At 40.2% G+C, this 144,179-nt stretch overlaps 1 pseudogene; it reads right to left on the bottom strand.

Annotated features, from left to right (window-relative positions):
* Positions 1–32,737: 32,737 nt before the first annotated feature.
* On the bottom strand, positions 32,738–124,296 carry LOC131924578 (nucleolar RNA helicase 2-like; annotated as a pseudogene).
* Positions 124,297–144,179: the final 19,883 nt, after the last annotated feature.

The following is a 144,179-nucleotide window of genomic DNA, read 5'->3' as shown; positions in this document are numbered from 1 at the left end:
GTTTCTCTGATCTTCCAGCATTCACCCTAATATCCGGCTCCAGGTTTGTTTTTATTAATAAGAACTTTTAAGATTCATGCTACAGGTTACCCTTCCCTAATCCCTAAGATGTAATGAAAGCAGCAGAAATGAGGCTGCCTGGATTCTGTAATCATTGTCTTTCACCTTATAAGCTCCAACAGAGTAGATATTTGAGGAGAAAGGGTCAGAAATAGCTTGAGGGAGATGTTAAACAATGGTACCCTATCCTATTCCTGCACACACACACACACACACACACACACACACACACACTATTGCTATACACACTATTGCTAACTTCTCATTCTTCCTTGTACTGTGAGGACTAAAGTTATGTTTTAAGTTTTAATTACTGTGCTTAAGATATCTATAAAACAAAAATGCCTCTAACCTGAAAGACCCACTTACTCTGTTAATCCTACCAGGTGAGAATTAGACCATTATCTATCACAGTTTTGAGCCAAATTTGAAACAAGCTTGATTTTTATTCAGGTACACTCAAGAGCTGGCTGGTGACTGCCTCCTAAGTTGGGTTCAAGAGAACAGTCCTGAGTCCATTTCTTGATCCCCCTTGAAGGAGTAAAATCACAAGTAGTTAAAAAGCAGGCTTGTAGAAAAGAGACAATGGAGCAATAAGGAGGTACAGAAAAATCTCAAAAAACACTATGTAGTTGCCATGTTATTAGGGAGTGTTAGGATATTCTTAAAAATAACTCAAAGTCATGGCTCCAGAAAACAGACTTAAAACAATAGTTCAGCTCTTACAGTAAACAGAGTCAGGCAGGTTCCTCAGCCCAAGGACAGGTAAACCTGTAAACCCCACTTGCCCAAGGACAGACAACTTCCTGGAATGCTGGAGGCCGTTCATGTAGAATAACAAGCCACATGTTTTCATCTCTATAAACAAAGGTGGTTGCCCCAACTGCACAGGATGTGCTTGGTCACATAGGCAAGAAGTATGCAGGCAAGAAGTATGTCAGGATGTACATAGCTGAAAGTTTTCCTGGTTCTGTCCAGCTCCCACGGCCCCATGGTCCGCAACCACCCAGACCCAAGTAAACACACACAAGCTTATATTAATTAAAACTGCTCAGCCATTAGCTCAGGCCTACCACTGACGAGCTCTTACACTTAAACTCAGCCCATTTCTGTTAATCTATATGTCGCCACGTGTTCTGTGTACCATTACATGCTGCTCCCTGGACGGCAGAAAGGAGAACAGAGGAGATCCTGCCAGCCACTGCCATGAGAAGAAAGATGTAAAGATACCGGCAAGCCATGAGCCACATGGCAAAGTATAGATTTATAGAAATGTGTTAATTTAAGATGTAAGATCTAGTTAGAAAGAAACCTGAGCCAATAGGCCATACAGTTCATAATTAATGTAAGCCTCTGTGTGTTCATTTGGGTCTGAGCGGCTGCGGGACCACAAGGACACGGGAGCTGGGTGAGCACAGGAAAACTTTTGGTTACAGATGTATACTTGTACCTGATTGGATAAAGGCAGGAAGTACATACATAGACTTGTGGGTTTTACCTTTATAAGCACTGGACAAATGTAATTTGAGGCCATTCTCTGGGAGTCCTGAGTATGGACCTGGCCAGTATTCATCATCCTGGTCAGTATTTAATAAAGTTTCCTTCAAATTTGGCTCAAAAATTGTGGTAGTGGTCTTATTCTCACCCAGTGGGATCAACAGAACTTAGGCCATTGATGTGCCTGAGCTTCAGGTGGGCTGGATGAACTTATGTCTTGTTGATTCTTCAAGGCACAGAGGAGAGAGGCTAATTGCTTGAAGAGATGGAGTTTGCTCATTAACACTTTATTTTTGTCAAGTTTTGTTCATCAGTTCAATGTTGTCTATCATTAGAGTCACAGAACATCAATTTGTCTTTTACTTCTCTTCTAAAATAAGTGACATTAACAATATGTTGTAAGATAAGACTTCAGACATAGACTTACACCTTGCTTTTCTTTTCTCACCTTGAAGATGAGATCATTAGCAATGCTTTGAAGACACTCCTTATGCCTTGCGTATTAGTTAGTTTCCATATTGCTGAGATGAATTATTGGGCAGAAGCAACATAAGGATGAAAAGGTTCATTATGTTCTCAGAGGTGGTAGTCCATCACATTGGGGATAGCTGAGTGGCTCAGTCTGTGGCAGTGGGACCTTGTCTTTTTATACCTGGTGTCCAGTACAGAGCCTAGAATATGGTAGCAGGGTTCAATAAATATTTGGTGAACCAATATACATTTGGTGAAGGAGTGGATATTCAAAAAGAATTACTGAGTTATAATGGCATCCCATTGTGTAATTTTTGCTTGATGTCCAATTTCAAACAAGTCATTTTTCTTATCTGAAGGAGCTGATGTCATTTTATAATCTTTTGATTAAATCAAATGTACCAGCCTTTCTTTTCAAATATATCATCTTATTATTCTGTAGTTCAGTCATCTCTCTCTGGGTAAAAAGGAACTCTGAACTCTATAGGACAAAACACTATCTGCAATTCTGATCCATTACACTCAAGGCAAAGTCTGTTTTCAGGTAAAAATTATGCTGCATTAAAAAAGAAATCAAGTGAAAAGTTAACATTATAATTCACAGGTGAGTTTGCGTTCCCATCACAACTCTTTGAATATCATTGATTTGTGGCCTATTTAAAAAACACACATGAATTAAATGATATCCTTTCTGAATGAGTAATTCACAGAAGGAAGTCATGAGGCATACACGAAGCCAGTTAACACAGAGAAAAAGGTGTCATGATGCTGCTGACGCTATAGCATGACCCTGTCAGCATCATGAGCTGAGGTGATTTATTAATGTCAATCGTGCTTACCTGCTTAGAACCTACTAATAAATGGTCTGGTGTAGCACCATTGCTGATGGTGAGCTCCCTCAGGGAATTTGGTCTTAATGGCCAATGACATTTACTGTATTTTGAGGTGGTTGCTCATAAGAATTGGAAGAACTTGTCCATTGTAAAATGTGGAATAATAAACTTGTTCAGATGGTTGTGATGGGAAAACCAAGGTAATTGAATTATACACATGGTATATTATATCCTAAATGAACTTCTGTGTCTAAGTGCCTATTAAATATGAGTTTGGCCCTCACAAAGGAAGTATTCTCAGTTTGAAAATTGTCCATGATCTTAAAATATACTCCTTTTCTTCAGAGATGTGTTTCAGAAACGTGAATGTCTTTCAAAACAATTCTCAAGATGCAGTGGAAAATTAGGGAATTATCGTTTACTCAAAAATTAGGATTAAAAACCCCATCCATTCTTGTCTTTATTCTCTGGTTATTATGTTGCAGCCCCTATGTGATACCTAGGTGTCTCAGAAGTGAGTTGTCTTTGCTCTGGTTTGGAAAAATATACTTGAGGGGAGGTGGGAAGAAGGGAGGGTGTTAGGTCAGGAGTCAGTTTTCCTTTCCTCTGAACTATGAGGGATCTTGCTCAAATCTGCAGGTATTGAGCTAACATGAAGTCTTGCCTTCTATTTCTTTTTTCTGAGCATGTGCTATAGGGACAAAAATAACTCCCTAGAAAGTGTAAGAATTTTAATAAAAATGTAAATTATTTTAGCATTAGTGCTAAACTTCAGATTAGTGAGGTTGGCAGTGATTGATGAGCATGTTAAATCCCCAAGAAAATGTTGGAAATGGAACAATTTCTGAGACCTGAAAGATAGGGGTGCATTATTACCTGAACATCATTTCATTAAAGGTAAACATTTTTATCCTCTAAATTCACCCTTGGTGTAAAGTCAAAGTTGAAAGTAAAGTAACTCGTTTCAGTGGAATTTGTGTCTCTGTTCCGTAAAGGTTGTTTAACTGTTCCCAGATGCTTTGATTAATTTTCATTATTGTTTTTAATCTTATCTTTTTTTCTAGTTCCCCATTCTCCTTATCTTTCCCTACCCATTCTATCAGGACAAATTCCATTTCTTCTGTAAGGACAGAGGAAAGATTAGAACTACTTACAACGGAGGATTTTTATTTGAACCCCATTCCTTTCTCCTCTTCGGATGCCTCCGCTTTCTGCTTGTTTGAAGCTTTGCTCGGATATTACTTTTATTGAGCTGTTTGGGAAAATGAAATGATGTCTCAGTCTCCAGTCTTTCAAATATTGACTTTGTAGTCTTCAACCTCACTGATCATTACTCTGATTCCCTTGTTTCCTAACTTACCTTGTAGCTGTATTTTTTTTTTATCCTTACTTATAATTCTTAAGTACATTTTAAAATCAAGGCTCTGGAAAACTGAGGTAATGCTCTTGAATTCCCTTCATTATGAGATCACCCTGGTCCTTTGCCTCTGATGAATAGGACATACCATGGTTAGGATAAGGGAGGTCATTTCTGAGAGAAGATTATAAGACATCTGTGGCCTCTGTTTCACTTGCTGTTGTCTCAGTTGCTTGGAGTAAAATCACTGCCATGATGTGAGCGCCTCAGAACAAGAAACAGAGGGATGTGTCTGTCAAACCATCTATGGAGGACCAAACTCTGTTGACTCAACATGAAGGAGCGGGATGGAGATGGGCTTCCCCTCCAACTAGACTTCTGGTGTCACTGCAGCTCCAGCTAAGGTTCTGATGAGTGTCTTACCAGAGACTTCGAGGCTCTAGAAGGCATCCAGTGCTTGTGAAAGTGGAGTGTTACTGTTTTAGCTGCACACTTCGGGGAGCTACTTACTATGCAACAGTAGATAATCAATGCAATAGGTTGGGGAGGAGCCAGAGGGAGCTGTGTGGAGCCATTTTGAGAGCTGGGGCTTTCCAACTCTAAGGGCACCAGGAGAAAAAAAAACCAACCAACCCGACTTTACTTCCTGTCTGCTGGACCCTGCCAAAGGAGACAAAAGGGATCTTCGATGAGGTACATATGCTCAGGCTGCAGGGGTCAAGACAAGGAGGAGAAGGGGGATGGGTCAAGAAGATACATGCATCTCAAGCAAAGAATGAACCCACTTGCACTTACCATTCAGCACAAACACTCTTTGCTATTAACACAGCTGAAATTTCCGCACCACCCTGCCGCCACACCACACTACTTTCCCTTTACCCAGAGATAGTCAGGCCCCTCATTTGGGAGTGGTTATTTCTATGCAGTTTCTAAATTTTGCTTGCTTTTTTTTAGGTTTCATGATCAGTGTGCCCTGCAGAATCCCAGGCAAATACTAAAATTGTGTCTTATCCTTCAATTCTTTTATCTTGTTTTTGCAGACAAGATTGCCAGTTTGTACACGCCAGCGGGCTCCTCTTCAGACATTGGACTTATTGGAATAGATCTCTGTTCTGCTTTTACATTATATCGATGTCTGATAAACTTAGTGTATAAGTCCAAAAGGAAATATTCTAAGCTCTGAGACCATAAGGTCTCTGTCATACTATCCACCTTATTGTGCACATCTTTTTTTTTTTCTTTTGGTTTTGTTTTTTCAAGACAGGGTTTCTTTGTGTAATCCTGGCTGTCCTGGAACTCAAAGATCCTCCTGCCTCTGCCTCCTGAGTGCTGGGATTAAAGGTGTGTGCCACCACTTCCCAGCTACTGTCTACATCTTAATGGAAAGAAACTATAGAAAGTATATAAGTGGATCAATGTAGCTGATAAATAAATAAATAAATAAAATAAAACTTGACCTACAAAATCAGACCCCAGTCCACGTGTCTCCAAGATAGCAGATCCTGAAATGATCATAGTAACACGGGGAAAGTCAGTTCTGCCCATGGGCCTCTCTACCAGGGGGCTATATGGAGAAGAGGGAGATGTGGTAGGATCTTCAGGAGAAACTGGCATTGGGATGGGACAGGGCACGCAGGAGGACCAAAGGTATACTGCTGGTCGACCTTAGGAAGAGCCGGAGTGTGGTTTTCAAAGCAGAACAGTACAGCCAAACACAACTCCAGGGCCTGAGTGGGAGAGTGAAATGGCTGAAGACTTGCATGATAGTTCAGCCTTGTGCTTGAGAGCCCCCCAGAAATCTAAGACATCAGGCAACAACTTGTCCCTGCCGAGAAGACTCAGAGAGTATTGTTGGGAATAAACCTGTGAAGGTGTATGTGTGGAGGATCCAGGGGAGGCAATGAAGCCCAGAGGAGGTCATTATCCAAGTAGGTAATTCCAACGTGAGATTCAAATGTGAGTAGATACAAGGATACATGAATCAAGCTAGGAGGAGAGAACTGGAGTGGAAATTTGACAGGTTCATTTTCAGGTCTCTCTCTCTCTCTCTCTCTCTCTCTCTCTCTCTCTCTGTCTCTCTCTCTCTCTCTCTGTGTGTGTGTGTGTGCGCATATAAAAGTGGAAGGGGGTTTAATACGGAGTTCAAAGAAATCAGGTATTTAGGAAGTGGCTGGATGAGGAGTGTGAGGGAGAGTCAGCAAAAAGTCCTTTATGATACCAGCAGACAAGAAAAAAATTAGAGGGAGAGAACTTGAGAAGACGTTATATCAAGAAGGAAGGAGATGCCAGTTGGGCTAGGAGCTTCTGAGAAGTCAGATTAAAAGAAGAGAGAGAGAGAGAGAGAGAGAGAGAGAGAGAGAGAGAGAGAGAGAGAGAGACAGAGAGAGAGAGACAGAGACAGAGAGAGAGAGACAGAGAGAGACAGAGAGAGAGAGAATTTTAGCTTTTGTGATAAACAGAGCACTGTAATAAACTCTTTAGTGTGGGGAAGCTTATGGACACGGGCTAAGATGATTTATGTGGCATTCCAAAAGGATGCCTAGTTAAGTGATGGCAGGAATTCCTACCAAGGCCTCCCATTCTCAAGGCTTCCTTGCTTGCCAAAGATTCCTATCTGGACACCAGTGTTGACTTTCTTACAGCTAGCTAGCAAGTTTTGGTAATCCATGAGGCGTCTTAAGATTTTAGCTGACTTTTACATTCTAAGAAATTCCCTGATGTAAAGTGAGAAGATATTCCCCACAAAGAATTTTTGGCTAAAACCTGACAAAATCATCACGGCTGTTAAAAAGAGGCTATAAAGTTTAAGTGCTGGCAACTCCGTCCTCTATTAACACAGGAAAATTACGGCATGCCATAGTTCATTCTGAAGTTTACTGCCACCAATATCGAATAAAGCATGTTATGACATGATATTGACATCCTCATTTCAGGGTAATTTATGTGCCTCTGTCAGTTAAATTGCAGTTCTTGGTGTAATTCTCGGTGAGTGTTATTAGAAATTGTCGGACAAATGTGGCATGGTATAGTTGACTATCCGAGAAAGGAGGAACTCTTCCATGTAGGCACGCATTTAAAATTTGGTTTGAAAAAACGAGTCTGACCGCATTGTGCCCCTTCAGGAAGATCCAGGATAGTACAGGCTAAGGAGTCCCGGGATGGCCAGGTTGACAAGTGTCAGGTGCAGCCTCTTAGTTCCTCCAGGTGGGCCGTGAAACTATTGTTTTCCCATTGATTTATTCCCTTGTGTGCCAAACCTTTGGATTCTGCTGTGCCTTGTTCATTTTTTCCCCTCAGATGAACATATTTGGCTGCTGGGATGTGGATTTTTATAGAACCAATTAATGTAAGAGTCTACTAGCCAGCAGGCTGAATACCAGAATATAGTTTCAGTTTTTTTTTTTTTAATAGTAAAAGCCTTTTGTGCAATTTTCATGGAAGGAATGTAGAAGGAAGTGTGGCTTTGCAGTGGCTGTGCTAGGATCCCTCACTTGGTAGCTCAAACTGGTGACTACTGGAGACTCGGTGAATTTTGTGATGACTTCTCCTAATATCTGCGAGGCCCTTCAGTCACATTTCAGATGACCACTAATCTTCTCTCTTCTTACCTCTTGATCTGCCTATGCCTCCTGTGGCTCCCAGATGCCGCTGCTGCCATTCTAGGGAAAGTAGCAATATAGTATAACATTGGAGGAGGGGACTCTGGTGACAGATGGCTTAGACCCAAGTCCCTGTTTTTTTTTTTTTTTTTTTTTTTCTAGGGAAGTTGCATAAACTTTCCGTGTCTGTTTCCTTATCTATAAAATATGGGCGATGACACCAATAGTCTCTACAGGTTGGTATGAGGGGGTTGCCCCTGACAGATAATAAATAAGGTCCTGGGAAGCCATGTCCTAGCTTAAATGCCACCATCTGTACCATCACTTTGCTTCTGGGACTCACTCTCACAGTCACACTTCGGTGACCTGGTCCAAAGGAGCTCATTTACCCTGGACTTTCGCACCTTGGTAAGCTGCTGTTTTGGTTTTTAGCTCCTCCATCTCTGGTCATGGAACACGTGAAGACTTTCAGTTCCTTTGCTGTCCCCTTTCCTTCCTGACTGGCACCCCAGTTGGAGGACCTCTCTTCTTTCATCTCCTTGTGTCACTGAAGCCTCTCTTGACAACCCTTTCAACCCTCTTGTCCATTTATGAGGCGATGTCAAACTCTGGATAAATCTATCAGAATTGTCTCTGCTTTCGTTCTTGGGCCACTGAATCTAGAAGGGAATCCAGAATATGGCAGAATGACGTCATCAGAAATATTGGGGTTCTTTAATCCTTGTAGGCCCTAAAGCCCACAGGCAACCCCCCTTTCATGCCTTTAGCGGCTTCCTTTCGTGCTTCTTACAGCAAACTATCCCAGCTTTCATCACGTTTCTCGTGCATCCCACCCTAGACATTTCTTTCACCAGACCTGGATGTTGTGAACTATGTGCGTTTGTCTCTACCATTGATTTTCCAGAATGCTTTTCTCTGTACCTTTTTTTCTTTCACTTTTCCTTTTCCCCTCACAGTACAAGATTAGTTCCTTGACTGACATTGTAGTTCCAGTCTGTTCTCATGGCCCATGACACTCTAATTCTGTGGTGACCTGTAAATTTCTTGTAATTTGAACCTTTTTGTCTGCTTTAATTTCTTCATCTTAAAAACAGAGTCTTGGGGCTGGAGGGATGGCTCACGGGTTAAGAGCATGCATAGCTCTCGCAGAGAACTGGAGTTCCATTCTGGGAACCCAGGTCAGGTGATTTCCCATTGCTTGTAGCTGCAGCTGCTGCTGCAGGGAATATGATACCTTCATCTGGCCTCTGTGGGTACACACACACACACACCACACACACACACACACACACACACACACACCATAAAAAAAAGAACAACGGGGCTGGTGGCGCACGCCTTTAATCCCAGCACTCGGGAGGCAGAGGCAGGCGGATCTCTGTGAGTTCGAGGCCAGCCTGGTCTACAGAGCTAGATCCAGGAAAGGCTCAAAGCTACACAGAGAAACACTGTCTCGAAAAACCAAAAAAAAAAAAAAAAAAAAAAAAAAAAAAAAAAAAAAAAAAAAAAAGAACAACGGAACCTCAAGGGCCTCAGGTGCTCTCCAGCCTTCCATTTCTCAGTAAAGCCTGCTAGATAGTCTCTGCTTCCTTATCTCCCCATTCATTCCTGGGCTTTCTAAACCTGTCTTCTCTCCCATGTCCCTCCCACTTCTGCCCAGTCCATCTGCTGCTTACACTGAAACTCATTCTGTCATCTCACTTCATCTCCTTGTTCATGGTGAGACGCTTCCTGAAACCCCCTTTGTGGATTTTTCCTTACTTCTCTCTTTCCTCTTTCTGGCCTCTCCTTGCTCCTTCTAGGGGATGCTCGGAAGAGCTAGTTTCTCAGCCTCTCTCCTGACTCACAAGCTCTATCAGAACAAAACGTATTCTATTTTAAAATTTCAACCTGCAAGTCAAACACTCCCAGTTTTTTAAATCTCTTCCATATCCAAATTGCTCATACGATGCCCCATGCTAAAACTCAAGCTTACCCTCACTGAAGGACGGAATGCGTCTGTGGTCTTCTTGCCTTCTACCTGGCTCCAGATGCGGCTTTTCCTCCAGTCATTCCAAATCGTTTGTGGCGAAACACAACGTGCTGCCTCACCGCTTCCAACTCCCTTGCTACCCCTGTTTCCCCAGAAGACCCCCACTTGTCAGAGGAAAGGATTTGGTCTGTGAAATTCTCTTTGACTCCTCTTCCACCTTTAAATCAGTTTTGCTATGTTTCTGTTTTCAGGCTCCATCCCCATGGCTCTCTGCAGACTCAGTCCACCGCATTACCGGTAGGTGGTGGCATGTCTGCCGGATCCAAGTCCGCATGGATCCATGAGGCTGGAGTTCCACGTGTAATTTTTACCTTGCACTCATGTTCGTTACGTCTTTCTCCCCGCCCCCTTTTTAATGAGATGCGGTCTTGCTTTTCAGCTCCTGATGGCCTCAAATTCACTATCCACCTGCCTCAGTCTCTTGAGCGCCGAGAACGGAGGTTTATGTCACTATTCTGGCATCATGTCTTTATCGCCACAGTCCACAGTGCGGAGCCTGGCATAGGGAAGGAACACAGAATGCTTATTTTATTTGTGTCTATTAATCACTGGATGTTTTCATATGCACATATAATGTACTTTGATCATATTTGCCATCTATTATCCACCTTTGTTCCCATATCTCCTTCTGTCCCCCACGAAGTCCTTCTACAATTTAATGCTCTTTTTCTGTTTTTAAGGATCAATTTAAACATTTACTTATTTGTTTATTGGTTTTTCGAGACAGGGCGTCTGTCTAGTTTTGGTGCCTGTCCTGGATCTCGCTCTGTAGACCAGGCTGGCCTCGAACTCACAGAGATCTGCCTGGCTCTGCCTCCCGAGTGCTGGGATTAAAGGTGTAGATCACCATGCCCTGGCTATTTATTTATTTATTTGAGTGTATGTGTGTGTGTGTGTGTGTGTGTGTGTGTGTGTGTGTTTGTGTGTGTGTGTGTGTGTGTGTGTGTGTACATGGGTGGGTCTTTATGCCTGTGTATACATGAGGAGGCCCAGAGAAGTCAGTGGGTATTGTCCTCTATCCGTTGCTGTTCCTATGGGTCAAGTTTTGTTCAAGTTTTGGCTATGCTGGAAGTCAGCAAGCCTTGTCGATGCTCCTGCCTCCTTCAGTGCTGGAGTTACAGACGTGGATGGGGAAAGCATTTCACGTAATATAGACTTGAGGCCTTGTGTTTGTTTGAATATACTTCTAGTTTTTGTTAGACTTTAAAATGTCATCTTTACCCCAATATGTCAAAGGAACTTAATATCAAATTAGTTTTTCCTCCAGAAGAGGTTGTATGATTAATTCAAGACTTTGAAAGGAATATTTAGTAATTAAATAAATTCTCGATTGTGTTAAATGACAAACAAATTTACCAACACTGGTAATTTACATGGAAATCAGGGAAACAGTCAGCCTAACGTTGCATTTTGCTCTTTTTTTTAAAGTCAGGAATGATTAAACATGTAAATTCAAATTTAAATTATTCATAACCACAGTAGCTGCAATATTAACATCAAGCATTATTAAAAGTAAATGTTTTGCTAATTTGATAAATCATATATCAAATTTATGACAAATCAAAGTGTTTTAAATCTTTAATATGAGTTTTTAGATCTCTTAAATTCCTACCCTGTATTATCACCAAATGTTCTAACTTTGTTACATGGCCATTCTCTAGCTCAGTCTCTTGAATTTTTTATAACCGAATGAGGACTGGCCTTTCTCTCAGTAAATCTTTGTAAAGAAATTTTCCAAAGGGGAAATAAGTTCAGAAACAAGATTAATGCTATGCTGTCTATCATGTTCTGTACTATGGCACATCTGCTTGTTCTGTTTCTAAATTCAGAACACAAGCTATTTTTATTATACTTATAGCCCTAAACAGTGGAGAAAAATAACACATCTTCATATAATAATCTTACCTTAGAATGATAGTCTATTTGGTTACCACATATGCACAGCTAGAGTGTATTCACCCTTGTTTGAAGAATAAAAGCTCAGCTGATTTTATTCTTCTTTATTGCTTTTATTCACCTGGGTTAGGAAGTACAAGATGCTCATATTCTATAATCTTTTCTGTTTTGAGATCATCAAAGGCTTTGTCTTGTGTCTGCTATAGATAAAGTCACAAATCAATCCACATTGATCCTTACTCAGGGCACTAGAAAATTGATTTTGGGTACCACTTCTGTAGCAGATCTTGTATATCAAGCTGTTATTAGTGTTAATTTGCAGTCTTGGGACCGAGAGTATGCACAACAGGAATGATTATTTTGCTAAGTTCACCCAAGCTGTGGATGTACAAGGCTCCTGAGGGTTGAAATTAGCCATGGGCTTTTTAGCAATGAATCAGTAAAACTACACCAAGTTTCCTACCAAAGACAAACATTAGTCGCATTAAGCTTGCTGTTTCTACTTATTAATGTGCAGACTGACCTAACATCTGTTTTTCTTCTGAAGTACTCACATAACACAGGCTAATTAAAAGACCTGAATTTTGAGTAGAGTTCTTTGTTTCTAATTTTCATAAGCTCCCAAAGAATGTGTTTATAGGTGAACAAACTCTATGATAGATAAGTGACAGTCTTGGACCTTATCTAGCTACCAGCCTGGAAACTTCCTTGTGGGTTTTTTTTTTTTTTTTTTTTTTTTGTGCTGCTGTGAACTTGGAGTGCATTTTTCCATCTTGCCTGGTGGCTAGCAGGAACTGGACAAAATTGAACTTAATCAACAAGGGAATTAATTTCAAAGGTTAAGGGAAGCAATTTGTGTGTAGGATATTTGAAAATCACAGAGACGCGTTTAGGAGGAAAGCGCAATGGATGATTATTGAGGTATAAGTGTCCTAAAGACGAAAAATGCGATGGAGACAAATGGAAGGTAAAATTAAGTGGGAACGTGAAAACGTATGGGTGTCTCACTGCTGGATCAAGCCAGGCTGCCTGCAGTTTTCTTCCCTTGGCCACCTATGGCACACGCAGATGGAGGAGACACTGGCGGGGACTCACAACAGTGCAAGGGAATAAAGTCATACTTGTTTGGGCAGAGGGAGCTTGACTAGATGTGGAAGAACTCTTAGACAGCCGGCCGTTTAGTTGAACAGAATTTGGTGAGGGGAGTTTGAGTTGCTGGGGCGGGAGGGGGGGGGATAAAAACAACAACAACAAAACCTTCTTTTGAAAAGTTGATATTCCCCCCGGAGAAAGCCTGAAGTGAAAATTGCTGCTTTCACACTCTTCTCTACAGAAATACTAATAAACGCCACTTTGCTAAGTATTAATTAAAATAGTACTTGTTCAACTCCAATTTATCTCATATTGTGATAAGCAGAGGATGCTCTCACACTGTCCTTCGAAATCTGTTAATCTCTTTATTGTACACATGAAAGTATACAAACAAATTGGATCCTGTAGAGGCTGTTCTATTCATTTAGTTTTTTTCATGTAGCGTTTATTTATGAACAGTAGGCCCGGAGAATACTATGATGCAAGATAGTCCGTTTCCTTGGAAGCTCTGTTTAAAGGAGGAAAGGATATGTAGACAAAATATTGTGCTGTGGTGGCAGAGCTCCGCCAGGAGTGGGCTCAAGGCAACGGGGAGCAATTCTTAGGGAATGACTTCAGTTTACACTCCTAGGGGAGGTTTCATCATTAGCAATGGAGCTAGAACTCCAAGGCTGAAGGATTGTGCTGGATGAAGAGATGGGTGGGCACTCTAGGCAAAGTAAAACCTTGAGGGTGAAAATTGATGAGTTAAACAGTTGTAACTCCACCCTTTTCTCTTTAGCGGAATTGGGGTGTTATCACACTAATTAAGATAAGGTCTCATGTCACCCAGGGTGGCCTTAAACTGGCTATGTTGCTGAGGCTGACCTGGAGTTCCTGGTCCTCTTGCTGGGATTGCAGATGTGTGTCAAGAGGCCTGGCTGGGAAATGGGTTTGGTCATAGACCGTGAGTGGAAAGATTTGTGTAATGGTTGTGACTCCTCTGGGAGGTTAAATTTTCGTGGGGGGCTGTACATCACAGATATTTGCTGCTTTCCTGGTGGATTTTATCTGCCCAAATAAGAACAGCGGGAAAACAGTGCAGGAAGAGGCTCAGGAAGCAAGGGCCAGACATTCAGGGAGGGCTTGGACCCCTAATGGTTTGTGAGAGAGATTATCCAGAGTACATCTCTAATAAAAGGGAAGCAATTCAAACGCCAAACACCGTGGTGTTTACCAGCAGGAGATTTAGTTGTACTGCAGGCAGTGTGGACTTACCCCCAGAGCAAACACACAATCGTGTGTGTTTTCCGCCGCTGAAGGCTCTGGAAATCAATTTCGAACCCATAAAATAGAAGTTTCCCAAACCAAATCCGCTATAAAATTTGCCTCTGTGGAAAGGCCGTAGCTGTTACAGGAGGGCAGGATGGTAGATCAGGAGGCTTTCTGTTTAAATATTTAAATAGATTTCTATTTGAACAGCTAAATGAAACCAAACTCACTCTCTTATCTCAATAATTAAAAAGAAAATTGCTGAGCTTTCTTTGGCAAGCGCTTGGGCCGCTTCCCCCTTCTTGCGCGCACCACTAGGGTACTCAGGGGTCTGTGCTTCGCTTCCGATTTGGAACAGTTCAAGAGGCCTTTCAGCAAGTCCCATTTCCCAGACGACAGTGGGCCTGACTCCACCGGCTTCCTAATGAAGAGCAGGCAGGCTTAATCATTAATTGCCAGGTAAATGAGGCTGAACCATTACTCACAGGGCCTGTCGGGAGAGACAGGAGAAAGCTTTGGCTCCAGGGAAGGCAGCCTCAGGGCTCAGCGTGCTGCTTCCTGTAATTGGCAAGTAGGGATCTGCTTCTCTTGGTGACATTTGCATCAGAAGCTACCTCTTTTACTTGCGAGGCAGGATAGTTTTAATTTTGAATTTAGGTCTTATCTATTTCTGTTTCCCTTGGCAACGCTATCTATGAAATTTTCGCTCTTCGTTTTTTTTCATTACCCATATAGTTCGTGGTTATTTCAGAAAAATTAGAAACCAGATAAATGATACAAAAATTGAATCAGAAGTAGCTTAAAAAAATGACTATTCACTCTTGAAAATCATTAGCGTTTTGATTATTCCTGTTGATGGAAAAAAAAAAAAACGAAATAAGAGAGTTTATTCTGGAACCACTTTGAGTGAACATGGCCCAGGAACACAGATTTAGGTTACCCCAAATCCCATGTTCCAATGTGGAAGCAGTTTCAAGAAGGTTTTATAGTTTTACAGAACACAGTGAGTCGTAAGTCAAGGCAAGTTTAAAATACATTGGTGAGCACATCTGAAGGGTAGCTACAGCAAGATGGCGGACGCTTTTCTATAGACTTGTACTCTCAATGACATGATGACATTCTTAGCTTTTGGGTTGGTGGAAGCCAGTGGTCTGTTGAGTTAGTAGATTCCAAAAGGTTTGTATTGGTCACAGACGTTAGTTTCAACACAGAGGTGGTCAAGGAATGGCTGCTCTGGAGGGCTGGAAGTCATCCAAGATCAGGTAATTAGCCTGTGACATTCCAGTCTCTCCACAGCACCAGAGATTCTAATCAGTCTCTATAGATACAGCTTCTTTTCAGGAGTTTTCATTCACAGTTCCCCATACTGGCAAAGCATCTCCTTTTGTGCCTGGGAGGGGGGCATGTGTTATTTACTAGATAGTATAAGGTCCCTTGTACCTAGGTGAGACCTGACTTTCTGTCCTGCAGATACATGCATATAAAATATGTGATTTATAACATTAGAAACTACCACCTGTGTGTGCACATAACCATCTACCTCTACATATATAGGCACACATGCACACGGTGCCATGCTGTTTTAACATAGTACATCATTAATCTATTCATCTCTGTGTGTACATAACCATCTACCTCTACATATATGGGCACACATGCACACAGTGCCATGCTGTTTTAACATAGTGCATTATTAATTTATTTTCATGCCAATAAACATGAGTCTGTTTCACAATTTTCTAAAATGGAAGCTTGGTGACAGGACTTACTTGAAGCTCTTTGCTTTTTGTGGGATCATGGAACCCTGGAGGAATTAATGTTCTATATTTTTCTGATATATGGTGTGCATGGAAATTGGTGGCAAGCTACCTTAAGTTATGGAACTAATGAAAATGACACAAAATTTCAAGCATCTCAGTGCTCCATATAAAAATCCTCCCAAAGACATTGACATACCAGGTTATTTCCTATCTGGTATCCCACATGCCCTTCATGGGCTGTGAAATGAAAGTTAATATTCTTCACATCTGATCTTCCTGAAACAGTTATGACTGCATGGTTAACTGATGCTCAGCAAGGTTGAAGGATTGGAACCACTAGAATTTCTACACAAAGGGGCTCCTTGCCCTGTAGGCACCACCGATGATGTGCTTGCTGAAAACATTACCAGCAGAGGGCACTGTACTGTTAGGCCATATCCCAGTCTTGTCGCACACTGTGGAATAGTTGGCGGAGCTTAGAATGCCACTCTAAGAGCACACTATTACAACCACACCATTTTACTGAAAAGTTATTAGTCTATTCAAGGAATATCATAAGAGTTTAAAGTCCTGACATAAGAAGATGGAAGCAACAGAGCAAAAATAAAGAAAAAATTCCATTAGTCATTTAGAATTGCTTCATGGTAGGAATGTCACTATAGAAGAGAAAATCCTCACTGCAGACCATCGGGAAATAAAGACACAAGGATAGTGTTTCCAAAGTGCATGCGAACAATGATGTTGGATAGCTCTGTTCTGTCCTGAGGGACTCATGAGACTGGGCTGGAGAAGTCATATTTGAAAGGAACTTGGAAGAGAGCCGGGGGGTGCATTAGGTACATAAAGCAGGGATGTGGGGAATTCCTGCATCAGGTAAAAAGGAGCAAAGCTGTGACCAAGATGATGACAGAGGTCAGTGATTTTGCTTTCTATTACCCTAAAACATAAATCTGAATTTCTGGAACAGAGTTCCACAGCAAAACAAAGCAATAACGAGGAAGACTGTCAGCAAAGCTTATGCTCTTCTTAGAACAAGTGGCTAACACATAATCCACTCATTAAGTGAAAAACCCATTGGCGTTCATGCTTCTCACATGGTTTGGGTAGTTCATTGCCTTAATTTCAGTGGCCACTGATGGCCACCACACATACACACTCATCCACTCTCACACACACACTCAAACACAATCACACACAGGCACACACACACTCTCACCCACATACTCTCTCTCATACACTCATACACATTTACATACACTCACTCACACACACTCATACACACTCTCACAATACACTTATACAGTACTCACACACACATTCAAATGTATACCCTCATACACACATACTCTCTCTCTCTCTCTCTCTCTCTCTCTCTCTCTCTCTCTCACACACACACACACACACACACACACACACACACACAAAGATTGCTTTTCACAAGCACAGGAAAGGGAAGATGGAGAGGACTTCACTCTGCATGTCTTGATTGTTTCGAAATTGGTGGACACTTGTGAACCACCAAGGCTTAGAAAGAAAAAGCCAGTCGGAATTTCAGGTTTTTTTCCTTCCCCAAACTATGAGTATTTAAAGAGCAGTTTCCAATAAGTCTGATTCATTGAGGCCTGTGGTCCTCAGGAAGGCAAATCAATACCTGTCAGTCTACCTCAGAAGTCTGGCTTGTTGATGGTGCTGTAAATATTTTGCTGATAAAGAGAAAAAGTAAGTGCTTCTTAGGAGGAGTCGTCAGTTAATTGCAGATCTGGGCAGGATTATCCATCTTCAGTCTGCTATTTGGACAGTTACCTGTTGTCCTAACTCTTCTCTTTGTTAGTGTGTGTTCCCAAGGAAGACACTCAAATCTAAAGCACTTAGTGCCGTGAAAAGCAATTTTGATTTCCTTTTCTTATGGTGGTTGACAGTTTTGCTATCTCTTGGACTAAAGAGATGGAATGTTTTGTGAATCTCTTGGCTTTAAGGCGTGTAAAGCTTCAGGTCTCACTTTGGGGTTAAGTGTAAGTGACAAAGAGCCTCTGCAGAGTGTCAGGAAGGGGCAGTTCCAAGCCATCTGTTACTTTGATGAAGCACTGACACACTTTGCAAGCTAACTGACAAAATACTTCTCTCGCCAGGCTGGGAGTGGAACTATCGTCAGAACGGGGCATGCTGTGGCTTCCAGAGCACTAGCAATGCTTACTTTCTGCTATATTAAAATGCATGATTATGTCTTTAAATTTGTATACATGTACTTCACAGCTGAGAATGTTTTTGGGGGGCGTTTGGGGGAGGGAGGAAAAAGCGAGAGAAGGAGAGAATGACAGAAATGATTGGGTTTGAATAGGCAAGCATGAGCAGAGAGAAGCAATGCATTAAATGCATTTGAGAGACAGTAACTGTAATGGCCAACATATGAGGTGAGCCAGCTGCCTACAGCATATATGAGACATAACATAGTAACCCGAAATGTGTAATAATACTTGGTTTTCTACCTAGCCTGGGCTCCCCAGAGAACAGTCCCTATCCTGGCTGGTTCTTTTTGTTATCTTGACACAAGCGAGAGTTATCCAGAATGAGGAAACTCAATTGAGAAGATATCTGCATCAAATTGCCTGTAGCAAAGTCTGTATGAGATTTTCTTAATTATTGGTTGATGAGCGAGGGCCCAGACCACTGGATAAGCCATGGGGAGTCACTGAGCAGCACTCCTCAATGGCTTCTGCTTCAGTTTCTGCCTCCAGGTTCCTGCCTTGGCATCCCTTCACGATGGACCCTTTCCTCGCCGAGTTGCTTTTGGTTATCACAGCAATAGAAACTTGACCGAGACAGTGGTTGAGGCACAATCTTTAGTGGTAATAGTTGTTTGCAATCACAGGTTCAGGACTGGAAGGACAGGTGTAGTATCAGGTGTGGTGATGTTTTATCATGCACTGTGGTGATGTTTTAGTTGCGCACCCCAATAAAGCTTATCTGGAGATCAGAGGACAAAGCCAGCCACTGTATTAAACATAGAAGTCAGGCAGTGGTAGCACACGCCTTTAATCCTAGCATTCTGGAGGCAGAGATTCATCCAGAGCTCTGTGAATTCAAGGCCACACTGGGAACAGAGCCAGGCATGGTGGCACATGCCTTAATTCCCAGCACTAGTTAACCATGGAGGTCTGGACATCAGTACAGACAGACAGGAAGTGATAGAGCTGGGCAGAAAGAGGAAGTGATATAGCTGGGCGGAGAGAGGAAGTAAGATGGCAGGGCACAGGAAGGATATAGGGCATGAATATACAGGAAGCAGCTAGCTCTCTGGCTGAGGATTTCCTAGCAGTGAGAACGTGACTGGCTTCTTTCTGCTTCTCTGATCTCTCAGTTTTTACCCCAATATCTGGCTCTGGGTTTTGTTTTTTTTTTAAATAAGACCTTTTAAGATTTGTCTTACAATCAGGGGAAGAGGGGTGGATATCCAATGCAGAGTGCTGGTTGTGGTGGCGAATGCCTGTCTTGCCAGCATTCAGGAGGCTGAGGAGGGAGGATCATGTGTTCCAGGTCATTCTGGCCCTGCCACCCCAAACAAAAAAATTCCAACAAAACAAAACAAAGAAAGAACAAACCAAAACACAAAACCAAACCACAACAAAAAAACACCTTGGGAAACGCTACTGTGCTCTGAAGAGGTCTTAAACGCGTGTGCAGGGGATTGCTCAGTTTTATGAAAACACTTGCCTGGAGGCCGTAGAATCACCAAACAGTCTCAGATGAGGGAGAGAAGGGGAGTAGAAGAAAACTGTGAATTTTCCTATTTCGTTGGCTAGGGTTTGCTGTATGGATGTTTTCTGTCTTGTGTGGTCCTTCCAGAAACATGGCTTGGCAGCAGTTCAGGAGAATTAACCCATAATGCCTATGACCCCCAGTACAAGATGACTCCCCCCCTCCTGAGATAAAACCCAGGACCTCATGCATGCTGAGCAAATGTCTGCCTCTGAGCCACAGCCGACCCTAGGTCACGGTCATCTCAGGAGTGACTGGTAGCACTAGAAAACCTTGGCTGAACAAATCCAGGGGGGCACATGTACAGTCTGGTACATGGTAAAAATTAAATCTTGTCTCTTTTGGGTCTTCTCTCTCTAATACCATTTTTGGGGTAATTTAATACCTATTCTGAAAATGCAAACTTAATAATTATAACTTAAATAATTTAAAGCAGTTTAACTTTGCTCCCAACTCTCTTCAGAAAGAACATATATTACTATTATTCTTAAAAGAATTGTGTTACATCAGTACTTTTTAAAAATCAAAAATTGAGAATCAACTTGAGTATTTCTGCAGCTATTAAACTGTTGAAAAGCTATCTAATTCAGGAAACTCCAGCTATGTATTCAGACTTTGAACCTGTACCTTCTAGCAAGCGTTTCAAGAGGAATAACTCTAATCTCTCCTGAACTATTCCAGAGAACGGCAAAGGAGTGAGTCATACAGCTCATCCTGTGCTGATAGCCTAACCTTGATGTCAGAAACAGGTGAGCATACATGTCGCAGACATGGACTTCTAGATGGTAAAACCATAAAGCAAAGTCAAAAGGCAATACCCATAACTCTCTGGGGTGTTTAACCCAGGCAGGGGTGGGGGTGAGGTGGGGCTGCTCAGAACCTGCTTGTTGGCTGTGTGCTGGGAGGGGCAGGGCCTCTGGGAAGGCTGCCTCCCTTCTTTGTGAGTGTGAGGACTTCTCTCTAGCTGCTGTCCCTGTGGCCCACGCTGTCTTTAAGTGTACAGGCCCAGCTCAAAGCTGTGCTCTCACACCTAGCTCAGCCGTGCGCACCAGCTACATGAGGTCCTTCGTAATCCTTCCAAACACACATGCTCAGCCTGAACTCTATTCCCTTCTCAAACTTGCTCCACGCTCTCCATCAGTCAAACACCACCACGTTGTCCAAGCCCCCACATGGAGAGCTCTTCTGGACTCCTTTCCATCAGCCAGCGTTTCCGATCTATCCCTGAGTGCCGCCTGCTCTGTCTCAAGTCTCTCTGAAGTGGGGTCACCTGTCTGCTTTTTAACTCTAGATTATGGAATGACATCTTCCACCTCCCACTCTCATTTACCAGCTAAGGTAAAATTGTTAATGAACTTTTTAGGCTAGCACACAAAAGAACATGTTTCTCCATGGTGTCTTCACGCATGTACCATGTATTTTGTTTTCACTTGCTCCCCTTCCCCACACCAAGCCCACTCTCTTTCACCCCCAGTTAGAGCACCATTTTGTTTCCTTATCATGGGCTTTCCATTGCCTCCTCTATCCCCCGCTTATCATGGGCTTTCCATTACCTCCTCTATCTCCCCCCCTTATCATGGGCATTCTATTGCCTCCTCTATCCCCCCTTAAGATTTCTCTGTCCCCCTTATGACCTCCTTTTTAATTTTGTGACCTGCCGACACACATGTACACACACACACACACACACACACACACACACACACACACACAGGTAGATTTTCTATAAGAGAAAACACGGTAGCAAAAAGATACTGATAAATTTTGAAGCCAGAAAATCATGTTCCTAGTTTAGAATTCTTCACCTTCCGAGCACAGTGTAGAAACTGCTGGAAATAGCCACAAACTGCAAAGCCTCCTCCAAGGGCTGCTCAGTTTCCTTCCTGCTGCTCTCTGTGGCTCCATCTCCTCTGGCTTCCTCCTAATCTCACTCTGCTTCAGCCGCAGCAATCTGGTGTTGAGCCTTCTGAAGGGTGATTCATCCTGTCTGAAACCTCCTCTCCCGCAGTTTAGAATGACTCTTCGTCATTCTAAAATCTCTCCTAACACACACACCCGCCTTCTGGAATCTCTCTCCCTCATAACTCTGTCTGTCACCCACTCTGTCCTGGGGAAGCTGAGTCCAGGTAGGAACTCACACGGACAGGCAAACCTTGAGCTACACACCACACAAGGAGCGTCTCCTCTTACTTTCCTTTGGGACAATGTCTCCCTGGGTTGCCTAGGCTGGCCTTGAACTTGTGGTCTTCCTGCCTCAGTCTCTTCAGTAGCTGGGGTTACAGGTGTGTGCCCTTATGCCCAGCTGCCCCCACTGTTTATTGTCATAGGATCATCTCCCCCTCCTTGTTTTGTGTATTTTGTGTGTTAACTTCCTTTTATGTTGTTAGTAATATCCACACATGTAGAGAGTGACAGTTTTTCATTTATCGCAGAGCCAAACAGCGGAAGATGTCACAAATGAAGAAAGCAAACACCTTGCCTATAGCATGATCTATATAGCATTCTTTTGCTGATTACTAATTTCTACATCAGCAGTATTAAATAAGAAATTTTGTGTGTGTATGTGTGTGTGCGTAAAAAAAGAAGGATTTTTCAAATGTTAATCATCTATTCCATATATCGTATGAAATTAGGGGTTGTGGAATATCAAGTCTCCCTCTGGACTTTTTATATTGCATTTAATTAGCAATGCTTTGACTACTATGGTAGTTAACTTGTTTGTAGATATTCCCCATTTTCAATTTTTCTCCTTTTTCAGACTTCTCTACATATGCTACCAATTTAATCTCCTTAATCTTTGCTCTAATCCAATCATATTTCTGACAATACAAACCTGACATTTTTTTTTCCCCCTGAGATAGGGTTTCTCTGTGTAGTCCTGGCTGTCCTGGAACTAGCTGAGTAGACCAGGCTGTCCTCAAACTCAGAGACCCACCTGCCTCTGCCTCTTGAGTGCTGGGAGTAAAGGCATGCACCACCACTGCCCCGCCCAGCTCAATAGTTCTTTTTAAATAGTGATATAAGTCTGAACTTCTGGGCTGGCTTTGCACAACGTGGTGGCTCAAGTCCCTTTCCAATTTTTCCTCTCTCCTCATCCATATTTGTGGTGTGGTCAAACTGGACTTCCCTATCATGGCCCACTCCTCCCAACTGCCTGCTTTCCTTCCTTCCAAAAACACCGAAGGACACTGAAGTGTTCAGTGGCTTAACATCTGCTCTCATCAGAGTAGTCGTTCTGAAGCCTTACTCAATATTAGGCTCAGATCACACTTCAGGACACTTCCTCCAATGTTCTTGATGACGTACCAACTCCTCACATTTCTCATTCTTATGCGGGTCTCTCCAGGACCACCCTAACAAATCATCACAAACTCCATTGTTTAAACTGGAGCAATCCACTCATCACTTTGGAAGGTCCAAATCAAGGCTCTCTCTCAGAAGGTTGTAACAGGGTTTATCCTTACTGTTTCCTAGCTTTGAGATGGATAGCAGTTTGGAGCTCCGTGGCTTGTGGAAATCCACTTCTGTCACATGGTGCTCTGCCTGTGTGTCTTCCCCTGCGCTTGGGTATGTGTCTTTTCTTACAAGGACTTCTTCTTACAAAAATCCAGTTTCCAGACTTACGATCACATTGACAGTTACTAGATAAAGTCCATGTGTGTTTAGGGCACATACATGCATATAAACCAAGTTGCTTCTTTTTAGGGTTCAGTCTTGATTTTGGAGATAAATTAACAGTGTGGCTGCAGGCTTTTGGCAAGAAACTGGAGCTAGCACTCTGAGGTCCCAAGAAGAATTGCTAGGGCTCAAAGTGTTTTTGAGTACTCCCTTAGTTTGACACTGCTTAAGTCTCCTTTAAGTCAGTGTGTTGCTTAGCCAGCTGGCAACCTATTTAGGCTGCACCATTCCTTATCAATCCCCGCCAAGCACCGACCCTTTCATTCTGCCCTGCTAGCCAATGTATGTCTCGTTTCTCTTATAAACCATTTCTCATATTTTTTGTATAAAAGTAATTATAGTCTGTGCTGTGGAATAATCCTTTTGTACACTGTGAAGATTTGTCACTCAGATTGGTTTAATAAAAAGCTGATTGGCCAGTAGCCAGGTAGGAGTTCTAGGTGGGACAACCAAACTAAGAGAATGATAGGAAGAAGGAGGGCCGAGTTAGGAGACACCAGCCAGCTGCCCAGGAAGCAGGATGTGTAGAAAATGAGGTAACAAGCCAAGAGCCATGTGGTAAAGCATAGATATGAAATACGTGTTAACTTCAAAGAGTTTGGTTGTAACAAGCCTGGCATGTCAGCCGAGCATCTAGAATTTATAGTCTCTGAGTCAGTTGTTTGGGAAGTGGCTGCTGGTGATTTGGGAACAGGTAGTCTGGACAGGAACCTTCTGCTTACAGTTCTGTGTTCACTGCCTGTTATGGTTTGAATATGAAACCTCCACACAGGCTCATGTGTTAAAGGGTTAGTTCCCAGGTGGTAACTGGGAACTTGGGAAGTGGTCTGGAAGCTTTAGGAAGTGAAGCCTTCCTGGAGGAAGTAGGTTACTGGATGCAGTTCCTTAAGTATCTTGCCCTTGACCCTTTCCTGGATTGCTGTCTGTTTTCTATCTGAGGTGAACATAGTTGTCCACACGCTCTTGCCACCGTGAGATTCTGCCCAAATGCATGGATCCAAGGAACCATGGAATAAACCCTCTGAAACCGTCAGTTAAAATTAATAATCCCCTCTCTTATGTTATTCTGTTAGGTATTAGTTTATAGTGACACAAATCCTAACTGTCATACTGTCCATATGATTCCAGGACATTTCTGTGGTCACAGTGAAGGTAGCCCTTGAAGATATGTAGCAGGAGACTCATGGTTGAGGTGTGGTGCGTTGTGGATGATGCATTGAAGGAAATCTTGTTCATATTGCTGGCTTTTGGTAAGACTCAGGTGACTATCTTAGAACAAAACAAGCTAACTGCACACTTAGGCAGGGTGTAACTCATTTGTTCACCTCCAAGGATCATTTTTATGACTTTCCTTAGTTCTTGTAAACTTGATGGGATGCGCCAAGCAGATGTCTGTTGCTGAACAGACAGCGTTCCCTTCCTGCTACAGAAATGAACAAGCATAGCATTACAGGCTCCAGACGAGTTCTGACAGTGAGGTGTGGTTGTAGACAAGTATATCGAGCCATTCTCATAGAAATGAAACCATAGGAGCAGGAGCTGTGTCAGTGTGTTGTACACAATTGTTGTAGATAACACAAAGAGGGTTCATAAGTGTAAACAACGCGTAAGGTCTAATGCAATCAGTGGCTCACGTTTTGCTTTCATGTTTAGAGACAGTTTAGTGTTAGGACAGTTTAAGCTGGCTTCCTGCTTGTAACAAAGAGAGGAGTCATTTTCCAGCTACGCAGCATTTTCGGTCTCCCCCCTCCCCTTTTTTTCCCTTTTGGCACGAATCATTACTATTGAAGTTGCTATTGACGAAAGGCAGAACTAGGAATGGATCACATCAAGACAATGCTCGGCAGCACAGATGATGCGGAATACTTAACTGGATGAAATAAAGCTGCTCTTTTGCAAAAAGCTCTTCTCCATGAAGCTCAGTGCCAGGAAAAGATCAATTTTCTCTATTTTTAGCCCTTTCCATTTTGTCCCTCCGAGGGACACAGATGCTACACAAGTTCTAATAGAGTGAGACAGTAAATCCAATGTAGTCATTTTGGTTTTCTTTTGCACCTTTCTTGGGCAATTACATTAAAGTGTCCAAATAAAGATGGCTGCCTTTCATATGTTTGGAAGGGCAGATGACCTTTTTATGTGTATCAGTTGGCTATTCAGAGCAATGGAGACCCCAGATGTGGCTAATGACCTTTTCAAAGGAGGCCAGAGGAAGACAATAAAGGAGGCAGTGTCGTTATTCTGCTGGCTTCTAGCAGCACAGTAAGTTTTGCAGGGATAATGAGATTCATTATGGATTCATTAGCAATTTTATTCCTTTGGAAAAACTGATGATGATGGAGTTAGTTACAATTAAAGAAGCTCTTTTGATTTCCTGGCTTGATTCAGCAGCCTGGGACCCTAAGCTCAGCTCTGGAATTCTGTGATCAATCAACTTCATTCTTCCTCTTCTGGTACTTGAATGTTACTCCTAGACTTCATTAAAATGTTCTTGTACTAATGCTGTCAAAGGGATTTGCAGCAAACATTGGGGATTTGAGACCTAATTTAACTGGGAAATAATGGGATCTCAACCTTAACAATTCAATGAAGCCAAACATTTTATGAAGCATGACTGACTACATGTGAAATCTGTTCCTCTTGATTGTGTGAAAATAAGATTTGTCAAAATAGGAAAGACAATGGGTAATTCTCTTGTCAAAACTCTGATATTATAGATGAAGACAGAAAAAGCATTTTTCCAAATGTTAAAACTTTTTTCTTAGTAAAAAAGGCAAGCTATTATATAATTCTTTTTTCCCCCAGCTCAGTAAGTTCTGTGACATGGTTCTTGAAGAGAAACTTTTGGTATGGAATAGGGAGAAGCAAAGTGCTAGGCAAGTTACCAGAATCCACAAGGATGATTCCACCATTGACTACTGGCAATAGTTGAGAGGGTGCCTGAACTGGCCTACTCTGGTGATCAGATGGCTGAATACCCTAACTGTCATCATAGAACCCTCATCCAGTGACTGATGGAAACAGATGCAGAGATCCACGGCCAGGTCCCAGGCAGAGCTCTAGGAGTCAAATCAATGAGAGAGAGGAGGGATTCTATGAGCAAGAGATATCAAGACCATGATTGGAAAAAGTACAGAGACAACTATCCAAACTAGTGGAAACACATGAACTGTGGACCAATAGCTGAGGAGCTCCCATGGTACTGGAGTAGGCCCTCTGGATAAGTGAGACAGTTGTTCAGCTTGAACTGTTTAGGGGGCCCCCAGGCAGTGGGATTTGGACCTGTCCCTAGTGTATGAGCCAGCTTTTTGGAGCCTAGTGCCTATGGTGAGACACTTTGCTCAGCCTTGGTACAGGGAGGAGGGGCTTTGACCTCCCTCAACTGAATGTACCAGGCTCTGCTGACTCCCCATGGGAGACCTTGCCTTGGAGGAGGTGGGAATGGAGGGTAGGTTAGGGGGGAAGGCTGGGGGTTGGGAGGAGGGAGGACAGGGTAATCTGTGGTTGGTGTGTGAAATGAATAGAAAATCTCTTAATTGAAAAAAAGAGAAGCTTTTGATTTGACAAGATTGCTGATTTTTAATTCCCAGAAGTGATAAATTAGTAGATGTGGAGCGAAGAAAGACCACAGACTAAAATCATCATGATCAAATTAATTAAAGCAAGTAATTAATTAGAGCAAATAATTTTATTTATGTACACATGCTGCCTACCCCTAAGGCAGGGTGCAAGAGGTCAGCATTGCACATGAGGAAGACATGGTTTTTATAGCTCAGGGGTAGGGATTTACCAAATAGGGGATTTGGTGGGCAAAATAGACAGGGCTATAGAAGCAGAACATCATAAGGTGGCCATAACAGCCTTTGAAACAAAGGTAGGGTTGCAAGGTGGTCATTACAATGTTTTGAAATAAAGACACAATTGCAAGTTTGTCATAAGGTAGTCAGAACAACAGGTGGTCATAACAAGAGGTGGTCATAATAATAGGTGGCTATCATAACCTTTTGAAACAAAGCCATGGTTACCATTTCCTGGGACAGGCATTACAGAACCATTTGTAGTTAAGGTTATAGGTGGAGTATAGCCCAGTCCCTGAGAAACAGATTTAATCATAAAGAGAATGATTCTAGTTTGTCTTTACTATAAGATGGTGTTCAAGCCCAAGATGGAGGCAGCCTGGCTCATTATATGCTGTTCTCCTTTCCTTAGGCCTAAAACATCTATTCCCCAATTGCTGCAGCTCTTGGATGACTTGTAGACTTGCCCTTGGCTGAGGAGTGTTGTCTTGGACAGGTCATTCTTCCTCCATGGTGGTGACTCTCTTCACCAAAGCCTGGTCCACGTAAGAGGACCAGGAAAGGCTGTTTCTTTCCAATATTGGATGACACTTTAGGACCATCCTTGATTACAGGTTCTTATGGGATTAGCTGAGGTCTCTCTTGAGACCACTTAAACATTCATCTTCTTTTGCCTTCTACAAATACTAACACAGTGATCACACCTAACAGACCTCCTTCACAAGCATCTACCTCACAGCGTTCTTTTAGGTCCTTCTGATTTGTGCTGTCTTCTACGTCTGCATAGCTTCATGTTACATAGATAAAGAACCACAAGCTTTTGAACCTACAATAACATTATCATCTAAAATGATGTGATTTAGTATATCATAGAAAGATACTGTTATTAGAGATCACCTTTTGTAGTGTTGTGCCTTAAAGTGTGGCCTCCCTTTTCCCATGCTTCATCACTTTATTAAGTGCTGAAAGTAAGAAAGTTATGAAAAGGTCACTAAAAGAGTAAAAAGAAGCAAAAGAATAAAACTGAACAGACTATCTTGAAAGTGATATATATATATATATATATATATATATATATATATAACTTTTCTGATGACATAAAGAAATATTCTAATTCTATTACTTTATATCTATACAAATCCTACTGCTAATACCTGAGAGGCTGAAAAATCTCAACACTTAATAAAAGCTGATGATTTTTTAGCTCCACAAAATCTTACTCTATACATGTCTACAGGGCTAAGACAGAAGAGGCTTGATGTATTCATATGTACATTTGCAAAGCCAGTCCTGGCTGGTGGGGGCTGAATAAATAAAATCACAGCCTACCCTGGTTGGTTTTGATATTCATGTGGAAACAGTACCAGGTAAGTAGAAAAGAGGCTTCAGAACTTTCCATGGACTCTCCTGGTGTAATTGACTACAATGACAATCCTATACTGCAGTTTTTGTTTTTACCCCAATTCACACTAGCACTGTGTATTGAAGAATTAAGGCAGTTATCTCATGTCAGTGTGGTAGATTACTTTTATGTGTGGAGACAAATGAACGGGTTTATCTGGATACTTGTTCCAATTATCCTGACTAATTTACTGATGGAGATCAGGTTAAATAAATTTCTTTAATTTTGGGTTGCCCACAGTTAGATAAACTGAATAAGGGTGGTATCCATGACCATAACTCATCACAGAACACAGGACAATGAGTAACTATTAGTAATATGGCTGATGTGGCGTGTGGAAGGTGTATTCATAAGCTCAGCTGGTAGATAGATGAGTCAGCACCACCCATCTCTTCTTCTGGATGCCAGAGACTGGTTAAATTGTAAAGAAGAGAGGCTTATTTAGCTCACAGTTTTAGATGCTGGCAGTCCAACAGCATGGCTCCACTCTGGTGTGGGCTCCTGGGTCACATGACTTCATGGTAGATGACATCATAGTGGTGCAGGATATACAAGAGGGAGAGCTCACATAACAGTACAGGAAGGCAGAGAGGAACTTCGTCGATTCCCACGGAGGGCGGAACCTTGATGGCCTAATTACTTTTCACAGTGGTCCCATATCCCAGAGCCCTCACCCAAACCACAGTATCTCCCAGGTATACGTAACATTTGATTTTTTAAAAGAGTTTCACCTGTTGGTTTGTATGACTGCTCATAACTTCCGATTTGAGAGAAATACTATCACTGAAACAAAACCTCCCAAATTTTCTCTGGCCATTCTTTGTTTCTTTTGAAACTCACTAGGTGTCATCTCTGGTAGCTGTTCACATGAATTTAAAAGTGCATTTCTTCTGTTATGAGCAAAACTGTTTCTTGTCATCCATTGTCACCCCTTGCCTGTGATATGTAGGAATGCTGTTCTATTTTATTATATATAAAGACTATGCATTTTATCTGCCTATCAAGTGAGCTCTCACATTGATTTTTCTGAAATCTTATTTCTTCTTCTAGTTGTATCATTCATAAATAAGTTAGTGTCTTTGTTTTCAGTAATTTTACCACATTTCTATTTATTATCCAATTTTATTTACTAGTATCTTCATTACTGTTAGGTAGTAAGGGAGAATTATATTTTCATATTTTTTTATGATTATAACAGGAATGCTTCTTGTATTTCACCATTAAGCATTGATGCTGACTTTTGTGCTTTAGAAATGTTATTCTGTCATGAAACTAATCTAGCAAATATTTCAAACATTTACAGGAGCTTATGTTATTTTCTTCAGTGTCTCAACATTTTCTGTATTGATTGACTTTTTGTTCTCATGCTGTTTATTTTTCTCTCTTGAGTAAGCTAAGGAGGATACATATATCCTTGATATATATAAACATACATATACATTCCTATTGTTTATTGAAAACTGAATCTGTATATCAACACTATTTCCTGGGTTTGAACTTATTTCTTTATCATTTTATACATTTCAACATATATTATTTAATTTCTTTAAAATGAATTTGAATTTATTGAAGTTAAATTGTTTTTATAGTGAAATAAAAACATTTGAAATTACGTATTATTTCATAATATGTTTTATAATGTACTTTCATATTATTTTTGTTACTGGTTTTTTTTTTAATATTTTGTTTTGAGTCAGGAACTAATGCAGCTTGGATGTGCCTTGAGCTTTTTAATGTAGCTGAGAATGACCTGGAACTGCTCCTCCTACCTCTGCCTCCTGACTGGAGTGATCACAGGCATGTGCCACCAACCCTAACATAGACCTTAGTTTTTTTAGAAAATAGTGAATTAATTTTTTTATTATGTGTATGTGCCTGTTTGACTGTATGTACACCATGTGCTTGAAGGTATTGTCTTTGGAGGTGAGAATAAGACATCAGATACTCTGGAGATAAAGCTACAGTTGCCTTGAGCCACCTCATGTAGGTGCTAAGAACTAAACCTTGGTCTACTGAAAGAACAGCAAGTACTTTTAAATGTGAAGCCATCTCTCCAGCCCAGATGTCTTTGTCTTCTGAAGTAACTGATATTGGCTTTGGATTTCTTTTTAGCATTAATGTTTTCATAGAAACGTTGGTGTTTTCCAATGGCTCAGTTTCTAGCTTTATGTCTTGTATGCAAAGAATGTGGCCATTTCAGTTGATGCTTTTTTTTTTGGTGGGAATTTATTATATTTGCTATTATGCCTAATATGACAATTTTCATAATTATTTCACTTTCTAAAATATCTTTAGTATGAAGAACAGAAGTTTTAATGTTAGTTCACGAATTCTCCGCATTTGAAGACTTTTTCCTCTGGGTATGCACTCTGTGTGTATGTAGAGGTTTGCATCTGTGTGTGCAAGTGCACGTGTGAGTGTAGCTGTATGCACAGGTGTTAAGGCCAGAAAACCACAAGTGTAATTCCTCAGGAACTGCCCACCTTCCCCCGCTTTGTTTCTTTTTAAAAGTATAAAGCATTAAAAACTTCATTATGGCCCAATGCAGTACTTTATATAGTAACTCATTTTAATGTAAAAACATTTTATGTATAGCTGCAGAGAAACAGCTATACAGACAGCTTGGGCATAAAGACGGATTGTAATTCAAAAGTCCAGAGTTATGATAAACTGGAAAATATTTTCTCTGTAGAAAATAGTAAAAACGATAACATTTCCAAATTAGCCCATTTAAACGAAATAATAGCTGAATTATACATATAAATATTGTTTAGATTCTGGGATCCAGAAGAAATCTTACTTTCATTTGTTCAAAGAGCTATGTTTTATGTAAGTTATGTAAAGAGATTACTACTAACCTTGCCCCTCACTGTTTGATTGATGGCAGATCATTTTTCTATAGGCTAACCCAGAATCCCAGGAGGTTTTAGCCTCTCCTCCTGCAAGTTCAGCCAGCATGTCCTTTCATCTGCTTGATACGGCATGGGCTCCTATCCTAAGAGTGAAATGTTTCACTAAAGCATGCCCAATGATTGGGCAGCACCCAAACTTATTATGAACCACAGAGTCATCAACAAAGAAAAAAATTCAAAAACATTCTGAGCACAGAGGACAAGAATCCTCTGGTTAGAGTTCAGGGGAAAAACTGACTCTAAATAGAAAAAGGACATGGCCTCAGCCGCAGGAGCTGATTTGGTGATCAGAGCCCTTTGATGGCAAGGGTTCTGGTAAGACCAGTTAGGAGGTAAAGATCAGGATAAAATCAGACAATGAGCTGGGCAATTTAGTTGATCTAGATAAACTGAATACAAAAATGACAGTGTGTGATTCTGTTTTTTCCTTCTGAGCCTTCTAAGATCTCTGTACAGAGGGTCACGGAAGGCAAGAGGACCCACCGCTTGAGCATCTGTGCTATGTGGGATGTTTCCCTGAGAAAGAAGACCTGATGACTTGGGCAGTTATTACTGGCCAAGTGCTAGACTGAGTTCTTCAGTTCCCTCAAAGCAACAGCTTAAAACGGCACAGCTTGTCTTAGGAGAATTCTCTAAGCATGGTAACTTTTCAATGGAGAAGCAGCCTCACAGAAGTAGATCTTATGCTGTGGCTTAAGACCCAGGCCACTGAGAAAAAAAGTTGTCCCATTCTGCCCCTTAAAGACCCCAGATTGCCCACTAGTAGATCTAGTCCCTTAGAAAGGGACTCATCAGGGCAGTCTCATCCAGCAACTGATGGGAGCAGATGCAGAGACCCACAGCCGAACATTAGGCGGAGCTCAGGGAACTCCAAAGATGATGGAGAGAAAGAATTGTAGGAGCCAAAGGGGTCAAGGACACCATGAGAACACAGCCCATAGAATCAACAAAGCAGTGCTCACAGGAGCTCACAGAGACTGAATTGGCAATCATGGATCCTGTATAGATCTGAGCTAAGTCCTCTGCATATACCCTATGGTTATGTAGCAGGGTGCTCTTGTGGGACTCCTAACTTGGGGGTATCTCTGACTCTTTTGCCTGAACTTGGGACACTTTTCCTTCTACACATAGGGTTTATGCCTAGTCTTATTATAACTTGATATGCCATGTTCAGTTGATATCTCTGGGAGGCCTGCTCTTTTGAAGGGAAATGGAGGAAGAGTTGATCTGGGGGAGAGGGAAGGAAGAGGAGGGGCTGGGAGGAGTGGAGGGAGGAGAAACTGCAGTTGGGATTAGTGTATGAGAGACTAATATTAAAAAGGTCCCGACTCACCAAGTGGTCACCACTCAAAGTGTGCTTCTTCCCATCTCCTCACCTGTGAAGATGAAGAACATCTTCGTGGCTTTCCTCAAATATTCTTCGGCAATACCAACTGAGCCCCCTCTTCCCTTAATTACTTCTTGGTAAATCTTTAAAAAAAGGGCACAAACACTTAAATACCATGCATCAAGTCTCATTATCCATGAAAAAAAAAAACCTAGAGACTTCAGACATTTGGAATTGAACTTCAAAGACACTGGCTCCTATGAAAATATACTTCTATATACACTATCTGTAGAGAATTCACTAGAACACGAATTGCCTTCTAATGAGAAACTGAGAGTATGTGGAGACACTATGGAGTGTCTCCATACTGTGTTCCATCCTCAACATCCAGAGTCTGGCACAAACTATTTCAGGCAGCTAAATCTGAAATGGGTTTTGAAAAGACCTGCTCAGTATCAATCTCAGCAGAAGACACATATAGACACGAGCAATAGTTTGTGAGGAGGCCAAGAGGTCAAGAGGAATGCCAAGGAATGCCAAGAATCAGGTTAAAAGAAAAAGTCCTGACTTGTGGTTTTCCAGAGACTGAGGCATCCCTTAGGGACTTTCTTTGGAGGACATAAGTAAGAGACTAGAGATGGAGTTTAGTGGTAGGGCATGTGCATGCTCGGCATGTGTGAGGTTCTGGGTTCAGGCCCCAACATGTGCACACACACAAAGATGCACTTGCCAGATGAGCCTACAAGGATAGGCCGATCCGTGGTTGGCTTTACTTTGTAAATCTAGACAGTATGCTGGAAAACGATGCAATGAATTCTTATCCCTTTTCCAAAGACAAGTGATGATGGTTAGATGAAGCAGTTCAGAAGCCCGTCTTCTCTGTGAGGAATGGGGACGTCAAAACAGAAAGACGCACTGGGGGCTTTGACAGTGGGGAAGGGCGTTGGGGTCCGCAGTGTGAACAGTTCCTTCTCACCTCTACTCACTGACCAGACACTTTACTAACACTTGTGAGTTAATCAGGGAGCCCTGGCCGACTGCTGAGGCAGCGCTGCCACCGGGGCCTCTACAGCTCCCTTCTCCTCAGTCAGCTTCCTAGCCGACTGCTTAAAGAGGCCATTTGTGGTAGGAGGAACAGACTCCAAAAGCCTGATGGCTTCCTTGCTGGAGGCTTTTATCCTGTCCTTTCAGCTTTTTCTGTCTGCCCTGAATGATGAATGCAGGACTCCACATCCTTTGGTGGACAGTTTTGAACAGCCAAGTAACCCCGTGCAGCAACATTGGTTGCAAACAAAACTCCAAAATTGCCATTTTTGGAAACTCTCAGAGTGATTTCCCTTTGTTTCTGTGGAATGTTGCCGTGTAGTGACCAGTCCTGCTTTATACATGTAATCTGTGACAGCTCCTGAGTTTCTTTCTTGGTTTCAGAGAAGATGGTAGGCACCCTTGATATCTTGATACACCACTGTATACCCAGATCACATCCTCAATAACTGCTATCCTCTTAGTCCAGGGACACTTAATTGCTAGGTGCTCAACAGTTATGGCTGCTTCCTGAATCTTTTAACCAATCCGGTACACCTGTTCATGTATAGATTTCGTGTATTTCTTAGTACCATTAAACACCCAATGAGGGCAAGTTTCAGGGAAAAGCAATGTTTGGGGGTTGTCTTCAGAATCTTTCTTGTATGCCACTCATAAAATTTCTTCCCCTCGATCAGCAAAACCCATACCCAATACCTGGTCAACGTCATCCAGGACAATGTGTTTAAGTCGGAGGAGATCTAGCTTGCCATTCTGCAGGTGGTCTTTAATACGTCCCTGGGTCCCAGCCAGGATATCAGTCCCACCATAAAAACAAGCCAGTGATAGCTTTTTTTTTTTTTTTTTTTTTTTTGGTGATGTCACTGAAGTCTTTGTTCATTGATTTGCTAATTCTCTTACTGGAGCAAGAGCGAGTACCTGAGGACCAGGGCCTCTCTTCCTGACCTGTAGCCCACCCTGAAGTTTCTCAGTCAAAGGGATAGCAAAAGGAGAATGTCTTCCCAGTGCCTTTCCACACCTGGACAATCAAGTCTTTCCTACTGTACGCATGGTGGAATGTCTTTGCTTCTGTAGGAAACAGGAAGTTCACCTCCAGAGCGTTGAGAAGCTTGAGTTTCTTCAGATATGGGAAAACCAGAGACAGCTCCTTCTTTCTGTCCCAACAGGTTTTCTCCTTCTCTGTCTCACGACTACTTTCATCATTCTCCCAGCAGCCATAAACTGCTCACAGCTTTTCAGTCATTGTCGGAATTTTGACTGGCATGATCTTGTGTGGGTAACACAGCTGCTGTGAGGTCATGAGGGCAGTGGCCATGCCATGTCCAGCAGACAGCATTTCATTACACTCCTCGCTGTCCTCCAGCTCTTAAACTTCTGCTTCCTCTCCCATGATGTTTCCTGAATCTAAGGGTGAGAGCTTATATGGATGTTTCATGTAGGGCTGCTCGTAGACAGCTACCTTTTCTCAGCACTCCAAACAGTTATGTCTCTGCATTAACTTCTGCCCACTACAAAGGAAGCTTCTCTGATCAAGGCTGACAGCAGTACAAATATATGGGTACTCAGATAAATACTTGGAAAGGTGGTTTAGCAATGTCACCCTTGAGCATAACACCAATAATAAACCCTATGGGCTTTTGACTGGGTTTACAGTACTAGGTATGATGTTCCTGCTGTTTCAAATCTAACCAGAAAGCCATTGATCACACTAGTATTGCACCAATGGGCACATCGCACCTGCAGGTTGGTTTTGTAGCATGCCATGGATAACACCATTGACAATCCTTCTCCTCCAGTGGCCTGCCTGACACTACAAAAGCAAGCCACCAGGAAGGGGATTCTGGTCAGTTCTAGAATGGTTTAGTCTTACTGTGGCTCAACTAGATGTGGCTTGCAAATGTTGAGGAGATAGTGGAGTCAGATAATCCAACTCCCTGGTGGGGTTTATAGTCTACATAATAAAAATGTAACACAAGTGATGTTTAATATGAATAAAGGACAGAGAATCACAGACCAGTGGCATTTGTGGGCAAAATATATCTATTTCAGTGGTTCTCAACCTTCCAAAAGCTGCGACCCTTTAGTACAGTTCCTCATGTTGTGGTGATGCCCAACCATAAAATTATTTTCGTTGCTACTTCGTAACTGTAATTTTGCTACTGTTGGGGACTGTAACGTAAATATTTTTGGAGATAAAAGTTTGCCAAAGGGGTTGCAACACACAGGTTGTGAACCTTTGGTCTACTTGAAGAGCTCTCATTTGCTGGTCTTCCTTTTTGGGAAAAGTAAGAAAGTTTTGTTTTTTCACTATTTTTAGTGATCACATGATAGTGATGGCAAGGTTGTATCAGGACATTCTAGGGCATAGAGATAGAAAGAAAATACACGTATTTACGTGGCTTGTGCTTCATGATATGGTGATACTTTATTTGTACTGAAATGTGATTTTATTTGTATGTTAATAAATAAAGTTGCCTGGGGGTCAGAGCTAACAGTAAGCCATAGCAGAAGCTGGGCAGTGGTGGTGCACGCCTTTAATCCCAGCATTTGGGAGGCAGAGTTAGGCAGATCTCTGTGTGTTCAAGGATACAGCCAGCATGGAGACACACACCTTTAATCTCAATACCAACCATAGAAGACCTGGAGGTCTGTACAGACAGGCAGTGATGAGGAGGTCATGTGGTTGGGTTTACAACCAATGAGAAGGCAGAATAGAAAGTCAATAAAAAGGACAAACACACAGAATGTAGGTCTCTTACTGAGGAGGACAGCAGCAGCAGTGAAGGGTAAGGTTTTTAGCTCTTAGCTTTTGCTCTGACCTCTTGGGCTTTCATCTTTGCAATTGGCTCTGTGTTTCTTATTTAACAAGATGGTTACATCTATATCATGAACTCTGTTTTTAACCAGTGGTTGAAAAGTGTGAACATTGACAATGACTTGAGTTTACTTGTGTCAATTCAGAGCCAGAACTTCTGATTTTCCTCTTCATTTCTCTCCCTTTCGTCCATCTGACTGAAGAACAGCAAGTCATTTCCTTTTCGAGGTAGACTGCCTCTTCCCAGACCTTTTCCTAGGACTGTTGCAGATGCAGATGCAGCGTAGTGATGTGCTGGAGTGTAGGAGCACCTCACATGGATACAGACCGGGCAGATGTGTTTTCTACAAAAAAGAGATAATTTCACTTCCACCCCTTCCAAGAGCTGACTCAGAGTTATCAAGTTACTTTCAGTTTTCAGAAAAATGTCTGCAGCTTAAATGTTTTATAAGTTGTTAGGATAGTGACAGATAAAATAGGTTTTTTTTTTTAAAAATTGCATTTTATGATGGTGATACAACATATACTATTGGATTTATGAGATTCATGGTTTTGAGATTTTGCACTGGGCAGCATGAGTACATGGATCCATTTGCAAAAGGCAGTTCTAATTTTTCCTTTGATTCACCTTAAAATCTTAGCACTGACTTTTCAATTCTTCTGACTACAAGCATCAATCTCTTCTATTACCTTGTGGCTTGTACATGACGAATCTTTCTCATGGTTGTAAATTTTATACTTTCTAGGATCTCTGGAAGATGTTTCTCATTAGTAAATCGGGTCTTAGGTATCATCTATATACATATATACATGTATCCTCTGTATACATATATATCCTCTATATACATATATGTATATAGAGAATACATAAGCTGTATTTTCCTCTCCAGAGGGAAGACATGGAAATCAGGCCATACAATGTAATGAGAAACTTTCCCTCTCTAGTCTTATAGTCACCTAGTTCTTCCAAACGCTTTAAAGGTGCATTGTTTAAGGGCTATATGATACTTTACACGCAGATAAAAACACAAAGTAGTGCTTCTTAAATTTAATTGATGGAAATGTATCTTGGTATCAGATACTTTCATAATGTGATCACAGGGTGGGATGAGTAGGTTATGAGGATAACATGGCAAGAAAAACGAAATTAAAAACATGTTAAAAAGAATTCTGGGTATGATGGAAGACTAGATGTCAAGTTGGAATGAGTGTCTGATTACAGTTTGGAAATAAGGAGAACAAAGCTGTTTTACCACTCTTTTCGTCACTTCTCCAGTCCTGGAAACTTGATCAAAACCCCAACAGACCTTTTCTACTATTGGACACATAGACTCTCTCTACTATGAGAGTGGACTGACTGCTGTGTTTGCAACAAAGGCAGCTGCCACTGCTTTAGTGGAATTTTTACCCCAGCAAACTGGGCTGAAAGATGCCTATGGGAAAATCTACAAAAACAACCCCAGTAGGATATATAGATGGGGTTCCCAGTGACAGCTGCAAGGACCATCATTAGTGCCTCTGCCCCCACCTTGGGGAAAGGCACAAACACTAAGTAGTGCTTTCACACCACACAATCACTAGCTGCTCCTGACCCAGTGGGACACAACAATTGTGGCTGGGTGGAGTTTGCCTCTGCTATCCACAGCCCATAGGACATAGTTAAGCACATACAAGGTGAGCTGGAAGTCTGCAGGAGAAGAATGAAAATCAATATGGAATACAGCCTGAACCAAGACTGGGGGGCAAATTAGTAGATCTCTCAAGAATATTTTATGTTGCTGTAAAAATTCCATGACTGAAAGCAATTTACAGAAGAAAGAGTTTATTTTGTGAAGGCACCATGAGAATAGGGAGAAGCAGAGCGCTAGGGAGGTTCCCAGGAATTCACAAAGATGGCTCCACCATAGACTACTGGCAATGGTTGAGAGGGTACCTGAGCTGACCTACTCTGGTGATTGGATGGCTGAATACCCTAACTGTCATCATAGAACCCTCATCCAGTGACTGATGGAGGCAGATGCAGAGATCCATGGCTGGTTCCCAGGTGGAGCTCTAAGAGTCCAGTTGATGGGAGAGAGGAGGAATTCTCTGATCAGGAGATATCAAGACCATGATTGGAAAAAGTACAGAGACAACTATCCAAACTAGTGGAAACACATGAACTGTGGACCAATAGCTGAGGATACCCCATGGTACTGGACCAGGCCCTCTGGATAAGTGAGACAGTTGTTTAGTTTGAACTGTTTAGGGGCCCCCCGGGAGTGGGGATAGGACCCATCCCTAGTGCATGAGCTGGCTTTTTGGAACCCAGTGCCTATGGTGAGACACTTTGCTCAGCCTTGGAAGGGAGGAGGGACTTGGACCTGCCTCAACTGAATGTACCAGGCTCTGCTGACTCCCCATGGGAGACCTTGCCTTGGAGGAGGTGGGAATGGAGGGTGCGTTAGGGGGGAAGGCTGGTGGGTGGGAGGAGGGAGGACAGGGTAATCTGTTGTTGGCATGTAAAATGAATAGAAAATCTCTTAATAAAAAAAAGTGTGATCCACGGGGGAAAAGTCTATTTTGGCTTATGGCTCCTAAGAGATGAGTCTCCTCTATTATAGAGGGAGACACAGCAGCAAGTGACAGGCATGGTGGCAGCAGCAGGAAGCTGAGAGATCACATCCTCAAGGGCAAACACTAAGTGAACTGAAAGTGGGTGAGGGTACAATCTCACAAGCCCACCCAAGGCTGCAACACCTCCCCAAACACTGCCATTAACTGGAGGTCAAGTGTTCAAGTGCCTGAGCCTGTAGAGGACATTCTCACTCAAAACACCACAAAGATGAAATCAACATTCAGCCAACAAGCTCATCTTCTTTATAGCTCCACTAGGCTTTCCTTTCCTGCTGCAGCTATTCTTTATCTTTCAGTGATTCTGTTATCTCATATCCCCATGCTTCTGTCCTTCCTCCCTAACAGCTCCTCCCCATCTACAGCACTGGAGGGTACCACAGCAGACCAACACTGTTCCCTATTGTTTCTGCCTTTTATTGATTTATATTTTCTCTTTCGTTCTTCTTTCTACTGTATCTGTTACTCTTACTGCTACATTTCCCAAAGCCAAGAGGCTGACTTGACTTAGTAGCTGGGTACATATCTCCACCTCCTTTTAGTTTGTGGGGGACATACTCCCACCTTTTCCTCCAGTATACTCTTGAGGAGTGAGGGATAACAAATTTAGACAGAAATATACAGGAGAGAGAGAGACAGATAGAAACACAGGATAGCCTCAGGAGGGCCTGGATCCTAATCCACCACCCCCTTCTGTCTCTTCTAAAGGACTTTTTAAAGAAATGCCAAGGGGTGGAGCAAAAGAGCTTCCCATTGCACAGCCAAGTGCAGACCCTTCCAAATACCTGGTATCCATGCACGTGGCCAATCCATCCCTTATGCAGCCCTGCTGGGTAAAGCAAGATCAGATCTCACTAGGAAACCTCTGTGGGCTCCCACATGTCCCTCCTCTTAATTTTGTAAAGAGTTCCTCAGGCCCCTCAGATCCTCTGGCAGAAGTGGGTAGAGAGCTTAACTCAACTCTGACTCAGGAGCTTGAAAGTAGTTTGAACAACCCAGCGATCCCCAGGCTGCCACACACCCAGCAAAGGAGCAGAGGATGACCAAGATGGAGTGTTCTTTTTTGAATGGGTCTTAAGATGTCTATAACAGCCTTAGCTATGCCAAGCCCTTTTTAAAAAATCAATAAATTCTTGATGCAAACTACATCAGATAAACTGAATAAACTGCATCAAACTTATAGATCCCCTTAGCTTCACCAAACCCTGGTTCATTAATACCAACATAATTCTAGTATGAACATTACTATACATATTTACAGCTAGCATGACTACCTAGTATATGTATTTACACTTCTTACAAACTTACATTCAAAAACAAACTCTCTATAGAACTACCTTGTAAACTTCAGCAAACATTAAAACAGAGCTCTTAACAGAACTATTATCACTATACATATTTAAACTTACATTCTATAGGGCTACTTTATAAACCTTTGCAAACATCTAGAAGAGATCTTTTAAGTGAAATGTTTACATTATCTTCCAACAAGACAGAATATATGAATCGAAAATCACCACAGTTAAAATTGCAAGTGAACTCAAAACTGCTTCATTTCTAAAGTTCACAGTCAGTTTTGATATCATTCTTAAAGTTCCTCTGACAGTTGGAAACTGGACCCTAATTTGCCAATGGCTCTAGAGTCCTTGTATCCAAGTCCCTCAGCCCTGGGATTTAGTGAGTGCTGTTGCTAGGGTGCTGTAACATTGGGTGCTGGTGGGCTGTAGCACTTGGGATAATGCCACTCCCTCAAAGCCACCTTTCCTGCTGGCCCTTCCAGCCATCCCAGACCTGGCAGAAATGTGCACAGCCTGGACAGTTGCCAGTTGGGGGCTGTCCCCTCACCAAATTCATTGCAGCTCCCCTGAATGCCACAATTCAAACAAACAGCAGAACTTTTGGTTCACTCTACTGAAAAACCTCATCTCAGGGTGAGGGTGAAATTACCACACTGAGCTGCCATAAAGCTCTTAGAAAAAACTTCTTGCGCAGCTATTAGGCACTGTCTCAAAGGAAGCTGCATTGATTTGTCACTAGTCAAACAAAAGCAGTGTGGCTCTGAGCTCCGTTTCCTTTCACCTTTTACTAAATAGCAACAAAAACTTTGTCCCAAACTCTTCAGCAGTCCGAGGGCCCCCTAAGTCTCCTGCTTTCCCCAGACTACAGGAGGGAACCTCACTATCAGGAACATTGGATCATCTGCTTTCACTCCAGTTCTAGAGGAGCATCATTGGAGCTGACATTCCTCTCTTCCACTCTCCTTATCAAATACTCAGGTAGCCATTGAGCTTCATTTTCATCTTGTGAAAAAACACAAACATGTCCTCGACCCCATATTAAAACAGGGTCAGGACCCTTCTATCATCCTGATCGAGGATCTTTCCATTTCACCCAAGCAAAAGTCGCTCAGGTGCCATCATGCCAAAACTTATCCATGACAGATTGCTCACAGACATCCACATTCAAAAAATTCAGAACGAAAAGAGCATGATTCAATGCATTATGTGGTGACTGAGGGTAAATTTTCCTATTCTTTATTTTTTGAATTTGTACTTTGAGACTACCATGAGCTCTTTCCACTATGCCTTGTTAGCCCAATATTTCTGACAAGATTATTTGTTCACAGAAACTGCTACTGTCCAAAGGAGTTAAGAACATAGATGTGCTGTTTTATTTATTTTTGTGATTCAGCATTTTCACTTCATTCACTAGCTTCTCACAAACATCAGTGTATTTACTAAGCAAGCATTCTAATTTAGCATTGTTTTCTTATAGAGGACTTTCAAGTGGGTGACTCTATTTTGTAACACAGCTAGATTTTCTGGAGTTTGATCTCCAGCTACAAAGCAGTTATTCCTTTCTGAATACATGATTCCTTGTTCCCCATTAGATTTGCAAAGGAATCACTCACTGCAGGGGGTGATCCAAGAGGCAAAGAACTTCTTTTTTTGTTTGTAAGTTTTTTCATACCTAAAGTTTTCCAGTGTATTGGCTATTTTCACTTCATTTCTTAAGGGTTTCACAGTAGCTTGTTGACAAACAGTATTAGCATTATAATTATCTCCTTACAGGCAAGTTTTTTGACCACTAAAGCTAAGCTTTCTAGCAGCACTTGGAAAAAGCAATGTTTTAAGCTGAAAAAACAGAGTTTTGGGGGGCAGCATTTGAAAGTTTTTTGTCCCAGTTTATCTGCCTTTTCTATGGGCCTGCTTGCCTATGCCATCTCGCTTCTAGCATTACATTTCCCAAGCTGCCTTTCTCTATAGCTTCATGCTGTGACAAGCTATGTTACAGACTACGTTTCCCAAGATGCCTTTCGGGTCTGCCGCACTCCTGTTACTGTTTACATGGTTTGTTTCTGTGCTTTTGCTTTTACCATGGGAGGTTTTCTGAGTCAAGTTTTTGTTCTTTTATCATGGGAGATTTCTGTTCTCCTTGAGCTGGCATTGATATATGTATTTCCTTCATCTGACGTTGTCCCCACCAGCTCGCGTACATTCAGACAGGCTCTTTGGTGCCAGAAGCAAAAACCCCTTGGGGCTTGCTCTTCCACCTTACTGGGTCAGTGAAAGAAAATGAAAGTACCAAAAAGCCTTTTCAGCCTTTTCAGAGAGATTCCCTCCAGGTTAGATCTTTGTCTTGTCCTGCTTGTCTCCTCCACCAGATACAGAGTCCCTGATGCTGCAGCCTCCTCTGTGCCTCTGTGAACACTCTACCTCTGCTTTCTGCCTGCACTCTCTCTTGCTAGTCTCTAGCCACAGGGGATTCTGGCTAGGATCTGAAGTATCTGCTGTTTTTACTGGCTTGAAGGAGAGACAGGACTAGCAGAAAGGATTTGCCATGTTTTCAAGAGTGTTTTTTTTTCTTTAGAGCAATTACAGGTGATTTTCTCATTCTGATAGATGTTATTTCCAGGTGAGTTAAATTTTTGCTCTTACAGAAAGAGAAGAGCTCTGAGAATGAAAGACCTGAAAAGCTTTCAGTTTTTTAGAGAGAGAGAGATTGCTAAGTTTTCCCCAAGACTTCTGTTCTCTAAACTTTGGCTTCATGGTCAAATGGAAACTAATTCTGATGGTACAATGTTTTCATACAGTGGCAGCATCAGTGGAGTGAAAAGTTTTATTTCACTCACATCCGCCTCAGGGAAAATTCTTTCCTTTGCTTCTCAGGGCCTGATTCTAAGCTGTCTCCTGGCCAATACCTTCCACAGGAATCTTTTTCTGCCCATTTTCTTTCATCTTTGATAGATTTTTCTGACTGTTCACCAGGATTTTGTATTCAAAGCCCCATAGTTGGAAATCAAGGACATAGTTTCTCTGTCTTGTTGCTTATCTTATCCTAATTTTTTTCTTAAACTATATGCCTAACCCAATATTTTTATACTCTACCTTACTCTAAATTTTTTCCTACACTATATTCCTATATTCTACTTTATAGTTTTTCCTTAATTTATATAGATACAAATTAAGAGAGAGAAAGAAATGTAGATAGAGAGAAATATACACTGTAGTCTCAGTTGTCAACTTTAGCATTTCACTGTTTAACCTTCACTCCCAAAAATAAAATTGTCACATTCTTTCAATTCCTTATCAGCATGCCTTATACACATGACCCCCCACCCCCACCCCTTTTGCCAAGTCCCTGGGTTCCTGTTCATGGTGCCATTTGTGGGGGACACACCCCTACCTTGACCCCCAGGCTACTCTTGAGGAGTGAGGGATAAGAGATTTAGATAGAAACATAGAGGGGAGAGATAGATAGATAGAAACACAGGATAGTCTCAGGAGGGTCTGGATCCTTATTCACCAGCCCCTTCTGTCTCTTCTAAAGGGCTATTTATAGGAATGCCAAGGGGTGGAGCAAAAGACCTACCCCTAGCACAGCCAAGTGTAGACCCTTCCAATCACCTAGAAACCATGCACATGGTCAATGCAGCTCTGCTGGGTAAAGAAAGCTCAGAACTCACTAGGAAACCTTTGTGGGCCTCCACATATATTACAGCTATTAGTTGAATATTTTCATGGGACTCTTGACTGTAAGAATGAGTGTGTGTGTAGGGGGGGCCTGGAGAGATGGCTCAGTGGTTAAGAGCACTGGCTGTCCTTCCAGAGGACCTGGGTTCAATTCCCAGCACCCACACAGCAGCTTATAGCTGTCTGTAAATCCAGTTCTAGGGTACCTGACACCCATATATATATATATATATATATATATATATATATATATATATATATATATATATACACACACACACACACACACAGGCAAAATACCAATGTACACAAATAGAAAAAAAAAAAAGAATGAGTGGGCCTCTGACTCTTGTGCCTGCTCTCGGGACTCTTCTCCTCCTGTTGGGCTGCCATCTCCAACTTTGATATGGTAGTTTTTGCTTTATATTATTATATTTTATTTTGTCATGTTTGGTTGTTATCTCTTAGTAGCCTGTTCTTTTCTAATGACAGACAGAAAAGGAATGGATACAGAGTGAAGAGGAGGTAGGGAGGAACTGAGAGGGAAAATGGAGGAGAAACTGTAATTAGGATATATAATCAGAAAAGAACCAATTTTCAATAAAAGAAAAAAATGAGAAAAAACGAGACAGTTTGCCTCCTAAAAAAAAATTACCAACCCCAAACTAATTACTGTAAACCCCCTGAGCCAGGCCCCTTCCCACAGGACCTCTAACTGCCAGGTACCACCCACAGAATACTCTAACTGCTCTAAGTTCTGGATACTGGCCCTATCCTACAAAGTAAAAAGCTTAATCTTTGGATGTGAAATCCCACCAATCTCCACCCTGGAAAGCTCTACCCTGAAAAGTTCCACTCTCTTCCCAAGAAGCTCTATATGAGCCCTGTATCCTGTTCAGTTTGCTGCTGTTTCTCACTAAAGCAGAGGCAGCCACCATCCTGGTTTTTTCCCTCTCAATAAATCTCTTGTGTGAGGTTTGTTGTGTGGTGTGGCTTTGTGGTATTCCTTGGCTCCCACCTGCCAGGATACCTTTCCATATGTGTTGCAATTCTTACATTTAGTGCTGTGACTGGGACAGGGTCTCTTGGTGCCTGCATTTCTCCTCATGGTTTAAGCTGCACTGGGACCCTATCCCTCGTCCCCAGTTCACCAGCAACGGACTCACTTTCTGGCTCACTGATCTCTCAGCATCCCATCTACCAGCAATAATTAGGTAAATTTTCCCTTTTGTCAGTGTAAACGTTTCCCTGAGTCTGAGGAATTGACCATTGAGTGTCCGGCACCCCTTTGGTACTCATGGAGGTGGAGGTACCCCTAGCCACAGTCTTTCAGACTATGACTTTTAAGGCTATGGCTGGTTCTCTTCACCTGGTCCCATCCCTTCCCCTTTGGAGCTGCAATTCTGCAGTTTTCTTGGGCCAGACCAGGCTATTGTGCCCCTTCCTGCCCCCTTCTCTCACCTTCCCCCTGGAGATGCCCATCATCCCACAGCTTCTTTAGGCCCTTGTGGCAATTGTGACCACATTCTCAGATGCTTTCTTGTTGTTAGTTGGTCTTTGGTCTTTTTTTTGGGGGGGGGGGGCCCTTCGCTCAGCTCCCAAATAAACCACTCATGGAGGCTTATTCTTAATTGTGAATACCCGGCCTTAGCTTGGCTTAGTTTCTAGCCAGCTTTCCTTAATTTAAATTATCTCATCTACCTTCTGCACCTGGGCTTTTCCTGTTCTCTTACTTCTGTGAATCTTAGTCTTACTCTGTTGCTTGCTGTGTAGCTGGGTGGCTGGGTGGCTGGCCCCTTGAGTCCTTCTCCTTCTCTGGCTGCTAGATCTTAGACCCCTCCTCCCAGTTTTCTTCTTCTATGTATACTCTATGCCTGCCAGCCCTGCCTATCCTTTCTCCTGTCTTGCTATTGGCTGTTCTTTATTAGACCATCAGGTGTTTTAGACAGGCGCAGTAACACAGCTTCACAGAGTTAAACAAATACAACAAAAACAAAAGTAACACACCTTAAAATATTGTTCTACTACACTTCCTGTGAATGAGACCCTCCCCCTAGAGTTTTTTTCTTCTTCACCTTCTTACCTCTAAAGAAGCCCTGATACCAGGCTTCAACTGGCTTTTCACCAGTCACCAGGCTAAACTCCTGACCCTTGTTGAATGCAATGATGATCAACTGAATGGTTTGGTCCTCCTTGAGTCCCAGGGATGCCCACAACTACAGGTTGCAGTGACATTTTCCTTTTCTCTCATCCATGGGAACCTGTCATCCATACCCTCTCATTCCCTCTTGGGATGCCTCTTAGAAAACCTCCAGTTGCTCCACCTGACACCTGACCTGAGGGGCACTAAATTTATTGCTTTTACAATCAAATTTGGCTTCAATACCCCTTAGATAATCAATCTAAAGGGCCACCTGATGGCACTTTAGATCCTAGTATTATTTGGGACCTTTACAAATACTGTGAGCTGTTGGAGAAATGGAAAGAGATTTCCCTATTCCCTATTTCTTGGCTCCAAGCCCTATTTGTTTTTGTCTAGTCTCCCCTCTACCCTCAAACACTGTGTTTATAAATGTCCTGTCTTTTAAGTTTCTATAAAAACTTAAAAGTTTGTTTGTAAGTTTGTTGCAAGTGGGAGCTAGGAGTGAGACCCAGCAGGAGGGAGAGAAGGCAAAGGAGTAGGCCAGCTGCAACATGCACACACCCTGCACACACTCTTCCCTGACTACATGCTGCACACACTCTTCCCTAGCTACACACTGCACACACTCTTCACTGCCTACACACTGTGCACACTCTTCACTGGCTGCACCCTGCACACACTCTTCACTGCCTACATGCTGCACACACTCTTCCCTGGCTACACGCTGCACACACTCTTCACTGCCTACACACTGCACACACTCTTCCCTGGCTACATGCTGCACACACTCTTCATTGGCTACATGCTGCACACACTCCTCACTGGCTGGTGCTTCTCTCAGCTCCCTGTTTTGTCTACAGCCAGGACTAAAAAATTTTCTACCTCTAAGCCTTCTTTGTTCTCGGCTTACTAGATTCAGTTTTACAGGGACTCAGGTATCATTTAGGTATGAGTGGCATTAGACTGCTGTTTTATGCTGTCCCACTTGAGTTAAAATCTGGCTGTGGAGTAAGGATATGGCTCCCCTTCCTTTAGACCGAAGCATGCTTGTTTAAATGTTTCTTCCAAAATCTCTGCCCCATATCAGGTGAGCCACCTGCTGTGTGACAAAGGAGAGTAAAACAAAATAAAGGGACAGACTATTCCCAATAGGGACTATTGCTACTCATCTCATACCCTTTTGGTTTTGGTTTAACTCTCTAAACTTTCACTGAGGTATAAATCTTATCTCAAGATTTGTAAAACTATTGTGTAAACTCCCTGAACCTCAAGAATTATAAGCATATCGGGTCTGATTAAAACCCTGTAAAATCCATAACAAAAGATTTCATTTGAAACACTCAACACCATGATTGATAGTTAAAGGTCTATACACAGGTAATCTTAAAGGAAACACGTAGCTTGCTGCCGCCTTAGCGGCTGTCCCCCCAACTGGGATGGAGGTAGCCACGGGGCTGACAGCCCCCTTTGCTAGGGTTGGACTTTGCCATGTGACTTCAATCCGATCTTGATAAAAGTGCCTACATGACATAAGCCATCCAAGGAAAACAACTTCTAGCTGTGAGGCCCAAACCAGATGATTTTTGCACTCTTTACGATCACACTAACAAGCCTCAATCCACAGCCACTTCTCTTCCTCTCCAGCCTCTCTGGTTTCTCTTTTTCCTTTCTCAGCAACAGACGGCCCACCCAGTCAGGGCTGAGGTGGTCCCTGACCAGGACCCTGAATGAAATTACAATACTCCAGGGACATCCTTGCTAGGGGTCAGTTTGTAATTTGCCTCCTGGCTGGCCACCCTTAAAGAGGGAAATTATGAAAAAATCTAAGAGGTTATCCAGGATAAACACAATAACACATCTCAATTCCTAGACTGCCTCACAAAGGCCTCTTACAACATACCAACCTGGATCCTGAGACCTGATAGAAAACAACTCCTTATGGCCTACTTCTCCCAGAGTTTCCCTGACATTAGGGCCTGTGGGGCGTTTACCCAACCACCCCCACAGTTCCCCAGAGTTTTCTTGAGTGCAAGCAGCAGGAAATATTAGATAGAAGGATTTATTGCGGAGAATATTGCGGAGATAAACAGATAGAAAATAAAGGATAGCCTTGAGAGGGCCTGGAACCTATTCCAACGGGACCCGACTGTCTCTGCCCTAGGGTTTTCATAGAGACGCCAAGGGGTGGAGCAAAAGACCTCCTCCCCCAGCACAGCCAAGTGCAGACCATCCCAGACACCTGCACTCAGGCCCGTGGTCCTAATCATCCTCTATGGGGACCTGCTGGGTAAAGCCACGAGGAACCCAAGAACGGGCTCCCACAAGGGCCAAACTCTAACATCTAGAGAAAGGACCCCTGACTCCACAGGCAGAAGTCTTAACAAAGGCCTTTAAGGTGTACCATAGGAGAGATGAAAAAACCTGAAAACAAAACTATGTGATACTATTGAAGGCCTTTTGACTGGCCGTATCAACTGCCCAGGATCCCTGGCCTCCCAAAGCCTGAGAACCTCCAGGTCCTTGTTTCAAATCCAGTCAGAAGGTTCACTGGGCCCAGGCCTGTCTGATACCTCATAAACAACCCGGGCCATGTCCAGGGTACCATCAAGAAGGGCACTGGGGTGTTGACTTGATGGTGACATCAAGCCTAGATGGCCCTTCAGCCAAAATCTATACTTTACATAAAAGGAGAATTCCATATAAAAGGCATATAGAATATTTTATACAAAATCATAGTAGAAAAACATGCCAAATTTAGCAAGAGATAGTAGAAACAAAAGAGCAGGAGCCCCATCAAGCTGAGAAGGTAAACACCAGCCTGGCAGATTCTGAGGCCATAGAGTCTGTTTCCTGTTTGATCACACCAAGTACAGTCTATTTTCCACTAAAAGTAATGTTGCTGACACTTCTTGCTGAGAGGGAGAGGTAGAGGGAAGGCCACATCTTTTCCCCGATAACAAACCAATTGATAGTGAGATATAAAATGAAGAGCAGAAAGTTCTAGAGAGCACAAAAGTATCTTGGCTGGGAAGTGTTTTGTCAATCAGTATTTGCAGTTAGGTCGATCGAGTCTCCGTTCTAAGTCAACACTGAGGCTGAGTGTTCATTGCATTGTGATGGTGGAAGGTAAGGAGAATAAAATGAAGGCCAAATTAGGACAAGGATAGATTTAGCATCATATTCAGGTTACACAGAAATGTACCATTTTTCTATTTTGAGGTCCTGTTCTAATTTCTTCTAATATTCCTCATTTCCACTTGCAAACATTTTACTGGGAAAGCACTTTTGAAACAGGTACTTTTCACATTCGTGGTGTTTGTGCAGCAACAAGCATCGCAGAACACGAGGATGCACCAGTCCAGCGCAACAGGGGTGTACTAGTACTGCAGAGTTCAAGAGTGTGCTGTTAAAAGGGGCGCACAGGTTTACTAGGACATCAGCACACACAGATGTAAGAGTGCAGCTGTGCTCAAGACCAGCTAGTGCAGGCTCACAGGGATGTACTAGCACAGTGGTGCACGTGTGTGTATGGACACAGCAGTGTACACAGACATACTTGGACAGCAGTGCACAGTAACGCACAGCTGTAGAAATGCACACAGATGGACTAGGACAGCAGTGCAAAGAGATAGACAAGTACAGCAGACCACACAGATGTACGACCACAGGAGTGCACATGGATGTTGCAGTACAGAAGTGTAAATGAATGTACGGTTACACAGATGGAATTAGCACACGTATGTACTAATACCACAGTGCACACAGATGTACTACCACAGTTGTGCATGTGGTTGTACCAGTACAGCAGCATATACCAATGTATTAGTGTAGCTGCGCATATGATGTACTAGTCCAGCTGTGCACATGGATATACTCATACTGATGTAACACTTTAGCAACTGGCACAGTAATACCACTGTATAAATGGATGTATTAGTACACCAGTGCATGTGAGTGTTCTAATAGAGCAATGTACATGGATGCATCAGCACCGCAACACACACTGATGAACTTGTGCAAGAGGCCATGCAGATGTTTTAAAGCAGTGCACATGGATGTACTTACACAGCTCGCACATGGATGTACTATAACAGCAACACACACACACTAACAAAGAATTGCACGTAAAGGCATGATTACAGCACTACATGTAAATATGCCAGTACAGGAGTGCACATGCATGTACTACTAGAGAAGTGCACACAGATGTGCCAGTACAGCGTGTAGACAGATGTGCTAGTACAACAGGGCAAATGTGTACATTAGTGCCGCAGTGCCTGTGGATGTGCTAGAACAGAAGTGTACACAGATTTGCTAGTACAGTGGTGCCTAGGGATGCAGTATTATGAAAGTGCACATGGATGTGCTAGCATAGCATTGAACACAGGTGTACTAATATCACAGTTCCCATGGATGTGCTTGTACAACACTGAGCGTGGATGCATGCTTACATCGGTGCATATGGATGTTCTAGTACAGGAGTGCACAGGGGTGCACTCGTACTGCAATGCACGCGAGTGTACTAGTACAGCAGTGAACATGGACACACCAGTACAACAGTACAGACAGACATATCAATACGTCAGCACACGTGGATCTATCATTACGTATGGTGTTGGACTCAGAGTGCAGTGCATATATACCTAGGAGTGTCTCTGTGTTTCATAAAAACTTGCTTATGCTTTCAGAATTCATACGTATGTTTATTGTCCTTTGTCCTTCATTCCCTCCACTATTTTATTTCCCTGTACTCCTCACCAAATATCCTTCTTCCAACAAATATCTCCCTGCCACTAACTTCCTGGTCTTTTGTTGTTGTTTTGGGCCATTGCGTTTAGTTCTGGTTGCTTACACGAGCATGGGTTGGCTCATTTATCGGATCACGGCGAGTTACCAGAGGCTACATCAATGAGGAACATGGCCTCCTCTATAGTATCTCATTGCTCCTCCCTGCAGGCTAGACTTTTCTTAGGGAGGACTTTAAATATTTCCACACTATTTTCTCAGAATGGTTCACAGGGAAGTCTCCTACATCCTTGGATTCACTGTGCAAGGGAAGGGCTGTTTCTTTCTAGATTAACCAACAAATCCTTATTTTGCAGTAAGGTCACTGATTGGCTCCGCACTCCTGCTCTGTCAATTCCTCCGTCAGGAGTGTCTGTGTGTTTTTCAACAAAACTACTGTGACAGTATTGAGTTATGGACAATGAGGACAGCAGGACCACACACTATTTGTTATGTATAATTTATTGTAAGTAACTTATAGACATGGAAATAACCTTAAGATAATCTTAATGAGACCTTAATTGTCAATATCAAGCAATTCTTTGTTTGGTATGGATTGGCAAATTATAAGTAGACAGTAGACTGGGTTATTTCTGAAAATTGACTGTATTTATGTGGTGTCCCACTTTGATTTTAGTTGATAAGATGCAGATTTTTTTTTTCATTCCTTGGGATGGCGCATTGAGAACTGGTACAAATATTACCATTTTCTAGGCACATAATAAAAAATGTTGAGGAGCCTATACTTTCTGTTAATAAAAGAGACATTAACTTTAGGGTTGATAATAAATTAAAAAAAATATACTTACTGAAATTTCATTATAGGCTCTGGATATGCAAATTGCTATTAGTAATTGCTATGATAAGTGATATCTGGTGTCAGCTTTATATAAATGTCAGCAATTAGCAGCACATATATGATTTTGTCAACTTCAAAGCTGACTGGCTCCTGCTTATTTTGAAAATATGTCACTCTTTGAAGAATATTCAGGAAAGACCTATAATTTGCTGGCATCAATCATCTAGATTTGAGCATGCAGGATTTTATGTGATTTAGTAGTCTTTGCACAACTAGCCAAAGCTTAATGTCTCTAACTTGTCACATAAATTTGTCACATCGCTAATTAGTGATGAACACGCATCTTTGCTAATTATTTAGGGTTTTCAATCATTTTCACCCATATTATCTTACTCAATTGTATTTCTGTATTAAATATTGGGCCAAGTTTCAGAAACCCTATCCAGTTTAATTAAAATTAATATTTTATAAAATTAAATATATTTCATTTTGTTTATGATGATGTACGTGAAAGATATTTCCTCTCCTGACTTTTTATTTGTGCAGAGTTGAGAAAGATGTTGGTTAAGTGAACTAAAAGTGTTTGTGTTTTCCAGTAGATTAAACATAAGAGCAATTTTTTAAATGTACTGTGCTATAAAAAAAAGCCTACTTTTTTTTTTTTTAGTCACAAAGAACATTGAATTGTCCTGTAAGAATTCCAACTGGATTTTGCTAAAAACTTTCAACCAGGGCTGTTAAATTGTTAAATTTCAGGGCTGAAAATGTTAAAAATACATTTTCCTACTTAATTTTTGTCTTCTCTCAGACTGAAGGAAGATTTAAATTATACCCCCTAGAATTTCAGATGTTTCAGAAACGGTGATTTTGTCCTTACTAAGAACCCTGATAAAGCGAACGGTCAGGAAGATGGAGGACACTCCTCCACAGGCTGCTAGACTCTCAGGAAACACTGTATAGTCGGAGAACAGCTAATGTGTGATGTGGGTTTTGTTGGATAGTTTTACATCAAATCATAGGGAAGATGCTTTAAGACATAGGTGTTAGAAAAGGATTGCCAAAAAGGACTCCAAAAGCTTGGGAAATAACACCAAAAACTGAAAAATAAGATGGCCTGAAATTAAAATTTTCTGCACAACCAAGGAAATAATTACTCAAGTGGGAGAACAAAGATATACAATAGGGATCTTTTCTTTATATATCTGAGAATAAAATCCAAAGCTATCAAGAACCACCCTAAGTGCCTCCAAATTCAAACACTCTTCTCAACCAGTGGGCTAATAAAAATGAACAGACAGTTCTAAAAAGAAGAATATAAATAGCCAATAACTATATGGAAAAGTGCTAGAAGTCCTGAGCCATCAGGCAAATGCAAATTAAAAGTATGCCGAGGGTCCATCTCAACTCAGTCCAAGTTTCACAAAGAAAATAAATAGTAACAAGCTCTCCTAAGGATGCCAGAAATAGGAGCCCTAACACACTGCCAGTGGGAGTATGAAAGAGCTCTCCCCACTTCCGGGAAGTTGAATTTCAGTGGTGGAATATGGAGGATTTTGGTAAGCTAAGGGTAAGAGATGGACTTATTTTCTTAGGGACCGTTGATTTCCAGTCTTCCAATCTCATCGCATATTTTAGTTAACCTGTTCTTCCTGCTTCTGACGTCGTCACCTCCAGTCTCTTCTTCTTCCATGCTCTCTGTGTCCTTTTTTCCTGTCCCTATCCTTCCTCACCACTGACTGTGGCCTTCTCTTGGTCTGTTTTCTAGGCTTTTACCCCGGCTTGTATGTATGCATGTATATACTATAGGCTAAGACATGCACTTTTTTTTTGTCTTTTTTGAGTTGGGGGTCACCTCACTTAGTATTGTACTTTCCAGATCATACGTTTTCCGGCAAATGCCATAATTTCATTTTTCTTTGTGGCTGAATAATATTCCATTGCGCATATGCATCACATTTTCATTATCCATCCATCTGCTGATGGACCTTTAAGCTGTTTCCATCTTGCTACTTTGAAAAGAGCAGAAAGAAACACAAATGTGAAAGTATCTCTGTGGTATGATATGGAATCTTTTGCGTATATGCCCAGGAGTGGTATAGCTGGGCCATATGGTAATTCTAGGAACCTTCACACAATTTCTATAATGCCTGTATTAGTATGCAATCTGACCAGCAGTGGATAAGGCTTCCTGTCCCACACTCTCTCCAATGTTTGCTCTCAGACTTGTTGTTGACAACCATTCTGACTAAGGTAAGGTGGTATCTCAAAGTCATTTTAACTTTCATTTCCCAGATGTTTAGGATGTTGAACACTTTCAAAAATAATTATTAGCCATTTGTATTTCTTCTTTTGTGATGAACTCTGTTTATTTCATTAGTCTTATTTGTTGATGGGCAGGTTCTTTTGTATTTACATTTTATCGTTCTTTGTAAATTCTAGATATTGTCCCCTCTCCCTGTCCAAAGTATAGCTGATGAAGACTTTCTTCACTCCCATGGGATGTCACTTTGCAGGGCTGATTCCCTTTAATTTCCTATGGTCTCATCTGTTGACTCTTGAACAACATCTTGAACACTTATAGTACACTATCACAACACAGATCACATCTTATAAATAGAGCATATTCTTATTAAAGACTGTTCTACATTATGCAGCATGTGGTTGATTTATTAGTCAGAGGAAGTGCAGTGATTATGCATTTTGAAGCCAGACTTAAGTTATAGTCTGAAATCAGCTTTCCAGTGGGAAGTCATTCCACTTTTGTTTTGTTCTTTGTATGATTATGTCATAAAATGACTGAAAGAAGTATTGAATATAAAAGCCTTTAACAAACCACAGAGACCCATGCAAATAATTGCTTTTGTTGTTGTGGTTTATCATGTACTAAGATTAACAGCATCTTTGGAGTGGGTATGGATATCAGTATTTTCTTCTTCAATTTGACAAAAATATATTCCCATAATTTCTATAAATGTGGGTAACTATTATGTACATTTTTCTTTATAAATCAAATATATGAAAAATATTTGGAAAAGATAAGATAGGATTGATTTGATCTTAATTGCTAATTTTTATAGTAATTGCTTTGCAATTTCCTGAGCTACCGATTCCTTTTCTTAGATGAGTAGGACACCCTGCCTTTTAAAATAATCAGTTAATCCCATTCACACAATGGTCTTAAGTGAGATAGTTGCTCATTGACTTAAATACTTGTCACCTTGGTGTCCTTTTTGTGAGGACCATATGACAGATATCTTCACCATGGGACAGATTTCTTCACCAGTGAGAGTTATGGTTAGATTTGGTAAACTTGACCCACACTTAGACAACCTGGGAAGGGCAAGTCTCAACTGAAGAATGGCTTCCATCGGACTGGCCTGTAGGCATGCTTACGGGGCATTTCCTTGATTATTAATTGATGTGAGAGTGCCCAGCCCACTGTGAGTGGTGCCATCCTTGGGCAGTGGGCCTGGACTAGATAAGAAAGGTAGCTGCGTAAGCCAGAAAAGAAAGTCCTTGGCATCATCCTTCCATGGTTTCTACTTTAGTTCTCTCCTTGACCTCCCTAGTGATAGACTAACCTGTAAGCTGAATAAATCGTTCCTTCACAAGCTGCTTCTGGAGGTCAGTGCTTTATCACAACAGAGGAACAGACTGGGACAGTGCGTTTATGTGGTTTCTAGGTAACTGGTTTGTTTTTTTACCATATGGACTCTGAGAATTACAGCAAATCACATTGTTCCCCTTTGAATTTCCTGATCGATGGGTCAGAAGTGCACATCTTTCCCAGATTCAGAAGTTTGCAAGGAAAAGCAATTTCTTGGCATGCAATTTTAAAATGAACCTTATTCCTGGTTGGTGCAAGTTTACCAGCCCCCCCCCCCCCATTCTTTTTCTTTTATTTCATGCCTGTCTTACTTGCTTTATCCAGTATTTTTAAAGCCTTCTTAAACCCTTTACTAGGTAAGGTGGGGCTACATAAATAATACTACAGTTTTAATTCAGCCTATGAAAACGTGCAGACCATTCCTGTAACTGTGTCTTTAGATGATAAATACTGCCTGTGCATGAGAAATTTAACAGTTGCTCAAATATGCTGTCTACAGGGAGTTTACAATTCAGCTCCCAGAATTAAATTGACACCTTAAAAATTCTCTCAAAGGAAAAATATGCTTGAAACAGTAGTTGTAAATAAGATAACGAGTCCATTTCCAAATACGTTGGTAATGTTATTCTGAAAGGTAAGTAATTATGTCAAAGTGTTGTAATGGGATTTTACCATGCAAGGGGCTTAGCCCCCTGGTAGCAAGTATAAATACCTAGCAGTATGAAGCAAGCACTGAAACGTTTGCTGATTTTTTTTTTTATGTTTGTACAATCAAGTTTGGCACTCATTGTTTCCATAGCAACTGTTCTGCCTATATGAAGTAAGCAACTAAATTTCATCGTTCTGTGGTGTAAAAATAGCAGCTGATAACTGCTCTTCTCTGTGTTGGAGAAAAATCATTTAAAAAAGAAAACACACTGTCACACATTTTTTTTTATTAAATGACAATCCCACACCAAAATCAGAGGTCAGCAAGAATGACAGATCAAAATTCCAGATTTCTTAAAGCTGAGAGGTATCCTTGGTCAGAGGATTTTTGATGGCAATATCAGGCTAGTCCTGGGAAAACAAGGTCAGTGATGACTCGACCAGCCTTCTTCAGTAACTATAATAGTTTTAGTTGCCCGTTGTCACACACATCACATCTAGAGGAAGATAGTGACTTGGAATAGAAGAGTGATAAAAAGAAATGATGCCTGAGAATACCATACAACTTATAGGAAGGAGTGTCTGGAGTCAGAGAGACTATTGTTTTAGTCCAAGTACAGGTTATTACAGTGCTGGGATAGACCTGCACCTAAATAGACAAGACTACCTTTCCACTCTTTTTATCTAGGATGGGATCCGACACCATGAACTTGATGAACTGTCCTTAAAGATGTGTTTTATGAAGACCTGCCAATCATCCTGTCTGTAGGCAGGTGACATCTGCTTATGGTACCCTAGTACTTACAGTACTCTTGTCCACACGTCATATCAACAAAGCTGCTCCCCGACCCTTTGCCAATCATGAGATGCCAGTGTCCATGCCAAAAAGGCTAGTTTTGTGTGCTTCCTAGTTTGGGTGTAGTGAGGATCGCTACACAGAATGACCTCTTTCCCATTTCTGGACCACACTTAGTTGGATCCCAGTATAGCTATGTGTTTTCCAGACACTCATAAAGTCTCTAACCTTTTCCCAAGGAGTCAGAAACAGCCCAGGAGATTGGGTGGAGACCATTCTCACCCATCTGGCTCCTCTCCTTTCTTCTAGCTCACCAGAGACTCTTCTCCTGCTTCCCAATGTCCAAAGCACAAACTGGGTGGAGTGGGTGGGCAGGAAGTGGGGAAATGTTTCTGATTTCTGAGCAATATTCAAGCCTTCCAGAAATTCCCTGTTATATTAACATCATCAGAGCATAGCAGAGTGGTATACTAGGCTAGTGTTCTTCAACATGGTGGCATAGATATTATGGGGTGGCCTTGGCATGTCATGCTGTTGCATTTTTTTTTTTTTTTAGTAAATGCCCACCATCTATTGGCTTCCACCACTACATACACACTCTGATAGGAGACAAAAATCTAAGACTATTCTGTCTTCGTAAAAGAGGCAGACTGGAGGCAGTGTTCACTTGGGGCAGACCAACCTGAAGCTCTTGGGCCACTAGGAATTGCAGTGTTTCTCTTTTATAGCATGTCTTCCTCTTAGACTTTTTCCTTTTCTTTTCTGGTACATTTATGCAGCTCTATGGTGCTTCCTCCTCTCCAGTAGAATTGAGAGCAAAGGCAGCCAGCTGTTCTGATCTAGCTAGGGTCCTGAGTCCATTCTACCTCGTAGTACTTTCTAGGTTCCTACTCCCCCGGCCTTGCTTCCCTTCTCCTTAAAACCAACAATAAAAATTGCACCTTCCCAATAGACAAGTGAGAATTAAATAGATTTCTATGTATAAAACACTTTGAGCACTATCTGGACACAGCACTACTAAACTTGTGGTTGGAAAAAAGAATGCAGTTCCAGTATGACAAAGGACAGGTCTCAGCACAGATTTTGACACAAATCTTGAGTTAACAGAACTGTCTTTAAATAAAAATCTCTCAGTTCTTAAGAGGAACTTTCACTATTGAAGGTATGCAGGAATCATCTTTTCTCTGCATGTTTATTTTTTAGTAGAAACACAAATGATAAAGATAAATCCATTCTCACCTAATATTGAAATATTGCTTTAATATTGGATAATTTGGATAAAGCTGTTCAGATTATAGAAATAAAATCAAATAAAAAAGTTCAGTATTCCAAACTGAAATTTTGGTATGCAACCCAAACTTCTCAGTTTCCACTGGTGTAGGTTTCAGGTCCTGGTGAGATTCACATCAGGGAGCAGAATTCACATGCTGCTGTGGTGTGTCCTCCTGTTGTGCATCATCCATCCTGAGTGTGCTAGGAGTGTGTGCAGAGTGCTTCACACAGAAGCATGAGCAAGCCCTGTCATGTTTGGCTGCTCATGAACATTTGCTTCTCTAAAGGCATGGGAAGCAACGCCTTCCTAAGGGAAATAATATCCATCTCAGGACTGCCATTTTCTAGGATTCCCTGAAACTAAACACTGTGGGGCTTGGAAATAGTGACACAATTATTCATCTTTCACTGAGACTCATGGTGCCCTCCAAGCAGGGAAAAGGCTGCTTTCTGGGGTAGGGTAAAGAGTGAGTTCTCATGCTCCCTGGAGGCTGTCTGTAGGGAGTAGATGAAATGCTGAGTGAGTGGGTATTATCGACATGAACATGGCCATGTCAAGGACCCCAAGGTCTCAGACCCATGGGAATGGCCATGCCTTCCCTAGGTCAGGATCAGGGAAATGGTAAGATCTTACCCTGGTCCAAGAATGGGTATTGACAAACGTTGACCTTAAGCTAAAACCAGCATGTGTAGAAAGAAAGAATCAGCTGCACCTTCCTCAGCTCAGACGACTGCAACCTGAGATTTCTCACCTTCTGAGATCACTAACCCATTGCATCCTCCTTCTCATTGGTGTTGTATATAAAAAGCATGCTGGGTTTCTGGGCTGCTGCTGGTGAGTCTCCATCAGAGCTCATAGCCCACTCGATCCCAGCCTATCTGTTTGTGTGTCTATCATTTCTTCCTTTCCTTTTACCCCAGCCAGGTCAATTCTAAAGCTAAGTAAGTCATCCAAGTGGTACCTGAGCTGGGACACTAGGTATAGAGAACTTGAATTTGGTCAGACGAGGGAATGCATTTCTGTGCACAAGTTGCAAAACACAGGGCAAGCAGAATCTAGAGCTAGACAATTAAATGTTTGGACTTTGAAGGAGATTTTAAGGAATGGGGAAGAAAGGTAAGAACATTACAGCTTCATCAGTTCTATGACTAAGGAGGTGGGTTAGCTATCTGAGTAGGAGATGATCAGTCTATGTGCAGAAAACATGTTCTTAGTTTCCAGAAGAAGAGAATGTAGCCATTTGGTAAAAAGTCGGAGAAAAATTAAGGGTTAGATACACAACTAAAGGAACTGGATGTATTCCCACTTTCACTTCCTGTTTATGGTGTCGTGTATGTGATCCCGCAGATCTGCTGCTGTTTGCTCACAGAAGGGCGGTCTCTGTCAAATCAGATCCCAGGGGAATCTGGCCTTGCTGGGCTTGTCTTCAGGTTACAAAGGGGCAGACAACCAACTCTACCGTTCTGTGCAAGCTTAACAACCAACTATCATAGCTCCTCTATGGGCCAGGAGAGAATTGCCCACCAGAAGAGATACAAACCTTGTATCTAACTGAGATTCACTAGGACCTGGAAAAATTGTACCCTGACTTTGTGGCATGGTTCTTACAAACAGCCCAGAGAGTCCGGAAGCAGGGGGACACCCTTACTCATCCTCAAGACCTGAATCCTCTAGGCCAGAGGCTGCAGTCTTCTGCCTCTTTCTCTTCTCAGTCAGGTTCCAGAACCTGTGCAGAATGGCCTGTGGACTAAAGTCAAGCAGAATCAGGAGCATCTAAGGAATTAGAAAGGACAGGTCCCTTCTGCTTTTACCTCTCCGCCCAGCCAGGCTTCCATACCCTCCTCCAAGATCTAGCCTGGTGAGTCACCCTCACCCTCCCTAGTCATACTTTCTCCCCAACCTGGATGTTCTAGATTGGGTCTTATATCCAGTACACCGTCTTTGTCTGGCCAACCCTGCCAATGCACTATTATTTCCAGGCTCTCACCAGAACTCTGTTTACCTGCTATCACCCAGAGGTCAGTCCTGTTCCACATCCACATCCAATCTCCCGACCCAGTCAGATATCCCAAGTTTTTGCCAGGATCTAGCCCAGCAAATCTCTTTCACCCTCTCCAACCTGCTGAATCTAGCCTGGGTCCTGTGTCCAGCGTCCCAGCCTAGTCTGGCCATCCCCATCTGTGTTGTAGATACTCTTCTGCCGGGATCCTTACTGCATACTCCCAAACCCACAGGCTCCTCCCATACACACCCAACCTTTCCCCTAGCCAGATCTCCCTGCACACTCGAGGTTTGAATCAGGAAGCACATACTGTATATCACCCCAGTCCCCATTGTCCACCTGGCTTCGTTCCACTTAACCATTTCCAATCTCTAAGACTGATCCTTCTGTACATCCTGTCTTCTATCTCAACTTGCTTTGTCCACATCAGTCTTAGAACTAACAAAGAAAGTCCGTATGTCCAGACCTCATCACAAAGATACAAACAATATGAAAGATCAAGTCAATATCTTCTACTTAAAACCCACCAGTCCTGGAGAAGTGTTTGCCACTGAGAATTGCTTAGACAAAACCCAGGACACAGAATTTAAAAGGACAGTCATAAACTTCATCAAATAAGTCAAGGAGTTTAAAGAAGACACAAGGAAACACGCAGTGAAATGAAGGAGAAAGAGCTTGAGGAGAACAACAGCTGAGTGATGCCCAAGAAACCCCAAGCCTAAGGCTGAAGGACATGATGACAGTGCAGGACTTGACAGGGGAATTTGACAAGGACATGACCGGAAGTCTACACTAATATATCCTTCAATTATGGAAGCTAGTTTTGCCAGATATATTACTGTAGGCTTCCTGTCGTAGTCCTTTACAACTTGAAATGCTTTGTTCCAGATGTCTGGATTCCATAATTTTTATTAAGAAGTCAGCTGTTATTCTGATGATTTTTTCTTTATATGTGACTTACATTTTTTCTCTTGCAGCTTTAAGCACATCTTCATTGTTGTATATAAAATTTATATACAACAAACCAAACCTAAAGAAAATACACAAAACAGTATTTTGGGCAGAAGAGAGGAATGAGTATAACAGAGAGAATGTGAAAATAAATACAAAACTATAAATTGTCAAAACACAAAATACCATTGCGAACACAGACAACAAGACTCAAACTCAACAACACAATGACTGCAGTTAACACATACATTTCAATAATATCTTCTAATATCCGTGGCCTCTGTTCTCCAACCAAAAGACACAGGCTGAATGGGTGGACAAAATCCACTTATCTGTTGTCTATTAGAAACACAGCTGAACTTTACACATAGGTACTGCCTCACAGTAAAAGGATGGACAAAAGTACACCAATCAAATGAGACCAGGAAACAAGCAGGTGTCACTATCTTAGTACCCAATAAAATAGACTTCCAACTAAAACTAATCAGAAGAGATTAATAGAAACACTTCATTCTAATCAAGGAACAGTAGTTATCCAAGAAGACTTTACTGTCCTAAAAATGTATGCATCATCAATCTAGTAAGAGTAGGTGATTTTAGTACAGATCATCTGGATAAAAATAATGAGAAGTGTCAGAATTAATTGATATTATAATCAAAGGAACTTAACAGATATGTGCAAAATATTCTACCCAAACACTAAGGAATACACATTCTACTCAGCAGCACACAAAAGCTTTTCTAAAATAAACCACATCCTGAGACACAAAACAAATCTTTACAAATTAAAAAAAAATTGAAATAACTCCCTGTATCCTATCCAACCACAATACAGTAAGACAAAATTGATAGCAAACAAATCTCTAATAAATACACAAATTCATGTTGATTTAACAAGTCATTACTAAATAAATTAATGGGTCAAAGAAAAATCAAGAGGGAAAAAAAGAGAAAAAGGAGATACTACAGGGGAAGAAGTGAAGTTATCCTTATTTCCAGATGACATGATAACATGCACGAACGATTCCAAAAAGTCTACCAGAAAACTTCTACAAACAATAAAAAAGTCAGCAATATGGCAGGACACAGAATCTACTTACATAAACCAACAGCTTTTCTATATGTCAGCCACAGACACAGATAAAGAGATCCTAGGAATACACAGAGACATTCACAATAATCTCAAAGACAGCAAAATATCTAAGAGTAAACCTAATCAAGGAAGTAAAGGACCACTACAATTAAAACTTTAAGCCTTTTAAGAAATAGACAACACTATTAAGAAACAGATAAAAATAAATAGAAAATGGAGACATAATAGTCATAGATTAGTAGAACTAATACCGTGAAAGCCACCACTTTGCCAATAGCACTTTATAGATTTGATGCAATTACAATAAAAATCCCAATCTTCTTCATAGAAATAAAAAAAAGGTACCCTAAAATTCATATGGAACCACAAAAGACCCTGGGTATCCAAAACAATCCTGAGGGAAAAAAAATGCTGGAAGGATTACAATCTCAGATCTTAAGATATACGACAGAGCCATAGTTATAAAAGCAATTGGTACTGGCACAAAAACAGACCTATAGATGGAACAAAACTGAATATCTAAACATGAGTATACATACATAACTTTAACCTTTTAGTATTTGATAAAGATGCCCCAAAAACATAAGCGGATGAAAAGAAAGCATCTTCAGCAAATGGTGCTATGAAAACTGGATATCCGCATGGAAAAGAATGAAATTAAATTGGTACCTATCACTTTGCACAAAAACTAACTCCAAATGGATCAAAACCTCAAAAGTGAAACCTGAAACCCTGAGGCTGCTAGAAGAAAATGTAGGCAGTACCCTACATGATATAGGTGTAGGAAAGGACTTCCTGAATATGCAGAGGATCCTAAAATCAAACAGCAAAAACCAGAACCACCCCCTCCAATAACTTATTTGAAAAGTGGGGCCTGGAACCAGAACAGAGTACGAAGAGTTCTTAAAGGGAGAAAAAAAAATGGCTTAGAAATATCTCAACAATGTCGTATATTCTGAATATTAATCCTCTGTCAGGTGTGTTAGCTAATGAAGGTTCTCTCTCAGTCTGTGGGCTTCACCTTTAAGCATTTGATTATCTCTTTAGTTAGGCAGAAGCTCTTTTAGATGAAGTCCAGCTTGTCAATGTTTGTCCTAAATTCTTGGACAAATGGAGTCCTACTCAGAAAAGAAACAGAGGCAACTATGGAATGCTAAGAATGGGAGAAATAGTCTTCACCAGGAAAGATATATTTATTTTCCAGTACCAAATGGTAATCCCTGAAAACATACATACAAGTACATACAAGCAAGTAACACTACAGACTGGACAGGTTAGATTTAAAAATGCCTATTCCTATGCGTATATGCTTGTAACAATTGAGGAAAAAGGAGGACATGAATCTGAAAGAGAGCAAGCAGGGATATATGGGAAAATGATATAATTATAATCTCGAAAATGAAGAGAAAAAAATAAAAGAAATTGGAGATCGGGAGAAGCCATGCAGGTCTTGACAGTGGTCAGAAAACATTGCAAGCCTTTGAACTGGATATTAAGTTTTCAATCTGTTTTTTACTTTTCTCTTTGAAATATGAACACTGAGCTTCTTCAAATCTTTGAAGATCCAAAGGAATATCTGGGCTATCCTGTTAGTTCTTGAGTAACTCATGCTCATACGACTATCTTGATTCATCCTGGAGGAGAGTAATGATGATATAGATGCTGTTTTCCTTTTTTCTGTTACCAATCTGCATTTAAGTTTTCTTGACTTCTTCTCAGGCACCCTATGTGAAGTCTTTGTAGTATTTACAGTTCATGGGAAGTGTACTTGTAAGTTGTTCTTTCCTTAGGCAAGCCAAATGTGTTAAATGATGTAACTTTTCACACAAACATCAATTCCCTTTTCCAAATTACTTTTGATGTTCTCCTTGAAGCTCCCGGCAGTCCGTGTGTATTGAGTTGTCCCTCAATTTATGAAATAGAGGTGCTGCTGAAGATTCTGCTCAAAATTTTCAAATTGAATCCTACTGTTTCTGTGACTGAGTTATAAAAATCAAATTTGTGTTTCCCTAGGGCAGAGGGAGATCCCGTAATTGTCTTAATTAAAACTTCTTTTCGAGGAAGAGTACTCAGCGCGAACAGTGTCTTGTACTGTGGAAATTTCTGGACTCTGAGTCTCAGGATAAGATTAGGTTGATTATAAATGTTCTCCTGGCTCTCTGGCATGGCAGAGGCTCTGACTATCTTTCTGAGATCTTTACATTACAAAGGATGATCCAGGATCTAGCATCTGCTGTGCCGTTGGTTCAGCTGTGATGGTGCCACGAGCCAGGCTTTTACAAAATTTTTTATTTATTTATTTTTATTTTTATTTTTATTTTTATTTATTTATTTATTTTATTTTTTTATTTTTTATTTTTTTGCTTTTACAAAATTAATGTGGCCTAGACACAAACACTACAAACTTTTGCCTTTGAGGACAACTGAATTCTAAATGTCTGTCTTATCATGTGCATTGGAATTCTCAGGCTTTCCTTAGCCTGTGTTCTGCTGCTGAGTTCTGGGAGAGGCTGACACTCAAAATGGAAACCAGACCACTAAGAATGGAAATACTTATTCACTGGTAAAGACAACATAGGGATGATTTCCCTAAACTTTATTAATACAGTTTTGTCAAATTTTGTGTCTAGTTTTTTATTCTGAGAGTGTTCATCTCTCTTGTATATATGTGAAAAACAATACACGCAGAAAGGAAGCACGTAAGAGCTGAGCATAAATGACAGGGAGGAGGGAAGATATTAAATTTAGAGAACATTTTGGCTGGAAATGTGGGGGAAAGTGGTTATTACTTGTCTGCAATTTTTCATCATGTTTCTATTTTCCTCGAATAAAGTTTACCATTCTACATTCACATTATCTTATTGATTTTGATGTAATTTTTCAGTTATGCATATCTAACTTCTTCTAACTAATAGACTTGCTAAGGGCTATTTTGAATTATTCTGCAGATGATTCGGAAATGTTAAGTACACACTCCTGAGTACAAATAGAAAAATTAAAACTCCAGGCTCCACCCAGTTACTTTAATTGAAGAATGTCTTCTGTAAATCACAAAGCTCTGTGTGGGAAGCCTGCCCACTCTGCCCACACATTCTCAGTAAACACAGTTGTACAGCTGAAGGGACCCTTTTGATGCTCCACTCCAGTTTGAATACTTGGAATCTCATTTAATGGAGTACCTGTCATTAATGGAAAAAATAGCTAATCCACCAATGCTGTAAAGTAAAAATTATTACACAGAATCCAGCCTGGGAAGCAGTTGGCTATCTGTAGATCTTTATTTCTCTCTCTTCTCCTCCAAATCCGATCCCCCAGTCTTATTCCCAGCTCTGTAGCAGACCCCCTGCTATGGTCTCCCTTCCTCTTCCTGCCCCCATCTCCACTGGGTTATACAGATCTTTCCCTCCAATTTTCTTCTCCACACTCATTGCTTTATCCCAGTCCTCAACTCCATCAGGCATTCTCTGGGAACCTGCCAGCTACGCCTGTCAGAGAAACAAGTAGGCTAGCAAAGCATGTAGGCTAGCTTCAGATCTCCACTCTTCCTCCTCGCCTCCAAATCTAACTCCTAAGTCTCATCCCCAGCTCTGTAGCAGTTGTGGTCTTATCTCTCTCTGCCCCAATTTCAGGGAACTAAGCAGATCCTCCTCTTGTGACTCCCCTCAGCAACCCCTCATATGCCATACCCATTCCTAAGTGTCAGCTCCCATATTTTACCTGGAACCCCCAATGGCCACACCTATCAGGATCCCAGAAGAATTTTCTACCAGGCAACACACAGCAACTATACTCTCCTGAGAACCAGAGACGGTAACAGAACCCAAGAAAAAAAAAACAAACAAACACCCACCCAGTGCTGTGGGATGTTCTGTATGGCAAATGTGTTGCTGATTAGTCAATAAATAAAACACTGATTGGCCATTGGCTAGGCCCGAAATGTAGGCAGGACAAGGAGGAGAATAAAGCTGGGAAGTGGAAGGCTGAGTCAGAGAGACACTGCCAGCCGCCACCATGACAAACAGCATGTGAAGATGCCGGTAAGCCACGAGCCATGTGGCAAGGTATAGATTAATGGAAATGGATTAATTTAAGCTGTAAGAACAGTTAGCAAGAAGCCTGCCACGGCCATACAGTTTGTAACCAATATAAGTCTCTGTGTTTACTTGGTCGGGTCTGAGAGGCTGTGGGACTGGCAGGTGAGAGAGATTTGTCCTGACTGTGGGCCAGGCAGGAAAACTCTAGCTACAACCCAGCAAAGACAAGACCACACATCAGCACACACAATTACAATCTCCCCAAACCCAGATGCCTGAACATCATCATGACAACACAATCAAACAGCCAGGACAATATGTCTCCATTAGAGCCCAGCAACCCAACCATCGTAGGCTTTGGGTATTATAACATTGCTTAAGCACAAGTCAAAGACCTTAAAATAGCCTTTATAAATATGATAGAGGTCCTTAAAGATGAAATGAATAAATCCCTTAAGGAAACCCATGAAATTACAAATAAACAGTGGAAAGAAATGAATAAAACAGTTCAAGACTTGAAAGTAGAAATAGAATCAATAAAGAAAACCCAATCTGAGATAAATCTGGAAATGAGAAAACAGAACTCAACTCCCGGAACTCAAACAGGAACCTTAGAGATAAACCTCACCAACAGAATACAAGAGATGGAAGAAAGACTTTCAGACATTGAAGACACAATAGAAGAAGTGGATACCCTGGTTAAAGAAAGTGTTAAATCTTAAAAAAAAAGTTCTGGCGGAAAATATCCAGAAAACCTGGGGCACTATGAAAAGACCAACTCTAAGAATAATAGAAATTGGGGAAGGAGAAGAAACCTAAGTAAAAGGCACAGAACATACTTTCAACAAAATGATAGAAGAAAATTTACCTAACCTAAGGAGGGAGATGCCTATCAAAGTACAAGAAGTATACAGAACACCAAGTAGACCAGACTAGAAAAACGTCCTCTCAACACCAAAACATTAAACATGCAGAATGAAGAAAGAATATTAAAAGCCGTTAGGGAAAAAGACAAAGTAGCATGTGAAGGCAGACCTATTAGAATAACACTTGATTTCTCAATGGAGACCCTAAAAACCAGAGGCGCCTGGACATATGGTCTGTAGATTCTAAAAGACCACAAATGCCAGCCCAGATTACTATGGCAAGCAAAAATTTTAATCACTGTAGATGGAGACAACAAGACATTTTATGATAAAGTAAAATTTAAGGAATATCAATCCACAAATCCAGCCCTACAGAAGCTGCTAGAAGAAAAATTCCAACCTAAAGAGTTTAACTGATGAATCAGCCTGTGTCCATTTTGGACTTGAAAGCCATCTTACAGCAAAGACAAACTAGGTTCATTCCTATTTATGATTAAATCTCTGTTTCTCAAGGATTGGACTATGCTCTACCTGTAACCTTAATTACAAATGGTTTCTGTACTGCCTGTTTCAGGGAATGCCAACCATGCCTTTGTTTCAAAAGATTATTATGGCCATCTGTTGTTATAACTATTTTGTTTTGACCACCTTGAAAATACGTCTTTGATTCAGGAGGATGTCACAAGCAACTTATTATGCTCATGTTCTGCTTCTGTAGCCCTGTCTACTTGCCTGCTAAGTACTCTATTTGGAAACTCCCTACTCTTGGACTATAAAAGTCTGCATCTCACCCATGTTCAATGCTAATCTCCTGAAAGCTGCCTTGAGAGAGAGAGAGAGAGAGAGAGAGAGAGAGAGAGAGAGAGAGAGAGAGAGCTCATATACACAAATAAAAAAGCTTGCTTTAATTAATTGCTTGCTTTAATTAATTTGGGAATTATTTGGGTTGGTGGTCTCTCTCTTCGTATCTGTGGGATTAACATAACCACCACCACCAAACAATCCCAGACCAGCAAATAGAAAGAGGGGAAACAGACAGACAGATAGACACACACACACACACACATCACCCCCCCACCATTACAACCCCCCCCCACCACAATAATAAAATAACAGGAACTAGCAAACACTGCTCATAGATATCTCTCAACATCAATGGTCTCAATTTCCCAGCAAAAAGACAGACTAACAGAATGGATGCAAAAACAGGATTTATTTTTCCACTGCATCCAAGAAACAGGACTTAACATCAAGGATAGATATCATCTCAGTGTAAAGGATAGAAAAAAGATATCCTAAGCAAATGGACCTAAGCTGTTGTAGCCATTTTAATATCTGACAAAATAGATTTCAAATCAAAACTAAATAGAAGAAATAGAGGACAGTACATGATCATCAAAGGAAAAATCTGTCAAGAGGACATTGCAATCCTTTTGTTGTTGGATATTTATTTATTTGTCAGAAGCTGTGCAGCCTAGTCTCTGATTAGTGTATGAATGCCTGTCCAACGGATCTGCATGAGGCAAAGCCTGTGGAGATGGTGTCTCACTTGGCAAGTATCAGTGGAGCACAGGGAAGTGAGGGGCAAGGCTGGACTGGCGCGGCTTGCAGGCTCTCTTCTCTCTCATATTGTTGATTCTTTTGGCGGTTCTTAGTTTTACTTTGTCAGTCACGTATGCAACAGCTGTACTTTTCCCTGGAAATTCTGTTCTTTCTTGAATATTTTCCCCTTAGTATTAAGATACCGGTAAAGCTACAAGCCATGTGGCAACTTATAGATTAATAGAAATGGGTTAATTTAAGATATAAGAACAGTTAGCAAGAAGCCTGCCATGGCCATACAGTTTGTAAGCAATGTAAGTCTTTGTGTGTTTACTTGGTTGGGTCTGAGCGGCTGTGGGACTGGTGGGTGAGAGAGATTTGTCCTGACTGTGGGCCAGGCAGGAAAACTCTAGCTACACCTTAGAATCAGCAGGGGGCTAATGCTTCTCAAATTTCTTATTTGGAATTACTAATTGCAATTCCTAATCCTGGGGACTTTTCTGAATCAATAGAGGCTGTTAAAATTAATGGGTCTTGCTTTCATAATTGTCCTAAGGAAAAGGTAGTTAGAACCACCTTGTGGAGGAGGAGACTCACAGAGCAGTAGTGGCAAGAAATAATAGGTGCATATGATGAAACAACACTTGGAACATTACCCATGTCTCATAGTTCTGGAAAGGAGAGTAAGGCATGCACATACAGACTAGGGCAAAAAGCCTCAGGAGTACACATAGTGCCAACTGTTGAGAGTAAGATTCCTGGACACCAAGCATATAGAAGCAATGGTAGGATCTGGTATGATCCAATGGGAAAAATGCAATGCAAAATGTGGGATGGATAGATCCATCTTTACCGTACACGGAAGCTTATGTTGGTGGAAGAAGTATGGTACAGTGAGATGGGAAGAGTGCCTTTTGAAAGCCTGTCTTTTATAGAGAGATTGAGACATGGGACCCTCTTGTAGAAAAGGAAATTGTATAAAAGCCTATCTTATAGACATGAAAGACTTGTTTGGGTTAGAATATTCTTGTCCTTAAAGCATTGTACCCATGTCTATTCCTTTCCAACTTCGTAATTGCAAGTAGCTGTCAGCTGACATAGTGTTGCAAGAGCAGGATATGTCTGGCTTGATATTTAGTTAGATTTGCAAAACTGCTGAACTCCATGTCTAGAATAAGGTTATGTAGGGCATGGGAAAGTATATTTGGGGAAGTGTAAAGTGGAACAATGGGGACTTTTATAATGATTACAATGTATTTCTTAAAATATGATGTATTTCTTAAAAGTGAAAAATAGAAGCTAATAATAAAGCTGTTCATGTAAGCCTGGTAGGAAAAAACTCTGTTAAAGTATAAATAAAAATGACTTGAGCTATTTGGGACCTCTTGAATGCAATCCACCTGGTGGAGAAACATTTTCTTTATGCTGACACCCTTTCCCCATCTTAGGACCTGAACCTGAGCCTAGGCAGGACCCTGACATTTATTTGTGTTTTTACATCCCAATCAAAGTTTCCCCTTCCTCCCCTCTTCCCAGTTCCTACCCTACCCTCTCTCCTCTTCCCCCTCCCCCACACCTCATCCATTCCTCTTCTGTTTCTCTTCAGATACAGGCAGGCCTCCCATGGATATCAGCTATTGTATATCAAGTTGCAGTGAGACTAGGCACCTCCTCTTTTATTAAGACTAGATGAAGCAATTCAGTAGGAGGAATGAGTCGCCAAAGCAGGCAGCACAGTCACTGCTCTCACTGTTAGGAGTCTCACATGAAGATCAAGAAAGATATATGCAGAGGGCATAGGTCAGTCCAATGCAGGCTCCCTGGTTGGTGGTTCAGTCTCTGTGAGCACCTATGAGCTCAGATTAGTTGATTCTATGGGTTTTCTTGTAGTTCCCTTGACACCACTGGGTCCTACAATCCTTCCTCCCCTTCATCTGTGGTATTCCCTGAGCTCCACCTGATGTTTGGCTGTGGGTCTTTGTGTCTGTTTCCATTAGTTGCTGGGTGAAACCTCTCTGATGACAGTTGGGCTAGGCATCAATCTATGAGTAAAGCAGAATATCATTAGGAATCACTTTATTGATTTTTTTTTTTTTTTTTTTTTTTGCCAGTCATGTTTGGTTCTATTCTAGGTCTTTGGGGTAATGACCTTTAGGTCTTGTTCCTTAGGGGTGAGTTACCTTTCAGGGTATGGGTCTCTAGCTGTGCCAGTCATTAGTTGGTCACTCCCACAATTTCTGAACCATCTTTACCCCAGCACATCTTAAAAGCAGGACAAATGGCAGTTTGAAGGGTTTGTACCTGGGTTGGTATCCCAGTCCCTCCACTGGAAGTCTTGCGTGGTTACAGGAGATGTCTGATTCATGCTCCTCATCCCTCATTACTAGGAGTCTTAGCTAGGGTCACCCTCATAGATTCCTGGTAGTTTCCATTGCTCTAGGTTTCTAACTCATCCCAGAGATGCCTCCAGATTCCAGTTGTCTCTCCCAGTACTCTCTCTATCTTCCACGCACCTGATGCCTCCTGTTCCCATCCTCATTCCCCTTTCCATGCCCCTCCCACCTTACACTGGCAATGTTTATTCTATTTCTCCTTCACTGTGAGAGTCATGCATCCCCACCTTGAGCCCTCCTTATTACTTAACTTCTCTGGGTCTGTGGGTTGTAGCATGGTTCTTCTTTACTTTACAGCTAATATTAACTTGAGAGAGTAAGTAATGATACCATGTTTGTCTTTCTGGATCTGGGTTATCTCACTCAGGATGATCTCTTCTAGTTCCATTCATTTACCAGCAAATTTCCTGATGTCATTGTTTTTTTTAACCACTGAGTAGTACTCCATTGTGTAGATGTACCACATTTTCTTTATCCATTCTTCAGATGAAGGATATCTAGGTTGTTTCCAGTTTGTGGCTATTATGAATAAAACTGCTATGAATATAGTTGTGCAAATATCCTCATGGAGCATCCTTTGGGCATATGCCCAGGAGTGGTGTAGCTGGTTCTTGAGGTAGACTGATTTCCAGTTTTCTGAGAAACCACCATATTGCTTTCCAAAGTGGCTGTACAAATTTGCACTTCTACCAGCAGTGGAGGAGTGTTTCCCTTGCTCCACATCCTCTCCAGCATGAGTTTTCATTTGTGTTTTTGTTCTTAGACATTCTGACAGGTTTAAGATGGGATCTCAGAGTCATTTTGATTTGCATTTCCCTGATAGCTAAGGGTGTTAAACATTTCTTTAAATGTATCTGGGCCATTTGAGATTCCTCTGTTGAGAATTCTCTGTTTAGATCTGTACCCCATTTTTAAATTGGATAATTATTTTTTATATCTAGTTTCTTGATTTCTTTATATATTTAGGATATTAACCCCCTGTCAAATGTGGGTTTGGTGAAGATCTTTTTCTATTCTGAGGGCTGTCATTTTGTCTGTTTGACACTGTCTTTTGCCTTACATAAGCTTTTCAGTTTCATGAACTCCCATTTGTTAATTGTTGATCTTAGTGCCTTTGAGATTATTGTTCTGTTTGGGAAGTCTCCTGTGCCAATGTGTTCAAGGCTATTTCCTACTTTCTTTTCTATCAGGTTCAGTGTATCTGGTTTTATGTGAGTTCTTTTGTCTACTTGGACTTGAGTTTTGTGCGGGGAGATAGATAAAGATCTATTTGCATTCATCTACATTTTGACATCCAGTTAGACCAGCATCATTTTTACAGATGCTTTCTTTTTCCATTGTATAGTTTTGACTTTGTCAAAAGTCAAGTGTCCATAAGTGTGTGGATTTATGTCTGGGTCTTTGATTTAAATCCATTGATCGATCTGTCTGTTTTTATGACAATATTATGTGATTTTTATTACTATATATATCTACAGCAGAGCTTGAAATCAGGGATTGGTGATGCCTCCAGAAGTTCTTTTATTGTACAGGATTGTTTTAGCTATCCTAGGTTTTATTATTTTTCCATATGAAGTTGAGTATTGTTCTTTAAAGGTCTGTTAGGAATTGTGATGGGGATTGCATTCAATCTGTAGGTTGCTTTTGGTAAGATTGCCATTTTTACTGTTAATCTTACAGATCCACTAGCATGGGAGATCTTTCCACCTTCTGATATTGTAGATGTAACCAACTGTCTTATTAAATAAGATACACAGAGCTGATTCAGAGAAGAAAGCCAAGAGGTCAGAGCTAAGAGCCTCACCCTTCCTGCTTCAGTGATCCTCTTCAGTCAAGAGAGCTCTCTGAAAAGGACCTACTTCCTGTGTGTATGTCTTTATATAGTCTAGCTGTTCTGCCTTCTCATTGGTTGTAAACCTAAACACGTGACTACCTTGTCACTGCCTGTATGTACCGCCCTCCAGGTCCTTAAAGGCGTGCGCCACCACTGCCACGCACTTGCTATGGCTCTAAAACTCTGACCCTCAGGCAACTTTATTTATTAACATACAATTAAAATCACATTTCAGTACAAGTAAAATACCACCACATTTCCCCTTTTCTATTTTAATAAAAAGGAAAAAAAAGAAAAAGGTTATAACTAACAAAAGAAAAACTATATACAAAGGTACAATAACTATATACAATATATACAAATAATAAATGTCTAAACAATGTCTAGTCCATTTGTATTTGAGAAATTCAGAGATAATAATTTCATTATCCTATTTTGTTAAGTCCAAAATGTATCTAATTCACTTTCTATCCTAATTAATCTTCAACTATAACTAACTAACCTTCAACTATAACTAACTAATCTTCAACTCCCTCAGAGATCCAAGAAGGAAATAATATTAGCTAACAAAAATAAAAACAGAAAGTGCATGCAAGCAACTTCCAAAAAATTTGTGAGTTGACAGAAACAGCCAGCTTCCTGGACAGTCACCTGAGGTTTCTCCGCAATGCTGGGGCATCATCTTCAGTCTATAGGCTTAGCATATCTGACAGACTCATTTGTGAAATAGGATGTACACAAGGTCAACAGTTCAACCTCACATTGGGTGAGAGCAGTCCATATACCAGAAACACCTGAATTCCACTAGTGTCATGTCATGATTCAGGATTTTAAATTCTGGAAATTGTTGATGGTTTTTTAATTCAGCTGTCCATTCTTCTTGGCTGTGTACATATGGCTTCATCTCAGCATCCCGTTCTTCTCCACATCCCTCTATCAAATGCCAGTTTACTATTGAGAGGCGTGAGCTTAGTTACTCTTCAAGAATAACTGTTTCAGCTGCTGTTCCATTGCACATCAGAAGCCATTGGCCCACTGCCTGTTCAGCTGCCTTCGAAGAAAAGGGCACTGTACCTTTTCTGAGTTGCGAAGGCCACGTCAGGGATGGTGCCATATTGTCCTGGCCTCAGAAGATGCCTTTTGATAAAGCCATAACCACGGTTGTTTAGGCAAGAATCAGTAGTCCTTTGTTTCATGTCCTGTCTGTCCATTTTGTCAGCAGTTGATTCAAGGATACTTTGTTGTCCAGTGGCTAACTTTTGCCGCAATAAAAGCTAACTCCATATGCAGTTTCTTCAATGCCCATATTTTCTCTGAAGTAGATTGGTACTGCCAGGAGCCGACATGTCTCATAGTCATAACAAAAAATAAAAATTTTCTAAGTTATTAAAATATTTTAAATGCCATGTTCTGTAGTTCTCTGAAGGGTTTGAAGATGACCTATCTAAAATATATCTGCTCAATTTTTAAAACATATCTAATATGACTACAAGTTCTATTTTAATGTCTAACTACTAACTTTCATTTCTTTATATCCTAATAGTTGGTAATAATAACATTCAAGGATCAGAAAATTGCATTGTTAAATGAACGATATAAGTACAATTAGAAATATACATATAGCATTTTCTAACAATATCAATTTCAATATATATAATTTGTATACAATATAAAACAATCCAATCCAATGTAAAGTATTTAAAACTAGTAATTGTCTTTTTCTTCTTCTTTCTTTCTCTCTTTTTTTTTTTAAAAACAAGAACCTTAAATCTAATCTGCTTAGTCTTTTTCCTAACCCTTGACAACAACTTGTAACCAACCCCTTAAACAATGAAAATTATCCCAGACCCAAAACCCATTAAAAAGACCAAAAAACCACCTGCCCCACACCACCTCTTTGGGAATGTGGGCGTCGTATTCTTAAAATTGCTTCCTGCTGGGTACGGGCGAAGTTATCTTTATCCTGAAAGAAAATTTTAGGTTAATTGTCAAATTCTAGGAAAGGTAACTATATCCTTCATTATCCAGTCTGTGTATAATGCCAAAGTTCAGGGTTTATCTCAAGTCCTTATTCAAGTAGTCTTTGAGACTGGATCATCTCATCTAGTCATCTCAAAATTGCTCTGAGCACCTTGTAGTTCAAAGCTGATCTGTAGCTGATGTTTGTCAGTTTAGTGATGTTATTATTGTCCACGTGGAATTGTTGTTGTTGTGGGGCCCCAACTTCTTCCTGGAGACTTCAGTTGATGTTAGGCCTGGCTGTGAATTCCTTCAGAAAACTGATAAGAGACTCGAACACAAAGACATATATATGCAGCTAATTGAAGCCTTTTTTCTAGAATTAATTAGTACTCTATATGACCATTCATATCTTAACAAAGTTTAAAATGTATATATATATCTATATATCTATATATATTAATCTTGTAAGTTTTGATATAAAATTTATACTTTAAGAAAAGTTTAAAGAATCAGAATAGAATCAAAGAGTTGAGATTAGTAATAGAATAGTCCCTTAATTAATTTGGCTTTTCTCCTGTCCCATAGCAGAAGATGGCTCTTTTCTTCTGGCATGATACAGGGAGTTTGCATTTTCCTTTTAACAACATGCTTGAGTTTAAAGAAGGAGAGAGCCATTCTCCAACTCCAAAGTCAGCTTTAAATTTTAATTGGACTGGGACTATTAGAAGACCAATAGTGTTAAATCTTTAGAGAAAAGCAGAAAAAAACATTTAGGAAGACATAAAATTTTTTAGATAATATATACCCATACACCATTTCACTCTGCTTCCTGGGATAGATGATTTGTCCCTTTTCTTCAGTTGTCTCATTTGTCCAGTGTTCTTCAGATTCCTTAACCTTCATTCTCCTAAAAGACAAAAACAAAAACCTTTCCCCAAGACTAATTTTGGGGATGTTCCTTTTTGGCAAGTTATTATCTGATTAAATGAAAAGACATGTGTTACTGGTATAAGTTAGTTTAAATTGGATGTTCATGTTGGTTGATGAGCTATCACCTCCTCTAATTAAGAGGTTTCTCTTGTTCAAATCGAACCTTTATCAATTTTGATGGTACCCACAACTTATCTTCTCCTGTAGAAACAAAAGCAAAACCTCGTCCCCAATGTAACACATACCCTGGTTTCCATTCTGAGGTCAGCACATCCTTAAAATATATAGGCTGATTTAATTCTGTAGTTTTTTCTATTATCCAATGTCTCTCTGCAGCTGTTGTTCCTTTCTCATTGGCATTAAGAAAATTCAATGTTAATAGAGCATTATGCAGTCTATTTCTGGGGGTTTTTGTTACCCCTTTCTGTTTATTTAGCATATCCTTTAGAGTTCTGTTTGATCTTTTTATAACTGCTTGACCTGTAGGATTATGTGGTATGCCTGTAATATGCTTTATATTGTAATAAGCAAAAAACTGTTTCATTTTAACAGAGACATATGATGGAGCATTGTCAATTTTGATTTGTGCAGGTATACCCATGATGGCCATTACTTCTAACAAATGAGTGATTACAGAATCAGCTTTTTCAGAACTCAAAGCAGTTGCCCACTGAAATCCTGAATAAGTATCGATAGTGTGGTGTACATATTTCAGTTTTCCAAATTCTGCAAAGTGAAACACGTCCATCTGCCAGATTTCATTCCTTTGAGTACCCTTTGGGTTACATCCTGCTGGTAATGGTGTTTGATTGTAGAAGGAACAAGTAGGACATTTCTTTACTATTTCTTTGGCTTGTTGCCAGGTTATGGAAAAATCCTTTTTTAAACCTTTATTATTGACATGATGTTTTTTATGAAATTCTGAGGCCTCCAGCACATTTCCTATTAATAACTTATCAATCTCATCATTGCCTTGTGCTAGAGGGCCTGGCAGACCAGTATGGGATCGAATGTGAGTTATATATAAAGGATGACTCCTTTTCCTGATTGTGTCTTGTAATTGAATAAATAGTGAAGTTAATTCTGAAGCATCAGGGATAAATTCTGCAGTCTCAATATGTAATACTACTCTTTCAGCATACTGAGAGTCAGTTACTATGTTGAGAAGTTCTGAAAAATCCATTAATACCAACAGAATAGCATATAATTCTGATTTTTGAACTGAATTATAAGGACTTTGAACCACTTTACTTAAATTTTCTGATTTGTAACATGCCTTTCCTTGTTTGTTGGCATCTGTATAAAATGTATGAACTCCAGATATGGGCTTTTTCCGTACAATTTGAGGCAAGATCCAATCAGCTCTCTTTATAAGATCAATTCTATTGCTTTTGGGATATTTGCTGTTAATTTCTCCCAAAAAATTACTGCAAGCTCTTTGCCAAGGTTCACTTTCTGTCCATAATTTTTCAATGTCCTCCTTAGTTAAAGGTACGACAATTTCTGCTGGGTCTATTTCTGCTAATTGACGAAGTCTCAATTTTCCTTTCCAAATCAAGTCAGAGACTTTTTCCACATAAGTTTTTAATTTTTTGTTTGGTTTATTTGGTAAAAATATCCATTCTAATATAATATCTTCCCTCTGCATTAATATTCCTGTAGGAGAATGCCTAGAAGGTAAAATAACCAAAATGCAATCCAGCTTTGGATCAATACGATCCACGTGCCCTTCATGTACTTTCTTTTCTACCAAGGCCAATTCTTTCTCAGCTTCAGGTGATAATTCTCTTGGACTATTTAAGTCCTTGTCACCTTCTAAGGTTTTGAACAAATTATGCAGTTCATCATTTTTTACCCCAACAATAGTTCATAGATGGGAAATATCTCCTAATAATCTTTGAAAGTCATTAAGAGTCTGTAGTCTATCTCTCCTAATTTGCACCTTTTGGGGTCTAATTTTTTGTAGCTCTATTTTATATCCTAAATAATTAATAGAATCTCCTCTTTGTATCTTTTCAGGAGCAATTTGTAATCCCCAGCAAGGCAAAATTTTCTTTACCTCTTCAAACATTCTTTCTAAAGTATCTGCATTTGAGTCAGCTAGTAAAATATCATCCATATAATGATAAATTATAGATTTAGGAAATTTTTTATGTATCACTTCCAATGGCTGTTGTACAAAATATTGGCACAGAGTTGGGCTATTCAACATTCCCTGTGGGAGGACCCTCCATTGAAATCTTTTAACCGGTTGAGAATTATTATAAGTAGGCACTGTGAAAGCAAATCTTTCTCTGTCTTTTTCTTGTAACGGTATTGAAAAGAAACAGTCTTTTAAATCAATAACTATGAGAGGCCATACTTTTGGTAACAGAGTAGGCAAAGGTATTCCAGATTGTAGAGAGCCCATTGGCTGAATTACTTTGTTAATTGCTCTAAGGTCTGTTACCATTCTCCATTTACCAGATTTCTTTTTAATAACAAATACAGGAGAATTCCAAGGGCTGGTTGATTCCTCAATATGCTGAGCATTTAACTGTTCTTCTACCAGCTCTTCTAAAGCCTGGAGTTTCTCTGTTGTTAAAGGCCATTGCTGGACCCATACAGGCTTGTCTGTTAACCATTTTAGAGGTAGAGCTGTTGTTGTCTTTGGAAGATCATCAGTTGTTGTGCCCTGTTCTTGTATAATATGGATGGCTGGTGACCATTCAGAATATTGCCTTCTAATATTTCTCTCAGAAACATGTGCTAGTTTATGATTTGTTTCTGAGATTGGAGGGATGTTAATCTGAGTATTCCATTGTTGCAACAAGTCTCAACCCCACAGGTTCATAGCTATGTTAGCTACATATGGTTTCAATTTTCCTCTCTGTCGTTCTGGACCTATACACTCGAGCCATCTTGCACTCTGTTTCACCTGAGATAATGTCCCAATTCCTCACAGTTGAACATTTACCTCCTGAAGAGGCCAAGTTGGATGCCAAAATTCTGGTGCAATTATGGTAATGTCCGCACCTGTGTCTACCAGACCAGACAACAAAACACCATTTATTTTTATCGATAATTTTGGTCTTTGTTTATTAATAGAAGTTTGCCAAAAAATTTTCTTTATATTTGCTCCTGAATTTTCTATTCTCTCTGTTTCATCATCCTGACCAGCATGATTTATTCCAATAGGCATTTGGTTATTTAATTGCTCTGGGTAGGGGTTTCCTCTACAACTGCAGGAAAGGTTTGAACTGGATTTGCTATTGGGGCCTGCATGAGGCCCCTCTGGGAGTTTCCCGAAGACTGAGGCAAAGGATTACCCTGTCTGTCCCTTGTTGATTTACATTCATTGGTCCAGTGTTTTCCCTTACCACACCTTCTGCATACTCCAGAAGGAAGGGGCATTCTGTTGCCATTGTTCCTTGAAGAAACATTGTTTCTAGGAATGACCTGTTTACAGTCCCTTTTCAAATGTCCTTGCTTTCCACATCTAAAACATCTAACATTCCTCAAACCTTTTGAAATTGCTTCTCCTACCCACGTATCATCATGCTCATGAGCTTCAACATTAACCGTGTCTCTAATCCAATCTTCGAAAGGTGCAGATTGCCTTTAACGGCCTGATTATTGTTTTGCATGCTGCGTTCACATTCTCAAAGGCCAAAGATTCAATTATTATCTTACTAGCTTCTGAATCCGGGACCATTCTCTTTACTGCTGAAGCCAGTCTTTGTAAAAAAATCTGTGAAAGATTCTTTTGGGCCTTGTACAACCTTTGTAAATGACTCAGTTTTTTTTCCTGGTTCCTTAACTCTGTCCCATGCATTCAAGGCTGCTGTTCGACATAAAATTAGGGTTTGGACATCATATAAACATTGTGTTTGTGCTGAAGCATATTGACCTTCTCCAATAAGCTGATCCTGGCAGACTTGTATTCCTTTATCCCTCCACTGTTTTTCTATGTTTTTAGCTTCATCCTTGAACCAAGTTAGCCACTGAAGCCTTTGACTGGGTTCAAGAACAGCTTGTGCCAGCTCCCGCCAGTCCTGTGGTACAATCCTATTATATGTTGACCAAGAGTTTAACATTTGCTTTACATATGGGGAATGCATGCCATAAGATACTATTGCCTCCTTAAACCTTCGTAAATCTAACATTTCAATTGGAGCCCAAATATTTTGTGTAGTCATTTGATCAGGCAACTGCTGTACGGTTACTGGACAAACTAAGGGTGACTGTGTGAAAACAGGCTTTCTTTCTGTAACCCTATGATCCAGTCTTGAAGCAACTTCACTGTTAGTTTCTTCTGTCTGAGTTTTTACAGGTTTAACAGATTTTTCTAAAGCTGTCACCCTGGCACTTAAATTGACTATCTTTTTAAATAGTAAAATGAGGATAAGCATAGTAATAAAATGTATAATTCGATCAACATTAATCTTCTGATATAGCTGTTCCATTGTCAGACTGTCTAAAATTGCAAACAAAGCCCAATTTTCTTCCAATGTACACAGAAAACCCATTTTTTTTTAAATGTGGAAAAAAATTTTTCTTTTAAATAGTTTCCTTTAAAATATCTGATATGTTAAGTGACTTACCAAGTCCTCGTAGAACAGTACCAATCCAAGGGAATTTCAAAACAGCCACCTAGTGTCCGAGGTGTAAGTCCAGAGAGAGAGAGAGAGAGAGAGAGAGAGAGAGAGAGAGAGAGAGAGAGAGAGCAGCCACAAGTTCTGCCTAAGAGCTTGAATCCAGCCACGTGTTCCCGCTTGAGCCTAGTCAAGCCTTGGCTCTGGCTACCTTAAGCTCCAACCACGTGCGTTGGCTTTACAGGCAGGGGCCCTGTTCGGCAGGGCAGGCCTGAGTTGTTTGTAGCACTGGCTTTAAGCAAGTAGCTCAAGGTTGGTCCGGCCTGAGGCCAAGCCGACCTGGGCCCGGGCTAGGGAGCCGGCCGCCCTGGCGGGAAACCGGACCTGCTGCCAAGCCAAGTTAAGTGGTTTTTAATGGATTCTTGTCACGTTGGGTGCCAAATGTAGATGTAACCAACCGTCTTATTAAATAAGATACACAGAGCCGATTCAGAGAAGAAAGCCAAGAGGTCAGAGCTAAGAGCCTCACCCTTCCTGCTTCAGTGATCCTCTTCAGTCAAGAGAGCTCTCCGAAAAGGACCTACTTCCTGTATGTATGTCTTTATATAGTCTAGCTGTTCTGCCTTCTCATTGGTTGTAAACCTAAACACGTGACTACCTTGTCACTGCCTGTATGTACCGCCCTCCAGGTCCTTAAAGGCGTGCGCCACCACTGCCACGCACTTGCTATGGCTCTAAAACTCTGACCCTCAGGCAACTTTATTTATTAACATACAATTAAAATCACATTTCAGTACAAGTAAAATACCACCACATGATATCTTCTCCAATTTCTTTCTTCAAGTACTTGAAGTTTTTCGTATACAGGTCTTTGACTTGCTTGGTTAGAGTTGTCCCAAGATGTTTTATGTTATTTGTGGCTATTGTGAAGGGTGTTATTTTCCTGATTTTTTTCTCAGCCTGTGTATCATTTGCATATAGGAGGATTACTGATTTTTTTAAAGTTAATTTTGTATCTAGCTGCTTTGCTGAAGGTGTTTATCTGCTATAGGCATTACCTGGCAGAATTTTGGGGGTTGCTTATGTATATTATCATATCATCTGCAAATAGTGATACTTTGACTTCTTCCTTTCCAATTTGTATCCCCTTGATCTTATTTAGTTGTCTTATTGTTCTAGCTAAAACTTCAAGTACTATTGAATTAATATGGAGAGAGTGAACATCCTTATCTTGATTTAAATAAAATTGCTTTGAATTTATCTCCATTTAATTTGATGTTGGCTGTCGGCTTGCTGTATATGGCTTTTACTATATTTAGGTATGTTCCTTGTATCCTTGATCTCTCCAATACTTTTATCATGAAGGGGTGTTAGATTTTACCAAAGGCCTTTTCAGCATCTAGTGAGATGATATGTAGTTTTTTTCTTTCAGGTTTTCTTACATGGTGGATTATATTACATCGACAGATTTTCATATGTTGAACCACCCCTGCATCTCTGGGATGAAGTCCACTTGATCATGGTAGATAATCTTTTTGATGTGTTCTTCGATTTGGTTTGCTAGTATTTTATTGATTATTTTTGCATCTGTGTTCATAAGGGAAATTGGTCTGCAATTCTCTTTGTTGAGTCTTTGTGTGGTTTGGGTATCAGGGTGACTGTAGACTCATAAAATGAATTTGGCAATGTTCCTTCTCTATTTTGTGAAATAATTTGAGGAGTATTGGTATTAGCTGTTCTTTGAAGGTCTGATAGAATTCTACACTAAATTCATCTGGCCCTGGGATTTTCTTTTGGAGACTTTTAATGACTGCTTCTATGTCATTTGGAGTTATGGGTCTATTTAAATTGTTTATCTGACCTTAATTTTAATTTGGCAAGTGATATGGAGAAAAATTGTCCATTTCTTTTAGATTTTCCAATTTTGTGGAGTACAGGTTTTTGAAGTATGACCTAATGACTCTTTGGATTTCCTCTGTATCTGTTGTTATGGCTCCCTTTTTGTTTCCGATTTTGTTAATTTGGATATTTTCTCTCAGTCTTTTAGTTAGTTTGGATAAGAGTTTGTCTATCTTGTTGATTTTCTCAAAGAACTAACTATTTGTTTCATTGATTCTTTGTATTGTTCTCTTTGTTTCTATTTTATTGATTTTAGCTCTCAGGTTGATTATTTCTTTCATCTATTCCTCTTGAGTGTGTCTGCTTCTTTTTCTTCTAGAGCTTCCAGGTATGCTGTTAGGTCTCTGGTATGAGAGTTCTCTAATTTCTTTTTGCAGGCACCTAGTGCTGTGAATTTTCCTCTTAGCACTGCTTTCATGGTTTCCCGTAAGTTTGGATATGATGTGCATTTATTTTCATTGAATTCTTAGATGTGTTTAATTTCTTTCTTCATTTCTTTTGATCCAGTGGTAGAGTGGTACTGAACAATTCAGTAGAGAGTTGTTCAGTTTCTATGAGTTTATATGCTTTCTGTTGTTGAAATCCAACTTTAATTCATGGTGATCTGATAGGATACAGGGGGTTATTTCAATTTTCTTGTATCTGTTGAAACTTGCTTTGTGACCAAGTATATGGTCAATTTTGGAGAAGGTTCCAAGAGGTATTGGAAAGAAGTTATATTCATTTGTGTTTGGGTGAAATGTTCTATAGATATCTGTTAGGTCCATTTGAGTCATAATGTCTGTTAGTTCCATTATTTCTTTATTTGTTTCTGTCTGGATGACCTATCCATTGGTGAGTAATGTGTGAGGTTCAATGTGTGATTTAAGCTTTAGTAATGTTTCTTTTACAATTGTGGGTGCCCTTGCATTTGGGACATACATATTCAGAATTGAGACAGCATCCTGATGGATTTTTTCCTGTAATGAGTTTATGAGTTTGAAATGTCCTTTTCCATCTCTTTTGACTAAGTTTTGTTTGAAGTCTATTTTGTTAGATATTAGGATAGCTACACCCACTTGCTTCTTAGGTCAGTTTTGGTTGGAAAACCTTTCTCTGAGGTAATGTCTATCTTTGATGTTGTGGTGTGTTTCTTGTATGCAGCAGAAGGATGGATCCTGTTTTTGTATCCATTCTGTTATCTTGTGTCTTTTTATTGGCAAATTGAGTCCATTAATACTGAGAGATATTAATGACCAGTGTGTGTGTGTGTGTGTGTTTCTCTTCTCTGGATTTTTCTGGTGTGAGATTATTTATGCCTGTGTTTTTGTGGGTATAGTTAACTTCTTGGGTTGGAGTTTTCCTTCTAATACCTTCTATGGGGTGGATTTATGGATAGATATTGTTTAAATTTGAGTTTCTCATGAAATACCTTGTTTTCTCCATTTATGGTTGTTGAAAAGTTTGCTAGGTATAGTAATCTGGGTTGGCATCCATGGTTTCTTAGAATCTGCAAGGCATCTGTTCAGGCCTTTCTGGCTTTTAGAGTCTCTGTTGAGAAGTCAGGTGTAATTCTTATAGGTCTATTTTCATGTGTTACTTGACCATTTTCCCTTGCAGCTTGTAATATTATTTTTTTGTTCTGTATATTTAGTGTTTTGATTATTATGTGATTCTGGAACTTTCTTTTCTGATTGAATCTATTTGATGTTCTGTAAGCTTCTTCTATCTTTATACGCATGTCCTTTCTTAGATTAGGAAGGTTTTCTTCTATGATTTTGTTAAATATATTCTCAGGGTTTTTGTACTGAGATTCTTCTCCTTTTCCTATTCCTATTATTCTTAGGTTTGGTCTTTTCACGGTGTCCCAAATTTTCTGGATATTTTGTGCTAGGAGGTTTTTAGATTTAACATTTTCTTTGACAGATGAATCTATTTCTTCTATTCTATCTTCAACACCTGAGATTCTCTCTTCCATCTCTTGTATTCTGTTGATGATGCTTATGTCTGTAGTTCCTGTGCACTTACCCAGATTTACCATTTCCTGAATTCCCTCAGTTTGTGTTTTCTTTATCGCTTCTATTTTGATTTTCATGTCATGAACAATTTCCTTCGTCTGTCCCCCCCCCCCCCCGGCTTTCTTGACACTCTTTAGGGGATTTCTTGATTTCCTTTAATTTTTTGGTTAACTTTCATCGATTTCCTTAAGGGATTTTTGTTTTCATTTCCTCTTTAGGGACCTCCATCATCTTCATAAAATTATTTTAAAGGTCATTTTCTTGTGCTTTGGCTGCATTAGAATGTTCAAGTCTTGCTGTCATAGGATAGCTGGGCTCTGGTGGTGCCATATTGCCCTGGATGTTGCTGATTGTATTTTCACACTGGCATCTGGGTTTGGGATGATTAATTCTATTCCCTGATTTCTGATTTTGTTTTTGTTGAATGGATATTTTTTTTCCTTGGTTTCTGTTTCCTCTTTGGTTTTCTCATTTTTGTGGCCTGGATTTCTGGCAGCTTGTGTGATATCTAGTCTAATTTGGAGTCTCTGTCCAAATTGGGACTTGGCCTTCTGTAGGTTAGCTTGGCCTTTGGTGGAGCAGGGGGTCTCTGTTCTTCTGATTGGTGTGGCCTGTACCTGTTCTTCTGACTAGTATGACCTACATCTGAAGAGCTGGAGACTGCTCAAGCTATGGGGCTTGTGCCTGAGTGGTGTATGTCCACCACAGTTGAAGGCAGGGTCCAGCAGAGGGGCTGCAAGTAACTGGGATGGTGTGGGCTGTGGGAAGGGTCATGGGATATAGAATCTAGAGAGTGGGGCTGTTTTACCCATAGGTAGGTATGGCCTGTGCCTGAGTGGAAGAAGTCCACTGGGGTTGGGGGCAGGGCTCAGCAGCAGTGCCTGCAAGGAGCTGGGAAGATATGAGCAGAGGGGAGGGTCCTGGGGAACAGACCCCCACATTGCAATTCTTAACATCTGTGCCCAAAACATAAGGGAATGCAAGTTCATGAAAGAATCACTATTACAGCTTAAATCACATATTGATTCTCACATCCTGATAGTGGGAGACTTCAATACCTCACTCTCACCAAAACAAGTCATGCAGACAAAAACTAAACAGAAATGGTGGAGTCAACAGACACTGTAAACCAAATGGACCTAACACACATTTGCAGAACATTTTACCCAAACATAAAAGAATATAACTTCTCAGCACCTTATTGAACTTTCTCCAAAACTGACCAAATACTCAGACACAAGTCTCAACAGATACAAGAAAATTGAGATAACTCACTGCATCCTACCAGACCACCACAGATTAAAACTGGGTGCCAGCAACAGCAGAAACAGCAGATAGCTTACAAACTGATGGAAATAGAACAACTTACTATTGAATAAAAAAGGGGTCAAGACAGAAATAAGCAAGAAATCTAAGACTTTCTAGAATTGAATGAAAATCAATGCACAACATAACCAAACTTATGGAACACGATAAAAGTGTTTCCAAGAGGCAAGTTCATAGCACTGCGTGTTCATAGCACTACATAAAAAATTTGGTCAGATCTCATACTAGTAACTTAACAGCACACCTCAAAGCTCTAAAAGAAAAAGAATAGACCCCAAAAGAGTAGACAGCAAGAAATTATCAAACTCAGAGCTGAAATCCATAAAATAGAAACAAACAAACAACAAAACAAAATACAAATAATCCATGGAACAAAGAATTGGTTCTTTGAGAAAAGAAGATTGCCAAACCCTTATCCAAATGAACTAAAAGGCAGAGAGAATATATCCAAATCAACAAAATTTAGAAACAAAAAGGGGGACATAACAACAGACACTGTGAAAATCCAGAGAATCATGAGGACTTCCTTTAAAAATTTGCACTCTACTAAATTTGAAAGTCTAAAAGTAATGTTTCTTGAGACATGCCACTTACGAAAGTTAAATCAAGATCAGCTAAGCAATTTAAACAGACCTATAATCCTTAGTGAAGTAGAGCAGTTTTCTCCTGCTCTCTCTCTTGTCTCTGTTTCTTGATTCAGATCCCTCTTCATCTGCTTTCAGAGTGACAGGACATAAAGACAGAAAAATTATGGGGACACAGGAAGATAAAGGAACCTCTCCTTCTGGAGTCTGCCTGGGGCTTCTTGTCAGCTGAGAATTCAGAATTCCAGCACATTTAATAACATTCGTGATAAATGGTGCCCACATAGAGACACTATTCTTTTTTATATAAATATAATTTATGCTAAAATAGCAAGACCATGCTTATAACCTAACCCTATAGGACCTATGTATCATCTCCTTTTCTATTGCTTCAATATATCACCATGACCAAGACATCTTAGAAGAAAGTGTTTATTTAGGCTTATGGCTCCAGAGGGATAAGAGCCTGTCACCATCATAGCAGGGAAATGTGGTAGCAGGCAAACATCCTCCTGGAGCATCAAGTTGAGAGATCACATCTTAAACTCTAATTATGAAGCAGAGAGAATGAGATGAAATGAAGCATCAAAGCCCACCTCCATACTTCCTCCAGTAAAGCCAGACCTTCTAACCTATCCAAACTCTACCACCAACTGGGGACCAAGTATTCAAATATCTGAGCCTGCTGTGGAACAATCCTTTTCTACACTATGAATATGTATTACTCTTATTGGTTAATAAAAAGCTGAGAGGCTGGTAGCTGAGCAGGAAGTTAGGCTGGAAAACCCAACTAAGGATGATGGGAATGAGAAGGGTTGAGTTAGGAGTTGCCAGCAGATGCAGAGGGAGCAGGAGATGAATGCGCCATGATAATAAAGGTACCACCACATGGCAGAGCGTAAATAAGGAATATGGGTAAATTCAAAATGTAAGAGCTAGTTAGTAATAAGCCTGAACTATTGGCTGAGCATTTATAATTTATATTAAACCTCTGAGTCAATTATTTGGGAAGCAGCTGCTTGGTATTTAGGAACAGGCAGGCGGGAGAGAAACGTCCATTTACATGAGCCTATGGGGAATATTTTCATTCAGTCCACCACAATCTTCCAGTGGGTCTTTACTCTTTACTCAGATTATTTTCTAGGACATTCATAAACAAGAATATTGACTCTATTTACAATGGAGACATTCTAACTTCCTGTATACTAATGACTTGGAGTTTTTCGTTATCAATTGCAATCCTGTCAGATGCCCCCCAGGAGCCATCCCATGCTAAATTCTTTAGCAACTTTTTGAAGATAACAATTTGAGACACCACCCAAATCTTTCGTATGACTACTGTAAGGACTGTAAAGTGAGTCTGTTGAGAAGCTCACACCCACACCCTGACTCTCGTTTGTTTTGTTTTCATCCTTAGCACCCTCTTTCTCTTAACCATGTGCTTAAAATTTATATTACGCCGGGCGGTGGTGGCGCACGCCTTTAATCCCAGCACTCGGGAGGCAGAGCCAGGCGGATCTCTGTGAGTTCGAGGCCAGCCTGGACTACCAAGTGAGTCCCAGGAAAGGCGCAAAGCTACACAGAGAAACCCTGTCTCGAAAAACCAAAAAAAAAAAAAAAAAAAAAAAAAAAAAAAAAAAAAAAAAAAAAAATTTATATTACAATGTCTTTGGGGGCTGCAAAGGTGGCTCAGTTGTTCCAATGTATCCTTGTACACTCTGGGATAAGTGTGATACTAGCAGAGTATTCCTGGGGAGCAAGGGGGTATTTTTCATGTGCTGTGCTAGTCATTCTGACAGGAGGAGAGATTCCATAGAGACACTTGTGTTCCTAGGGCATTGAAACAAAGGACCCCAAATAATGAAAATATCCCCTGACACCCTAAAGAAATGGGTGAACCTCTGGTGGTAGCCAGAGAAAGAACTTAGCTCCCAGGAAGAGATTTCACACAGCTCTGGCAGCTTACATTAACCTCTCCATAGTTCTTGACCTTTGCTCTATCCTTTGGTAAAATTAGAACATTGATAGAGGAAATGTGGGGAAAGCTGGGAGTCTTTTGTTTTCCTTGTTTGGCTAAACTATAAATAAACCTATTTTCCTTTATCAAAATATTTCCTTATTTCTTTAAAGAAGTGGTAGGTTTATGAATCTAAAGTCCCCTGGTAATACGGTAATACTAATATGGACAGTTATTGCATTAATTTTTTTCTGTCTCATTGCTATTTCCTTACATAAGTTTTCTCTATATATAAAATTATTCTTACTATAGTTTATTTAATCATGCAAAGGACACTCAGAAGAAAGTAGGATTGTACAAATATTCAGGAGGCTTCTTTAGAAGGAAGGTGCTCTGGAAAGATGCCTTTGTCCCAGTTATTCTTAGGGGGATGGTCTAGCGTGAGGGATGACACACAAGAGAATACAAAAAGAGTGGAAAACAAAACTCCAACACACACATACAGAAACATCCCTGGGGAACATATGTAACCTAAATGAATGGAATTTATTACTCAAAAGTATTTTCCTTTCTCTGCTATCCTTTTCCAGTCTGCTTTATTATAGTTTGGTCTGTTGAGCTTTCTAGAGGTCTCAGTTTATTTGAAACTTCGTAGGTTACCAACGAGGATGGCAGTGGTGATGGGAGCAATGGTTACCATGGTGATGGTGTTGCTAGTGGTGGTGGTTGTGGTACAGAGCCCAGCCCAAGGATTGCTGAACCTGCACTGATTGTATTTGTTGAGATTACAACGGAGGGCATGCTTCCATTAAGGAAATACTTTCTTGACAGAGTTCCCACCTTTTCAGTTGGCGTTCCTGCACTAACATAAGTATGGCTGCAATCGTTTTCCTTTTTTATAATTCTTTGCCATGTCTTTCTTAGTCACTAAATGCTATCTGCTCTGAGCAACCTTGATAGATGAGGCAAAAAGCTTGTAAATAACAGATATATTTGTAGTGCTTGCCAAATAAGAAAGTAATGTATTTTTGCTGTGGCGGTGTAACTGCAACAACAGATGTCTGAACATTTAAAATATAGAAGATGTTGTAAATTAGGACTTTAGTTATTAAAATACATTAAAATTTCTACCTAATCATTTATAGTGTGGTAGAAAACAGTGACACTCACATGATGACCTCCTGACAAGTCACCAGCCATCTGGAAGGAAAGTGAACACCTCTCTCACCAAGTAACCGTTTAGAGGTTTCCAAATATGCAAAGTAGAAATATTTTGTCACTACGAAGAAAAATTAAATAAATAAGGAACATTGATTCTAATACAGAAAACACAAAGTTTCAGTGCCGTAGTACAGAAGCTAACCGAGTGGATGTAAATCCAACATGCTTCATTACTTAACTGGTTTGTATCATGTGACTGGCTTATAATTGTAACATTGTATCATTCCCCCTAGCCATTTGCAATGTTTGAAAGTTTAAATAGCTGTATCTTGTTATGAGCTGAAGTTTACAGAAAAGGAGACACCTCCATGTTAAAGATTTTACAAGGCTACATGATCAGACTCTAGAGAGTTGAAACATTGTGGTACAAAGCCAACTATCTGGAGCTACCTTAAATGTGTTAGCAGCATTCATCATCCACCTCTGCATCTGGGATTATCAGGCAAAACGTTTTGGAATGGCCTGAGCTAAGCACGTGAGATACTATCAGAAGCCCATAGCCAGGATTTCCCCACTCGACTTAACCCACCCATCTGATGCTCCCACCAGTGTATTTTTTAAAATGTCTTAATTTTGACCTTCTCTTTTCTAAACTACAAAAACTTCATAAAAAACATTTCCATTTTGGAACACAGTATTTAGGGTGAGCTGAATTTATGTTCCTGGGTTGTGGTCACTCATATTTGGCTTCAGGAAAAGCTATCTCATTCTTTTACATGGACATGATGAACTGTTAAAGTAATTTAGATTTTTCTCTATTAAAAGTGTAATATAGTAAAACATCTTATGCATAGCTTTGGAGACTGAATTTTTCCTTAAAACAGGCCTTCTAGTTGTGTAGTTATTTTGTGAAATAATTTAAATATTTCCTTATTGATTACTACTGTCAAATTTCAAAATATTTTGTAATTTAATGTACATAAAGCTTCATGCATATTATTTTTGTATATTTACAATTTAAGAGCTTATTATCTTCCCTCAGTCATAAAATGTGTTTATTTAATTGTTGGAACACTGTCCAAGAGTGGAGTCATGTGAGGAGATTTCTGAGTGCTTGTGAGAAGACTCAAAGAAACCAAGACAAGAGTCTTATGACCTCTCTTCAAAACCACAGAATTATGATTGGATTATGCTCAATTCCGTGCCCCTCCCTCATGTAGTGGATAGGTGTGTGTTGACTTCAATTTAGTCATTACAACTGGCTATTGTTATGTGTTTATATGCCTGTGTGTAAAAACATATTTTTGCTGATGCTCACCGTGTGTGGCTTGCCTGACACGTGTGGCTTGACCCTGTGATTGTACACTTTACTCATGTGATTCTTCTTAATCCTCCGAGTATAAATTTTCTGATGCTCTGATTAAAGTTGGATATTGTATGAGACTTCAGTCTGCCTTATTTATTGGCTCCACTTTCCCAGGTCCCGCTGCCTCTACAGTGGTAAACACTTAATAAAGCCTAATAGTTTCTCTTAAAAATGCAACATTTTTATTAATTTGTTGAGAATTTTATACATGTATTCAATGTATTTCAATCACACACACCCCATTATCCCCCTCTGATTCATTCCAGATCATCTTCATCCATGTACTCCCAAATTCATGTCCTCTTCCTTTTTTTAATTTTAATTATTTTGAGACAAGATTTCTCTGTGTAACCCTGGCTGTCCCGGAACTCACTGTGTAGACCAGGCTAGCCTCAAACTCAGAGATCTGTCTCCTCTGCCTCCCAAGTGATAGAATTATAGGTGTGTACCATCACTGCCTGACTCTTCTAAATAATCCACTGAGTCTAATTAGTGCTGCCTACATGCTCATGGGTGTGGTGGCATCACTGGAGTATGATCAATCAGGGGCCACACTTGTGAAGATAATGGACTCTCCCCTAGGAGCTATCAACTGTCAATACTTCCTCAGGTATGAGTGGAGGCTTCTGAGCCCCTCCTTCATACATGCTGGAATTTTGACTGACTTGGTCTTCTGGAAGTCTTGATACCACAGTTGCTGTACATTCAAGAGGAAATAGCAGTGTCATATCCAGAAGACACTACTTCACAACAGTCCTGAGCTCTGGCTTCTACAGTCTTTCTGCTTCTCCTTCTGTGATGTCCCCTGAGCCTTGTGGGGAAGGGTGAGCTATAGATGCCCATTTATGTCTGTGAACTCTACAAATACTTGTTCTTTGCACTTCACCCAGTTTCAAGTGTGGGATATCTCCCCTCAAAGTTGTGAGTTATGGGGGCCCACAGAGACCCTCAGACAGTACAGGCTATTGCACACTTTTAGATTGCCTACAACAACTTGATGGTAACGTTATGGCTGAAGACACCACATACTTAGGTCAAGGGATATGGAGAAATCAAACTGGCACTGACCTGGGTAATTCCACTTTGCTAGCTAGCTTTCATAATACTAGATACAGGCTGCCAGGGGAGAAAAGTCATTAGTATTCTTACCCAGATGTGAATCCCAAGGGCTACAATAATGATCAGCCTGGCAAGATAAGCCCATGGGTACAACAGTGGCATGAATGTTATGGGTAGAGCCAACCACATTTTGATTGAATGTAAGGCCTCCTTCAGAGGAGGGAATTCACCTGTGGCATTATAAATCTGGACAAGAACCCATATCTGGGGAGCTAATAGGTCTTGGAGTGAACCTTCTATTGTTATAATGCTAAAAGGACATAATATCAAACTGCCCTCTAAATATCTATGTCTATATCTATAGATAAGCTCACCTATCAGTCCTTATCTGAGAGGCATCTTGGTGTGGTGTATGTTAGTTAATACAGAGACTCATAATAGTTATATCAGAAGTTGGGTGGTAAACAGTAAATTTCATTTTTGTTATTGGTGACCATCAAAGGTTTTGAAAATGAGGGTAGTAATTTTTTTTGATGGGGGAGGGGAGGTAAGTGAAATTGTGATTAAAGACTTAGACCTTCAATATAGAAAACAGGTTAAAGACTCTGGACCCAATTAGATATTTATCACCATGAAATAAACATGTTGCTACTTATGGAATTTGGAGTACAATTACTTTCCATTATACAATTCCTTTAGGGTATAATTTTTCTTTTAGATCTCTATGTAAATTTGTTTCAATTAGATAAAGAGGAGGGTCTATTATCTGCACACACTTAATTGTAACAATACATTTTAAACTGGTTTCTTAACATTTAAACAGCTACAGGCATATAAGATAGAAATCACCAGAATATCTTTTTGGCCATGCATAAATAGTATTCAAATCGGTATTTCCCTAAATGCCAGGTCCCAGAGAGCTTCCTGTGTGGAACAGGTAGCTTGGGGATTTTTGTTCATGACCTCATGGAGTACCATTCATTACCCTGGAGCCAAGAACTCAGCTACAAAACACAGTCGCCCTGAGTCCACTGTGAGCAGAGCTGGGCTCTGATTTGTCCCTGCAGAAGGGTTGTGAGTGAACCTGTTAACTCTGCAGGGCTACCCACTCACACCTCAGGTCTGCTCCAGACTTAAGAGTAGTGCATTCAGCGGATGCTTTACCTAGTTCTTAAGATGTACACCCTATTCTTGCACAGTGAGTTCCACTTTCTCTCAGAAATCCTAGGATTCCACATCTGAGCAAATCTACACATGTACTTTAATTTTGTTCTGTATACACATAGATCCCCACTTGGGATTCAGACCTTGGTTTTATTGGAAAAGGAGACTTACCTGAAAACAGGAGGTGCTCTATTCTTAAAGAGCCATAAACAAGATTTTGCTTTTAGGTAATTTAGGGGATTTTTGCGTTTGTTACTTTGGGCCTTGGTATATCTTTTAATTCCTTGCTAATATTGTTATGAGTAAAAGCAAATGGACATTTGTAACATTGTACAATGTATGCAGAGTAGTTGGCTAGGGCAGTGGGAGGCAGACTACTTACCTTGGGAAGCTGGCAGTCTAATCCGGATGGGACAGGACAATGGATATACGTCCACAATAATAAATAGACACTGTTTATAACCAAGAAGCAAATCACACACCACACAAATGCAGTATAAATAGTGCAAGGATCCAGGGGCTCCATTTTGTGGAGTACATTTGAAAGATGTGCTGGATGAGTAAGGCAGTCAGGGTGGGTTGAGAATGGTAGAGGCATATGTTGGACTGTGCTGGGAAACGTGTATAGGGACAGGTCAAAGAGTTGGATTTTGATTAAAAACATTAACAATCTATTATAGTTTCTGAACTAAGGGAGATGACACAATGGTAAACAGATTTGCATGACAGTGGCACATAGAGATATTTTATAGAAGGAAACTGAACACAGAGAAATTAAAAAATACATTCAAGTCTATTTAATAGAGTTTCTAAGGTACTTTATTTCACCATTTGACTTATTTCATGTTCTGCTTTATTTAGGGAATACATACTAATTAGTCTTGGGTATTTCCAAGTGAGACAATCAAGGTTGATTGAATTACTCCTTAAGACCCCTTCTAATAACTGCCAATGTTATTCTACAGTGCTCTGTATATAACAGAGTTTAAGATCACCCTTTTTGTTGAACTATTATTTATTATTGTGAAAGATTTTAAATCGATGTATTATACCTACTTTATGAGTGGACTTCTGGAAATTTATGGGACTTTTAAGTCAGGATAACATAAATCTGTTGAAATAACAAATGCAACTACCAACTCCTAATATTTTCCCACCATAAGAGTTCTTTCTGGCAAATATTTATTTATGCTAAATGCCTGTTGTGAGTCATCTCAGTGACTCATTACTGTCCTGAGAACCCTGATTTCATCATGAACTTCCATATTAACAAGGTAGGAGAAAAGTGCTTTGTGGATTCCTTATTGTCTCCTACAGCTTCTAATCAGAGGGTGCATGTAATTTTTAGTTATGTCTTAGTGGCTAAAGGATGTCCACCTGGCTATACCCATCTGTGAAGTAGCAGGGATAAGCTATGCCACCGTATCCCCCAAATGATGGAAAGCAAGTTCTGCAGACAGTTCTAATGATCACTACAGGGACAGAGCCCCTTCTCGAAGTCCTCATGAGTACAGGTCAGAAAGAATAATGTCTTTTCAATGAAATTATTTTACTTCACTAGGAATTATTTCATCTACTGCTTAGGTCTAAAGGCTCTTAGGCCCAGAGCAAATTAGAATTTTAATATAAATGACAAGGTGACCCCTAACATGACTGGAATATGATTCTCCATTATGAACAGATAAATGTGAGGAGAGTTTACAAAACTTCTGTCATAGAACTTAGTATTTGATCCACGCTTATGTTCTGGAAGTTTGAGTTCCGGGAAGTGAATACCTTTTAATGTGAATTTGGGTTGGTAAAAGAATTTACTCTAATCTATAAATAATCATACGAGGATTACATAACTGTATGTTATTTATTCCTGTCTATACTGAACTATGGTTACTCAGCTAATACCAACAGATGAATGATAAACCATTGGGGCCCCTGGTGTCTCAGGACCTCTGTATATTTAGCATATGAGTGCACGGCATATGAACTTTTAAAGTTTTAAGTAAAAGTACTCAAGTATTAGACTAAGAACCACATTTAAATTTATTTTACAGCTTTTCAGTCACAGGAGGTAAAAGATTTATCATTCCAGCGTAAAGTTTGGATTCCACCTGCTCCATCTTGACATTTTAAATTCTTCAACAAAGCATTTGCTTAGGTGGAATTAATACGTGGTGCATAAGGATGGCCTATGGAGGATAGTCCAGGGGAAGCCTGGGCTTCGTACCCTTAGCCACATCTCTGGATCTCCAGTCAGTGCCTGTGTGCTCCAGTGTTCGGCATCCGCAGGGGTAGCTCCTTCCCAGGAGGACCTCTGAAATCCACTGTGAGAACATGGAACATCCAAGTTCAAGTCTGTGATAGTGAAAATGAAGTAGCATAAACTTGGTATCTCACCAGTTGTTTACTTATCTATTTAGGCTGCAAAACCATAGGCTGTCCTTCGCTATGACTCAGGAAGCCTCGGGATCCTGACTTATATTTCAGTTACCAACTAAAAAGCTACTATCATTTAGAGAAGAGAGGAAAAGCTGATTTATCCAGCTACATAGAGGTAGCAATTACGTTATTCCTGGGCTGTTCTAATGTTATTGTATCAGTATCAATAATACGAACTTCAGAATCATTAGCTTTTGTTGCTATCAGTTACATTGCTGATACTTTCAATGGTCATGAGTCCATAGATGCTCATTTCATGGACTTTAGTATGATAATACATGTTAAAAGCATTTTATGTCAAGTTTTAGAAAGAGACCGAAATTTAGCATTATGAGCCAAAAGCTATTAATGGTATAAAATAGTCTTTAGGTTATACCCCTCATTTTAGCTTCCCTTTTAACCTGACTAAAAATTTCAAAGGATTGCGAATAATTAGTAGACACTAAGCAATCACAGTGCTTTTAGAAACTGCAAAGCATCCACGGCACCAGAAAGCACCTGGCTCCTCCCTGTCAAATTAGTGTTTGTATCTGAGCTGATTAACCTGGACTTCAGACATTTAAATATTCACTACTACTGGAGTCACATAAACTACCCATGCAAATGGGGGTAGCCTGCACCATTACTGATTGTATTTACCAGAAGCATATTATTAATTTATAATAATGTACATGTTATATATTAATACTTTTTCTAGAACTGACCATTCTGTAATGAATGCTGAATAGTATCTCCATTAGCACATGAGTGTGCTGTACATATGCAAGCATGCATATTCAGGGATAGAACTTTCTGATGACCTTATGTTACAATATATCAACTGAGTTTCCTCCTGAGTGTCTCCACCAGTAGATACTACAGTTCCTTTGCTAGCTCTCAGTCAGGCTGCAAAGTAACATTTATGATCATGCTTGCCATTCCATGTCCACCTCTAGAGTGTGCTTAAGACCAGTGTCTTAAGGTTGCACATGATCAGCCCTTGCTCTCTGTTTATGCCCTGTCTAGGCTCTTCCCCGCAGCATGCTATAATGCTATTTTAGGAATTTGCTTTATTATCAATTCACTGATGTGACATGTTAAAGTAATTATTTGGTTGAGTTTTATCTGAGGTAGTTCAAGTACCCTGGGTTTGTACATAAGCAAACCAAAACCTAATTCAGTATAACCGATGAGTTTCCAGCACTACCAGAACATCTCTATGTCTGGTGTCTCTATGGAGGGACAGTCCCTTGGAATGCATTCTCTTCCATACTTCTTTGTTCTATATTTCATGGATTGATGCCGTCTAATTCATGAGCTCCTGTTTACTCCCATACATTTCTTAATGACTTATGTTCTGTTGCTTGTCTTGCAACACTTATGTGAATGCAAGCCAATGCACTTCGATGTTATAGATTAACCCAGGGGATACATGAAGCTTACCATACTAGACTAGAGATATCTCAGTGCTCAGAGTAGGACTTCTAGTCTTGTTTTATACATACAAATTCAGATAGACTAAGTGGAGAAGAGAGTTAAGTCCTCAGAAGTATTGTGGGCAGAATTAGTGCAATAAAGAACTTAGGAGTGGCATAAAGATGGTCCAGAAAGGGGACACACTAGGTCATCATTCTTTTCCTTATATTATTAATCAAGAAATATCTCATTTTACTGTATTGTACATAGGAAAGCTAAGCCTACCTATTCACACTGAAGGAGGGTGTTGAGGCCCCTATGAAGATAATTTAGATTGAAAGGAAAAAAATCTTCCCCACTCATTTGAGCTATCTAGCCATACCAGGCAAATATGTGCTTAGATAATGAATTATGCAATAATTTCTTCAATTAATCATTTCATATTTTTCCCAACCTTTTCCCAAATACAACATTGGTGAAATGTAGAGGGAACAGATATATGTTTCAGAAACTGAAATCTCCTTTGGATTTCTATGTTACTATTCAAGTTGCACCTAGTTTCCTCTGGGAATAATAAGATTTTGTATACACTATGAATATGGAGCAATTTGTTTATTGTCATTGGCACTGTGCCTAATATTTGCTATATTCTCTTAGAAATCCCTTTCATATTTAGGAAGATTACTGATCATTTACAAAGGGATAATATTTGTGTTCTTTGACATTTTCCCCACCGTTAGCTCTTTTGTTTTGCAGTAGCATACTCCAGGTGGAGACAGAACATCTTGAAGTCTAGACCAGTTTCCTCTGACAAGGAACTTAAGATAAGATGTACTGGGTGTAACTTAAAGGAACCATACTTGATGGGATCTGCAGTGTATGCATTCACTATCAGCCGCTGGAGGATTTATAACATTCTTAATCAAATGACAAAGTCACAGTATGGAAATTCAGAAGACCTTTGGGGGCTGTTCCATCTTCTGATTTTCCCTCTGTGGAGAGCATGAGCTTTATCCACTGAACTTGCCCTTTGCACATAACTCACTGAGCACTGCATGGAGCAATTTGTGTTATTTAGGAAGAAGGAGATAAAGGTTAATTTTTTTCTTTTTTAAATTTTTGCTTAATTGGATATGCAAAGAGAAGGAAGATTCTTTTTTTTTCTCAAGTTGTTTACACTTTCAACTCTAAGTAGCATGAACACATTCAACGAAGAATTGTAAATAGATGTTTCCTGTCCAGCATATATCTCTAGTAAAATGAAACAGTCTTTTGCATATTACATCATAAAGCATATTACAGGTATACCATATAATCCTACAGGGCAAGCAATTATAGATCTAATCGAACATAAAGATATGCTAAATAAACAGAAAGGGGGAATGAGGACCCCAGAGACAGATTGAATAATGCTTTTTAATAATGAGAAAGGAGCAACAGCTGCAGAGAGACATTGGATAATAGAAAAAAAACTACTGAATTAAATCAGCCTGTATACTTTAGAGATGTGCTGACCTCAGAATGGAAACCAGGATATGTGTTACGTTGGGAAAGAGGTTTTGCTTTTGTTTCCACAGGAGAAGAAAAACTATGGATACTATATCAAAACTATATCAAAATTGATAAAGATTAGATTTGAGCAAGAGAGTCTTATTGATTAGAAGAGGTGATAGTCCATCAACCAGTGTGACCTTTCAATCTAAACTAACCTATAAGACTAACAAATGCTTTGCATTTGATCAGATATAACTTGCCAAAAGGGAAACTCCCCAAAGTTAGGGTTGGGGCAGGGTTTTGTTTTTTGTCTTTCCAGGAGAATGAAGGAATCCAGCTAAGGAATCTGAAGACTATTGGACAAATGAGACATCTAAAGAAAAAGGAAAAATTATCCCGAGAAAATATCCCAAGAAAAAGAGCAAATTGGCCTATTGGTATATCACATTTCCAACAGGATAAAATTTCATCAATCTTCCCTAATGTTTGTTTCTGCTGTTCTCTACAAACATATAATGAAAATGTGTTCTTTTTATAGTCCCAGTTCAATTAAAAATTAAAGCTGGCTTTGGAGTTGGAGCATGGCTCTCTCCTTCTCTAAACTCAAGCACACTTGTTAAAAGTAAAATCTAAAATCTCTGTCTCATGTTAGAAGAGCCACCTGATGTGGGACAGAAGAAAAACCAAAATTGAGGGACTATTCTATTGCCACTAGTCTCATAATCCTTTGGTTTTATTTTGAACCTTTAAAGTTTTTCTTAAGGTATAAATATTATCTCAAAATTTATAAAATTAATATATATATTTTAAACTTTTTGTCATGATATTAATGGTCATATAGAGAACTAATTCTAGAAAAAGGCTTCATTTAGCTTTCTGTGCATGATTTCAGCTTGGAATATCTACCAGGTAGCTAGGAATTAAGTATTTGAACTTCGGATGTACATAACAAATTGTGATCCTTAAACTTCTTTGAGATGTGGTGCATGTGACATTTAAAATGTTTAAGTTTTCTGCAGTGAACCATGACCATGCCTAACAGTGACCTTTGAAGTCTTCATAAGGAGGATAGGACCCCACAACAATGATTCCACCTGCACTATGGTAATGCCACTGAGCTGACAAATACCACTTAAAGATCAGTGTTGGTCTAAAAACTGCTCAGGACAACTTCAAGGTAGCTAACTGAAATGGTCCAGCCTCACAGTCTACCCTAGCCAGGACTTGATATAAGCCCTGCACTTTCCCATTACACAGAGACTGGAAAACAAATTACACAGTTAGTTCTCCCAGGACTTAACAATTATCCCAATTTTTTTCAGGGTACCCTAAAGATGCTATCACCCCCAGACAGCAGGAAATAATTTTAAGAACATGACGCCCACATTCCCAAGAGGTGAGGTGGGAGGTTTTTGGTCATTCAGTGGGTTATGGATATTTGTCATCATTTAGGGGGGGTTGGTTAAAAGTTATTGTTGATAATGGTCAGGAAAAAAGCTGAACAAAGGAGATTAGATTCAGGGATCTTGTTCTGAAAAGAAAAAGGGTGATATAGAAATGATAGGATAAAAGAGTAGATTACTGAATCTACTTTAATCCAAAAACCAACTATTAATCTTACAATTTACATTGGTATGGATTTTGGTTTATTGATACAAGTTTAAAGTTAATTTTGTTATACTGTGTGTATATTTTTACTCTTGTTTAGGATATTATGTTTATGGAGCTCATTTAAAATGTATATAATGAAGAAATACAGATTAATAGTTATCTATAATAGCAAACTTATAGTCCTTCTAGTTAGGTTTTAAGAGTTATACAGAGATATATTTCAGATAGATAGACAATCTTCAAACACTTCAAAGACCTATAGAATATGTCATTTAAAATGTTTTAAGAACTTAGACTTTTCTTGACAGTGAGACACATCTACTCCTGGCAGCACCAATTACTTCAAGGAGGATAGTAGGCATTGAAGAAACTCTATATGGAGTTGTTTTTTTTTTCCATTATGGCAAAAGCTATCCATGTGGGCAAAAAAACTGCCCTTACCTCAATTGCTGGCAGTTACTGTCCAAACTGGACCAGCAGGATTCAAGAAAGGTGACTGCTGAACTTTGCTAAGACAAGGCAGGACAGTCCTTCAAAATTCCCTGCTTCACTGGAAAGTTTGTCAGATATGCTAGTCTTGTAGGTCAGAGTTGGATACCCAAAGTTACAGAAGAACCTGGGTGACTCTACAGGCAGCCAGCTATTTCTGTCACTTCTTAATTTTGGAAGTTGTTGGCTCTGCTCTTCCTGTTTACTCAGGTAATAGTATATCCTTCTCAGGCCTCTGACAGAGTTGAAGACTACATAGTTATAGTTTTACTTTTTAACAAATTCAGAAAAGACACTCACAAAAGAGGTATAAAGTGTATAAGGTTGAGAGACATAAAAAGATAGTTTTGGGTTGGTAATACAAGTTAGGATAGAAAGTGAATTAGGTATCTCACCAAGGTAGGATAGATAATGGAGTATTTTCTCTGAATTTGTCAAATGCCAATGGACTAGACATTGTTAATGTATTTATTAATGCCTGTAAGTATTTGTATATAGTTTTTGTACTAATTGTATATAGTTTTTCTATGTTAGTTAAAACCTTTGCTTTTTTATTTAGACAAAAAAGGGAAAATATTGTGTGATATTTTGTTTGTGTTCTGACAAATAAATCTTTCTTAGGATCAGAGGGTGGGGCTAGCCACTAGTTAACCATAGAGGTCTGGAGGTCTGTACAGAGAAGAAACAGGAAGTAATAAGGCAGGGCAGAGGCAAGGTCTTGCCCTCTTTTGGTCATAGGAGTGGGAGAATTAAGAAGTCATTGGTGGCTGCTCTTCTGCTTCTCTGATCTTTCAGGTTTTACCCCTCTATCTGACTTCTGGTTTTTATTGATAAGATTACTTAGATTAATGCTTCAAAGGGAATTTCAGGGAATATTTCTGGCCTTCCCTGAAATTTGAGTACTCTTCCAGCAAGTCGTAGAGATTTGAGTCTAATTAAAAACTGGGTCAATCCCACTGAAAACTTGTGTTAAAATCTTGAGAAGATAAATAAACCGAAAACATTCAGTACACTCAGAACACTGCTTTTCAAGTAAAACATCATTGCATGTTTTGAGGGCAGTCCAGATGTTTCCTGATACTTGCTGATTGCCTCTTGCTGAGACAGAATAACTGAAGGCAGGCAAGACCTAGTCAGAAGTATTTACTCCATGGTAGGCAAGAACTAGTCAGAAGTATTCACTCCATGGCAAGCAAGAACTAGTCAGAAGTATTCACTCCATGGCAGGCAAGAACTAGTCAGAAGTAGTCACTCTACAGTAAACAAGATCTAGTCAGAAGTATTCACCTATCTTTGAAAATATCATATTTTTTGGAGAAAAGGCAAGGTCAGATTCCAGTGACCAGCACCATTTTAATTAGAAGGGTACAGTGGATAGAAAGGAGAAAGTAGGCTGGATCATCTGTGTTTCCTTTGGATACAGTGGGTGATGGTTAGTAGTGGCCCCAAAGGACACCTTTGTCTGGATTCTGCTATTTCCTCATTGGTTCCTGAGTCCAGTTGTGTTGTATGCTAGTGAACCCTCTTCATTTCTTCATGTAGGCCCATTATCTTTCACCACTTAACCCTCACCCACACCATATCTGCCAGCACCCTCTCCTCTTTGGCTGTTTCCTGTCTGCTCTAGCAGAGATGTCATCCTTTGTTTCCAGGATGAGTTCAATCTGGCTGAGGAGAAATGCTCGAGATGCTTTAATGCCCGACATAGAACATTTTTAGTTTGTACAATCAGGGAATCCAAAGACATTGAAAAGGGGAGACCCTTTAAGAAACAAAGGAGAACTACCTGAGACATTATTTTGGAGGAATGTACTTTTTCCTACTCTCAATCAACCACATAGTTGATTTGAATTTTAGGTTTTGAATTTTTGCTGCTCAGTTCCTTCCTAAAGCTTCCATAGAAGAATCGTATTTGTGGCAGCACAGGTGATTGATTTCTCTTGCTAAGTGTTACTTGGGATTGAGTCACATTATCAGAAAGTACTGAATATTTTTGTGAGTTATACTCAATACTTTGTCCCTTAGACATCATATATAACCCATCTTTTATAAAGCATATTTTTACATGTTAAACATGATCTGTATTTGATTGTCCAGCAATTTTACTCTGTGACATATAAACATTTAAGACATTTGTACATTTGAACAGGAGATGTATACCCAATATTCACACTGTCATTATCTATACTAACACTAAACAGCCTAGATATCAACCAGTGAGAGAGTAAACAAATAGGCTGCCTGGAACAATTTTTTTTATACACTGTAAATATATATTACTCTCATTGATTAATAAAGAGCTGTCTGGCCAATAACTAGACAGAATTTTCTGGGCAGAGAGAATGCTGGGAGAAGGAAGGGCAGAGTCCCAGGAGTCTGGGGAACAGCCAGAGAGATGCAGAAAAAGCAGAAAATGAACATGCTAGTGCTAAAAGAAGGTGCTGTCATGTGGCAGAGGGTAGATAAGAAATATGGATTAATTTAAGTTGTAAGAGCTAGTTAGTAACAAACCTAAGCTATTGGCTGAGCATTTATAATTCATAATAAGTCTCAGTGTGGTTATTTGAGAGTGGGCAGGTGGGACAGAAAAGTCTGCCTACAGTAAGCTGTGTTGTAGTCACATGTGGAAATAATAAGACAAGCATAGTAAATGTCTTATGGCAACAAAAGTATAGACGGTTCTTAGCAAGGTAACACTGAAATATAACTCCTATATTTTTGGCTGTGAGCCTAGCCTTTAACGGCTGAGCCATCTCTCCAGCATGGGACTGGACTAGGCCCTCTGAATACAGAAGACAGTTGTTTGGCTCAAACTGTTTGGGGGGCACCCAGGGAGGGGGATCGGGATCTGTCCCTGGTCTATGGGCAGGCTTTCGGGAATCTGGTGCCTGTGGTGTGATGCCCTGCACAGCCTTGGTGCACTGGGAAGGAGCTTGGACCTGCCTAGGCTCGTGTGCCGGGCTCTGCTGACTCCCCATGGGAGACCTTGATTTGGGGGATGTGGGGATGTGGGGTGGCTTGGGAGAGAGGGCTGGGAGGGGGGAGGAGGGAGAATCTGTGGATAGTATGTGAAGTGAGTAGAAAATTTCTTAATAAAAAAAGAAAAAAAAAAGAAAATATAACTCCTAAAGTTATATACTAAATAACATCCATAGGTTTTAAGGTTGAAAACAACTGAAATTAAAAAATAATGATTTAGGAATGGCTTTAAATACATATACAAATGAAAGACACCAAGGTAATAAGTGGTGTTGGGGGGGTATGCGATTTCAGGGTGATTACAGCTTTTAGTAGGAGGAAGCTGGACCGGGTTGAGTTGGGATTGTAGACTTGGTAGAGATTAATGCCAAGTTCCCACCTCTGGTAATTAGTCAAAGATTCACAGATGCTTATTATATTATTAAACCAACTCTCATTCACTCACTAACTAGAAACAGAACAAAGAACAAAGTTCAGCACACCTTCCAGACTCTACTGAGCTTAATGAAGGCCCAGTGGAAATTTCTTTACCCTCAGATCTGAGGAATCTGAGCCTCTTTTGAAATTGCTGTTTTTCTACTGCATTAAGAATTTTCTTTGCTTTGACTTCTGGCAAGGTTACACTTCAGATTTACAAGCCATCTTCAGTAATTACAGAGGAACTACCATTATATATTTCTATATCTAACTTGAATCCTTGTTTTATCTTATCATTCTATCTTAGTATTTCTTAGTCTTGATTTCTCAAATATAGTATAAAAAATCTCATTCTATTGCATTATTTCTGTAAGCCTTAAAAAATTCACTTCAGCCAGATGGAGGATGGTAGTAACAAAACATCAACCTACTATTGAAAAGAAGGCTGCAGTGCTTTCGAGAGAGATGGGGCTTGGTCACGGGCTGTTGCTGCATGAGGCTCCTGCGTGTCTTCTGCAGCCCATCAGAAGAGAAGTGGGCACCTTTGCCAGATAAGTCTCAGAGAAGTGTGCCATGGGGGTTCTACTAGATTACACACTTCTGTGAAAATGTTATGTTCGTCTCTAGGATGCCCACCACACTGTTGTGGACATACTCAGCAGCACATGGTTCCACACTGCTGTGGTCACACCCAGCAGCACCTGGTTTCACACCGTCAAAGTCATACACACAAGTACATGGTTTTTGGAGTTTGTAATAAGGAACAAAAGTTAAGCTCCATTTTCAGAGAACTTGACAATTTAGCAGAGGTTGAAAGTCAACGCCCAAAAGAGAATTACCTTTCTTCTGGGCGGACATGACAATTCATAAGGCTCAAATCTGTGTTACCAGAGCTAATGTTTCCTTGGGTCATGGTTGCTCAATAGCAATGGGTTGACTGTTTCTAGTGCATAATTGTCCACATTGGAAAATCTTCTAACTAGAAAACTATAGGTTTTCCTTCATGGTTTCCCCTGAAGATAGTTAAAGGTCCAGATTCAGAGTCATATGGTATAAATTTTAGAGAAGTAATATGCTCCATTAGCTACTTATTGGGTTTATTTTAGTACATAAATTAATTAAATAGAATGGCACTTCTCAAAACAAATGAAAGCAAAACTTTATTTTAAACACAAATTTATTCACTTAAAAGATGCTTAGCTTTTTCCTTCATATTGCCATGTATAACATTATCTTAGCTGTTTTAAGTGAACAACTAATTGCTAAGTATTTTTAGTATATGAAACAATTTTGTAGGGAAAGAAAAACATAAGTATATTATAGAAATGTGATGGCATAGAGAAGTATAAAGTAGATGGAGTCACTTTTTTTGATAATTAAAGAAGCCCCCCTTTTAATTCAGTAAGCACATATTCTGTTTTGCCTGGATTGTTCCAGTTTACACCTCTTAGCTTGTCTTGGGATAACTATTGCTATAATTATGGGTCACTTGTACTCTCAGAAGTATCCTAGTGTATATCTTAGTATATATATGTGTGGTTATCTTATTTAGGGAGAAAATAGTAATCAAGCTTGTGTTTGAAGATTGGATATCATTTCAACATGGAAATTAGATTAGGAGAACTGAAGCTTGAAGACATTAGGGCCATTTAAAAGACTATCACAAATAGTCATGGTTAGAAAAAAAATTAAGTTCCGAATTAAGATAGTGACAATAGAAATAAAAATAGACCTCAAAGGATAATCTAGAAAACATGTAACATTTCAAAGGCTGGGGGATGGCTTAGTTGTTACAGTACTTACTGCTCAAGCACTGGGATCTCAGTTAAGATCCCCAGCATTATGTCAAAAGCCAGGCAAGATGAAGCACAGATATAACCACAGTGTTGGGGGCTGGAGACAGTGGATCCAGCAAGCCCATCTAAGCAAGAGAGTGAACTTCTGATTCAATGGGAGACCCTGTCTCAAAAAATAAAATGGAGAGTGATAAAGATTCCCAAAGTCGACCTCTGGCTGCCACACATGCATGCATGGTCAAGTACATTTGTAAAAACCGGTGTATACACACATATAACACACAAATACATGATCCAGTACATTTGTAAATACATGTATATATACACATATAGCACAGAGGGAAAAATATACTATTTCAGAATATAGTATATATACAATGAATTTTATTTGGTCATAAGGAAAAATGAAATAATGACAGTTATAATAAAGTGGATGGAACTAGAAATCATTATGTTAAGCAAAATAAGGCAGACAAAAAACTCAATAAATATTATGTTTCCTCTCATATGTAGAACCTCAATTTCTCTCTCTCTCTCTGTGTGTGTGTATGTGTGTGTGTGTGTGTGTGTGTGTGTGTGTGTGTGTGTGTATTGAGATTAGAATGGAGACTGTGAGAAGGAAGGAAGATATGTAGGCGAATGGTAATGAAACACCTGTGATTTAAAAGCAGAATGGGGCCATTTGACAAGATAAACAGAACCAGCAAGAGGTGGACGGGAGACAGAAAGGGTGAGTAGTGAGTGTGAGGGAAAACAAGAACTGACTACACACACACACACACACACACCATAATGAAGCCCATTGCTTTGTATACTAACTTTAAAATCAATGAAAATAGACAAAATATGTAGTATTTCAAGAAGTTTCTCTTACCTTTTTGACTTGTATGTAGTTTTATTTACTTTAAACATAGTTTCTCCAAATATGGTGACACATGCCAATAATCTCAATACTTGAGAGATGGAAGCAGGAGGATCAGGAGTTCGAAGCTAGCCTTGTCTACAGTGAGTTTGAGTCAAGTCTGAACTACATGAGACTCTGCCCCAAATCAATTAACCAATTAAACAAAGAAAAATAGATTTAGGCAAAACTTCAAGCATTTTACAAATGTGGATTGATTTCCATGAGTTTGTTTTTAGTGTTCAGAATGATGTTCATTTTTCCATGTGAATGACTTTAAGGGCACCATTAATATCTTGTTCAACATTGGGAAACATGGGAAACAGAATACATTTTAACCCCAAATAAATCCTGAGTTAACATAAGCCTACGTCCACCTGGAGGGTGGAATGTGATACAGAGCTGAGACAGTGTCAGTATGTGTCAGGGTGAAAGCGCTTAGATATTTTGGGAGAAATCAGGAACTTTTGGTTTGTACTTGATGCACAGTATCTTTAATTCTCAGCTTATTTAGAACATGAGTGGTTTTCAGTCTAAGTAAAAGCTTTGGAAGGCAGCTATGCTGCCTTTGAATAAAACAGGCATTGAAGGGAAAAGCCTTAGGAGTTTCTCTAGTTCTTCCAACCTGATAAAGAGCCGACCTGGAAGAAAGGAGCAGAGCGATTTTCCTTAACTACGCAGAGGCCATTAAGTCAGGATGTGTTCTCTGGGTCCGTCCTAAAGTTGTAACACTCTTCAAGCACTGAATGACTCGTAAAGTGTGCAACAATATTACATTTGTGCGCTCCTGGTCTGCCTTTACCCAAATGGCCTGATTGCTTTTTAAACTGCCTTTTCTTGACTACAGCACGACTAAGTAGACATTTTGTCCTTTGTAGAATCTTAAGGAAACAGACTTTATCTACTTATGCAGGACAGGATCTGGGGAGCCCAAACAATTAAGGAATATAATTATGCCTTGGTAACCGTGGGATTGCTCCAGGATCTATCCCATACCAATATCCACACATACAGATGTTTTCTATTTGGAATGATATTTGCATTTAGGACATGCTTATATCCCAATATACTTTAAACAATCTTTAGATTACTTATAATGCCCAACACCAAGTAAATATTATATAAATAGCTGTTACAGTGTGCTGTTTAAGGAAGATGATGAGAAACAAGTCTATATATGTTTTTTTTTAAGATTTGAAGATTGCCAAGTATTTTCAATTTGTGGTAGTCTAATCCATGCAGAACTGGCATACATGGAGGGCTCACTGTAATGAAGATAACAGACATTGTTTCTGAAATATTTAGGATTTTGGTAGAGACCTTTTTCTGTTGACTGGACTAATTATCTGAATGATTCCCATTAATCTTTTGTGCTCCTTGTTGAACACAGATACAGCTAAAATATCCACCTATGGTTTGCTCCTGTCTTCTGTCAACTACATCTATTGTTTTATGACCACATGTACTTTCTGCTGGGCATACAGGGTAAGGATGCTGGGATTTCCCCCACCAATCTTAGACTCCACTTAAGAATATTTATTGAATTATTCCTCAAACTAAATCTCACTTTAATGACTCAAATGTGGCAGAAATTAAATTAACAGTTCATACTTACCTAACTTAAGCAAAAAGTAAAAGCAGAGTTTCATTGGAGAAAAAACAGCACAAAGTATAAAAATGCGTACTCCTTATTGAGTACCATCACATGTAGACTTTTTTTTTTACATGGATAATGCAAACGATTCCTCACAGCAACTTTCAGAAAGGTCTTACTTCTGCCGCTTTCTAATGAGCTAGCAGTGATGCTTAGGCTAGTGTTGGATCCATGCCCTGGTTTGTTTTGACACTTTGGTCTCCACCAGGCTGTAGCCCAAACAACATTTTGAACACGAGAGGTAATGAAGCTGGACTGAGCATGTGCATTGTAGAAATGACCTCATCTGTCACTTTCTGGAGAGTTCTTTTTTTTTTTTCTTCTGTATTGCTGGTCACTTTACTCTAACAGGTCTCATGCAGAGACAGGCTAGCACTTCAACTCTGCAGTGGAAAATGTGGGAAACTTACCATACTCATCCTTGCCAACAACACACATGGAATTTATTTGGTTCTGAGAGGTAGCACTTGAGGTGTTTATGTGTAGGATAGCTAAGCAAAGGTGTGTTGGTTTTGTCATTCCTAGAATGAAAACAAAAAGGAATTCCTGTAGGCCCCTCTAACTATTCCTTTCACTATTAATAAAACAGCATCATGTTGAATTATCATGAGGAGTGAGGTCTGAGTTTACATAGAGCATTTCCCACCAATAACCAGCTTGCTTTTGAGATCCTGAAAATAATTTTTAAAAGTTGAATTTAGTAAACATCTTACCAACTTATTTTTTTTCCCAGCCTTGTGTGTCTCAGAGACATATTATCAACTGGAAGCTAAAAAGGGCTTGAGGAGGTTGCCTAAATAAATATTCCAACCTTGTTTGCTTTTGAGCAGATATATGTGCATTTTGGAAAAAGCTTAACTGGTGTATAAAACTGTGACACACCAGGTTCTGAAACATGTGACCAGAATCTTGGCTTTAAAAATAATTGATTTTGGTAATATTAAAAAGAGCTGATTAGAGCATGACTTCTTGTCAGGCTCATCCATCAGGCTTGGACTAATCCTAACTTTTCAATATTTATTGAGTGGATTAACGTTACAGAGGAAGGAAATAGTGAGGAAGTGAATAACGTGAGAGAAGTTGACAAGTCCTTGCTTTGGTGTGCTTGAGTGCTCAATGTTAACTGTTGTTCTTAGCCTAGATTGCTCTTGTGCCCACCTCAAATATTACTTTGAATTGGGTATCTTCTCTGCGAAATGAAATGTGGATCTAAGCAGCCCATTCTTACCGCTCACTTCTCCAGACCTAGTGCTTTAATTGTTTTCCATGAATTTGAAAGATGAATATTATTTTTATGTCCCACATAAATAAAACCCACTCATTTTTCTAGCATATCACGCAGAGTTCTCATACAACGAGGAGGATTTACCTGGAAGCCAAATACCTTACATAATAGACATAAGTGAAGCAAAATACTGAAGGCGTTTAAAGAAGGTGCTGGACAGTAAAGAGAGCAGGTATGTGGGTGTGACAGACAATCTTGGTTGTCAACTTGATACACCTGGGAAGAGGGAACCTCAGTTGAGGAACTGCCTCCATCACATTGACCTGTGGACATGTCGGTGGGACCCTGTCTTGGTTTCTAATTGATGTAGTAGGGTTAGCTCACTGTGGGTGATGCTACAGCTTAGCAAGTGGACCTGGGCTGTATAAGAAGAAGCAAAGGTGAGCAAGCCAGGGGAAATGAGCCAGTATATGTTGGTTCCTTCATGGTGTCTATTTCAGTTCCTGTCTTGGCTTCCTTTCCTCAGTGACAGGCTGCAACCCATAAGCTGAATAAACCCTTTCCTCCACAAGTTCCTTGGGGTCAATGACTGTATCAATAGAGAGGCTAACTAGATCAGTGGGTTACTGGCGATGCTATCATGGCCAGGATCACAAGTTTGAAGTCGGAGAGAGACAAAAAGAATGCTTTTAGTCTGTTTCCTGTGTGTTCCATAAATGCTTCTTTTTTTAAAACAAATCCCACTAGATGATGATGATGATGATGATGATGATGATGATGATGATGATGATGATACTGTGTGGTAGGCACCAAGCTTCTTTCCAAACTTTGTACCAGTAGAACCTATCAGGTAAAAGCCATCATTATCACTACCTCATCAGTGAAGATTTGGAGGCATAGAAAGCTCAGGGGCTATTACACTTGGAATTTGGGTGACTGAATCTGTAAAGTGTAGCATCCTCTACACTTTAATTTCCATATTACCCCATCCAGTCAGAGCTTTGGGTGATACTGCTGATGGAGCAATGGTTTTGGTTCCAAATCTTGATTTTCCCATTCTTATCACTATCTTCTTTTCTACTTGTTTACCAAGTTGCTTACTTTTGCTGATTTTCCAACCACCAGGGAGAATATATTAACTTCACATCACTGCACAGTGGAACAGCAGCATCCTGATGAGTTCATGAGCTCTTCTCTCATGGGTAGCCATGTGATCTCATCTGAGTTGTGGTGAACAAATGATTCTGCACAATCACTCGTCATTATCTTGATGCCCTATTTTGCTTAACAAGATTTAGATTTAGTTATGGCCCAGCAGTCAATAAAACTTGCAAAGTCTTTAGAGTTGCACAGCTCTGGGAGCAAAAATAAAACGCTGTAAGAACAGCTTCCTTAGCATGCCAGGCCATCCAGCCTGAGCTGATTCTTGCCAGTGGTCAGCTGCCCTGAGCATCGTTCTTAATCAAAACCAAAATATTGCACTTAGCCACCCAGACCCGGAGGATATTCTTCAGCATTTAGGAGGTAGGATGAAGGAAATAATGCTCAAAGATTCTAATGGGACTGTACAGTGATCCATCTATAAACATGGCTTGAACATGGGATAATTGTTTGGATTTGGACAGAAGAACAGGATTACTTAGAGGACTTTCTTGCAGATGGGGCACTGTTGGCATGTGCATATTTTTGTATGCTGTTTGGCAACAGCTTTAATGGATCCACACTATTTATGACAGTCAGTACTGAGCTAGCTAAAGGCTGTGATTAATCTAATAGCAAATTCACTTAGAAAAAGAGGTGCACCGTCATATCTGCTTGGTGAGTCTTTTTAGTTTGAGAGTTACTGGTGGTAAAGATCAATGAACCAAGAGATTTGCCCATTTTACAGCCTTCTTCCCCTTTCAGGTGTGGTTTACTGCATGTAGTATCCTGTGCCATCAGCATTTGGGAATGCAAGGTGCCTGGATGGAGAGGTGTGGAGGACCTAGGCAGGTGAGGGTACTGTAGCCTCCAGATGCCTTTTGTATGTATGATTTCTGACTCAGACATGGTGTTGGGGAGATGGGATAGGAGACAGCTGTTTAGGCAAAAGTGGAAAATTAGCCTAAAGGGAAACTGCATCTCACATAGAAGATGAAGAAAAAGGCAACTCCTAGTGAGGGAGATCTCAGGATGGGGCTCTGTGTAGTGATGAGAAAATCATTTACTCTCTGTATGCCCGTTTAAAACAAAAGTAAAACTCTTTCTTTTTCAGATCCTATACATCTTCCAATTTTAAAAACAAAATGTCGTAAGGATTCGACAGAGGTTGACTGTGAGAACCGAACAAGATAGCATGCTGGGTGGAGTGTTCAAATCTGTTCTCATCCAAGCAGTGAGCATGGAGTTGTACTAAGCCTTTCAGAGAGGAACCATGGGATCCACACGTAAACTCTCACCTCAGGCCAATCAGACAAAGCAAGCAAACCTCCAAACAAAAAGAATTTGATTAACCTAGACCAAGAATTGTTTTTATAAAGGCTGGGAGTAATGCTTACCATTTAACAGGACATCCAGACCACTGGCTTTCTGATTTTGTCGTCATTGGCATCACCATAGAGATTTAAAACAATCTCTGTAGAGACTCTGATTTCATTTCATGTGCTCAGTACTTCTTATGAAAGGAGCCATGGTGCTTCTCATGTTTTGACTTCATCGGAAGCACTCTTGAGGCCCACCCTCAGATGCTGTGATTCCTCACTTCTAAGGATGAGGATAAGAACTAACAGTTCATTCAATTTTATATGACTCTGGTGTCTGCCTAGCATATGTCAGAGCTAGCACCCAGACTACCTATAGTGTAATGCTTATGTCATTTGCTGTGATGCAATCCCTGTCATATTTCATGTTTTTCTGGTTAAAAGAAGAAGATAGACTCAAAAGTCTGTTCTTTGCTCAGCAAATAGAAAGATTTTTCTATAGCTGGGAAAATATAAACTTGTTGTTGTTTTTGGCCACAATATGTGGCCAAATGAACACAATATCATTTGATTAAATAGAACTGGTAACAGAAATAACCCATCTTATACAAAGGATGTTTTCTCGCAAGTATATTAGCTTGAAATTGTCCTCTCAGAATAGAAGATATCATTTGATGGACACCTGGTAAGCAGTCGTGTGTTCAACAAAATGGATTTTTGAAAGAAACTTTTAGATTTGAAAAGGAACTTGGATTCCTTTTCTCTGCAGATGTCTCTGTGAGCAACAGAATGAATGATTCACCTTTCCAAATCCTTGGTGTCAAAATAACTAAAGCAACACAGCATAATTTTCAGAAATAGAATCCTATTAAACTTTCACAGCCCATGGAAGATGCCATTGTGAGAATGTGCAGAATTGATCATCACATCTTTATTACTTGTAGCGGTTTAGAAGGGCACTCAAGGTTGATTTGGGTGTTAAAATGTATGAATTCTCTCTTCCCAGAAGAGCATAAATCCTAAACGTTCATGAGCACCCCTTACGGCAGACTCCAGGGTCTCAGTCACCTTCAAGTTAGGAAAATGAGGAACCTGCCTTGTCCATTTCTTCCCACGGGTGGATGGCAGGGAACTCTGCGCATATCTGCAGGGATAGCACCCAGACTGGGAAGAACTCGAATTGTTCTAGCTAATCACCTTTTTTGTATCATAAGTATGTTTTACGGTGAAAGACAGAAGGCTCTTTGCCCAGGCATTCTTTTCTTCTTGCCATGCTGTGCCAATCACAGATTGCCTGGGAAAGGTGTTTTTATATATCCATTAAAGTGGAAATAAAGGGATATTTCAGTAGAAAATATTTAATATCTGTTAAACTTAGCTTTATACAAAAAGATTAAAATCATCAATGTACGAACTTGTCTTTGTATTGCAGTTGGTAAATATCGAAGCAAACTGTTGTAGGTTTTTGTTTTCCATTTGGAGTTGGACAGGTGCTCATCTGTGGGCTTTCTTAACCAGAATCATATTACTGCAGATGCTGCTGCTTAACAAAAGGATATTATTAAAGAAAACGAGAGAAATGTTAATAGGACAGAAAGAGAGACCTTATACTACAAAGCAGGTACTATAATACATATTACATAGGCTGTAATATTCAAAAGGCATTTTAGGATGCTCTTAAATAAGACTGTGAAAGAACTATACAAATTATAAAACAAATATCAAAGTGGCATGGTAGGTACAGTCAGATTTTATTTTTATATTACATTTACAATGAAATAGCATTAGGGGCCGCAGTCGTATTTTTAGATGGGGTCTTCAGGTGCTTGTTGAAGTCTTTACACTGTGAGAGACACTGATAGGATGGTAGTACACCCCAGTCTGACCCTCTCTGGGAGGTTCTTGTCTTCATCTTTGAGAACAGCATTCTCTTGGCTAGTGGTAGTACTAGATACAGATGAAAACTATGAAAACAGGGTTTGTACTTCGTCGCTTAGGGAGTCACAGTAAGAAAACTGTCTGCACATGTTAAGTACACATGTAGTTCTCTTTGAATATTTTGATTCACATTTGGTTGTGGATGCAGAGGCCCCCCTATATTATAGAAGTAATTATTTCTCTTCTTCTCTCCAAGCAGGGAGTTCATTTTCTCCGTTTTTTTTTTTTTTTTTTTTTTAAGAAATCTTCAACATTCTTTGGATACATGGGATTTGCTTGTTCTCCTAAAACAATGTTCAATGCTACTACCCAGAATTTGCCTTTCTAATTTAGAAGAAAAGTCCCATCCCGGAGGTTTTGGGGTCATTTCTCACTTTGAGAGAAATGTTAGCTCTATTTCTAATTCTCCTAGTGTGTCTTTTCATCAAGGCCTTTCTTTCTCTGACAAACGGGCTACCAGAGATGCAGGCAGTACTTTCCTTTCAGGTGTGTGTTTACAGAGACACACTATTTCTTCACCTGCCCCTCTGTTCATACTCCAAACATCCGATACCATATTTCCTTCTCTCTGTGCTTCCAAAGATTGTTTCCTTCTGCTCAGAATGTTCTTTTTCAATTTAATTAACATTTTTCATTTATTTTACATACTGATCACAGTTTACCCTCCCTCCTTTCCTCCCCCACCCATCCCCTCCCCATCCACTCCTCCTTTGCCTCCATTCAGAAAGGGGCAGGCCTCTCATGGGCTCAAACAAAGCATGGCACCTCAAGTCGAGGCAGGATTGAGCTCCTCCCCTTGCTTCAAGGTTGGGCAAGGTAATCTAGCATGGGAAACAGGTTCCCAAAAGTCAGCAAAATGCCTGGAACAGGTCCTGATCTCACTGCTAGGAGCCTTACAAACAGACAACTGTCACACACATGCAGAGGGCTTAGGTCAGTTTCACGCAGGCTCCCTAACTGTTGGCCCAGACTCCATGAACTCCCACGAGCTCAGGTCAGCTGTCTCTGTAGGTTCCTCTGTCATGACCTTGACCCGCCCTGGCTCTTACAATCCCGCCTCCCTTTCTTCAGGAGGACTTCCAGAGCTCGGCTCAGTGCTTGGCTGTGGATTTCTGCATCCTGGCTCTCTGATGACAATTAGGGTAGCCACCAATCTGATACTGGAGATGGCCAGTTTAGGCACCCTCTCCACTATTGCTAGGAGTCTTAGCTGGGGTCATCCTTGTGGATTCCTGGGAGTTTCCCTGGCACCTGGTTTCTCCCTAACCCTGAAATGGCAACCTCTATCAAGATATGTCTTTCATTGCTCTCCCACTCAGTCCCACCCCCATTGCCTCCTGTGCCCAGTGGCACATGCCAGTAGGATTTGCTGAAGGAGGCAGATGCAGGAGGATCACAAATTCGAGGTCAGCCTGGGCTGCCCAGAGTGTTCTTTCTCTTCTTCTCTCTCAGTTCTTTTTCTTTGCCATTTCCTTTGCTGTTTAAGGAAATTTTAGTTTATTTTAAAGATACTAAAAATGTAAACATTATATTGAAGCTTAAGGACTTTCTCTGGGTTTCCATAAAGTTAATGTATGGATTTCATCATCATATTGCTGACTATTCATTGACATATTCTTTTCCGTAATAAACTGTGATTTCTCTGTCTCTGTCTGTCTCCCTCTCCCCCTGCTAAAATACACTCTAATGTTTATGGGCTAGATAAAAGGGTACCTAAGTGAACATGCAACAAAATGGAATGTTTCCTGAGTTGTGTGTGTGTGCCTCTGTGTGTTCATGTGCTTGTGCATGTTTGTGTGTATGCACACATGCGTGCTCATGTGGTGGTAGCGATTGAAGCCAGGGTTCTTCGCATGTTAGGCAAGTATTGTACCACAGAGCCATAGCCGCAGACCTTTCCTAAGGTCTTTAGCGTTGGAATAGACGTTAAGAAAGAACTGCAAAGACAAAATACCTTAGTTTGCTGAGTCCCCAGCCTCACATCACAGACACATCTAATACTTATTTATACATGTCTGGGTGTGCTAAAACAGAACCCGTGAGAATGAGGAGGTTAACTGGAAGCATATGTCCTTATCATTCAGTATGATCATGATTCCATCAACATATATTTTTAAAGCACCTGAAATAAAAAGCACCTTCTGCCAGCATTTTCAGGGTAACTATCAGTGGTTCTCAGCCATGCTGCTTGTTCTCTGATTGTAAGAAAATGTCTGCACTAAATGGAAGAGCCCTTTGGGTCATCCATGCAGTTGACTGCTCTGTAGGGAGGTTGTGTATTTTCCCTCTATTCTTCTTCGAACAACGTAATCAAACGTCTTTTCTTTGTTTTCTGAAATTCCTGTGCAATTACAGCCAGATGGGAAATAGAGGAAACAACCACCTGAAATCATTTCCGACAGTGTCTTTTTAGAAGGATAGAAACAGAAAGAATGGCTGCGTGGAGTCTCAGTGAGACAAGATGCTTGACTTAGTGTAGAGGGCATTTTTCTTTCCAATGCCGGGGACAGAACTCAGGGTCTTATAGAAGGTAGGCAAGGTCTCTACTATAGACATAGGTCCTCAGCCCCTAGAGTAGGGGACATTTTAAAAGCAGAACAGTCCTCTCCATCATCTTACAATGTGAAATCATATCAGATCACAAAAGACACCAACCACCTAAAGTTGGTCATAAATGAGTAATTAGGGGAGAACTCTTTTTGTTTCTTTTCACCGTGTTTATTTTTTATTGACATGCCTTCATTGTACAGGCTTTCAACCTTACACTTCTGCTTTTAGGGCACTCTCAGGCATCCCAGACTTGCCTGGAATTTTCTATGTATGACTGTGTTCTTCACATCTTCCTGCCTCTATCTCCCAAGTGCTGTGATTACTGGCATGTGACATCATCTCTTGTTTACATAATACAGGGTGCTGAGGATTGACTTCAGGGCCTTATGTAAGCTAGACAAACATTCTACCAACTGTGCTACAGGCCCAGCAATTCATTGTACATGGCTCTAATGAAGAGACTTTCATACAAGTATGTAATGTACTCTGACCACATCCTCCTTCACAACCCCCTCCCCTAGTCTTTATCTCCCATCCACTTTGTTACCCTAGATTGTATTGTTTCTAGTTTCAGGTCATTTATATATCCATGATTTTATCTATTTGTGTAAAATCAGGGTTCACAAATGAGAGAAGACGTGATATTTGATTTCCCGAATCTGACTTAATTCATTCAATATAATACTCTCCAGTTGCTTCATTTCCTGCAAACAACAGGATTTTGCCTCAATTTGTGGCAGAATTTGATTTAGCTTCTATGTTGGTGTAGTTCTGATGACACTAATGCTCATCTGTCAGTGATAAAAGTGATCTTCATTCCAAACTTCTCGATTAGACGAACCCCAGTGGATGAATTGTAACACGCAAATAGGGACTATTCACAGAACACCAGTACAAATCTGATTTATTTGTATTCTTCACATAAAAGAAGTATGTAGGATTTGTGGGATAACTCTGCCTTAAGGTACTTTTCTGCCAAGATTTGATGGCTTGGGTGTGATTCCCTGGGACCCACATGATGGAAGGAGAAAACCAATTTTTACAAATTGTCTTCTGCCCTTCACATTGGTGCCACAGCATGTATGTACATCCACACACACACACACCCAAATAAATAAAAATGTATTGAAAGTGACAAAAATAAAAACACGAACTAGGTAAAAAACATATATCAAAACAAAATTAGGTCTTTCAAAGTAAAATCAACCAGAACCATATTTATGTATACATGATTAAAATGGTAAAAGTTTTTCTAAGATGGTTTTTAAAATTTTTATTTTGTCATCATTATTTTTATTTTGTAGTGCTTGGGGTAATCAAACTCACAGTTTTGTGCTTGTCTGAGGTTTTAAGTTATAAAATTTTGATTATTGTGTATATTTGACTAGTGCTTACTCAACGTTATTCAAATGCCTTCAGGGTTTATGGACACAGCTAAAGAACTAGCAGATTCATATTGTGGTTAATAAGTTATTCTAAGGATTTTGGGGGAGGGGGTAATAGTCTTTTCCAAATATAAAACAACAGTTGTGACTTGGACTTTGTCTAATAGTGCTTTCCACTAACCACTCTAAGCCTGGGACACTTCTCACCATCACTATGGCTGTCTGCAGAATAAATCGAGGCAAGCCTGCTGTGTATATTCATGCCTTTTATCATATGTTGGCTGTGGAAGAATGTGTTGCTTCATAACAGCCCACTACTTACATTTCGGTCTTTGAGTAAGCATAGTAAAATTCAACAATGGCCACTGCGTCTCTAGAACTTCCTCACGTTAGTTGTAGGAAATCGATAGCAGCAGTTTCTGCCGGCCAGCTCTCCTGTCAGTAACAGGCCCTGTGTTGATGAGCTTGCAAGTCTTTAAACAGCCAGCCTTTGTTGAGTAGTAAGACACATTTGGTGTCATTTAAATGAATTTCCTTTTGTTGATCTGATTTTTAAACACTTTAAAAATTCAGCTTACCAGTTCAGTGCGGTTCCTGCCTTTTATTAAAGCCATCCCTTGTTCTTTTATGGTGTGGTGTTATATTTACTAAATAGTTTTGGGCTTGTAATTTAACCATTGTTGGAAATAAAAATGAAAGAATAACATTCTGCTGTAGGGACAGTGAAACCAAAAAAAAAACCCACTGGGCCTTAAAACAAAGTCTATTTTTCAGTCTCCAACACCGTACTTCTATATGAATGTCAAATCATTCATCCTGAGTGTGTCATTTCTGCCTGAGTCTGATTTATATATCTCTGGAAGTTGGGCACAGTCCCACTGCCAATGTGAATAATGCAAGTTTTAAGATTTTAGCCAATAGCATCAAGCTGTTTGGTTATATAAGCAAGGATAAAAAGGGGCTTTGAAATAAATAAGCTTTTTTATTATCACATTAAATATGTATGCTGTAACATAAAATATCTCAAGGTTTTACAATGTGCATACACAAGGCCCTGAAGATGTCTCTTTATATAGTACAAAATCTCATAAAGTGTTCATCTGACCAAAGAATATCCATCTTCCCTTTGTGGTTGGGGAAAGAACTAAGTGTAAAGCCGTGTATAATGCAGGCACTTCTTTCCTCAGGGTGCTGTTCTCTGGAATAGTTCACCTTAATGGCCTCCCTCATTTATGTAGTCACTGTACTTTTTTTGATGGATCATGATGACACTGAGAGATGTTCTGAGAAAGATGAGGACGTGGCAGAGTAGTTTAATATATGCAGAGACTTCTGCATCACAGAACTAGTACTGGATTCAGTCTAGGTCTACATGTTCAGACCAACATACAGTTTTCTAGTTTTGAGACAAGCTTCTAATTATTTAGCCCAAGCTAGCCATGAACTTGAAATCCTCTTGCTTCTCCTGAGTGCTGGGGTTAGAGATGAGTACCACTATGCCTAGCCATTTTGCATGTTTTGATTGACTTGACCAATAAAACTGGAAATTCATCCTAATTTTCATCCTAACATATTGAAAAACAACAAACAAACTATCAGTCTTTCCTGTGTTAAAAAGTTAACTCTAGGGGCTGGAGCTCAGTGGTTAAGAGCACTGGCTGCTCTTGCAGAGGACTTGGGTTTGGTTCCCAGCATCCACATGATGGCTCACAACCAGCTGTAACTCCAGTTCCAGGGGATCTGATACTCTTCTGGTCCCCATGAGTACCAGATATATTTAGGCACTTGTACACATTCATAAAATAAATTTTTACATCTAAAACAGGTTAACTTTAAAGACTGTGTGTGTGTGTGTGTGTGTGTGTGTGTGTATGTGTGTGTGTGTGTGTGTGTGTGTGTGTGTGTGTGTGTGTGTTTAAAGAGAGCCTTGGTTGGCCAGGGATATCACACAGTGTTCTCAATTCCCTACAGTGATCTAGGTGAAAGAATGTTTTATAGACAATGGTTCAGGTGAGACTTGATTCAACAGCTGTTTAGTAATGTTATGCTGGATTGAGGTGGACCTCAGAGGGGAAAGTGCTTACCTAGCTTATTCAAAGCTCCGTGTTAGGTTCCTAGCACCACAAATCTACTTTAAGTATAAATTAAGAACTTTGTTAACAGGGGCTGGTGAGATGACTCAGAGTTTAAGAACATGTACTGATCTTGCAGAGGACCCAAGTTCAATTCCTAGCACCCACATCTAAACTCACGACTGTAACTCAACTCCATTTAGATCTGGCACCTCTGATCTCTGAGAGCACCCCAACACACACACACACACACACACACACACACACACACACACACACACACACTAAAAAGCCAATCTTTACAGAGATTTTTATTAATGGATGATGGAAATAGATGAGAAACAAGCTAGCTACATACTAATGCTACTTGCTATAACTATTATAATTTAAAGTAATGTGAACTAAGATGATGTCTGTATGATTTGATTTTGCTAAATTATAAGAAAAGGAAAGAAGTAAGAAACATTGTGATATTCACTTATAATATTATGATTCCAGTACTTGGGAGGAGAGGAGGGAGGATTTTTAGTTCAAGGTCGCCTTCTATCGAAGCAAAATTCATTGCTTTTTCCTAAAACCTGAGCTAATTTTTCTCTGATTCTGTGATGACTCTCATTAATAATAGTCTAAACTTGAATAATAATAAAAAACACTAGATCACATTGATGGGTTTCATAGTATTAGAAAGATATGCAAGTTGCCAAGGGAGAGGAGTAATTGGTAGTGTTGCCCAGTAGCAAAATCCATGAACCACATTAATTATTGGACTGTTAAGATATCCACAGTGCTGAAATAGTGGCACTTTTATCTTGGATTTTGTCTGGGACACAGCTGTATCATTGGATTTAAAACTTGCACAACAGTAGGAATTCATCTCTGATACCTTAAACCTAGACAACTAACTACTCATGGCTGGAGAGGTCATAGACCAAGGAATGATCCTACTACAGCCACTTTCTAAACATACTAAATTCCTAACTTATCCTTGTATTCAGATAAGTGTTGTTCTCACTGCCCATCAAAGAAGCTTCTTTTTGCAATAGATGGAGATGATTACAGAGATCCACAACTGGTTAAAATACAGAGACTTAAGGACTGTGGGGTGCCAAACCCTAATGGATACATCTCCAATGAAAGCCTCAAGGCTCAGGCAGTGGGGGTCACCCCTTCCTGCATGTACATACAAATAAAGCTACATGGATTTAGTAGGTTATGTGTACATATGTCCGTAGACATACATACACACACACATGCAAGTGCACATGTAACAATAATAAATAAAGAAGAGACCACGAATTTAGGAGGGGAACATGGGAGAAGTTGGGGGTGGGTGGGAGTGATGTAGATGCTATGCTCATGTGGGAGGTCCTCAAAAAATTATTAAAAAACAACAGCAATAACAAAAAGAAAACATTTAAGACAAAAATACCTAATGGTGCTTAAGGAAATAATGGCTGACCACCAATTTGACTGATTAATTACGTCCTTCCCTTGGTTTTGGCCTCAGCAACTCAGTTGGCTAAATTTGAACAACTGTTTTTACTACAAAAACTATCAGTAAGAGAGTTAATGCTGGGGAACAAAGAAGTCACTCCAGTTCTTTTAATACTTTAATATACCCCTAGTACCTTTATAAGCAGTATGTTGCATTTTGTCTGTGCTTAATGCACATAAAAACAGTATGCACACACACTCTCCCCTATGCATCTTAGGTTAGGATTTATTTTTGTTGATATCATATATGTATACATATATATACATTTTCCACTCCTTCCTTCCCTCCCTCCCTCCTTCCTTCCTTCCTTCCTTCCTTCCTTCCTTCCTTCCCTCCTTCCTTCCCTCCCTCTCTCCCTCCTTCCTTCCTTCCTTCCTCCCTTACTCTCTTTTCTTTTTTTTTTTCTTTTCTTCTTCCTTCTGTCTTTTCTTCTTTATTTCTTCTTCTTCTTCTTCTTCTTCTTCTTCTTCTTCTTCTTCTTCTTCTTCTTCTTCTTCTTCTTCTTCTTCTTCTCCTTCTCCTTCTCCTTCTCCTTCTCCTTCTCCTTCTCCTCCTTCTCCTCCTCCTCCTCCTCCTCCTCCTCCTCCTCCTCCTCCTCCTCCTCCTCCTCCTTCTTCTTCTTCTTTTGGTTTTTTGAAACTGGATTTTTCTTTGTGGTCCTGGGATTCTCTTTGTAGACCAGGCTGGTCTCACATTCCCAGAGATTCACCTGCCTCTGCCTCCCAAGTACTGAGATTAACGGTGTGTGCCTTCATGCCCGGCATTTTCCACTCTTTTCTTAAAGAGTTAAAAAAATGTCAATTCCTGCTGTGTTTCTGGGAATATGGTATCAGTTTCCTCTCATAGTCTCATATCATTTCTCCTTTTGTATAAAGCAACTGCTCAGTTTTTGGGCAGGCACCATCTTGTGGGCTAGAAGACATAGTGGAAGGCTGTGACTAGCTTTGGCATCCCATACTCAGCAAAAGTGGGGCTTTCCATCTCCTCGGGACCTTAAACCCCCTTGGTCTTTGATCAGTCCCTGGTTTGTTCCATTCTCTTCTTGGTCAGGCAGTTTGTTTTAACCACCTCACCACCATGGTACCAAGTCCTTCTTCCGATTCTGTGGTATGGTTCAGGACTCAAAAGATGCTCATGGACCCTAGGGCTTCCCCTGTCTCTGCTATTCCCATCTGTTCCTCTCTTGGAATTCTTTCCTCTGCCTTAAGTACCTATGAGTTAGTTGTGTGGTAATCAGTGCTGTGGCTGCATGGCATGGATCTACTAACAGTTCCATCTTTCTTCCCAATTTCTCCCTGGACCATAATTTTTAGTGAACCTTTTTGCATGTGGAAATCAGACGAAAGAAAGAAGCCGATAACTCGAGATGAGGGATTTAAAGCAGAGAGCCTGGACACAGAAAGGTTTGAAGTTAAAAGGTTTGGTAGTTAATTCTTAGGAAAATATACATGTGATTAAATGGTAGAATTTATTTTCATGTCTTATTTCTTTTTATTTTATTTTATTTTTTTGTTTAGGCTGACAAAGAACAGGAAAGTACTTTCTGATTCACTGTTAGTTCTTCTCTCACTATTGGTGGTGATCAGGAGGCCAGACAGAGTCTCCCCAACTTGGGAGAGACAGGTGGAGAAGTGGAGAATGTGACTGTATCCCTGTAAATGTACAATAGAGCACATCAATCTGAGGGCAATGGATGCAGCTGTTGTGATGAATCTACAACAGTAGTTAGGAAAAGTATGTCAGGGAAGTCTTGTTCTTAAAGTTTTTAAAAAAGATGTGAGGGCTACATGCAAATAGGATATATTTCACTCATATTTTACAATTCAATGGCTTATTCTTCAAAGAAAGAACAAATGCCATCTGGGGCTAAGTATAAGAAAATGAATTCGTTTCCATAAGTGCCATAAAATTTTTGTTATAATCGCATATTTTCTAGGTGACCTTTCAGCTATGATAATGTTTGAAGTTAGCTTTCCCAATGGACGAATTGCAATTATAAGGCTATAGTTATAATAGCTCAGGTCACAGGTGAAATAATAGAATATCATTAGCAATGACATTTGATTGTTTCCTTTTTATTTTCCAGATTATGTGTCAAATTTCTCATGAAATCAGAGAGCGTGGGGAGTCATTACTGGGGTTAATGGTACTGCAGTTTTATTACCATGTAATTAATTATCATTTAGTATGGAGAGATTTCTTCTTAATCTCAGAGGTTTGCACAAGAAATTCAGGAGATGGGAATCTTATCCATGCAAATAGATCTTGGATCTTTACAACTATTTGATTTGCTACAACACTATTCTATACTAAAAATTAGAAACTTCCCAAATCACTGAGATAAAATTCTCTTGAATTTCCCAATTAAAGAAATAGGTGTGTGTGTGTGTGTGTGTGTGTGTGTGTGTGTGTGTGTCTATGTGTATCTGTGTGTGTGTGTCTGTCTGTCTGTGTGGCATGTATGTGTGTGTATGTGTGTGTGTATGTGGTATGTATGTGTGTGTGTGGTGTGTATGTGTGTGTGTGGTGTGTATGTGTGTGTATGTGGTGTGTGTGTGTGTGTGTGTGTGTGTGTGTGTGTGTGTGATGTGTATATATTCATGTTGTGTCATGTGTATGGAGATGCTTGTTAAGGCCAGAGAAGGCTTCACATCCCTTGGAGCTGGAGTTAGAGATGATTGTTAAGTGCCAGATTTGGGTGCTGGGATTGAGTTTGTCTTCTGGGAGAGCGACAGGCACACTTAACCGCTGAGCTATCTCTCCAGTCCCACAATTCTCCCAATTTTTAAATGTTGTTTGCAGTTTTATTTTCATATAGTCTTCTCTTCTTCTGGTGACCCTTTATAAAACAAAACAAAGCAAAACAAACCTCTCCATGGCTCTACAGCAGCCAGGGTCTGTACAAACGTCCGTGGCCCATGTTGCCACCAAAGGCCACATGAATGCTCAGAGTCTAGGCCACAAGTTGTGGCCATGTTGGCATCCGACGGCTGTGCCACCATCGGGGCCATGCTGATCTGAGTGGTCTGCGCTGCCAGCCAGGGACATGGTGATGTTCTGGCCTGAGCTGCTGCCTAGGGTCATGTCTGGGTCCATGGCTCTGCAGTAGCCATGGTCTGAGTTGATGTCCGTGGCTCTTGTTACCACTGAGGGCTGTGTGGATGTCCGGGGTCTTGTCAGCCACCTGAGACCCTGTTGGTGTCTAAGGGTCATGCTGCCACTGGAGCCATACTGATCTGGGTGGCCAGCGGTGCCACTAGGGCCATGGTGATGGCTGGGCCCAGGCTGCTGCCAAGCGCCATGTCTGGGTGTGTGGTCCCGCTGCATCTGGAGTCTGTGTTGATGTCCATGGCCCGTTTTATTACAGGGGGGCCATAGGAAGCACACATGTTGAAATCCGAGGGCCAGGTTGAACTGGCTATGCCTTTTACTGGCCCTGGGATAACTGGTTATGTCCTTCGCTGGATACTGAATCAGGAGATCTGGTCCTGCCGCTCATGGAAGTGCTGGCCCCAGCACTAGGGAGAGATGGCCCCACCCCTTACCATGGGCATGGGAGAGCTGGCCCTGATTGCCTGGGAGTAGGAGAGCTGGCTCTGCCCCTTGCCAGAGAAGGTTGATCCCAGCATTCCAGACCGACCAGCTCAGCTACCAACCAGGCCAACATCTTGGGCCTTGGGTTGGCCCACCTTAACATACCCTATCTATGACCTGCTGGAGTGCTTGAAGGGACTGGTCCTACAGAACTATAGCCACAGCATCTCCATGACTCAGGGCAGCAGTAGGATATTGGAGAGGAGTTTCAGTGAGGGTTCAGTGATGACGCTGTGCCAGAGGCCAGAGGACTTGAACCAGACCAATGACTCATTGCAATGAACATTTGTGGGTGGATCTGATAGGACAAAAGGGTGTACTGTGTGACACACACACGGCAGCTCTCAAGGCCACTAGGATGAATGAAGAGGTGTTGGAGAGATGGGAAAGACGGAGGAGTGAGGTGGATTTTTGTTTGTTTGTTTGTTTTTAATTAATTTGGGGGGGTTCTTTTGGGGAGATGTGAGGGGTAGATATGGAGGGATGGGAGGTGAGTTGGGTTGGGATACATGATATGAAATTCCCAAAGAATCAATGGAGTTATGTTATAAAAAAACAAAAAACTCATTACGCTGCTAAAAAGAATTAAAAACATGACGTTTTATATAGAGTAATAAGTCTTTCAGAAATGCAGGCTTACATAAATATCAAAGAAAAAAGTACACTACTACCTTTTCCTATCATTTGGTTTTATGACATATTATTGGGTCAGAAACTCATGGCCTGGTATTTTGCTTGTTTTCAGATAATCCACTTAGTTAACATGTTTAATGAGATATTATTATAATTTCATATTTTGGCTTTTTCAACCTATGTCTTTTGGGGTGAACCAGATTTCAGTGTCCATGAGATATATGCAGATCTGTGTGGGTATATGTGTGTGTTGGTTTTGTTGTACAACATTTTGCTGTGATAAAGGCTTTAGAATGCATCCTTGATGAAACAAAATTTCTGACTTCATAGAGGCAATTACAGAATGCTTTGCGTTATTGTTAAATCTAATCCTTTAATGTAGAGCAAAATACTTTTCAATCTTTCCATACGTACTTGTGATTTATTTTCTTTCCGAAAAAGAAATAAGGGGGAAAGTTTCATCAAGTATGTGAATGAATATATAATGTGACATTTTACATTTTATTTATTGACATTTAGTCCTTTGAAAGTGTCTAAGCTGGTTTAATTTGCTATTAAATGAAAAATGGACTGTTTTTAAAACAGCTATAGCATTATATTGCACCGATATAGCTTCATGCTTGTCTTATCAAGAGCAAGATATTAAGAGGATTTATAATGTACATGGAAATGTCAACTGTGGTGTTCTGATGTTTCAAAGAATGTTTATTCCTCAATCATTATTCAGTGGTTGCTTCTAGTTCAGGATTACATCTTTAACATCACCAGAAAGAATTTAGATGGAAACATGAAGAATATAATAACTCATTATAATCCTTTCAGGGTTGTGGGGATTGACTTGGGTCGTGGGGATTGACTTGGATTGTGGGGATTGACTTAATATGTACTTGTTGACTTTGCTTCTGTCTTTAATCTCTATGGCAGATAGATTCATTTCTGTCATCAATTTGACCACTCTGTTCAAATCAGTGAATTCTATTAAGAGGGAGTATAAAGAAAGATACCTAGGTTTCTGGCTCTGGGAAGACATATGTTGAGGCTTGTTGTTGCTTGATTGAGTGACAACATAGAAGAAACTGAAGGTGATTCTGCAATAAAAGCACATTAGGCCTGCTGAGAGTCTGAGTAAGCTATGTAATAGTGGCCTCTGAAACACTCTACACGAGTCTTTTTAAAAATATTGTTTAATTGAAATAAAATTACATCACTCTCCACTTTCCTTTCCCTCATCTTGCCCTTCCAAGCTACTCTCCCTGGAAGCCCTGCCATGTCCCCCCTCCAACTCTCAAGTTTATAGCCTTTTTTGGGGGTTGTATTTGTTACATACACACACACACACACACACACACACACACACACACACAGGACAAGATGTATATAAATACAACCTTCTGAGTCTGTTTTTGTGTATATGGTTTCAAGTCTCCATACTGTACAACCAATAAGGAGGAGACTCATCCTGGGGGAGACTAATTCTTTTCCTGGGAGTCAATAGTTGCCTGTAGTTTTTTGTCTAAGGGTGGACCCTGCAGAATTTCCCCTCTTCCATTTTAACATGTCTTTTGATGTTGCTGTTCTTCTGGTCTTGTTTATGTAGCCATTTCTAGAAGAGGCTGTTTCACAGCAGATTTTCCATATTTGGGGTTTGAAGCTGCTGTAAACTGGGGTGTGGTTCAAATACACAGCAGAGCTGTGCATTTTGGCAGTGAAAACCTTGTCCTTTCTTTCTGGGCCACGCAGTAACTTTCAGATCCCTTTATAGTCCAATAGATATTTGTATCAAAGTGTAGAAGGCATTGAAATATGTGTCAAAGTTTTTGAACTCTTCCATTTTAACATAAACCCAACTATTCAGAGAGATGGAAAGGAAAATATTAAAAACAAAAGATTAACATTTGATCCAAATAATGATTATAAATATGTTGCTTTTGCTTTAGAGGACCCAGAAACAAGCCCACATGGCTACAGCCACCTAAGCTTTGACAAATGTGTCAAAAACATACATGGAGGAAACAGCAGCCTCTTCAACAAATGGTGCTGGGAAAACCGCATTTCCACACATAAAAGAATGAAAAGAAGATTTATCTCTTTCATCTTGCGCAAAAATCAATTCAAAATGGATCAAAGGCCTGAATCTAAGTTCTGAAACTTTGGAAGTGTTCCACGGAAACAGAGGGAAGACACTTGATGATAGAGGCATAACCAAAGATTGTCTGAAAATGACGCTAGCGGCACAGGAAATAACCCCAGAACTGAGAAATAGGATTGCATGAAATTGGAAAGGTGTTTCACAGGGAAAGAAATGGTCAGCAGAGTAGAGAGACAGTACTGATTAGGAAACATGTCTTCACTACATACCTCTCAGGCAAGGGCATAATATCTAGTTTATAAAAACCCAGTAAAAACAAACTTCCCAAACCAAAATCATCCAATCAATAAAATGTTTAATGAACTGACTAGCCACTTCTCAAAGAAAAAACACATACAACCAATAAATACTTCAGAAGGTGTTCAACATCCTAAGTCATCAGGACATGCCAATTAAGACTGCTTTCAGCTTCCATCTCACTCCAGTTAGCATAGAAACATAAAGAAACAATGATGACAAATATTGGTGAGGATGTGGGCAAAGAAGAGTCTTTTTTCACTGCTAGTAGGAATGTAAATTTGTATAGCCCCTTGGAAAATTAGTTTTTAATAAGCTGAAAATAAAACTACTTACATGATCCAGCCATATCACTCTTGGGTACATGCCTAAAGGATGCTAAGTCAAGACATCACAGAGGCACCTGCATATCCATGCTTATTGCTGCACTGTTTACCATAGCCAGAAAATAGAATCAGCCTAGATGTTTATTTTTTTTTATTTTTTATTTTTTGGTTTTTCGAGACAGGGTTTCTCTGTGTAGCTTTGCGCCTTTCCTGGAACTCGCTTTGGAGACCAGGCTGGCCTCGAACTCACAGAGATCCGCCTGGCTCTGCCTCCCGAGTGCTGGGATTAAAGGCATGCGCCACCACCGCCCGGCTAGATGTCTATTTTTTTTATTTGTTTACTGGTTTTTAGACACAGAGTCTCTCTATGTAGCCCTCGCTGTCCTGGAATTCACTATGTGGGGCAGTCTGACTTCAAACTCAAGAATTCCACCTGCCTCTGCCTCCTAAGTGCTGGGATTAAAGATGTTTGCCACCACTCCCAGGCTTACCTAGATATCTATTAACAGGTAAAGGAATAGAGAAAACATGGAATATAAACATAATGGAATTTAATGTAAATGCAAGGGGAAGTGAAATCTTGGGGTTTGCAGGGAAAGGGATAGAACTAGAAATCATTGTGTTAAGTGAAATAAGCTGCATTAAAAGAGACCAACGGCATATACTTTTTCTTATGAGTAGAATCTAGGTTTATAATTATATACATGTGTTTGTGTGTAGGTCTTGGGACTCAGAAGGAAATCATAGACAGGAGTTAAAAAGGGAGCTTAGGATGAGTAATAAAATATATGCAATAAGAAAGGGGACCTTTGTGGGGGAAGAAATGGAACCTGTCGGAGGAAGTTGCGTTCAGTGTGTGGAGTGGAAAAAGTATAATGAAACCCATCACTTTGTATGATAACCTTTAAAAATTAATAAAACGGGAAGGAAGAAAGTTGAGATGAACATATAGTTTTTTCTTTTAGTATATGTGCTTTTGGTGTATAGATACTTTTCTGGAGATAAACATTTGTAGTAAAAGTTTTCCCTCATCAAGTTGAACTAGTAGATCCATTCGAAATACAAAATATTTTAGATGTTTTATCATAGTTGCATGTGCTTGCCCCATCTATCTTCTCTAACTTGTTGCTGAACCAGTTGACTGTTAGTTGCAGATATCACGATGTTTCATCCCTAAATATGCCAGTATCAGTCTTTCAAACCATAATGCCGTTGTCACATCTAAGACAACCATTAGAAATTCAATAATATTTCATCACAATGTACATCCATATTAGATTTTTACCATTATTTCTGGAATGCCTTTAAGAACTGGAATAAATGTTCTGATACAATATTTTGTTAAGCAAATCAAGCACTTACATCAATATGTTATAATTCTATTTTCTCAAAATAGTAATTGGCCATCAAATAGGTTTGAGTTTTCATGGCCCCAAGCCAATAATTGAACCCACCAGAGTAATTTTCTGGAATGAGAAATGCTAACTGCCAAAACCAAAGAATGTTAATCGGAAACCAGCCTGGTCATGTTTTCCAAGGTGCTAATCACTTGGAAAAATTGCCTCTCATTGGCTTCGTCCATAGATAATTACTAATTGAAAAGCTACTAGAATAGTGAGAAGGTATATTAGCATGTTAATAGGTCTTTGTGCCCAAAGGCTTTGAATTATAAATTATCAAGACTGCATTAGCCAGATGGGCAGGATTAATTAGCATGCTAGCATTACCTGGCATCCTATGGTGGCTGAGAGTAAACAAAATAACCATAACCATTTCAGAATGGCTTGTCATTATGCCACTGCTCATGGTAGCTATAGAACAAGGGTTGAGACCACTGAAAGCCAGTGATTTTGGGTGCTAACAACTAGAACAACATGAACACTGCTCTCACCTAGGCTAAAATTACCTTCATCTGCTTTGGTTTCTTCCATCTTTAACAAATGAAAGGTATATGACAGACAAAAAGCCTAAATTAGAATTCTAGCCACCTAGATTTAAATGCTAGTATTGAACAACCTTTTTAATTGCTTCAAGCCTCAAGAAGTTTATTCATCTGTGATATAAGGAGACTGTTAAGAGTTCTCTGGAATCCTTTCCAGCTTTCAAGTTTCATGAGACTGTGTAGAGTCCAGCTCAGGAACAGGTCTGGAGTCAGAGAAGAGAGAGGCAGAAGGAAACTGCTTCACTAGAGCAGTGGAATTCAGTATCTAACAAGATAATTTCCACAAAGAGACATGACACAGATGATTTTATCTTTCCCAAATCCTGTAGGCTGCCTTAATAACTAGGTAGATGCCCATGCTAGGTTAGTAGACTGTTGTCTTGCTTGTTCTTTTCTGCAGTTATCCCTTCTGGATAGATTCTAAGAGAATCCTGAGATCAAGAGAGGGAAAAGATTAACATCTCAGCTTATCAGGAAGTATTGAAGATTCACCTGAGCTTAGTATGAAGCAGTGATGATATTTTCAGATATCATTGTCTCAATGGTTCAATTGCACAAAGGTCAAAACTGACAGATAAAATTATTTTATAATTGTGACTTCAAGCCATTAATTTGTCAGAAGACTATCTCCTTCAGTGAGTATGCGGTTTTAATTAGGGATATTTTTACTATCAACATTTATAATAATAATAGAGATTTAATGAGCACTTACTCATTATAAGCATAAGAATGCCTTGTGAATATCATCATCATCATCATCATCATCATCATCATCATTATGTTTACAAAATCACCATGATGTTGGATTCTTGAAAGGCTCATTTAATAGCTACAGAATAGAGCATAGTTGGTGCTATGTTGCTGATTCAGTGTCTCAGGTCACAGAAGATTTGGATCTGTTTGCTCAGCAACAGCTATAGCTCTATGTCTTTTAGAAGAGTACCATTCAGGGAACCCTTAAACTTTTATTTGCTTTGTTTGCTTATGATTACTTTTATGGCCTGCGAGGTATTCCTTTGTGGCTTTTTGACCTTTCAGGCATGGTGCTTGCTATAAATGGCACCTGAGAATAGGGAGATTATCAAGGTGCACTCAAGTTTTGTCTTCAACTCATCTGTAACTTAACTAGCACGTAGCTCTGGTACTTAAGACTCATTTCAGGGTGATGAACACAACTGTCATTTTCATGTTTAGCATTAATAAATGGCATGGACAAAGTATATCCTCAAAATCCAGTTTGTTACAGTGTTAACTTGTGCAGAAAGTCAGAATAATATAAGAAACAGTACCGCTTAGGACCTTTGTTTGGCCAGAAGCTTAATTTCATAAGTTTTGCCATGCTTCTGTTGGGTCCAAAAAGTATCTTTCTCTTCCTCTGTCTAAGAATATCTCACTAGGTATCACACAGGAGCATAATTTAGTTGCAGCTTTCAGCTTTATTTTTAACTTTCTTTTTCCCAACCAAAATTTTCTTATTCATATAGAAGATAAAAAGAACTTAAAATTTATTATATTCAAATAATTATTTTAATAACTTATTATTGGTATTTTTATAAAATATACAATACTACCCCATTCATATTATTAGTCACCGTAACTTGATGTCTGTCTCCCAAATAGCTCTGATTCCATTGCTGTTTGGTGAATAAATTATTAGAAATAATCATTGAGTATCTTCTGTAGTATAGGACTGGACCATGTATTTTACAGATGTATGGTGCTTAGCTTCGAATGGATTGATGATTTAAATACTAATACCATTGTCATTTTTATTTTTGTTGATGCTAGAGGTCAAATTCAGAATTTTACACATGCAAAGCAAATGCTCTACCATGGAGCTACCCTACTCTAGTATCCTCATTTTAATAATTAGAAAAACATCAAATTTCATTTATTTATTTATTTATTTATTTATTTATTGTTTGTTTGTTTGTTTGTTTGTCACAAGCTTTTACTATATAGCCCAAGCTGGTCTCAGACTCATAAACCACTTTCCTTAACTTCCCAAGTATTAAGATTGCAGGTGAGCAGATAATCTCTACCTACATTCTACAGGTAAGTTGGTATAAAGTCTTTCCATCAAGGAAACTTCTGTTTGCAACAGAGGAAAATCAGCACAGAGAACCCCCAAAATGCAGAGCTGTAGAGCCCACTCCTAGTGATACACCTGCAAAACAATTCCAGCATCGAAGGCCCAGGGAACGTTTTAGAAGAGGGAGCAGAAAGAGTGTAGGAGCCAGAGGATCAGGGATTTGCTGTGAGACTTTGTCTCCTAGTAATGTCATAAAGCCATGCCCATAAAATCTCACCAACATGACTGACCAAACATGAACTGAACAAGGGCAACAACAACAGACATGCCAAAGTGGACAGGTGAAAGGCCACCAGGCCTCAACCCTGTGCAAAGGACTACAGGCAACTAAGGAACGCTGAAAGCAGGGCAAATAGTCTTCTTCAGGGCAGAGCACACCAACTGGTTATCCAATACCAAATGGTCAGCCCTGAAAATATATATACATAACATTATACAGACTGAGCAATATATATATATATTATTGATTATATATGATACATATATAAATAATGTCATATATATATATATATATATATATATATATATATATATATAATGAAAACCGAATTTGAAAGAGAGCAAGGAAGTGTATATGGAGAGTTTGGAAGGAGGAAAGGGAAAGGTGAAGTATGTGAAGTACATTAAGAATGTCCATTGAATAGTAAGAAACTAGAAATGACAAGCAACACTATAAATTCCTTTGATCCCATGTTCAACATAGAAGCAACTTTTAATTGTTTCTAATGTTTTGGTGTCTATTTTTAAAACTCTTGTACTACGGTTTCCCCCCATGTTGTGATAAATATCCTCACAAAAGCAACTTACAAGAAAAAGGATTTATTTTAGTTTATGCTTCAAGATCATGGTGAGAAATCAAGGCAGGCAAAGCTTGAAGCATCTGGCCACATTATTTTCAGTCACATACTAGAAGTTAGCTTGCTGTCTCCATTTTCTATGCTTCAGAATCCCAGCCAGGAAAACGTGCCACCCACGGTGGACAAATCCTCTTGCTTCAATTAATATACTAAAGATAATCCCCCGTAGGCATGCTTAGAGGACTATCTCCAAGGTGATTCTTGATTCTGTCAAACAGACAATTAGCACTAACTATTACATTGCCAGGTACATGCTAACATTTCTGTTTACTAAGTACAGCTGAATCTCTAATTATATTATCACACTTATATGAAAAGTCTAAAATAGGAACCCTATGGAGAAGAGGGCAGATTTACAGTTTCCAGGGCCTGGGTAGGGAAAAGACAGTGACTGCCTGCCCTGGGAGATAACAGACATGTTTGAAAATAAGATCATGGTGGTGGAGTCAATGTAGTGGGTGTGCTAAAAGCACTGCACTGTACAACATGAAAAGGTTAGAATCCTGGATTTTGTGTTATATACATTTACCTTAAGATTAGATTACTGTCTCATTAGGAAGGTATGCTGATTACCTTTACTTATTAGTGCTTCATATCTTAATATTTTCAGTCCTTTTCATCATCCCTGGTTTAAAGTTGAGTAAAATGAGTAAGGTTCACTTTCCCATGATCACAGTAGTAAGCCTAGGATTGACCTCAAATCTCTACAGAATGCACACACAATGATTATCTGACTTCATCCTGAGACTGTTAACTTTCCTGTGGTCACCGTACTAAACTTAGGATTGACCTCAAATCTCTACAGTATGCGCACACAATGATTGTCCGACTTTACCCTGAGACAGTTAGCTTTCCATGATCACAGTACTAAACTAGGATTGACCTCAAATCTCTACAGAATGTACACACAACTTCATCTTGAGATGGTGGATCTGGTGGGTGAAGCAATGTGTGTGGAAATGAAATCAGATCATTGATTCATTTTTCAACTGTCTGCAGATAGAAAATTTATTTTGTACATGTGGGTTTTATTTAAAAATGCTACCTCTGTTGTATCATTCACTAGGTAGTATATACTGTATTCCACAAGAAAATTGGAATCTATCAAAGGAGGAAAGATGACATTAAACTGGATTGGAGATTTATGAAGAAAGCAAATCTAGCTTTGGGATTGAAAGGATTACAGCAACTTACTCCTAATGTCTGTTTAGAGCAGTAACTTTGGGGGCCAGAGAGAAGACTTAGTGGGCAATATACTTGCCATGTAGTCTGAGGACTAGAATTTGATCTCCAGAATCCACAGAAATGCTGGACAGGCATAGTGGCCCACTTATAATTCCAGTTCTTGGGAGATGGTGATGAGCTCTCCAGAGTAAACTGGCTAGGTAAATTAGCCAAATAGGCAATCTCTTGGTTCATTTAGAGATAGAGATCCCACATTTATTGATATTTTTTCAATACTAGGCGGGGTTGGGGTGGTGGGGGTGGTTGAGGAAGACACTGATGTCAATCTATGGCCTTTATATACCTTCATATACACATGTGCACAAATTCAAACTCAAACATGCATAAACATACCACACACACACACACACACACACACACACACACACACACACAAAACAATTCTGGAATTTAAAGCATTACCACTAATTTTTACGTTTACATATGACCCTCTTAAAAGTTAGGAGTCAACTACATTAAAAAATCTTGGCAAAACAAAGATGTACAGTTGATTGATATTTGGTGATTGAATCTGTCTAAAAGAAAAAGCCTCAAGGAAAGAGCCTCTGTTCAATTTCCAAAAGCGTTAGAAGTCCTTCTTATATCATTGCCAAAGAAAGGCAAGGAGGAAAGTCATTCTTCCCTCCAAAATCAGTATTAAGAAATGGCAAAGAGTATTACTACAAACCCATAGTTAAGCAAGAAGAGAAAAATGATGTCTCAGGAAGGGAGTTCATGAAATAGTCCCTGTACTGTATAATCCTATTTTATGCTCTGCCTTACTGCTCTGTTTAATGTTCAGTAATTCAACAGACAAGTGAACAGTTACTATGTATTAATTAGACTCAAACAGTGATCCCACAGAGCTAGGTCTTCTGGAAATAGCAAACATTGCAGGAATTTGTGTCAATCAGATTGGTAGGTGAGATGTGTGCGCCTCTATGAGGTTGTTTGATTCAAAACAGAACTCAACCAATTTCTCAACTCTGTGATGCTGATGACAAGTGCTAAGAGAATACAGAAATAATTTTTATTCTGGTATTTGTTAGTTACTTTTCTCTTTGCTGTGGCAAAACACTGGGCAAAAGCAGCTTAAGGAAAGAGTCGGTCATAGGGTGGGGTCAGGGGAGGCACGACAACAGCAGAGTGCAATTTGACCAGAGTGTCCAACACACACACACACACACACACACACACACACACACACGCACACACACACACACACAGAGTATTTGTGTTTTAGAATGAACATTGTAAGAGTAGACATTGTAGCTTTAAAGACTACAAGGTAATGTTTTATATCGTAAGATCTTGTGATGATTAATATTTATTGGAAGCTGCCCTTGGCTCTCCTCCGCTCTTTTCCCAGATGAACTCCTATGGGGCTGGCTGGACATTTGAAGTCCTAGATACTCCCTGAACTAGGAAGGGTGGCCTTGGAACCCACTGTCACTGTAAACCATGCTGTCCAAAGTCATGCCTTCCTCACCCCTAATATGAGAGGACACCTTCAGTGCCTACTTAGTACTTAGCAGCCCTTGGAGTCCTACTGTCCCCTCCCTTTTGGGAACAAGACGATCCAGAGTGTGTGCTGAGTTTGTTTCTCAGGTACCTGTGATGAAGTCCTAGCTCTCACTATCCTATCTTAGAGTGTGACTGGTGAAGATAGGTCTTTGAAAAAGTAAGACAGCTAAAATGATGCCGTTAAGATGCGCCTTCATTGCTTATGACGAGTGTCCTAGAAGGAAGAGACTCTGGCACCAACAGCACCGGGCACCGGCCAGGCTAGAGAGAAGAGACCGTATCCACAGACACACAGAGCTGCTGCGTCCCCTCTGTGCAGGCCCTGATCTCTGAAGTCTTTCCTCTCTCACTCCCGTCTCTCACCTTGTCTTTGCTAGCTCCAGGTGTCTCTTAGGCCTCCCCTTGGAGACACCTCTGAGAGGATTCCCCGGAGCCCTCTGTGTTTACTGGTGACCTGCATTCCTCTTCCCTTGTGTTTACTGGTGACCAGCTCTGACCACATCACTACAGTGTCTGGCCTTCTGCGTTTCCTCTCTCGGTCACTGGCTCTTTGAAGGCATCACTCCCCGTTTTCGCTTGGCAGAGCACCTTGTGTATGGAAGGGCCTGAGGGTGACTGAATGAGTTGAGGGGAAGCTGGTTTAGCAGGAAAACAAAGCATTTCCTAATGGTGACAGTTGCTCAGCCACACACAGAATGCAGCAAAAATACAAACGTTAAAGTAACTTGCGTTTGTAGATCTGTCAGATTTTAAAAATGGTCCGTGACACAAAAGTCTTAGTATAGACACACCCCTTTGCTTCTGTGAAATGCTATCCGATTTGAGAAAGATGCAATATGGATTCAAAAGGTAATTTCATCTTCTATCTTATGTACTTATTTTGTACCCCTTATCCTTTATTTGTTACATGCAATTTATTCAGAAAAGAATCAGATATAAATACTTTTATTTTGGAAGTGATCAGTTTACCTTCTTTGAAGCTACATACATTGGGGGGAGGGGCAATAGGGAAGAGAGTTCCAGAAGGGTTTGTTTGTGAAAAAAAAACACACCTCAGTGGTAGTTTTAGCTTCTTAAGGAGCGAGCAGCAAGCACTGTTAGCTCACCAAATGTGTTTTGCTGGTAAAAAGAGAATTGGGTGAATTTATTCTTCAGAAAACCCTGTAAATGATTCTGTACACAAGCCAGTTCTGAAGAAGCTTGGAACCCAGGAGATGTGGCTCCTTCCAAAGAAGTGTGGCAACACAGGCCTTTCAGAGAGGAAGAGGGCTCAGCTCTGGGGATAGCTGCTTGGCTCCAAAGAAATGGCGTGGAGCCAGGATGAGAAATAATTTCATTTGATATTGATTAACAAGTTTATTGTTAGAAGCTAATTTTCTGTAACAGCAGATATGTTCCCTAGGGTTTCTGGAGTGTTTTACCTTTTTAAAAAAATTTTAAACCTCCAGACACAATCAACATTTAAAAATTTTAAACCAGCCCTCACACACGTTCATTAGCATTCAACTAGAGAGAATCAAAATTAGAACATAGCGAAAATATACAGAATGATGCTACATTTTACACTAAAAAAGTAGATTCCATAGTATCATAGATTATCGCACTTTAAAAAAGCAAAATTAAAGAAGAGGGAAAGGAAAATGTGCTTCCTAGTTTAAAATTAAAAACCAAAAGCACATTCTTAAAAAATTCTAACCCTCCCTCCCCAAAACAAAACAAAACAAAACAAAAGCAAAAAACCTTTCAAAACTTCTAAAGCTCCTTTAAAAAAATCCCTCCACGTTTCTAAATCAAATCCGCATAGGTGAATTTTCTGTGATCCGTCTTGTTGACCATGTTTGACTTACAGCACCGGTAAAAAAAAAAAACTGGTGCATTCTTTAGTCTGTGAGTTGCTAAGCAGAATTCTCTCAGGACCCCATGCTAAAGCACTCTGTAGTTATTATTATCAAATGCTGAATCTCATTTTAGCCGTGATAAAGCCCCCTAGTATTAAAACACTGGGTTGATAGATGATAGATGAAAAATCTCTTTTTCAAAGCATGGCCTTTGTGGTAGAACATGACTCGCTTACTATGGAAATATCGCCAGCTGCCTAGAAACGTTGCCTAGCAACCCGTGGAAACACAGAAAAACCTAATATCGTCTCCCAGTTGCTCGTGGGTAAAGGGATTATTAAAGATATCGGAAAAAAGGACTACAAAGTTTGTTCTTGGCCAAGACAGCAAGTAATACTTTTTAGGGTGGCAGTGTCTCAGCGTCCCTTGTCCCACAAAAGTTCAAAAGCTCTCCATGTTTCTGAGTCTCCAGAGGGTGGCAAAGCAGGTGACTTTCAAAGGTCACGCCCTCACCTTCAGAGAGGGCAGCACCTTCCACACCCTCAAGCTGACCCTAGTTGAGTGACAGCTAGCCAGCAGCCTAGCTTTGAGTGTCGCTGTTGCCAGGGCTGCTGGCTTCTTCAGACCCAGATTCTCAGTCACCTGGGGGCTGCCTGTCTTTGGCTGGTGTTTTGTCTCTGCTGGCCAGCCCAGGGCTGGAGGTCATGTGTTCCTGGAAGGGCAATGCTGCCCCATGCCGTGCTTCTGCCAAACATTCCACAGAAGCCGGGTGGGTGGGGGGTGGGTGGGTGAGTGGTGGGTGGTGGGTGGTAGGTGGTGGGTGGTGGGTGGTGGGTGGTGGGTGGGAGGGGACAAAGCTTGGGCAGCCTCTAGCTTCTGAACCGGGCAGATACTCACTTTGTGTTGCGGGCGAAGGAAAATGGCTATGTGGGCTGAAGCTGGACTCTGCTCAATTCTGTTTCTTTTTTGTTAACAGGATTAGAAAATTGTCTAGCTGGACGAATGAACTGGGTACTAATCAGTTTGGGCTGCTACCATAAAGCACCACAAATTAGGTAGCTTGCAAACAACAGAAACTCGTTTCTGACGGTTCCAGAGGCAAGGACATTCAGGATCAAGGTGCTGATGGACTGGGAGCCTCAGAGCCACTTTTGGGCTGTAAACCTTGGCTGTCACCTTACATAGAGGACGGGGCAAATTAGCATTATTCAATGTGTTTGTGTGTGTGTGTGTGTGTGTGTGTGTGTGTGTGTGTGTGTGTACCTGTGCATACACAGAGGCCAGGGGTCGATGGCAGGTGTTACCACTTTCCACTTTATGCCTTTGAGACATCTCACTGAACTTGGAGCTAGGCTGGTGGCCAGTTAGCCCCAGGAACCCTCCTGTCTCCAACCCCCACCAGAGTGCTCAGGATTTGAAGTCAGGTCCTCTTGCACAGTAAGTGTTCTTGCTCACTGAGGGATTTCCCCAGCCATTTATTGGGCTTTACCTCCTCATACTTCATAACAGTGCCCTGTTGTTTTGGATTTTAACATATGAATTGAAGTGGTAACAAAAATATTTCCAGCCCTAGTAATGAGGGTTTTTTTTTTTTTTAATTGTCATTGTTTTATTTTTTGGTTTGTGAGAAAGAAAATGAACTTCATAAATTAATCTGAGGAAAGAAGTTCTCCTCTGAAACTCAGTCTGGCTTTAAGTGTGAGTATACTTTCACTCTACCTTAAAAGTCCATCTTCATCTGCAATTAGTAGTTACAGCGCTAAGAGCACCAAGTTAATACCTTCAATTTCTAGGGTAGTCTCTAGACATGCAAGCTCTCAGTGGAGCCTACAGCTGCTTTTGAAAAGGCCAATATCGTCTTACAGAAGAGGAAGCTGGTGCTTACAGAGGCAAGGCTTTGTTCAAGGTCCTTAGCTGTAAGTAGAAGGGCAGTCTTGAACCTGGGCTTTCAAGACCAGTGTGATTGTTAATAAGCACTTGAGGTGAGGCTCATTTCAGGAGAAAGGACAGAAATGTGTTGGGTCCACGAGCCTGGATTGGGAGGCCTGGACCATAGTCTGCTGTAGGATCTGGGACAAGTAATCCTAAACTCTGTGAAAATGGATTCCCCCTTCCTTAAATTAAAGGAGTGAAGCAGAATCACTTGTTAATCTCAAAACAGTTACAGCCACAGCCTGGCCATTCTTGTCCTGAAAACCAGGTGCTGTGGCACACCAATGGTTCTAGAGGCAAGCAATTCACCATTTTAGGATCGATTTCCTCTCTCTTGAAGAACTAAATTTATTTTCTTTGACCAAAGTCTGCCAGAGAAAGTATCAGTTCAAATTCCCTGCTCCTTTGGTATTCATGAAGTGCTTAACTGCCATGGTAGGCCTGCTTAAGTACCTTATGTGTGTAACCAGAGGTGGTACCTTCAACAGCTCTGAGTAGAGGGGGCACTGGACCTGTGCCCCATCCCTGAATGCAAATTAGTACAGTGTTCAAAACAGAATGATGTTTCCTCAAGAACTAAAAAATAGAACTGCATTTGAATGAGCAATCCCTCCTCTGGGTGTAGAGAACTGTGTACGGCCGCCCTGCAAAGATGGTGCTGGCGTCCAGCTTCCACCTTCCCGATGGCAGATTCTCCTTATTTGGCTAAGGCTAGGATCTGGCTTGCTTCTGCACACCTGGACCTTGGCTTGCTTGCGTATGTGTGACCCTAGCGGCATTGTCCACGTGGCACCACGGGGTTGATTGCCCAGTGGCTATAAAGGGCGTGGGCTGGCTTTCCCAAGAGTAAGTGAGTGTGTGTGAGAGAGAGAGTGAGAGTGAGAGTGTGAGTGAGAGTGAGAGTGAGAGAGAAGAAGAAGATGGCTTTCCCCGGGGTCAGAAGATTGTTCAAGGTTCCTGAATAAACTGCTTGGAGAAGAGCCTAGTGTTGCGTCTTCCTTGCTGGTCGAGGCGGACGCGACATCTGGGTGTGTACCCGAAGAACAGAATGGACTCCTGTGGAATTATCTGCACATCCCTCTTGATCTTGTCATTGTTCACTGTAACCTAGATGTGGAAATGATCTGTGCCCAATGACAGATGAGCGGATAAAAACATCTCTATGTGTGTGCGTGTGCATATACTTGTCTTGTAGTATGTATAATGGGATATCACCCAGGCTTAAGAAAAAGTCTGACATATATCAATGTGTATATGAATTTGGAAATTGTTATGCTATATCAAATAATGCGCAGAAAAAACAAACCAATGAGTGTTCTCAATTACAAGTAGAATTTAAAAACACAAAGCCAGATACACAAAAGTAGAGAAAAGAATGGTGCCTTAAGGTGGAAGAGTATGAGGAGACGTAGGTCAAAGTGTGTGAAGTTGGAGTTATGTAGGATGAATGTACCTGGAGACCTTGAAGCACGGCATCGGACTCCAGCCAATAAAAGTATGTTGTTAGCTTTGTACAATTTTATGCTGCCTTAGCATCAATCTGGGCTTAGTCACACTCGACGGTTTCTATTTCTTCACTTCCTTGTTCCTTAAAAGGGTCCAGTCGAATCTTTGAGGTTTACATCAGCTGTGGTGACTACCTCCCTATAAGACATGTAGCCTGTTGGACACATTCCTCTGACCTCTGTATTCCACATGGATCGCACAGTTATGTGGCAGGGACTGCTTCTCGGTCACGGTGGAACTTTACAGGACAGAGCCTGCTTGCTCCAAATTCACCAATTCCAATTCCCTGAGGGACAGCTGCTTGAATAGCATGTGATGCTTAGCTAATCCCTTTGTCCCCTTTCTCTCTCACCAACCCCACTGCAAGGATGCACATGCTAAAGTGTTCCGTGAGCTTCCCAAGGGCTAGGGAAATTCCCAAGGAACCTTGCTCATATTGATAGCTCTGATGGTTGTGGATTTATTTTTTAAATGTTAATTTATTTGTGTATGGCACATGCCTTTTCCCTTCTTCTTTGTCATGCCTTCCTTTTTTTTTTGGTTTTTCGAGACAGGGTTTCTCTGTGTAGCTTTGCGCCTTTCCTGGAACTCACTTGGTAGCCCAGGCTGGCCTCGAACTCACAGAGATCCACCTGGCTCTGCCTCCCGAGTGCTGGGATTAAAGGTGTGCGCCACCACTGCCCGGCTCATGCCTTCCTTTTATTTTTTTTTAAAAATAGTACCTTGAAGGAGGAAATTTCATGGCCTCCTTCTCCTTTCCTCCACTTATTTCTTGTTTCCAGCTACTCAAGTTCATGTTGATTTTTTGTCCTTATTTTCGGCATAGCTAAGTTGTGCAGGAGAGAGCTGTTTTTGACCCATGAATATCTGCAAAGCTTGCATGGCACTTATGTATCTTTCAACTTAGTGGCTGTACAGTGAGGTTGCTGGAGAGGTACTGTACATACTTCACACCCTGCTGGATTTCAATTCCACAGAAACCATCAGTCATTGGGCTCTAGGCTGGGTGTTTGCAGTTCTGTCAGCAGAGGCACCAGACCTTGAATGTGCACATTCAACAAAGGAGGTGTTCCCATCACTGCAGTCAGATTGAGCGCAGGTCTGCAGCACTTTCTGCCTCCAGCAAACTGGCCTCTGGACCATTCACTCTACTAATTTTATTTTCTCTCCTTTAAATTGTCTATTTCCTATAGACTCTACCCTTAGCTGTCTATGACTTAACACTTTTCTTGCAATTTTCTTCAAACTCTTCTGATATCCATGGCACCCCAGTCTCAGCAAATACAAGCATCATGAAGAGGTCAGTTCATGATAGTCTTGGAAAGGATTTAACTTCACAACATCTCTGTGTTGTAACTGTTAAGATGGAGACTGACCAAACCCAAAGAGGAAAGGAGTCCCAGACCCTGACTCTCTGCCATCAACTGGGCTCTATCACTTCATCTCTGATATAACTTAAAATCCTCATGTCTTGAAAGTTGATCTGGCTGTTTACAAGTACCTGGTCTTGGTCTCATTCTAAGTACTCAATAACAGAAGCCTAAAGAGTAGTACTCTCATAGTTCCTCAACTTGTGATTCTCAACCTGTGGGTCGTGACCCCTCAGGGGGTCGACTGTCCCTTTCACAGGGGTCAGATATCAGATATCCTGCATATCAGATATTTACATTACAATTCATAACAGTAGCAAAATTACAGTTATGAAGTAGCAACAAAAGTAATCTTATGGTTGGGGCTCACCACAACACGAGGAACTGTTGTATTAAAGGGTGGCAGCGTTAGGAAGATTGAGAAACACTGTTCTAGAAAATTCTGCAAGATATAGGTGGTTTAGAGAAAGGTCAGATGGCATATTCTCTTTCTTATGGGTTAATTATGTGAGGGGCCATTTAGGAGAGCAATATGATGAGTTTAGTGTAACCAAACTTATTCTGTTATACAACATTTATTAACACAGGTTTCAGGGAACATCGTCCTGTAAGCATTTTTGTTTATATTCTTCCCTCTTTGGAGCCATTTTGAGCTCAGATACCTCTGTTAGGGAAAGTATGGGAGGGAAAACATTAAACTGACTTTTGCTTAGGAAGCAAGCTTTCTCAAAGCCTTCTAAATTCACATTTCATTTCTCACTTCCTGACAACATTGAAGGTCATCTACCGGGTTGTACAAACTGCTTTTCCAGCTAGCCCCTCTCCTGTATTTCTGAATGTTGACTAGACTTCAGCCATGCCCAGTTCCATGTGCTTCTGTTTCCTTGCCTGTGCAGTCCTCGGTGGTGCCCTGACCCTTGTGTTCGAATGCCCTCTCTTCTCATTTGTTTCCTTTAGGAAGCCTTTCCTAGATGACACCTCCCTTTCTCCCTGCTTCAGGCTGGGCTTTCAGGATACGGTAATGATGAAGACAGATTTAGAGCCTCTGTTACTATGGAGCTGTGACTTGTCGAACCTCTCTTGCGTTACACTGCCCTTCTAGCCGAGTGTCTTCATCATTGCGTCTTAAGGTAATTTGAATTATGAAATAACTTTAAATTACAGGGAAATTAACTAATATGAATGATCCACATGTATCTTTTATGGATATTTCCTTTCGATTTATTTTATAGTAATAGTATACAATCTGGTCATGTCAATCACACTCACTGGTCATGTCAATCAAATCTTCAATCTGAAAATTAAAAAAAAAAACAACTCTTCAGACTTCTTTTGGTATTCCAGGACTCTAGGCAGTTACAAATATTACAGAGAAGCTCACTGTCTGTGACATTTCTTCCTGATTAGACCCAGAGTTTTTGACCAAATGTTCTGTGTTCTCATTTCATTATATTTGATGGCAGTTGCTAAGGTGTTAACTTTTACACTTAGTTTAGATGATGTCTGCCAGGTTTCTTCAGACTAAACTTACTTTTCTTCTCTTTATAGTAATGGATATTTTATAGAGAGTCACTTGGAGACTATTGCAATGTAGTAGCCTTACTTTTATTTACCAGTGTCAATATCCATTGATGTTTCCTATCTGAGTTGATTATAAATATAGCAGCTTTCAAATAGTGATTTTCTTATTCCATTATTTACTGCAGTAGGCAAGGATACATATGTATGTGTATGCACTGCTACTGATATGTCCTC

The sequence above is a fragment of the Peromyscus eremicus genome, chromosome 14 (genome assembly GCF_949786415.1).
Source record: "Peromyscus eremicus chromosome 14, PerEre_H2_v1, whole genome shotgun sequence".
NCBI lineage: Eukaryota > Metazoa > Chordata > Mammalia > Rodentia > Cricetidae > Peromyscus > Peromyscus eremicus.
Note: the sequence above shows the minus strand (reverse complement) of the source record. Positions and strands in the feature narration are given on the sequence as shown.